At 43.3% G+C, this 128,329-nt stretch overlaps 1 protein-coding gene across 6 annotated transcripts; it reads right to left on the bottom strand.

Annotated features, from left to right (window-relative positions):
* Window positions 1–3,251: 3,251 nt before the first annotated feature.
* On the bottom strand, window positions 3,252–97,929 carry CREBBP (CREB binding protein). Of its 6 annotated transcripts, none has more exons than XM_050906331.1 (32): window positions 97,716–97,929; window positions 83,193–83,728; window positions 83,016–83,066; window positions 61,712–61,888; window positions 52,325–52,574; window positions 51,678–51,791; window positions 43,998–44,240; window positions 43,256–43,355; window positions 42,640–42,786; window positions 42,051–42,168; window positions 39,225–39,417; window positions 39,037–39,090; window positions 37,664–37,758; window positions 36,824–37,012; window positions 34,897–35,316; window positions 34,088–34,267; window positions 33,672–33,858; window positions 28,517–28,635; window positions 28,144–28,383; window positions 27,560–27,648; window positions 21,935–22,015; window positions 21,099–21,155; window positions 19,734–19,811; window positions 19,169–19,236; window positions 14,941–15,091; window positions 13,962–14,108; window positions 13,408–13,521; window positions 12,764–12,929; window positions 11,157–11,324; window positions 7,810–7,971; window positions 7,264–7,545; window positions 3,252–5,562 (listed from the first exon to the last, which is right to left on the bottom strand). In XM_050906331.1, the coding sequence occupies exons 1-32, from the start codon at window positions 97,798–97,800 to the stop codon at window positions 3,394–3,396; spliced, it is 7,230 nt and encodes a 2,409-aa protein (XP_050762288.1). In that variant the 5' UTR covers window positions 97,801–97,929; the 3' UTR covers window positions 3,252–3,393. The 6 variants fall into 6 exon arrangements, with proteins under 6 accessions (XP_050762288.1, XP_050762287.1, XP_050762290.1 ...); XM_050906330.1 differs by having other exon boundaries at window positions 37,664–37,788; XM_050906333.1 differs by lacking the exon at window positions 34,088–34,267 and having other exon boundaries at window positions 37,664–37,788.
* Window positions 97,930–128,329: the final 30,400 nt, after the last annotated feature.

A 128,329-nucleotide genomic window follows, 5' to 3' on the forward strand; every position in this document is an offset into this window, starting at 1 on the left:
CCATCAACTGCTTTTGCTTGCTGCCGTACGCTTCCACTGACTTGAAGGAACATTACGCTGCTACGGCTGCAGACGTGTACTCCTCCTGGTTTCCGACACAGTGACCGACGGGGTTACTGTCCCCAGCTTTTTGGCACCTGCGGCACCCCCGGCAGGAGGGCTCCTCTTCCTCAGCCCGCTGCTGCGGTCAGATCCTCACCCCTTCGCTCTAACGCATCCAGGTGGAAGAGCAGAGCAGGGAGCGCTCACACAAGTGCTGCGGGCAGATCTCTGGCCCGGTGGGACAGCGATGAGCAACTGAGGCGGTGAACCTCAGCTGGAGCGTCTGCAGCAAGAAGAAATGTGCTCGCAGCCTGCTGCGGTAGCAGTGTTGGTAAAAGTCAGGACAGCCGAAGAAAAGAGCAGAGAACCAAGCCGTTCAGATTTAAACACCTTCTTCCCTTCCAGAATTCAGTAAGGGGGAAGGTCTTAGCCACCCCCTCCGGTGATCAAGATCCTGCACCAACCTCCAGTGCGTTCTTGCCTTATAAATTCTCGTGTTTCTAGGATGCTGTTCCTTATCGCCAGTACCTCCCCCGTCAAAACACAGGCAAGGACCTGAAAAAAATCAGATGCCCGTCCAGTCTTCAGACATGCTGAATTTCCTCTTAACACTCAAAGGAGACTGGAGTGCAGCCCCCCGAGACTGTCGGGGCTGTACACCAAGCCCAGCCCCTCCTCATGTTTGACTTCAGCTTTGCACTTCCCTTCTCTCCCTGGTAAAATACCTGCTCTTACCTAAACAGTTGCTCCAGCAAGCTGGGATTATCAGATCTACATCTATCCCTTGCTCTGTGCTCTCAACATACTTCAGGTTGTACTTAAAAATATTCTGGGATTTGCTTCCCATCAGGGTTTTTTTTTTTTTTCTCCGCTCTTCCCCAGGAATGGGAACCCAAGCGAGCTGCAGCCCGAGAGCCACACCACCTCTCTGTGCTCCAAACAGGACTCGGCTTATCCAAATCCGGAAGCGGTGCCGATGTTTTTAAAATGGACGCTACTTAAAGGCATTAGCGAGATTGAATGCAGTTATCTTAACCTTGGGTGTCAGGCTTCGCTGATCCTAGCGGGCACCAGCCAAGTGGAACCATCCTTCAATCCAAGCAGTTTTACCAGCTTTTATTAGAAACACCAGCACATTTCAAGTTTCCTCTTTTTGATCACAAATATAGTATTTTTCCTCTTTTTAAGTACACAGCATGAGACACAGCATCAGGGCTTTCCATCTTTTTTTTTTGTTTTTTTACAGCAACTTCTTTTGGACAAGCTTTGGGTTAGTGTTCAGTGACCTCACCCCAGCCCCAAATTTTGACATCTTGAATTGCTGAAGACAATTGCGTGGGCAGATGAATCCAATGGTGGTGAAAAAGGTACAATAGTTAAAAGTTTGCAAGAAAAGTTTAAGCGGAGACCCTCTACAGTTAAAAAGAATGGAGTAGCACGGCAGCGCACTACTATTTTCACAGTACGGGGATAAAAGTTGAGATAAATCGTTTGCTCTTCTCCCCCCGTCCTCCCCCAACACCGTTCCTATAAAAAACGTAAGGCTGGAGGAAGCGCTAACGCGAAAAGCCAAGTGTGCCCGGTGCTCCCCCCTGGAGTGGCAGCGGCTGCCGGGCGGGATACCTTGCTGGGTTTGCTGCAAATCCCATGCCAGTCGCACGTAATCGAGAAGCCTCAAGGTCTGAGTGATGGCATTTTAGGCTAGTCGTGGTTTTAAGCTCACACCTATGCTGGAAAAGTTTCCCTGGACTTTTTAACTCCAAGAAAGCAATTCGTTGCGGGGAGGAGGGGCAAGTATCCCAGGAACATGAGGGCATGGTGACAGGATATTAAAGGGAACATGGACATGATTTGTTATTTTTTATTCCACAGAAAACCCTCAAATCTAGACTCAGAGTTAACAGCAGAAAAATAGTGTTAAAGTCAATAGGTTCATATTTTACTGGAGACTAAATAAATTAGCCTAGAATTAACTCAATACTCTCTATTTTCCTTTCATTGGTGATCCTTCTCTAAATTAATGCAGTTTTTAAAAAGCAACGGCTATTAATAATTTATTCCAGTTAACCCTTATGGATGAACACCTGCAAATATTCCATGTATGGGAACCATTCCCCTCTCCTCTCCCTCCCCGAAAAGGAAACAATCACTAAAGGGTGTTGTAAAACAGACATGCTACCTACAATACTCCACGTATCGTGCCACTCCTATCGATGCCTCTGGCTGCTCTGTGTAATGAGTGAATATTCATAGCTATGTCTTACAAAGAACATGATCAAAAAATATATAAATAAATAAAAACCTTAAACATTCTTACATGGATTTTAAAGAACAGAATACATGTTAAAAACTTCAGTAATTTATATCAATTTTAAGCAATACTTTATATACAATGGAAAAAAGACATGCATAGTCCAAATACAATGTTGAAAACAGCATTTTCATAACAAAAAACCCAAACACTAAGTGTTAATACCATGTACATGAATTCAAGAAGGACCACCCTTTTTGTCTGTTGCACACAGTTTATTTAACAATATGATATTATAAGTAAGAAATGAGTTTGTTTTTTTTTTTACCATTCTATACAGTGATTGAATCTTCTTGGATTTTCTTATTTATAGTAATTATAGCGCTTGCATGATTTACACTAGAATTGCTTTTCCTCATTTCAAGTTTCACACAGAAGAAAGAAAGAAAAGAATGCTTCTTCTCTATTCAAATCAGCACGGTCTAAGAGTGATCATCCCTATTTTCATCTAAAACCAGTTTTATCAGAGAAACAAAGCAACAATTTCTACATCTGCAAGACAAGGATTTTGGCATTGGCCAATGTGTGGTTTTGTGTGCAAGAGTCAATTCCTATCTTTCCAGGGGTAATACTTCAAATGCCTGCAGAGTTCACTATAGAAAAAAAATCTTCCCGCAACGTGTCAAAGTTACCGGGATACATTATAATGTTGCATTATTTCAGGAAACAGTTTCTGAATATTATTTTTTTCTTCTTTTAAACGCAAATGTTTAAAGTCTTGAAAATACAAATAAAAAATATGAATATAATGAACTTGTTTTCCCCATTAAAAAAAAGGTATGAGTCAACAGCAACAAAAAAATAAAAACCAAAAAAACCCACAAAAGAGACCAGATATTTTAACCGCCTGGCTTTAACAAAAAAATATATTCTTTGTATTGTTTTTTTTTTTTTTTTTTTAAACAGCAATTCATTCTTCCATGTGTAGGAAGCAGCAGTTCCATCTAGGATTCAAAACAACCCAGATGTCTGAATTTTCAGTACAAAATGTCCAAGAACACGAAAGGAAAAAAAAAAAAAAAAGTGATGCTCCCATAATGCTACAAACCCTCCACAAATTTTTCTAATGTGTCCCCGGTGGTGTCACCGACCAGAGACAATTCGTTAGACAACGCACTCCTGTTCGGGGTGTTTAGTTGTGGAAGCATTGCACTCTGTTCTGGGTTGCCCAAGTGTCCCTGATCCATGGAGCTAGCCATAGTAACTGCGAGTCCTGGGTGGGGGGAACCAGTCTGGGGAGAGACGTGGTGAGGTGACGGTTGGGGCTGTATCCTGGGTGACGGGCTGGAATGTGGTGGCTGGGACTGGGGTCGGGGAGACTGAACGGGTGCTGGGGACCGCACCTGGTTGCTGAGGGAGGTGGCGATCTGCTGGCCAGGGAGATGAGACGCCTGCGGTTGTCCTGAGAGCATGTGCTGCTGTGGGCTCATGGGGTTAGGCTGGCCGGGGGACCCTATCTGCTGTTTCATCTGCTGCTGTTGCAGGATCCGCTGCTGCAGTGCTTGCTGGATGTTGGGAGTGCCGTCTGCCCCCATGCCGGGCTGGCCCATCTGGTTCAGCTGTCCCATCTGAGCCATCTGTCCCATGGACCCCCCTTGTATCGATAGATGCTGTTGCATCCGCTGCTGCTGCATGGCTTGAGGGTAACCTCCTGGTCCTTGAGGCTGCTGGAACTGGTTATGTCCTGCCATCCCTCCTGCCATGCCAGCCCCTCCTTGCTGCTGCTGCTGCTGTTGCTGCTGCTGCAGTAATTGCCGCCTCAGTATTTCTCTGTACTGCGGACTCATGTTTGCCATGCTAGGGTTGTGGCCGGGGTTCATAATGTTTATCGCTTGTCCCTGGGGATTCATAGCTCCTATCCCTTGCTGCTGGGGAGGAACGCTCGGTCTCTGCACTCCTGCTTGCATCGCATTCATGTTCTGCAATCCTGCTTGAGCGTGCATGCCTGGCTGTTGCATGCCGGTCTGCGGCTGCTGCATCCCAGGCTGGGGCTGTATGCCTGCTTGCGGCTGCATCCCAGGCTGGTTAGCCACGTATTTGGCCGTTCTTTGCTTTATAAAAGCTGCCATAAGCTGAGGGTTGGATTTAAGGATATTAAGAACCTGCTGTTGCTGCTGTGGAGAACTTGGTGATTTCAAGGTCCTCAGTAAGTCCTGAAGTGCATTCGGGGGGATGCTGCGTGGCGGCTGCTGCACGCCCGGCATCCTTGGCCCAGCCACCGCTTGCGGCGTCGCCATCGGCATAACCGGTCTCGCCATTCCTGGCTGCATTGGTTGCTGCTGCGGCATTGGAGGTGACTGCCACTGTCCAGGCTGCATGTTGGACATCACTGGACCGCTTACAGGGTTGGGTCGGGGTACATTCATGCTGACTTGCTGCATCTGGTTCACTGAACCCACCGTCGGGTTTACTAGTCCTGGGCGACCAGGAGGCAAACCATTGTTAATGTTGTTGACCCTGTAGAGCTGCTGCTGCTGCTGGGCAGCTTCTCTCTCAATCTGCCGAGCCGCTTCCACTGCGGCTGGCGGAGGCTGAGCCGGAGGTGGAGGTGCGGAAACCGGGTTTGCAGGTTTTCCTGTTGAAACAGTAGTAGGGGGCTGAGTTCTCGACACACTGGGAAAGCCAGCCGGTGACATACTTACAGGGGAAGGCTGGGGCTGGGGAGGAGGCTGTGGTGTTTGCGGTGTACTTGGCTGCTGTGTAGGGGTACCAGGCGTTGCTGAGGTAGGAGAAGGCAAACTTTGCTGAGGCACGTTTCGGGTGTTCATGGTAGCCATCCTTCTGCGCATGAGCTGAGCCTGCTGCAGGCGATGCTGGATCTGCTGCTGTCGAAGTTTGTGTTTGATATTGAGACAGAATGGCACAGGGCATTTGTTCTCTTGGCAGTGTTTGGCATGGTAGCAGCAAAGAGCTATGAGCTGTTTGCACACCGGACAGCCACCGTTGGTCTTGCGCTTGCAGCCCTTGGTGTGCTGGACAACCCGTTTCATCTTCTGGCAGGATGGCAATGAGCAGTTTGCGTTGCGGCACTGACAGGCATGGACAAGGGACTGAATGCAGCGCTGGATGCTCAGTCGTCGCGACTCCTGGGGGCTCTTTGACTGTTGTTCTCCTTGGCTGTTGCTCTCATCATCCAGACCCAGGCCCCACTTAACCATCTTGTGGTCATGGCTCTTAGTGTTGTAGCAGTTAATGCAGAGGTCGTAGTCCTGAAAGCGAAGAAAACCCAGAGCTCAGTTGTCTACAGAGCACTAACCATACCAGCAAAAGAGCAGAAGAGTAAGAGTGGTGCTAGGTGAGCAACACAAGCCCGGTGTGGAAGCACACTTTGGGTTTCAGTGAGTACGAACACACAGAACAAAAGCAGGACAACAGCCAGGCGCTGTGAACGGCTGCCAGTTTCAGTTTACACCTGGTACACCAAGGTATAGAAGCGGCCGCATAGCCTATAGAGACAGTGGGAGTGGACCTTTGGGGCAGGGAGGGCTGGGCAGCTGAGGGCAGAAGCCACGTCAGCTGCCTCAGCAAAGCGAGCCTGCAATCACAAATCTTGACTGTGGTGGGTAACAGTGCAAATAGGGGCTGCTGTAATTGTGTCTTCATTTTATTACATGAAAAAGTCTTGCAGGAATTGGGGTTTTTTGTTTGTTTTTCCCCTTTTGATGACAGGAACTGTTTACTTTTCTGTGATGTCTACTGGGGTACCTACATAAGGAGGGCCAAAACCTCCAACTAGTAAGACAAACCTACTATCACTGCCTAAAAAATAGGGTTTGGCTCTCCATTTAGCTATTCTTAGTGTAATTACTGACTAATAATTACTACCCTGAAACATCTATTTTTTTTTTAATCTCTACAATGACCCTCAAATCAAGTGCAAGTTTCATGCTAAGAAAGACACTTCCCTGAAAACCTACTCACACCCCCCCATTTTCACTGCCCTGTCCTTTTTTTGCTGGAGGAAGAGCACTCCCTTATACAGAAGTACCCAGAAGAAAGCTAAAGGCCATACCTCCTTCCACCACTTAATTCTCCTAGTGTGTACGATCCATTTCCTGCAGTCTTGCCTCAAGAAGCCCTGTTCAATGCTTTCCTCCGAGGGATTAATTAAGGTTCTTCCACCACAAACCTGGCAATAACTTGCAGTGTAAAAAATAGGCTGCACTTGTTCAAATTTTTTTTTTGTTCAGTTATAGCCAGAGGTCATCACAAGCCCTCTAAAGGCCACCTCCTCCTCAAGTCCACTGGTATAACTCCATGCCTAATTGCTCTCTAACATAGTTCAGCGGAAGTGATCAATGCTGTGAAAGGACTAGTCATTAAAAGCATTGAGCCAGGTTAGGAAGCAATTATTTGGTCTGATCTGAAGGGCAGCTAACCACTAACGCCGTGCCGAAGAGACAACGGTGAAGACTTGTGGCAGCCTCCTCACCCAGCTTTGCGGCAGCCTGGACGCGTGCCCGGCGGCACTCCTTACAACACGAAGTACCACATATGAAGCAGAACGAGAGCTACCTTGCAGAAAGGTACGCTAACTTCTCTAGTGGACATCCCTGTAATGTGGATGAGCTAGTGCCCTGCAGATTCAGACTAGTCTGATGCAGTCACACCCTACCACCCAGTCCTAAAGTTCTTTAAAATTAAGTTAAAAACTCGTCTACGCAGAGGAGCCATAGTGGAATAAATGACGCAGCAGTAGCCATTCCAGAGTACTGGTGTTTTCCATGTCGAGAAACTAAAGGCACTTACTCTAGAAGAAGAGGTACCCCACTGTGGTAGTCACCTTCCCTTAAGGCTTAGCAGCCCTTTTATCAGGATAGGCTTAATTTGGAGGAACTTTGGGCAATATTTAAAAAAAAAAAAAAAATCAAGCTTGGCTGTAGGGCAAGAGAAAGGTGATATACACCTACCTCACAGACAGTGCAATGCCACCTTGTTTCCACATGATGTTTGCACTCATTGCACGTGTAGACAAAGCGATCCTGCCCTTGAGTATGTAGTTCTACCAGCATGCAGAGCGTGGACCACTTGGATCGGCGTAGTGAGGAGAACTCCCAGTGCTTATCTCTGGCTAAGGTGAGGAAGGCGTCTCGCCCATCCATCAAATCACAGCTAAGTAATGGATCAGGGTCCACAATGGGAGGCAGAGTGTTAATTACAGGCCCAGCATGTAAATGAATCACAAAAAAGACCTGCAGATAAATGGGGGAAAAAATAAAAATCAATGAGGTTAGATAATCTTGCAGGAAAAAGCTCATGTTCTGCTGCAGTAATGGTATGCTACAAATGTTATCTAAGTAGTTTAGGCTAATCTCTTCCAATATGTTGTTACACAACAGAAGAAATTCTAGTGCAATCACAAGCTTTACTCCTCCTGATTTTTCAGTTCTGAATATCATCAGGCCTGGATTTACAGGAATAAAATCTTCTCTTTACGCAGCATATTTTGACAATACCTCTTTATGCTTCTCCATAGTGGCATACAGCTTCTGAGACAGATCATTGGACACATTTGGCATGCTGGGTTTCTTCTTGTTAGCTCTGCTGATGCTACTCTTATTCTTGTTGGTTTTTTTGTTGTTCTTTTTCTTGGCGTTTTTGCTGTCGCCCTGGCTTCCCTGCAATAAATGCACAGGAAAGATGTTACACTTTACAGAGCTCTCTCCCATTCACTGTAGCTGAAAGTGAAACACTTCTGCTGTCAATAATAGAACTTTGTTCCAATGCCTGCAAATCAGCCGTACTGTGTTAAATATATCCTATCTTTCAGGAAAAATCAAAAGCAAACTGGCAAACAAATTCAAATGCTGTTTAAAAATAGATTTTTAAAGTATGCATATACATTAAATAATTCATATCTTACACTTACTTTTTTCCCTTCTCAAACACTGTACTTCAGCTTCCACTGCTTGCTTTACAAGATCTTATAGATATTTGATGATAAAATAAGTTACAAATAAAAAGGACTTTAAAAAATTCTAGAAGTGCAGTATTCTGCTTTGTTGTGCATTTGGGGTTTCACATACTTGCTTGAGCTCTGATTTAATGTTTGTTTGTTTTTCTTGAACAAATTTAGGGCTAGTACACAGATAAGAACATGCAGGATTTGAAACTAACAAAATACATTATTCTCCATCCTGAAGACTTAAGGCTGCATGTGCAACTCCAAAAAAAAAAAATCCCCAAAACAGTCACTTGTGTCTAAGTTACAACATAGACCACAGTGACCATGTACTGAATACTAGATGTGAGTAAAGAGAGTAAAAAATAGCAGATGATGCTATTTAGATGACCTGTGAAAACAGAAATAACTTTTGGACTTCTCATGCCCTTGAAAAATAAAAACCCAAGCCCTCAGCAGGGAGCTCGCCCCTCAGTAAAAATCCCCTCTCTAACTGCTAGAATGTTGGTTATCATAATATTAAAAATAAGCTACTGAAACTCTGTTATATATATACACACACACAAGAAAGTTTCATGAACACTATGTACAAGCAAACACAGGGTTTATCCGCAAGCATATTTATTTAAAGAAAACAAAAATATTCCAACTGAAGAAAGCAGTTCTATATATAGACTGTTGCCATCCTTCCATTCCATTAATTAGGCTTAGGTAGGAATTCCCTGTCCAATCTTGGTTTTTCTATAACTAATTTTATTGACTTTTTGACCAAACCTGTTTGGAAATTAAAATTATACTGTTTTATGGGAAACCAGACAGAACTCTAAGTGACTTGAAGGTATTCAGAAATGAGCTATTGTATGTTCCCACCTTGACTTCTTTTCCCCAACATTTTCTACCACCCTGATGGAATTAGGGCATGTCTCCCTTTGCCTTCTGCATTGATGCATTGTACAGCATCAACACAGATTTTAAAATTTAAACACCAAAAGGAAGAATAGATTGAAACTTAGCTAACAGCATAAGTCTAAGTTTTCTTTCTACTCCACCTTTAGCAAGTTTATATTTGGTCAATTGTACAAAACTATTCCAAAATGTTTTAAGTTGTAAGATTGTTTTTGTACTACTTCATTTTGATAGCATTTAACATATTCAGCCAGGTTTGCCAGAGATGCTGATGGCACGGTTACTCAGTGAGCCCTGTCCCTTCAGAGCCTTTTTCAAGAACTTCTGAATAGCTACCACCTCTTTAGATTCTCTTTAACTGATACTCGTAGCACATGCTGACTTTTAAGAAGCTTTCTCTCCGCATATACAAAGTTTAGGACTAAAAATTTAAGAAAAGATAGACAGATTCTGTACCATCTCAATACAAGGCAAATTGCAAAGATTCATCAAGCGCTTCTACACGTGGAGATCCCCATTGCTGGGCACAGTTTCCTCCATAAAATGATACAAGTTTAGGTGACTGCACTGGAGAAGTTCTCATACTTTTAATTTCACTCCTTTTTCTCAGCCAAGTGGCAAAGACCACACTGTTACGTTTTTTGTTGCATTCTTGGATGACATCTTCAGCAACCTGGATGCATGTTTTGTTTCCCCGCTACCCCAAGCAACATCAGTTGCATTAAGTGGGAACATAAGGATGTCAACAGTCAAGGCTGCATCTTCTCACTTTAGGCAGACAACTTGTATGAGTTTCACAGTTAGCTGTTCTGGGCTTTTTAAAATACCTTTTTTCCCCTCTTAGACACAGAGGTTTTACACTGGCGTTTTTACTGGAAGGGCACACCATTATTTATTGAAAGTGATACTGTTAGCAAAAGAGGACTGCAACTTAAATCCCAAGCCCTGTCTTTCAGTTACTTTTATACTGCTATGTTTGTTGCAATATTTCAATATTAAAAGTTACATTCAGAAGGAACAAGGTGAAAACTATTAACCTGATGGTTCCATAAAAACCACAGCAACAAACTGTATTAGTTCTGAAGGAGCTGCTAAGGTTAAATAGAAGGAACTTCCTGACATAATGAAATTGATGGATTAAGGTCTATCACTCCACATCAATCACACGTGATACACACTGTATGCAAATTGTCACAGCATCTAAGCTGAATGCAGTTTTTCCCCAGTTAAAGCTTTTGGTTCCACCTCAATCTGCTAGACTTCAGATTTTCCTACTATATTTATTTTCAAAAGACCTTACTGCAAATCACAAGTAAAAGAGACAGTATAAAAGTGCTAAGACCATTTGGTTACAGATACAATCAAGACAGAAATAAAAACGAATAATGAAATTCTGGCCAGGACCCTGAAAACCTAAGTTGTTGGATTTTTTTTGTTTGTTTGTTTTTTATACACAAAGAGAGAATGCTGGTGAAGGAATACCACCATCATGATCAACGTTTCATACCAATGCAAAGCTCGCAATAAATACTTTTAAATTTCAGCCCCCTACTGTTGCAGACGACTATGAGTACCTTTGCTTAACTAACAGCAAAATTTAATTCAGCTTTGAAAAATACCACCTTTCAAAATGCAAATACTGAAGGTGATTTGCAAAGGTGTGAACCAGAAGCTCAGCCAAATGACTGCAAGCAAATGTAGCAGTCATGATGCACTCCAAAAGTAGCTTAACACATTTCTCTGAGAACAGAGATGCTGAACTGACATAACTGACTTCTGATTCTGTTAAAAAAAAAAAAAAAACCAAAACCAACAAGCCATCAGTATATTTGTTATCCAAGAAGAAAACCAGAAATGCAGTTAAAGGGAACCCTGATTTAACGTCTGATGTGAATGACCTTCTTTTCTAGTTTACTGGATGTGAACTCTCTAATTTATTAAAGCGTTGTCAGCTTTGTGAGCCAGAAACAAATATAGCATATAAAGTTAACTCACCTCTGTTGTTTCACTAGCTGCAGTACTTTCTTCCTTTTTCCTTTCCTCCTCCTCCTGCTCCAACTCCTTAATGCTTTCTTCCAGCACATTGGGCCAGAAATCACCTTCAAAGTAAGGCAGCTCCTTGGCACTTGTCAGCCTGTCCTCAGTTGCTTGTTTGAAGATGTCCTGTTAAGTGTATCACACAATACCAAGAATAAATAAAGACCACTTAGGAGAGAGAGGAGAACCAGAGACATGATCCAGCGCTACGCTGAACAGCTGTGCCTCAGTTACAGCCCATGGCCCACTCCTGGCAGGCCTCCTTTTCTGGGTGCAGCTCAAAAACTGGCCTGGTAATATTGATAACAGCCCACTCCCTGTTTCATCTTAGAAAGACAGCTGCTGAGGCTCTCCTGAACCTCCATCATGCAATCGGTTCATGTTCCTGACATGATGGGAGGGACTAGGATACCCCTGGAAAACATAACAAACCCCTCCCTGGTAACTACGCCAATTAAAAATGAAGCCTACATCACTTAAGTTTTTCCTACACTGCTCCTGGACAAGAGCCGAAACTGTTCTAGTGACAGCAAGTGCATCTCCTCCAGCCCTTTCCCTTACAAATCTGAAAGCGCGTAAGCACTTCAATGCATGTGTCTGGGCCGTGCATCGTAGGTGCAATAAGCCCGTAACTCCAGGAAGAATCGCTGAATGCACCGACCAACCGTTACACACAGGAATATTAAAGTGGTTGTGGTAGGGGGACTGTGCGTAGCCTGTGTCCTTCGCTGACTGCAGCTCTGTGGACCACCCAGCCAGAAAGACTGGGGACCACGGAGAGGAACAGGTATTCTGAAAAGGAACAGGTACTTTATACAGTTGTTCTGGAGGTGGTTTTTTAAGTGCCTTGCATTTAACAAGTACATACAAGACTAGCCAATTTTCTTCTTCAGATTCATTTCAAGACCACCTTATTAGGAGACACACATTTTCTAGCTCTCTGCCACGCTGGATCAGATGACAAGGCTTGCTATACGCTGTTCTATTCCACACATTTAGTAACTGTCACTTGCAATCAAAACATCAGTTTTTTCCAGCACTGTCACTACCATTAAGAAATTCTTGTAAATTTTAGCATGTAAGGAGCAGCAAATGCTGCCTTTGCCATCTTTAACTTATTTCCTTGGGTACATGTGTGATATTCTCCAATTATGAAAATCATCCTTTTTCTCTTCAAGTGAAGAGAAGTCAAGCTGTTTTATAAGCAGGTTTTTTGATTTCACACTAGTGGGGTCCAGTATTCCACCTGATCCTCCAGAATCACCAGAAGCAAACAACTTCTATAAACCTTAACAAGCTACATACTTCCTTGCCTAGAAGATTGCAGTGAAAGACAACTACACGAAGGCAGGCTCTCGCACGCTTCTCTTAATGCAGAAACCAAATCTAAGGAATTTTCAGTCTGAAAGGCAGAACCTCCAGCAAATCTAAGCAAATGAAGACACTAGCTGAGAATAAAAGCCCTCGTACAACACTACCACAGTTTCATGCGTTATGAAACAATATTAGCTACCTTCAAATGAAAAGCCCATAAAAATTAATTCAGGAAGTAAACAGTAGCAAACCTTGTAGTCATGAATGATTCTCTCAGCAAATGCCTTGTCCAGCATCTTCTTATACCATTCTTGCAAACGTTTGGGTTTGGGTATTTTCTGATCAGGTGGATGGCAATGAAAAATATAGTCATCTCCTTCACTTGGGGGACAGGCCCAGATGTGTCCTGTCACATACCTGCATTTTACACACAAGAAAAAAAATCTTAACCATTTTGACTATCATCTTAAAATTAACTCAGACAAACTGAGGCATAAATTCAGACCTCTGACTTTTTCTTTTTTTTTTTCCTTTTTTCTTTTTCTTTTTTTTTTTTTCCTTTTTTCTTTCTAACAAAGATGCTGAGGCAATAACCTCTATTTATACAAGAGATGAGAAAAGGTCCGGGATACAATAATGAAGCTTAAACATCAAATGAACCTTTGATAAAAAGAATTATATGCTGTCTGTTTAAGAATCCTAACAACCGGAAAACCACCTTAGTGATAAAATCCAAATTTCTCTCTCCACTGCAGAAGAGGCACGTGTTCCACATATCTCAGAGAGGGCAGAAGGAAAGAGATACTATCCCAAGTGAAAAGCTACTTGGCATCCTGGATAAAAAAAAAAAAAGCTAAGAAAAAAAGAATTCTTTCTTTACAAAGATCTCACTTACCCAAGTTTCTTCACGTACTCCAAATATCCAATGAGGATTTCATGATAAACTGCAGTTCGGAGACAACGGGGGCGGAAGAAATGAATACTATCTAGATACGATATGTACACACGCCTATAGTAGTGAGAGAAGAATGATAGAAAATCATGTATGGCTGAACGTCTGTTTTGTCTACTGAGAACTGACTTTTATACTGGATACATATACACCCATACTGAACAAAGAAAAATTAATTATGACATTATTTTAATGCATATTTAAGCATCTTAACATGGTATAAACAGTTCTCAAAAGCAAAAGATGGGTAGCTTTTTTTTTTAGACAGCAAGGATATACATCGAGAGGCAAAATTAAATACAGAATACAAAAACCTAACTTTTTTGTTGTCATATTTGTTTTCCCCTTCAAAGTCATCTGCAGTCATACAGTAGGACTTATTTGTGCCACAGAATTGAAACATATCTCCCAGTCTTCTGTATTTGAGAGTAACTGTCCAGTGAATGTAGCAAGATGTTCTTTGTGCATGCACCACCAGTATAGAAATGAAAGAGTACCTTGTATTTGGAGGGGGGCAATCCGAGCCATACTCCTGTACGTGCATGCCAAAGAAGCACACATCTACTCCGTCTATCTCCTCAAATGCAAACAGAGCTTTGGTACGGTAAGGGAAAGATTCTGACATCTCACCAGAATCCACAAATCTGAAGGAGAGGGTAGTAGGAAGGAACAGGGGAAAAAAAAAAACAACAAAAAGCCAACTATTAAACAAGTGTCCTACCAGAATGAGAAAATTCTTTTCAACCTTATTTTTAACTCATTAGAAACATTTATGCAGAAGTTAAGCAGGGCCAGATCAGAGCTGTATTAAAACAGGGAGTCCTGTTATTAAAAAACTCATGGAAAGACAGTTTCCATATAGTTAACATATGACTGAACAGGCAAGCATTGAGTACAAGAGCATCCTCAGAAACTGCAAGCCTTTAAATATGCTGCAGAGTAGAAAACCTGATGCATTATGATGAAGTGATGTCATGTAAACACTGTCTTTATGAATTACAGCCAAAATACTTCACAGAATAAACCTTTTAAGCTTTTCATTTATGATGAAGCAAATTAAAAATAACTTCTGGAAGCTGAAGTATTTAAAAAAAAAAACCAATAAAAAGAAGGAACAGTAAGGAACAGAATCTCAGCAACTGTTCCAAACTAAACTATGAATTCTGTAATGCTAACCTAAATGTGGTCAGACTCTCTCTCAACATTTAGTAATACAAAGTCACAGTATTATAACCAACACCAGGATGTCCCCGCTACCCCCCCCCCCAGTCAAAATACAGTTGTCACCTCCTCTGCGTTCATTTACTGCATACTGCTTTTTTCACCTTTCATAATCTTACTCGTGCCTAAGTTTCAAAAACGTGCAGAGGGATTAAGGTGCAAATTGGCACAGTTTTGCAATATTTATGCAGGGACACTTCAAAATAAAAAAAAAGTAAAATCAAGATTGCATTTGTTGTAATTAATAGAACTAACCTGGATTTCATTCCTGGTTTAACTTCTACTGTCTTATCTGAACTTGCTACTACTCTGACAAAGACCTCTCCAGCTTCAGGATGATTCTGTCGCCGCAAAAATTTGTTTACTCTGTCTTCCAAATGGTTTCCTAAACGCGTAGTCTGTAGCCCTAGAAATGAAGGGGGAGAACATGACAACAGAAACATTAATACTGGAGAAATCACTGTTAAGTTCAGGGTGTCACCATGCTTGTAAGGTCTTTCAGCTTGCTCCTTTGTATAGAAGTAGGCTTTTTTCCCTTTGTTTTACCTCCATGTGAAAATTTGATGTTTTTATTTATGCAGCCAAAATTAAAAAAGCAAAACCATCCATGGTTTTACCCAAGCCTTAAGTGTTCATACCCTATTGCGGAAGCTAAAACCACTATAGTGGGAAAATTACTTAGTAAGTGAACTAACAAAGAAGGCTTTACATAGCATTTTTAAATTTGCAGGCTTATTTTATGAACACTGCAAATGTTTTCTCCTAACAAAAACACTATCTGGCTGTTTGACAGAGATTACATCACTTTATAGATCTGGCTCAATGCCACACCTTTTCAAGCAAAGCAAAGCAAATCAACAGAAATGAAAAGCCTTTTGACTTCAATGGAGATTTCATTGCTTTTTCTTTTCTTTTCAAGAGAGCTTTTAGATTGAACAGTTACAGTAATCTGCACATAAAGCTTAAATAGTTCTTGCACAGCAATAGAGGTCTTTAAAAGTTCAAGTCCACATATTGTCCAGATCCCCTCTCTCGGTCTTTACATTTACAATTAGCTTTTGTGGGGATAGATGTTTTTGTAGTATTACAGGATGTGATGTTTTTCAAATAAATCCACGACAAATTACAGAAATTAAGATGAAGATTTTGGTTTAAATTAAGAAAACAGAAGTAGCACACTGTTTTGACTTGAAGATTTATGACTATTTCTCTTACCCTGCTGTACTTATTTTACCAACCAGTATTTCTACTTCATTTTTATGGTCAATCTGCTACCTTTTCCAAAGTGATGGTGCAATCTACAGATGTTCATTTTACTAAAATGCATTTAATTTTCAGCTCTCCATTGCTTCATTTTTCAGTTGTTATTTGGCTACTGACAGAAGGCTATTGGTTCTTCTTCCTGACTACAGAGCTTGCATACAGAATGCTGCAGTGAAATATCTATCCTAAAAATTATTTTAGGCTCCAATACTGGGGAAAAGTCACATATACTCAAAGGAAGATCTCACTTTCTAAGGGATTTATAGACTTAAAATTTTATTTTACAACCAGTTTATAGAAATCGCCAAACACGGCAATCTTGTTTTGTATCTTTTAGTCTGTCCTCTTGTCCAGTGAGATTCTGTGGTTATAACCAGCACAACACAGTCTAAATATCATTTACCTGGGAGCCAATAATTAAATTTAAAGGCAGGTTCCAGTAAAAATACACTATGCCCTTTACCAATTTCAATACACTGGCCTTTCCCAGTGTTCCCCAGCCCAATACAATATATTGGGCTTTCCATATATAATAGAAGGGGGTTGATTTTAAAGGAAATTCAAAGAATTTTAAAGAAAATTCACAAATACTTTCTGTAGAAATTATTTAATTTTGTTGATTTCTCTGAAGACAAACAGAAAAAAAAGAAACAGCTCCATTTCAGCTAATGAGTTGGTACATTTTTAGAAAGCCATTTTAGTTAACTTTACTGTCTTCTTGTGTTTTCATTTTATCATCTTTCCAATGCTAAGCAACCAAAGGATATCTGCTTCTTTCCTTATGCTGCAATGCATTAAGACTTGAAAAACAAACAACAAAAAAAGAAGATAAAAGAAATAGGCAGCATTAAGATTACATGCACCATAAGGAAAGGATCTAAAAGCTGCATATTTTGATATATTAGAACGTGCAAATTCTTTTAGAAAGCAACCGGATTTTGGTTCGTGGACACCTCTAACATATGTACTTCCAATAACAGCTCAGGTCTCAATGAAAATTGCAGCGCAAACTTGAAAAAAGGCATCTAAACCGGTAACAACACAGGCGGTTTTCAGGCCGCTTGAGTATAGAAGTTTTGTTGCAGCAGCAATGGCCAGACGTTTGTTACTGGATGAGTAATCAGACAGATAGGAAGAAAGTCAGACTTCTGGCTTACTCTGACTTTTTGTCAGGAAACTACTTCGGGTGACTTATTTGTCAGGATATCTTTTGTCTTTGAATGTCTCTGCATTAGCTACTGGTTAAGTAATATTTGTAGATTTTCTTAGTAAGAAAAATAATTCAAAAGTTAGGAATTTCACAGCATAATCCAGCTGTACCCTGGTTTATAGGTTATATGTGGCATGCTATCAGTCAGCTTTATGCAACTTGTGATGTGGTTAAGAACCAATTTTACTTAATATACATTAGGAATATGCATGTTACCATAACAGCTGAGCAATAGCTTGCAGCTGAGGGACATGCTATCTTGATTATTAGCAGTTGCACCAGCATGCTTGAGAGCACATAGAAATATTGATGGCAATTCAGTAAGTAAAGGTTTTTATGGGGAGGGAGGGGGAGAGGAGAGGAAACATGTTAACGTTTCAAACTTTCATTGCTCATGTTTGTTTTCAGGTCAGTAGTAAGACCAAGGTTTTGACAACAAGACCAGGCTTTCCTTCCCTGTTCTTGTGTTTCCACTAGAGCACTGTTAAACAAAACTGATCCCAAGAGCTGAGCCCACCAGTGGATTACAGCTGGCAGCAGGACTCAAATCATCATGGGAAAAAGGAAACAAGATAGCCAAACAGCAGGGAAAGGAGAAGGAAAAGGAGATCAACGGAAAGGAAAAAAGCACCGTTATTTCCCTGCCCAGATCCCCAAAGAACAGAATGGTTACCTTGAACTAAATGGCTAGTTACTCAAACTTTAAGCAACGTCACAGAACAACTGCAGACATCCAAGGAATCACAAACTTATTTAAGCTAATTTATATCAATATATGCTGTAAAGTCAGCATATAAGAGAACAGACATCTATTTAAAATGGTTATTTAAAACTACATTTTTATTTCATTATTTTATTAATGTTCTCTTAAAATCTTAATCTGTCTTTAATGAGACTAATTTTCATCTTTTTAACAATACTATCTTGCATGCGTCAGGTTACTCCAGAGACCGTTTTGATTACTGTAACCTAATATATCTCATACAGCATTATTATCTCCAAATTATCCCCCTTCAAATCTCTTATTATGCAATCAACCACACACGAAGAAGCTACATTTGATGCAAAACCGCTCCTTTATTACCATTTGGAAGATTCAGGCTTGCAAAGTCACAGTATGACAAGGTAATGCCCAGAACTTCCAAGGACCAAAGCAGAACAAGGGAGGAATCAAGTGCACCTGCAAGTTCTAGCTGTTCAAGTGTCTGAATCACCCTCTTGGTTTCTACGCTCACTTTATTTTTCTACTTTATGCCACTGACACTGCATTTCCAATGCTAGACCCTAATCTTCCCCCCACAAACACGTACGAGTAAAAGTTATCAAATTATGTTCTCTGACGTTAAATGCATGCAAAGAATGCCTGTGTAAGGATTACTAAGGAGACTGAGACAACTTGACCTGGCAGCTTTTGGCACTCTCTTTAGTGCACATTTCAGCAAGATTATGACAACGGTTACTTCCAAGAAAATCTAGACATGTATCACAATAGGTTACTTATTCCAGCGGACAGTTCTTGTACCACAGTCCACTCTAGAAGCAAGAAAAACTCTTCAAATACATTAGCACTTGACACTACCACAGTACACCTGAAATGCAGTACAACTTGTTACTACATGTTATTTGAAGGGCACAGAGGTGACAGTAATTTACTACAGTTTCAACGCTACATGGAAACACGTCTAAATATAGCCAGTAAAGTGCACGCAGCCTTACGGTTCTCCCGTTCTGGTTCCCCCTCTTTTTTTTTTTTTAATCTTAGAAAAATAGGGACATAGATGCCAAATACCTCAAGCAGCATTAAGACTGACCACAAACACATAAAGAGCAGGTCTTTAAAACACTGACTAAAATTCTGACAGCTACTAAAGCCTTGGGCTACACTACTCCCCATTTTGCAAGTGTTCCTGTACTGTCTATCATGACAACAGAAAGTCTCAATCAAAAAACTGTTAGGGGTGGCAGGGAGAAGATGAAAGTTGAAGATAAAAACAGATATACCCAACTCACTTTTAGCACTGAATTTGTTTTCTTTGCGTGTCCTACCAGTTTTCTTCAGACAATTATCACAGACAAACCTATTGAGAAAAAAAAATTGCCAAAAACTTAGCATAAACCCATTATTGACTAGCTTAAGCCCAATGTTTGAACTTATAATTTAAATGTCAGAGTACAATGTATTTTTCTCTGGATTTGAACAGCTTGCATCTCTCCATTTTTGAGGGACTTAAAGCCTTTATGAGCCGGTTAATTCTGCCAAGCTGTTACACCTGCATTTGTGTTCTATAGTATACAAACTTACCTCCAATCAGCTTCCATTGTTTAGTAGTTAGAAAGAAACCACAGAAATCTGCATATATAAACAAATTGGTTTCATGCACATTTTCATCTGAATATATTGAAATGAGACCCCAAACACAAAAAAAATCTATTTTATTTAGAAAGGCTTTGTCCTTTTGTACTCAGTTCTTAAAAGGCAGTGACCGCATATTAAAGAGCAAAGACAGAAAGTCTTAAATATATAAACTACATTGGTCTTATTGTACAAGGGGTAAAAAACTAACAAACATCTTACCCTGAAGGCCAAATAATATCATAATGTAATACACAAATCTGGTGCATCTTCCGACCACACTCTTTGCAGTCAACAAACCTGAGAAGAAAAACCAGCAGCCGATCACTTTTGTTGTTAGGCAAGTAATTTTCCAGAATTCAGCAAGAAAGAAGGACTTTCCAACCCTCTGCTAAGAACTGAATCAACTTCAGCAGGCCCAATTTGTCAGTTTAAAAAACCATACTCATTAGAATAGCTTCAGATATACATCTATCAATCTCTTGTGCAAATAAGACATACATATAAAAAAATTGCAAAATGTACTAGTTTAAAAACGTGAAACAGGCTTTCAAGCACAACTTTTCCTGGATCTTTATCATCCTTTTCTAAGCAGAGTTCTGAGTTTTCCCAGCTTCAATGAATTCTGCTCAACAGTACCTCTACAGATTTAATTTTCAATTGTTGTTAACAACCACAAGCTAAATGGTTGCTCAACTTACTGTAAATGTAAAAACTAGTCATTCGTGAATCACTGTGCCAAGAAAACATATATTAGCTTGTCTTCGCCTGCATGGGTCTGTTGTAGTCTTTTTGTTTGTTTGTTTTGGTCAAAATAATATGTCAGAATTCTTTTTTTTGGATGGGAAAACTGTTAGAAGTTTTCCCAGTCAAGACTGCAACACTGGTTATAAAGCCAAATGCATTGGGGTGTATCTCAGCAGTCTACCTTTAAAGGTCTCGGGGAGGACCCTAGTTAGTATTTGCAAAGATGAGAAAAGGAATCAAAATGTATTATGCATCAAACTGCCAGAGAACAAAGTAGCAGTAAGATAAAGTCTTGTTTCAGTTAGTTAAGGACAGTAGGAAAAGCAGCACAGAACACTGCTAGAGTGTTCAACTTGGCTTTTACTGAACTTCCCAAGGGTGACAAATGTAAGGAAGGAGGATGGCTCTTTCAGTGGGCTAAGCACTCAGGTGGAAAAAAAAAAAAACCCATGTTTTGGAAGTCTAGCTAAACCAGAAGAGGAAAATGCAGAACTCCCCCACAGGTACTTGGGGCTTGGTGTGAAAGGCTCTGCATGCCAGAGGGCCATCTTCAGCCAGTTGTGCAGTGCCTGGCAGAACACACCTTAGGAATTACCCAAATCAACAGAACCAGAAACTGCCATTAAAACGGGCTCACATTTTCCTTTTGGATATCAATGGTAGACATCAAGTTGGTATGTTGTGCTATGAACTCTAGAGAAAGCTTCTGCAGCCTGTTAGGGCAGAGACGGGGGGAAAAAGGAAGACTTCTTTATTCACTGCCTAATTTCTGAAGTGCTGGCTAAAGGACAAGTGAAAGTGATGAGATTATCTTAAGAAAAACAACAGCCTGGTACTTACGGCTCTGGATCTAGTGTATCATTTTTCTTCTTTTCAAACTGATCCTTAGAGATGGTTCTAGAGACAAAGAGTTAATATGAAAACTCAGTGGTACCTTTGTATCAGAGGCTGAGACAATATCATGCTTTTCTGAATTGCAGCAAATGAGCAAACCTCAAGTCAGAAGAAAGCATATCAGTATTTATTTTCTATTCAGAGAAAGCAATTCAGTTCATTTTATTTTAAGCTACAGAAAATATTTTTTCCATTTCACTTTCTCTGTAAATTAAAAGCAAAATAAGAGATACCCAGGTATACACATAAATTTAAAATCATAAAGAACTAGGGAAGCTATGGTCAGTAAAGCAGCCACCTTCCAAAACAACTTGTATTCCTCAAATCTCAGAGCATCTTATTTTCTGGTCAGGTTAAAGACAAGCCATTGGTTTCATAAACAAAAGCTGTACTTCAAAAGGTGAGACATCAGGATTAGCCGAAGCCTTTCATTTGAAAAGGTAATGGATTAGTGACATTTAGTGACACAGCTTCCATTCCAACTGCCCCCCGCCCCCCCCCCATTATCTAGTATCTGCCAGTCCCTGCACCCAGTCTACGGGCAGCTCTTGAGTAGCGCAACCGGACGCAAGCGACATTGTTGGGCAGACTAACAGACCCAACACAGTAACAACTGTTAATCATCTGTTACTGTCAAAATCTCCTATTAGTAAAAAAAAAAAGTAGGCATTTCCCCACGAACACCACCGCCGCCCACAGGTTTTTAACTATCAAATCAGGCCTACGCATCATCCCTCCTCCCATTTAAAAAGGCGGCATGCAGAAGAAAGGTAGCGACTTACGTTTGAGGCTGGGAAGGGTCATCACCCAGGGTGACATTCTCCCCCTGGATTTCAGTGAAACACTTCTCACAGAAGTGATACCTGTCAGCAAGAAGGCCATATTTGGGTGAACTGGTCCAGCACAACACACAGCCACCCAAGCACGGAGCCACCAACCAGAGCAGGGCAGATCACCACGACGAAAGGGGGGGCGTTGTTGGTTGATTGATGGGTCAGTGTGGACAATGAGGAGGAACAGAGGGGAGGGGAGGGCAGGATTAGAGAACAGGGGAGGGAACAAACAGCACAGACGTAAGAGGTAAGACGCAAACACCAAGACAACACAGAGCAGAAAGCCAAGGCAAAGCACAGATTAGCATTCGGTCTCATTTTATACATTACTAACAAGTCGTCGGGCGTCAAATTCAAAATTTGGGGAAGATTAACGAAGTAGCTACCAAGCGCTACGTTTGTATAGGCTTCAAATTTAAGAATTTGGATTTGATTTGCATTACTTAGGAGAAAATGCTCTTTGATTCCAGGCTTGCGACTGATGGAGTTTCCTTTGGGTAAAAAAATAGCCTGTCAAAAAGCTTTAAGAACACATTTATAACGGATTTAAGTAATTAGAAAATATGCTGAAAGCATTTACTGATTGTCAGTAAAAACTGTAAAAGCAGAAACACTTGGTATTGAAAAAAAATCTATAAAAATATTAAATTCAAAAGTGATTTGACTATAAGATTAAATGTGACCAATTGCTCAGCTCACATTATTTAATATAAATGAAACCAAATCCATACTCTAGACAAACATTTAACAGAAATGCAATTATGGGTCAGAGTTTCCAGCCATTTATCTATATAAGTACAATATATGTATATATGTGAACAACATTAAATATTGTACATACATACAATATATTTATCAGGTACATTAAAGATGTGGAATTAAGCTTTACAAATTGAATATGAGGCTAGGTACAATTTTTGGTCACCAGACCAAGAGCCAATCCAAGTTATACTCAGCAAAACCAACACTGCAGTTTAACAAACCAAGCTGAGTAAATTGGAATACAACTCTACGAAAATACAATCTGCATTTGAAAAAAAATAAAATCAAAGTTACACGGATTTGGGATTTTTTTTTGGTGGGTTTTTTGTTTGTTTGTTTCAGATGAACTGGAACCAAAGTTGTCAGGGTCATTTTAAAAAAAAAAAAAAGAAAAAAAAAGGAGGCTAAATGTTTGGAAAGGATATGAATTCACACATGAACAAAGGTAACAAAGAGAGGCCACAGCTGTAAAATGCAGGAAGGCCACACAGGATCATCAAAATAAAGGAGCTTTATGGAGGATCAAGAGTGAGAGAGTATAAGCAGCAATGGCAGCACAGTAAAACGCAGTTTAGTACTCAAACACTAGAACCGTAAGAATGATAAGTGTAAAAGGCATCAAACGAGACTCAATGTCACAATGAACCAACAACTTAAGGGATGGAGATTAATAAATATGGCAGCTTGCCCCTTCAAACACATACTCATACACTTAAACTACTGCAATCCAGGTGACAGATCTCCAAGGCTGTGCTTTCCTGGAGACAACTAAAGCCATTTCTAGGCACTTATTGCAATGTATGGATCAGAATTTCCTCCCGCGACACACACTGGCCATCATGTCACCACTACGCGTTTTCTAAATGCTTGTGAAACACAGTGCAAGCAAGCGGGAGCGGGTCCTTCAGCAGCGCCCGATGAAGCGGGGAAAGACGTTCTGCAGAGCAATCTGCGTCCTCCCCAGGCTGGAGCCCGGTCCATGTTACCATAGCATAATTTACAAGAGCCTGAAAACTTCTGTAAACTCTGCCAGCTGGCTCAGGCTTCAAGAGCTACTCTGTCAGCCAAGAACCACTTAAACGCAGCAGCACACTGAATACTCCCCTCTACTGTGGGACTGACACAAAGAGGAAAAAGGTGTATTTTATTCTAGCTAATATAGCCCATACTGACATATCCACGTAATCATCTTACTGGCAGGGCAGCTGCAACTTTGATAGCAACCACGTGAGCTAAAATGCCATGCTCCCTGCCCAGAGGGCTGCTTGCCAGCCTACCACAAGTTAAACTGCAAGTGACTTCTCCTGGGTCAGCTCTACTAGGATTAAACTTATCACCCTCCCAAGGAAAACCACGGCTTTTGGAGCTGATAATGCAACAGTACAAGGCCAGGAGAAAACAAAAAAAAAAAAGTATTCCATTAATTTGTAATCACTGGGAAGGATAGATATATTATGGTTACTACAGAGCAATATTACAAGAGAATTTCAGGAGTGGATACTGACACTGCACATCTCATTTACACTGACTTCACTTGTCCCTCGCCCCTTACCTCTAAATTGATACTGTATCGTCCAATTAATTTAAAAAAAAAAAACAAAACCCAAAACCTAACAGGTTCAGAATTTTATATCTTTTCACACATTGTCCATGTCCTTTTTTTCTATAATGTGCTTCTTTAAATTTTTCTTCAATTAAAGAAACCCACTAATTATTTTCCTTACTAACAAGGTTGCTCATTTTAAGAGTCAGATTGGGAAGGACTGAAACACAGGACCACCCAAACACAGCAGCGTGTAGCCAGAAAAATCCATGGTCAAGGCTCCTATTAATACTTTGCTACATTTAAACAATCCCGGAAAAGGTTAACTCTGATCCATTTTCAGAATAATTTACGGGCTTTCAAAGCACTCATGAAACTCAGCAACGAGGCTGCCTTCAATATTGGATTTAAGTTACACCGCAGAAATCTAACTAGCTCCACCAGCACAGATATTTCACCCTCTGTTCACGCTGCGGCTGCAGGAAGCTCAGTCTCGCAGGGACGAGTGCTTCGGTTTGGCAGCGTGTTAAGCACGTGCTCCAGGGATCCGCGGATCCGAAGGGGAGCACAGGATTTCACATGCTGCAGAACCAAAGCCTAACGCTAGCAAGAGTCAAGCCTTAATTCATGATATTAAAATGAAGAAATAAAAATTGAAATACAGTGAAAATGAATCACCTAAAGATCATGAACATTTGTCCATAAAATAACCAAGGTGAAACAATAGCTATAACTTATTATGAATATGGACCCTCAGAAATGGAGACTTGCTTGTAATTCACTGACTTATGCATGTCACTACAAATATTCAACAAAACCCATAGAAAGCATACAATATTCTACTTATAACAGTCATAGAAAATCCAAAGAATGTACTTATTGCAACACATCAAAAATGAAAAGCTTTTCAAATGCAGACTGTTCAGGTAACTGATTCCCATTTATCAGAGAGTAACATTATAGTTCAATACCGAAGTCCAGAAAATGCTCAATCTCTGCATTAACAGGTGAATTTCCAACTGTAAGTAAGTGCATTCAAAGGAAATTCTAAATTAATAATTGGATGCTAGTACTGATATGAAATACCAATCAGTTTCCTCAACTGGATATTCATACATGAAGTATATTTTCTGAACACTTACTTTAACCTAAACTTCTGCCTTATTATGGAAGCCAAACAGTTCTATACCAAATAATTAATTTTTAATCATTGAACTGTAGTGCCAGAGTTCATTTATTCAATGGTGCCTAAATATTCTTAGTTGTAATTTAGTTATGCGATACGCTGGACTTTAAGTACATCCAATTTTGTCTGTTCAATAAATGGAAAAAGTCAAGAACATTTGACCAATTAAAGATCTGCTGGCACCACAGAATTTGTTTTGCACTAATTTGCTACTCGGTTAAGAAAAATCTAAGATTTGAAGATCACTGTCACAGGAAACAGTTAATTTGACTGTTTTACAGCAATACAGCTGATGAATAAGGGCTTTCTATGATCTGATAGTCCAAATGATGCTTAAAAATATGGTGATTGATCTTTAGAAAGATTTTGTTAAAAAACCAACCCAAAAAACCATTCATCACTCGATTTAGTTGGCCTGAAATAGAAAACCTCAACCCGCCCCCAACTCAAAACTACCCGAAATCCCCAAACCCCAATCATTTCTCAAGACATCAGGATGAACAGAAATCTACACCTGCTTCTGTTCTGCTACTGGCCTACTGACACGTACACAAATCACCTCCCTTTTGTTACTACCCTTTTAGACTAAACTCAATGTAAATGGACTATCACATTTCTAACAGGTAGGAAACTGAAATATTGCATCACCGAGTCCAGAGGAACCCCCTGCACCATCAACCCTGTACTTCTTGCTAGCAACCAACATTGCCTTCCACTGAGTAGTCCAAATGATTTAATGCTAACTTAAATAGGAAAGGTATAACTGAAAGAAAAATGACCCCTTTGTCAATTATTTTTGAAGTCACTATTCTTTTCAAATACAGTACTACCTGGATGCATATGAAAAGTATTTGAAATTTTACCCCAGAGAGTTGGTATTTAAGGGTCATTTTTTCCCCGCTTCCAGTACTGAAGTACTCTCTCTTTAAATGCATTTTAATTGCTTTATTTCTCTTCAGACTGACTGACTTCGGAGTTCACAGCAGCTGTATAAAACCTTTTATGAGAGCTCGTGAATTTGCATTCCTCCACGTCAATACTATCTGCCTCACAAAGGCCACCTAAGACCCAACATACAATGTAAGACGACCTGTTTTCACCTCCCACCCTGTGCTGCTTCAGCGAGGTGGTACACAACAGTCCTGCACCATCTTACAGCACGTTTGGTGATGTAGGGATCGCCCTGAGAGAGACTAAATGCAAGCACCGACTGTCTGAATTAGTTCTGTAACTTCAGTTAGACAACAGCCCGCTGCGCACTTCAAAGCTGGCAAGACTTTTAGACTGCCAAGCCTCTGGAAAGCAATTCATAACTTTGTTTTAAACAGGGAAGAGGAAGTTTGTGTCTTACTCCATTTATGTTTTGCATTTTTTGGGGGGGACACACACATCTAAGAAACCAAAGCCAAGTTCTAAGTTTGCTTTGTTATTATAGTACTGTTGATTTAAGCATTAAATGGAAAAGTAATATTATAATATAACAATTGTTTAATAATCATACAAACACCAAATCCTAATATTAATTAAAAAATAGTAGAAACTATTGTTTTCATAGCTTCTCATGGAGTCTCTGGGTAGTTTTCAATGCTAATTCAAAGCTAATTTAAATAGCATTAAGTACTAACTAGGAAGAGAGAATGCAAGTCTTGCAATCAATCACTGTACCCTTTACTTTGCAAATTCTGACACTAATTTGAAAACAAACCTGCATATTTTTACAATTCTCCCAGAACAAGGTAACATGATTTCTCAGAGCCTTTTTGCAGTTCTGCTCTTCTCCCTCCAGCAAGCCCTGCTACTCATTTTGTGGAAAACATGGACAACTTCACTTCCACTTAAGTGGTGCGTGGTGCAGCCTAGCTAATAGCAAGCACTTAAGTACCGTGTGTATCAAGCTGCAGTACAGGAAACTAAACGGTCACCCGCAAAAGGACAGCATACAAAGATATAAAAATAACTTTTTCCTGACTTGCTGACAAAGGAAAGAAAAAGTTAATAATCCTTCTCCTCCATATGTGCCGAGAACTCAAAGGATCTCAGTTCCTGAACAAGGGAAAAAAAAAAACCAAAGTCAAGGACTTACCTATTCTGGTAACTGTAGTAGGCAGCATCACGAGGAATAGTACACAACTGCTTGCCGTAGCAGCACAAGGTCTGTGGAGAAAACTCATACTGCAAAACAACAGTGAGAAAAGAAGCTTTAAAATATAATCTTATGTTCATCAAGTATCTATTAGGCAAACCTGACGCTTATGGGTATCATAATACATTGTTATGTTTATCACACTTTTCCAAGCTATTGTAGATATATTACCACAGCTCTCAATTTAATTACAATTATTAACTATATAAGGTAAATAGCTGACCCTCTAACCACCTACTTAATTGCAACGGACATGGGAAACAACAAAATCATTTTAATATTGCTTATGACCAAAAAAGGTGTTCTCTGAGGGAGAAAAATACAACAATAATAATACAATAGCAGCAAGAAGGATGCTATCCACCTTTTTTAGCTCTTAGCATGCTTGTAATAAAGCCAAACTTTTACCAACCCTTTCATTCAATATTTCGATTTCTAAAAAAGAGTATACAAAGTGTGTGTTTTAACTGATGAATCAAGCTAAGCTCTTTGGAAGAATACAACTCCATCCCTGGAATACATACCTTGCGCCCACAACAGTAGCCAAGTGATTGCATAACAGGATCAATTTCTTGTTCAAACACCTCCGCAAGTTTAGTGCAAAACTTATAGACCCTGGAAGTCTTGCGATTGTAAAGCCAGGCATTGTTAAACATTAGCCAAACATCGTCCACATACTGCCAGGGTTCTTGGTACTGCCCAGTATCCAATTTACGTTTAATGGTTGAAAGATCCATAGGATTCTTCACAATGTCGAAGTAGTCCTTCAAACACACACAAAACCCTTTATTTTTAAGATGTCAACTGTTCACAATATGTTGAATAGAAAAGACAAAATGTTTATATAAGCAAAAAGAAAACACAAAAACTTTTTATGTTTTTTTAATGCCAACTCACCGGAATCCCTAAAAGCTGGGGATCCACGGGCTGTCTGAAAGGTAGAGACTCTGGGTCCTGCCGGTACAAAGCTTCAAGGGTAGGCATGAGAGCCTGGCGCAGCTCCTCAGGTTTGAAAACTGTAAATGAAAGTCAGAAAGGTTAGAAAATTTTCTTCCACATTTCCTAACCTCTTGGACCCCCCTAAAAAAAAAACCAACACAAAAGAACTATGTTAACATAAAAATCTTAAGAGCGATTTCCTGATCTGCATAGCTGATTAGAGGCAAAACTCACAATCAAGAGGCTACTGCATGGCTTTTATGTTTACTCAAACCACAGTAGGTGATATTCCCAGGACAAGGAGACAGGAACAACTGTAGCCCGTAACAATACATATTCTACAGCATAAAAAAAAGAGAACTTATCAAGAACCAAATTAATTCAATTGCTTCAACATGGATGAACCTTAGCTCTTCAGAGAAGAGACTAAGCATATTTTCCTCTCCCTCCCTTCTAACCTTGTTTGTTATTTCCAAGCCAAGATTCTTCTAGCAAAAAACACCATAGTGGACAGGGCCGAAAAGCCAGCTCTACAGCGAGTAACCAGATGTCTTGATAGCTGGCACAGGAATTTTCTGGCCATAGTATACAAACAGTCCTGATCTGATGTACTGTTAATTCATTTTGGAAGTGTTAATACTTCCAGATTTATATGCATCATTACAACCACTTGGCAACAGTGGCATGGCAACAGCCATGTTTCTTTCAATAGTGGATGACAAGGACAAGAAAGGCAATGCATTTTCTGAAAAATAATGATAACTTGGAGAGCTCTTTGAACATCTCAGCAGTGTAATTACATTTATTTCCTTAGGAACAGAGTCTTTAAATAGGGAAGAATGTCTATTATTGAGAAAAAAAGACAACCAAGGAAAGCAGGATGGCATCTAATACTTATCTACCTGGCTGAAACGAGAATGATACCAATACAATAAAAGGGAGCAATTAGGAGTTCTGTTGAAAGCACTTAAATCAACAGGGCTACAGTAACCCTTTTGAGGCTGATCATTGCTTTTGTCACTTAAATGGTATTTCGGTAAGATATAAATTGCTTTTTGGGACCTGTAGTTAAAATACGATTTTTAAAAAGTTCTTCCCCCCCCCCCCCCCCCCCCACTTTTTCATTTGAGTGATATTTTTGAAAGGAAGCCTTTTCGTCTCAACTACACTCACCAAAATTACACACAAAAATAAAGCGAGACAAGAAATTAAGTTGACACTACCCAAATTTCTGAAGCATTAAGTTCTCAAATTTTTTAGCCATTTGTAGATGCTGCAGCTCTTGGAAACTGTTAGTCAGGATGAAAATTTTAAGACCATTTGAGTGCACTGCCTCTAACTGGAGAGAGGATTGCTGCGCATGTACACAACAGGTAAGATACCACCCAAGTTGCCTAAATCATGGCAAAGGACTAAGCAAGCTGCCAGAAGGGTTTCTGCAAGGGCTTGCCTTAAAGATACATCAAGGTCGCACACTGCTACTACTGAACTCAGACTTCCCAGATTAAAAGTGAGATGAGCCAAGGAGGCCTACATTTGTTATTACAGCAATGAATGCAACTTGATGATCATTTCAGCTGTTGCCGCAATCTCAGTCCTGATAAAATGGCAATTCTCTTCCATATTTATTGATAACATATATGCAGGCACTTCCCTATGAAAGGAACCCTACCATATACTCTCAAAGTTTTATAAGCAACTACTAAATTATATCATGGAATTCTCAAGAACAGAAGGAAATATTAAATTCCATTCATGAGAGAAAGTATTCTCTATTGCTTCTGGAATTGTCTTGCTCTGGCTCAGGTAGTTCATAACACGATAATCTGAATTATTTCATTTAATGAAATTTAAAGGTCAAAAAGCATCTTTTAATAATCTGTTCTGGCCTGCTTGACATTGCTTTTAGAATTTTCCCTGTACTGACCCCTGTAACAACATACCACTAAGCTAGAGTATCTTTCAAAATAAATTCAATCTTAATTTAAATCCAAACTACAGAGATTCAGCACAACTTTTGCCAAGTTCCTTAAAGCCTAATTATCTTTGCTGATAAAGTTTACAACCTACTTTCATTTTGAAGTTTGAAAAAATAAAAATCAAAATCAAGTTACTGGATTTCGATTTATGACTTCACCTAAAAACGTAAAGAAAAGTTGCCTTCATCTTTAGCAGTGAAAAAGCTGCTCTGCCTCTAAGGCATATGACTAATAACAGAACATTTGATCATAGGATCTCCCTATACACAGATTTTAGAAGAAAGTTTCTGTTTTCCCCTCTCCCCCTTTTCCAAAATTAAGTGCTTTCGGTTCTCCTCCAGTAGCTAGAAGATCTTTGTAAGGAGCTGGCATCCAGTTATCCCACTTTGTCTTGGATGCGTGGGTGGTAAAAAGAAAATGGGATCTTTGCCTGAATCATGACAACATATTATCTGCCAGAAAAGAGTATAATGCTACCTTTTTGACCTTTTTAAATTCTTATTTCTTTCAAACAGAGGAAATCCCGCTTATGATTACTAAGGAGAAAATTCATAAATGAAGATGAAGACATCTTCAAAACAATAAGGACAATACACCTGAATACCCCCCCAAACCAAGTCCTTGCAGGTTTTGCATTATTATGTCTTATAAAGAAAGGAAGAAACCAGTAAAACTAACCTTGAAGGTCAAACTAAGGCAGTCATCTACAATGAGAAGAGGAGACAGGAGCTACCCAAATGAGTATTATAATGTTTCTTTTGAGAAGACTGCAAGGGAAGAGGGCAAGGAACCAAAACCTTTCCTTTCTTGCTTACATTAGATTCACAGAAAAAAAGCAAAACAAAACCAAACCCTGAATTTGGAAGCGTTTGGTTGCCTGCATTTATGAAGGCAAAACCTTGATGAGGAAGAAAAGCTTGCTGAAGGGGTGTCTGCAGCTCTCTAAAAAAGCTAAACTACAAAAATTCAGGTGTAAGTGAATTGAGCAGACCAGTATCTCTGCAGTATTATCTTGGTCTGTTTTCTAGCCCATACAGTATTTCCCAGTCAGGTTACAGTCTAGTTATATTAAGTGAGCACAGTCATGCCGATGGCGTTCAGTACACCTGCATGGGTCGCACAAACAGGTGAGATTCCAACTCCACAACATAAGCCACCTGTACCCAGAAAAACAATCCTTTGGGGTCCAGATGAATCTTTTCTAACATTAAGGTATCAGGCTACAACTTGCAAAGTTATCCTGTAGCATACACTCCACGACACTTCCAACTGTGAGCCTTCCCCTTAGTAGCTGCAGCATGTATCTGCTGTGTCCCAAGTTACTGTTGGGTGCACCTCAGGAATCTGGCCGCATGGGAAGGAAGAAGAGTTTCCAATACTTCTCTAACCCATGCAAAACTCCAGTGAGCCTCATAAGTAGTTTTTAAAATACCATATAACCCTTAAGCACACTTCACAGTATTTGCTCTCGAATACCTCTTGGGTCATTGAGCATTTTAATATAAATGCTCTATTAAAGTTGGACAAACTACTTGGTGAGAAAATGTCACCATTTAAAATTGTGTATATGGTTGTACCTGCCCATGCTGCACATGTATTATACTACATGGTTATTTAGTGACAATATTTCCAAGATAAAATTGTGTTACTAAATGAGGTATTGGAAATACGTAGTAACCCAGACTGAATAAAGCAGAAGGACACAGTGCGGCTTCCACAGACTAATTCTGCAAGAATCTTCCACTTTCAACCAGTCACCTCGACTTACTTGCAAGTACACTCCTTCTAACAAGCAGCAGTGATTCCTTCCACTGGGAATATAACTGGTTTATAAATGCTAAGAAGCTTTCCACTCCCTATGTCACATTTTGTTTGAAACAGGCTCTGCCAGTTAGTTCTGCCACATACTCTCACTTGGCTGGCCCACTGTGCTACCTAACTGAGAACACCATCTACAGGAAAACGTGGTTTATAGTGTTTTATTATAAAAAGATTATGTCTAGTAATTAAATGCAACCTCAAGTATATACAGGAGATCAAGATTCAAGCTGCATAAACTTTAAAACTTTATGATTCCTTGATCACATTCTGGAAAGCATGGACCCGTAATGTTCTCCTAATGTAGTTATATGCAGTTTCCTTTGCAAGGGAAGAAGAAAAAAGTAACGAAATGGATCATCACTTTCCCTTTTTTGACATTTGCAGCATGCTGAAAGCTTACCTTTGGTCAAAAACCAAAAACTAACCACAGAAAACATCATCTCGAAAAAGTACATGCTAAGAGACAGAGGTCTCTAAACAGCTAAGGTTTTTGAGTCCGAAAAACTCTCTTGCAGGCTCCCACAAAGCCTGCACTACAAGTGGAGTAATTTATTCTTGTCTGTTTTAAGAATCTTATTCATTTCTTACTAACCCAAGGCATGCAATCATTTATATAAGTCCATTCAAGATCTGTAATGCCATCAAGTTTCCTTTTGGAAAAATATACAGTACAGATACAGTCACACCTAAATCTATGCTAACATTGTAGATTAAGAGACTACTGGCCTAACTATTTCTGACGAGAAAGCTTTCAAATGAACACTACACTGAAAACTACACAGGACTTCAAAAAAGTTTAAGTCTATTGCAGCAGTCCAGCCTTGGAGGAATACAGATTCAGGAGAGTTCAAGCACCTAATTCTCAGAGAAATGAATGCCAAAACTCAGTAGGAAGGCGGTGTGCGCAGCCTCTAAGGGAAAAGCAAAGCAATGGATATCCTTGGTTACTGAGGGCACGCTTATCTACACTGAGCTCCCCAGAAAGAGCACTGGCCAAGATGTACGGGGAGAGATCTATGTATATAATTTCTCCAGCAATCACTGCCTTACTGCCTTGGTCCTTCTGGGCAGAAACTGGAATCTGCGAGAAGACTGCTGGGATCAAGACCACAATGACATGCTTTTCTCACCTGTGATTCATGTAACATTAAAGGAATCCTACTTTCAAAAATAAGTTAGAGTATTGATCTCCTAGAGCTCCATGGGCTGGAACACACGTGCAAAACAGACCTCCCAGCAGGAGCTGAGACCGTGGAAAACAAATGCTAGTAAAAACAAAGTACACAAGAAAAACTCAGTTTTCATACACATACTTTTTTTGCGGGGCTGAGATGGTGATGTGGATTGTGAAGTGGTTCCATTAGTGCCGCTCTCCTCTTCCTCTTTAGCATCTACTTTTATTTCAGGCTTCTTTTCTTCTATTTCCATTGGCTCCTGTTTCAGTTCTGTTCCATCTGTTTCTTCTTTTGTTTGTGAAGATCCTTGTAAATCCTCCTCCACCTTAAGAAAGGATGCAACGAGATGTACTATTGCATCTATGACCCAAACTTCACTCATCAAAATATTAGTTTGAGATTGTCAAAGCACTCTCCATCCATGGCTTTCCTCAGGACAGTTACTTTCCAGTAACTACCCTCCTCTCGCCCCTTAGCTCACCAATTCAGACACATCATTAAGTGCTTTTATATCTATCACTGCTTTCAGTTAAGCTGTATAGAATCTCATTTACCTCAGTCTTAGCTTCCACTTGTGTCTCACTAGTCTCTGGCTCAGTTTCTTCAGTTTTAACTTCTGATTTGCTTTCTAGCATTGGTGCATCTGGTCCTAGTTGCTGGGAATTCGTATCAGCACTAGCAACTGAGGCAGGGGTGGGGACCCTGTTATCAATACTAGCTGCTGCCTGGGATAGCTGTTGTAAAAACAGTACAAAAGAAAGACACTGCATATATAGAAATATTTTCCTTTACTAAAAATGAACAGCACAAAAGAGACATGAGATGATATTCTAAAACAGTGCAGAACATGGATACAGGAGCTCACTGTAGCCAAGTTTCGATATCACACATTTAATAACTCTGCTTTACAGAGGAGAAGCCAAGGAAGAATCCTGCCCCAAAGAGGCTTCTTTTACAGAGAAAACACCTGCCCAGTAAAACACTGTACATTCCTTGAAACGTGCATTCATCCTAACTGTATCTTAAAAGAAAAAAAATTTAGACAAATCTCACGATCAGAAAAGACCGATTCTGATTAAGGCCAACTACAGTATTAGGCCTGTTATGCCTCATCTTTCTGCACACTGATGCCATTTTTACTTTGAGCAATTCGAAGTCATTCAGTACGCCCCCCTCCTTCAAACAATGCTGAGAACATCTGAACGCACACATTTTTACACATCTCTATAATGAACCCTTTGGCCTAAAGTAGAAGCTACTATTGACAACTATGGGCTCTACACATTCATGACATGGTGCTATATATAGGGAGAACTCTTGTGGAATGTACTAGACAAGAAAAATGCAACTAGCTAGTACTTACTGGAGTGCCAGGTGGCTGTGCCTGCACAGATGTTGGCTGCTGCTGAGATGGCTGTGGGGTTGGCACAGACTGGGGTTGAACTGGGGTCTGAGGTTGCGGCGTGACTTGAGCCTGTGCCGCAGTCTGCCCTGTCGGTGTGCTTTGCGTCTGTGTCGCGTTTGGAACAGAACCCGGTGTCGGTGTTGGTGTTTGTCCTGAAGATGAGACCGGCGTCGATGGCTGAGTGGGTGCTGCTGGCTGAGGAGGAGTCATTCCAGTCGGCGTTTGGTGCTGAATAGGTGGCATCCCAGCAGCAGTGGACACAGGAGGTGTAGTCTGATGTAGAGGTGGCTGGGTCACTGGTGGACATGGTAACTGCCCACTCTGCGGTCCTAGCATGTTCATGGAGTTGGGAAGAGCAGCACTGGGAACCTGCCCCTGCTAAAGAGAGAGAGAGAGATTCTCTTACAGATACGTGACTCCCAAAACTCTGGGAATCACACTTATCCTTTACATCACAGCACTGAAGTCTTCTTTAAAAGTATACTATAAGTCTAAACATGAGATCAGCTATAAACAAATGCTGCTATTGCAAATGACTATGCTCTGATTTCTCTCATCGTTTTCATCAGCTCTTAGTCAAAGACCTCACTCCTAGACCTAGATGTGCCATGCACATCTTTTTACGTTAATTCTACCGGCACAGAGAGGGAATCCTCATGCTCTCCAAGTAACACAGAAACCCACAGGCAGACAATCTCTAAATCATGTCATTAGCTGGGCAAAGGTCAGACTTTGCATACAAAATGGTTTTGAGCAAATACACATTTTAGGCCAGGACTCCAGAGCAGCCCTGCTTTAGAAGACAGTTCAACACATTTAATGCCTGCCCCATTGCACAGTGCAAGACTTAAGAGGGGGTTTTTTTTGTTTTCTTTTGTTTAAAATTCTAATTAGACTACTCCAGATGCTTAAGAAAATTGTGGATCTGTTTTTCAGAGCAGCAACAATAAAGTATTCTGGATGTGCACAGACTTTTAGAACTATACATTTTACTAAAGATTGTATCAGATAGCTAGTGATAAAAAAGAATACTCTATCCTCAGATGTACCTCTTACTCTTAGAAATCTAAATCAATTAAGTTTCCTGCAGATGAGGTTTCAAATTTAAAACATGCTTCTATATTGCCTGTACATAGTCAATTTTATTGCGCTAAGTGCATGATGAAAAAAAAGTTCACCACAAAGGTGGTCAAACAACTGAGCCAGGGCCCAAGAAACTGTAGATGCTCCATCCTGAACATATTCCAAACTTGACTCGACAGAGCCCTTCATAACCTGATCTAAGTTATCTCTCATTTGAGGATGGGGCTAGACTAGAGAACTCTGGAGGTCTCAACTAACCTAAATTACTTGGACTCGGAGTTAAAAAACAAGCCTCTCCCTGTGGAAAAGCATATACTTCGGCATCATAGGCACAGCTGCTACTTCACTGACTACTACTGTAACAGAAAAATGTTACAGAAAAAAACCAATTTTCTGTTCAGAAGTAGAGAGGTTAAAACAAACTTTAAAACATCTTCCCCAACCACTTCATTGTAATTCTCGACTATAAGTTAGCTACTAAGGTCCACACAAAGACAGAAGCATCTGCTCATAAACATCCCATAAACTAACTTTTCATATTCCCCCTAAAAATCTCATCAGCATGCATTTTTTTATAATTTAAATCAGGAATTACAGGGCGTTGCCCTGCAGTTAGCATATGTAGGTAGGTTATATGAGAGCTTATGAAGGCAGCAGATGTAACCCAGGATCCCCCAAAGTCAGGGGTGATTACAATAAACAATTGATATATGAATATAAATAAACAAACATACACAAATAGAATAAATTAGAAGAAAATAATTAAGAGTAAATAACTCAACTATTAGAAAACACATCTTACCTGTGCCACCCCGGCCTGGGCTGTTGATTGACCCATGCCCACGTTGTTCACATTCATAGCCCCACTGGATGCTGGAAACTGATTCTGGGGCAGGAACTGGTTCTGGGTAGGAGCCTGACCCATCATGTTGTTGGAATGAGCTCCCATCATGTTCTGCGGCTGAGGCATTCGGGAAGGAGACATTGCCATCTAAAAATTAACATCCAAATTAAAGATATTACCATTTAGTATTATGTAGCAAGACAAAGGAAAAGACCCTCAATGTATTGACCAAAAGGCCAAAAAAATAAAAGGAGAACTGGCTTCAGTAAACCAAATGGAAGTGGGCATATGCATATAACTTTAGCATTTCTTCCACGGTATTCACGAGAAAGTTATTTTTAAACAGGTAGTATTCAAACTCTACTAAGATTGTTAAAACTCCTGTTTTGTTCTCTGAGCTAACAGAGATAATCCAGTGAAACTGAAAATATTTTTGTTTTTTCTAAAGAATAAAAACATGTTTTCATGGAGGAATAAAGAAGGTATATGTACTGCAAAGACACAGTTTCTAAAAGAACTATGCTCTTCCAACAGACTGTTGGAGTTTATTGTATCTCTGGCATCTACCTCTCTGAAGATTTAAAAAAAAAAAAAAAAACAAAAAAAACAAAAAAACCAAACCACCTAAATATTGAAAACAAAGGCCTCAATAAAAGCCTGACAGATTCAGTACATTTCCATGAAATTATCCTACAATTTACAGTACTACTCTATGACATGGCCCTTTCAGATCAGCAGTAACATTGCTAAATGTAATCAACCAATTTTGAGAAGAACTTGGTAACAAGAAGTACGAACCGCAGGAACGGCGCCCATGTTGTTCATCTGTACAGGATGGTTCATTGGAGAAGCTGCACGGGGTCCCATGGGTGCTTGTGGCATCTGTACATTCCCTATGGACATGGGGTTAAACTGATTCATTCCTGCAAATGCACCCCCAAAACAACTCATTAGGAACAAGTCATCATTACGTATGTATACTCTACTATAAAATTCACATTTATTATGACTAAAGTTTGACTGCCCTCCACGTCATTTTTTTCCTTTAACTTCATTCAAATCACTTGGCTTAAGAGACAAATCGGGATGCAAGAAATATTTAGAAGAGTATCAGTTAGGGTGAAATGTAACTTTTGGTGTCTAAAAAAATTGCAAAAGATGAAGAGTGTGGATGATCTGTAAAGACAGGATGCTATTTGTAAGTAATACCTTGAGACAGTTTCTTAAAATCAGGTATTTGCCTTGAAACAGCAATGTCTTATTCAGGCCTCACTGAAATGTCTGAAGTAAATATGATAAAAATACATATTGCATATATGAAAGCAACTCCTAGCCTCAACAGGACAAAAGCTAACAATATGCTTAAAAAGCTGTTGTGCCTTTCATACAAAATATTTAATTCCTCCAAAACACCCTAACTTTTCTAACAGGAATAAATGTGTAAATAAATAATTATGGAGTTATACTTGCTATCACCTTTTTCTCCTATTGAAATGAATTTTAAAAGGGTGTAACTTCTCAAGGACATTTCAACACAAGTTTCAGTTTATTACTAACACTCAATCAAGAAATAAAATAATTGGGGACACTTTTTTGGAGGAAGCTGAAGTACCTACAAGTCACGGGTTTTTATTTTTCAGGAAAAAAAACCCCAACATCCATGAGTCCACAGCAGCCTAAATCAGTGATGGCAAGCCATCAGTGCTATGAACAAGCTACAAGGCTTTTTGAGATGCACTTTGCATCAGAAACCAAGAAGGCATATCATTAGTTATACAGATTCTAGGATAAATGTGCTACAGGTGTATTTTGGCTAATTAACTGATGAAAACATGCCAACACCCTCCTCCATGCCCTCCACCATTGCAGTGTTTTAAATGAGACTATCCACAGTATTCCTGCTTGTGCTCTCCTCTTTTTGAAAGGACTGAATTTACTTCCCAATTGCTAGCAAAGTATGGAGCACATATTGCCAGTTCTTAACACAAGACCGGACTGAGACAGTTCCTGCCACAGAGCAACAACAAAGAATGATGCTGAAAAAAGGGAGACCCAGTAGTCCCGTGTCCGTCCCCCCCCGCCAACTCCAGAAGACAAAGAGAAGATCAGCTTTTCCCCCTAACGATTATTTTGAACCCACAAATTGCAATTAGAGAGGAAAACATAGATACCTTGAGAAACCTGCATACGACTTATAGGCACGGTTGGCATGGACATAGGCCCATCTGCAACACAACAGAAGAATGGTCAGCAAAAATCAATTTAAAATACGAACTCCAGATTAGCGTGAGAGCCCAAGGACACAAACCGTGCAGAGCTACAGCTGAAATGCAGAAGTATCTCCTAGAGAAGTACTTACTGGGCGGCCTCACGGGCTGTGCCTGGCCCATGGCAGCAGCCACCTGTGGGATACCAGGGGGCTGAGGCCCTGGGGTCTGTAAGGCTGGCTGATTTCCCAACATCCCTTGTTTATGTAGACGAGACCTCCGCTTCTCTTCTAGTTCCTTTTGTATCTTATAGATTTTCTCTGCTAATAAATGATAGTATTCATCCTAAAAAAGAAAAAAAAGAGTACTCAGCATCAAGTATAAGAAAGCAGCAACAGAACTCATGTAGTCACCTGTGGGGTGGTTTGTTTTTTTTTTTTTTAAATGTATACACCTGCCTATTTAAACAAGAAGTATTTCTTTTCAGAATTCTGTTAAATTGAGACAGTGTCATCACTGCTTGAATGCAGAAAAAGAAAAACAAAGCTTCCAGAAAACAGGTACGAGACTCGGCTTTATGGCTATCCATCACATCTACTCTGAGTACATTAGTAGACAAAGGAGAAGACTGTAGGTTCTCTGTTGCTTGGACAAAAACCAACAGGAAGCTGTGATTTAGTTTGTAAGTGTTAATGATTTTTAAGTGTTATTTTCATAATAAGCTTTTCCACTAATCCACAGACAAAAGATGTCCCCAGCAACACAGTTACATGGAATAAACTTCACGAGACAGATTTTAAGGACAGATCAATTTTTACATAAAGAAAGGAAGCGCTCTTTTCCTGAGGAGTCTGACTACCGACAGTCATTGCAGGGAATAAACACAAACAGACAAAACCCCAAAGGAATGGAGGAAATCAGTGATAAATAGTCCACAGGCACAGACAACTAAACACTACATCTGTACAAGATGAAAAATCCATTTTACTCAATCCACAGTGACAACAGATCAAATAAGACAGTCACAGTGCACAGCAAGGTAGACAATTTTGCTTGTCAGCAATTGCTGGACACACATCTGCCAAGTGCGTGAGATTATGCACCTGTTAAAGACAAAAAAACCCTACAAACCCTCAAGATTACATTTCTTTTGTGGGGTCACCCACGCTGTTAAAACCCAGTGTTACATGGAGCAAAGGTTGAGTGATGCTTGTCCCACAATCATTTTGTCTTCATCCAATTTTCATCAAAACTAGAATTTGTTATTACAGTAGGATTGAGTTCATTTCAGAAAACTAATATGAGACAGGTATTCCTCACCAGCCTTGTTAAGAAAGTCCAGTGTTGCAATATAAAGCTTTGTTTTTAGGTCACTTCCCTCCTCCAAATGTCTCAAAAATCCGTCAGTGCAGTGCAGACACTTTGTGCTGTCCAATTTAAAAGCACTACAGCCCCTTCCCTCCTCCTGCCCAAGACACTTGACCTATAACTTCCTACTTGTAAATTTAATAGTGTGCTACTTTCACACTGCAAAGACTCCTGAAAAAGGACGTGTTCACAAGGAGCACATACTACTAAAACAATGTCAAACTGCTTACAATGATGCCTCATACTAATCTGTTTTTCAATGTCAAAGTAGAACGGATGCTCCTCCAAAAGAAGGATGCAATTCCACACGGCATTGTTAATACATTCTAAACTACTCCCTTCTTCCAAGTTTGCTGCTTGGAGCCAAACATGTATATGAATTCCCATAAAAGACACTTCTGATAACGAGGCTCTGACAGCTGTTTTAAGGGGTGAAAAGAAGATACTTCTGGGTATTTGTCTCGCATAGAGGTCAGAAGACATTTAATTTTATAACCAGAAGTCTACTACGCTCATCCTTACTGAGAAGGTATTTAGATGCCTATGTATGTCTACAAAATCCTCGTTCTCTCTAAAGTTGTTCCCTAAAGCTGCCAGGGTGATCAAAGGTGATCACACACTAGCCTTCCTTGCTAAACAGCCTCCTGGTAGCAACAAGGAGAATATGATATCGTCACTGACCAACGCTGACACAGCAGCAGCATTACAAGTATGGCCACTGCCTATCTGCCTCTAGGAAATAAAACTTGCATTCCATCTTCAGCTTTTCTGGGACATGGTCTGAGAGGGGCAGACTAAGTGTTACTGTCTTACTGGATGATTAGCACCTGAAATGTCACTAACCACTCTCTTTAGATACTCTTACCTTATTTAAGAAAGGACCTCAAGATTCTGATCAGGTAAGATCTCACTAGCTATTATTACTGGCGCTAACATTGTCTTTACCTGATGAAAACTTTCAGGGAGTGGTTCCTTTAGAGTAGAATTACCACAGTGTCATAATGAAATAGTATCCTCAGCATGTCCATCAAGAGGGGTTTGCTCCCTCTGAGTAGCAGAGCTTTGAACTGACATCTCTTTGCAGACAAGAGTAAAAATCATGAACAAGAACAGGAATTCTGTCTTGTTTCCCATGCACAACGACAAGCGCAGGCAAACTGACTTCTTATTATGTTGAGACGTGAAACAGCTATGTGTCTTAGCCAAATCACTCTTGGTGCTGCTGAGTAGAGGAGAAATAATTCCAACAGTGCAGGTAAAAGGTAAGCAGTGTAACAGGACTGAGTCCTAGAGAAAACCTCCAACAGTAAAGAGGCATTAAGAAAGTCCGTGCTCCAATCTTCAGGCACGTCAATCATACTTTCAGGAGGAATGCAAATTGGGCTGGGACAATGTTGTCTAGTTTTCATGGAGCTGAGGGAGGTGAATTAGCTTGGAGTGACATTAATCAGATGGCTCGGGACTATACAAACACTGTCATAGACAGAAAGCATGACTTTCCTCATCAAGAGAACAGTGAAATGATTCTCTGTGGTTTTCATTATGCTTAGAAGATTTGTGATACTACTGTTCCTTAACATATACTGAATAGCTGGACTGAAGCAACATACCCTACTATTAGCAGATTCATACATATCTCCTTCCACTTTCCTGGCATAGGCCACCAAGTTCTCCATACGGCGATCCTTCAGTGCTGCTGGATCAGGAGTGGGGAAGATGGCTTGGACACTACAAGAAAGGAGAAAGAATAAAAGAAAAATGCTTCAGAGAAAAAAAAAAATTCAATACAGCTTTATGATATTCGCCCTGGACATTCCCTTATACATCAGATATGTAAAAGCATATCAAAATTGTTTAAAAAAAAAAAAATAAATCAATATTGTACTATTTCCCACAAGATTAAAGCAAATTCAATGATGAAAAAAATGTGAGGTTTAACAGTCTAGAGTCTAAATCCTTGTTTACTACAGCAGAGTGAATTTACTAGCGATATAAACTAATTTCATGTCCACTCCTTAACGAGCATGAAGAATGAACTGAAGAGGAGGGTTAAAGGTAACAGCTCATCCTCAGTGGCCCAGCATCAGAGAACCACTACCGATAGCTTTCTCAACAACTTTTCAGCTTAATAGTAGAACTACTGTATTGAAATTCTTTAAAAACATTCAGGAAAAATACGCAGCCTTGGTGAATACTTACAGTTTATGCACTAAATGATTGCGCAGGTCCTGAGTGACATGTTCATGCCATGCTTTCCTTACCCCGGTACTAGAAGGAGGTGCAGCCGTTGGCATTGAGCTGAGGTTTCCAACATTGCCAGAATTTGTGCCATCATTCATTAGTGGGCTAAAATAAAAAGGGACTGTTACAGTACAAGAATGCAGAGTTTTGCTGTATGTTTGATGCCTGAAGTAATTTTTGAGTAATTGCTTTCATCACTTCTAGCTATTGCACCAAACATTCTCTAAGTGAAATTCTGATATCAGCAAACTGCAATGCCTAAAGCAGCAAAGCTCAGGAGTTTACAAGACACGGTACGAGCAATAAAGAATCACAACTGTTAAGGCATTTGTACACTTAAAAATACAAAATATTCTTCCTTTGGGAATTCATTTAAAACTACTAAATATTCTGGGGCTCTCTGTGGGGACAAAGTGGCAGACAGAGAATTGAAATAGGAAAGAAGAGCGTAGCTATAGATGTGACTGATCATTTCCATGCTAATACAATTAGTTTTGAAAGCATGCTCTTTATTTACATTCATAAACATGTAAATAAATGTTTAATTGAGCAAGAATGAAAATGTGTGCATTACTTATTTGTCCCAAGGGATGTTGGAAGAGCAGTTTCAGAAATTAGACTAGCTTGCTGGTCTGTTGTTATTCCTCCTGCGGGAAGGTTCATCTGGTTGGCTCCTTTGGGACAAAATTAAACATCATTGGTACCCAGTTCACAACTTTGACAATAACACGGCAAAGCTACACTTCGCTGACCCAACTGGTTAACAAAAGAAACAGCGTATCAGGTAAGTATTTTTATGATAATATCTGCTGTGGTGCATATACATAGTTACTTATGGAATCAACGTACTTGCAGTCTGAACATTTTTTTTCCTACAAAAAACCTAGTCTATTAAAATTTAAAATTCATAAATTCTTAAGATTAGTTCAATAAGCTAAAAAGAAGATAATACTAACAATTAAGTTCCAGAAAGAAATTAGCATTTGAGACAGAACTGTCTGCTAGAACAGGTGAAGTACTTGGTAAACCAAAACCCTTCAGCAATTCTGTCTAATCACCTCAGACAACAATAAGCTATGGTCTGTATTTTAAAAGAAACTAAAACTACTGCTATTTGGCAGAAGCAATATATTCAAAGCTTTCTAATATTCAAATGTAAATGAAAGGTAGTGTTCATAAATAGTATAATTTTAAAGTTATTAATCAATATGAACAGAAAGTCACTACTCTGATCAAGTGAAATACTAGACTATCCTAAGCATTCAACAGTTCAGTTTCTTTTAACACCTTAGTTTCTTGGTATTTTTTCCACCTACCCAATGCATTAATGGTCCTCATTTGCTGGTGAGCCTGAGGCTGTGCCGGCTGTTGGCCTTGTACCTGGGGCTGCAACTGTGTTTGAGGCTGGTTGCCATATGGCAGTCCTAGAGCAGCATAGGCTCGTTGCATGGAGCTGGGGTCAATTGGATTGGGATTACTTAGCGATGGAGTATTCTGCTGGCCTGTGCCAACAGAACCGATGGAATTTTGGATTCCACCAGCTGGAGACCCTAAAAGGGCTATAAAAAAGAAAGGATAAGAGAAAATTGAAAATCAATGAGGACAAACAATAAAACAAATCATGCCAAGAATCAACAGAACATGCATATAGTTATATGGTATATATTTTCCTGCCAAAGGACAGAATGACACCCGAGATGCCAAGTGGAGAAACTCAGCCTTTGATTCTACAGGACAGAAACCACCCTAGCAATTAATACATGCAGTCTAAAGACAAGTGCTGTAAATTTCGGGCAGATAAGCTCATAATTACTGTAATATACATAAAGTACAGGCTCCAATATAAGGCTAAATAGGATTTTCATGCTTGGGACAGTAGACTAAGGAGGGGAAAAAAAAAAAAAATTAATTCCTCTACTTCCCTCTTTCCCATCAATCCCATTTTAGGTCAAAATATTTGGCTCCAGAACAGAGATCCTGAGTTCAGCAGAAATACTGTGTCCTTGGACACAAAGGTAATACTGAAGATCTGTTGGTAGAAATTTTCATTCCGAGCAGTCACTAGATGAATCCTCTGAAGGCCAAATTACCCTAAAACCCAAGTTATTCAGAGATATGAAAAGCCCTGATGGGTTTCAGACTGTGCTGACAAATTCTAAAATAATTTGAAGAGTCAGAAAGGGGATGAGCCTGCCACAGGTTTTGACAAATGATTTCGATAATAATATTTAGGTATTCATTAACCTATAAGACGACCACAACCAGCCAACCTCTCTCACCGCACAGATGTATGGAACAGTCATTTCCATTGTAGACAGGAAATGGAAACAACAGGGAAAAGTAATTTTTACTAAACCTGGAAGTGAATAAAAATCTGTTTTCTGGTCCTCATTTTAGCTGCCATTCTAAGTAATAACATGTTCCATTGTGAATGACACATGGAGTATATCCTTCACTGTGGAGACACTGCATTTTGATAACAAACTCTGGAAGAAGTAATACATACTTCACATTTTCCCCCTCAAGTAATTAAATATGTAATGTGCATTACAAATTCGTGAGCTAAACATAGCAACATAATAGCTTTTAATATAGGCAAAAATAGCTGTTTTATTGAAATATTAGGAGAGGCACATGGTTAGAAAAAAAAAAAAATCAGGAAAACAAGCCCCCTGAGACATTAACAGCTTTATCTAGGCTTTCTTAAATCCTTACCCACTATGGAAACTGAGAGAATCACTGAAAAAGATACACACACTTCCAGCTTCCATCCAAGAGAAAACACACACATTACAGAGTCCAGACTTTTCCCTCTCCAGATGAGAATTCAATTTGATCTCATTTGCCAAAGAACTACAAATAAATATAGTCAGAGAACCCCCTCTCCAGAATAAGCAGTCCTACAGAAAACATCCTTTTTTTTCCCCCAAGGACAATCCACAGCATTTTCAACACTCGGTTTACCATGGAAATTAGGCTTACATATGCTTACACTCTGTGGACACATTCATAATAACTTTTGAACTCGCTAATCATTTCCAAGCAAGTTTAAAAACAAAGACAGAAGCTGCTTGAGATCCTATCAGTCTCATTAAAAAAAAAAAAAAAAAAAAAAGACATATTAAAGAGCAACTGTATGAATTTGTTGTTGGAATTGCACATACCACTCTGGAATCACACTAAGAGAAAGTTGCCTTTACACTAGCGCAAGCCAAGAAATAGGAAGTCTCTAGAAAGGTTAAATAGCACAAAACTTGTGGCACCTTGGAATTCAAAAGGCTTCAGAGGCTGTTGTAACAGCAAAGGATTGATTCAGGAGCTAATAAAAATTCCAGCTTGTTAGAGAAAGAGGATGATATTTCTCTGGAAAAGTTACAACAACAAAAAAAAAACCCACATGCTTTCAGCACGGCTGTAAATCAGAGGCACATCTCTTGAGATGGCAGAGTGACCACAGGTGATGCTGAAGGCTGGGAACAGGAAAAAGGCTTCTAGCCATCCCACTGAGGATAGCCAAGTGTTTCACCATTTTTCATGCTCTTCTGGGGAAAAAAGCTGGCACTGATCTTCTAACGACTGCAAGCTTGGCTTGATGCTCACAGTGAAGCTAAGGCAGAGCTTGGAGAAGTCAACCACCTCTTGCCCATGGCTTTGGGCTGAGCTTTGGCAGTGGTATCGGTTACTATGAAGCGCAAGTTCAGCCCTCGTGTTAGAGCAGCTTTAGGAACCACAACCCAGCCAATTCTAGAGAAGTCTACTTAAGCAAGATCAGATTTCCAGATCCCTATTTCTGCCCCAGACCAAAGACAAGTTATAAAAACTCAGTTTGGGTTGACAGAGTTGGGCTTACAGTTGGGCTCAGTTGGGTTGACAGCTGGTTGGGCTGCCAGAGTTGACAGTCTGAACGTCACTTTAAAAGTGACAACACTGAGACTGAGTCTATTCTAAACAAGAAAAAGCCCCGCTGTTTCTTCATAAATCTACTACCATTATCGCAAGGGGACAATGTATGCAGACCACTATTTTGACTTGCAGTTTGAAAAGACTAGTGATCTCCAAAAAGTTCCACATGTGTGCACGTGCCTGTTCAAGGAGGCAAAACTCACTAAAGCTGGTAAACAGCCAAATGTTGCTTCAACACTTCAAACTGAAGTATTATTACTAGGGAAGAGACCACATTCTTACAGTCAGCGGTACACTTACAACCTGGAAGTGAGTGGCTCTATTTGGTCTCAGCTTTTCTATACTTTATTACTCAATTAATAGCATACTGTATTGAGTATTTTCACAACATCAGGAATCTGATTTTGAAGGGGTTTTTGTCTGTTCATTGGTTTTATATGAATGCATGACATTATCTCAACCTGTCAAACACGAAAATGGAGGAAGAGAGTATTAAATTTCCATACTGGACAGATCCAAGTGCAAATGCAGTCCTTTCTGTGGCAGATATCATAGGAAATCAAGTCAATTAAAATAAATACAGCACTGAAACAAACAGGAGTTATCACATTAAGCCACTGCTACATGAAGCAATGTCTACTGTGTTTTTTTTTTTTATTAACTGATGCTTCAGGCATTGATGAGCTCATGACAGAAGCTACAAGTGTGAAGGCAACTCTGTACCGGACTGTTCACATTGTAAATGCTTTCAAGACAACTGAGCTCCATATGTCCCACTGTTACAAAGTCACATGTGTTTATATATCTTAAGAGTGAAAGTTCAAACAAGCAGAAGTTAAGCAGCCCCAGAACTTCCTGAACAGTCCTGATTAGGCCCTCTTGGGCATATGCATCAGGATATAATCTAAATGATCAAACTATCTCATCTACAGGATTCCTGTTTCAGTGTGCAAAGTAAATAATGCTGCCTTAATGAAACTGCATTCATGTCTTCCAGAAGGGAACCCCTCCAGCTGATTAGAATTTATTTTAAACACAGACTCCTAATGCTATTTTAAGTATGAATGCCCAGCACTTCTCTAACCTCACCACCCCAGTGAAAGCAACATGTTAATCCATTTGTGAGAAGTCTGATTTAAATTTTTTATTTTGCTTCCAAATTCTGTAATTGAGACTTGTTCAGCAGCGTTCAAATGCTCTGTCCTGCAGCTCCTCACTCCGCTCATTACATCCATTCTAGCTCAAAGTGGCTGGAGCAAAAATTCTGCTGGTAACCTTGACTCATCTCGGCACAAGCCTGTCCTGCACCCAGAATTAGGCAGGTATACAAAAGGTAAGTGTACATGATCGTTTAATTAAAGGCTGTATCATGAATCAAATCATGGGCTAAGTGAAGATTTTATTAGCAACTTAAAGGTAGGAAGTGTCAGTATTAAACTTCACCAATGCCATTTTAATTTTTATTTAAGTTAAGCATTAAACTAAAAGCCTTCACAGTATAGCATTGTATTAGTCAATGAATGGAACTTCTTAATCTGTGGGCTAACCGTCTATCATGTGGCTCAGTGGAATAACTGATAGCTGGTAGGTGACCATTATGTATGATTTCCAGCACTTGAAAAAACAAGAGACACATTTTGTTTGTACATTTTACAGATAGTTACTGACAGTAAGACTTGAGCAAACTGGATTTCATTTCCAGTTTTCAGAGGAAACGGGCTCTAGTGAAGAAGTTGCTGCCTACTCTTTCTGAACACACTTCCCTGCACACCAATGCACTCCTTCCTTCTCCACAAAGAGTTAGTTCCCAAATGCTCCACATCCAGTCTTCTTTCATTTTCTGCCCATACTCAATAACTATTCCCTCAGCCAGCTAGCTCCTAGTCCCTATTTCCATTTCCCTCGTCAGATTCCCACCCTTCATCCCCGAGTCCACATATGCCAGAATTTCTGGCCCAGTCTTCTTTAAAATCACATTTTTAGAGGAAGATTAGTTGTCTCAAATTTACTCTCTCTCAATCCAGCTTTTTCCTCACTGCATTTTATTTAAAATTTTCCTACAAGGAAAAATACAGGGGAGACTAGCTCCATGTTCACTACTCCACCTTCCAGTCTCACTCAACTGAGCAGGGATCCCAAAGATTTTCTGGTGTCCCCTGATCCTGGAATGAAGCACATCAAGCATTGCATGAGGATGGCCCAGGTCATAATAAACAGTGAGCACAGCACACTTATCACCACCTGTAGGGCTGCAAGGGGAAGCATAGCCAGTAGCTGTTTGGTGGCACAATACACACCTGCCCAGGCCAGAAACAGAAGAATTAAGATGCTCAAGCGTGTGCATGACAAGATGAACCTTCAGAAAAAATAACTGTTATGATAGAGCTATAAAACTAGGAAATGCATCAACAGCTGTTTGCAAGAATGGATAACTCTAATTGTGGTGGGCTCAGCAGGGAGCAAGAAGTACTTCCTAACAAAGACAACCGTCCAACCCCAAAACACTTCAACCAAATTTCAAGTCATTACTTCAAAACACAGGAGTCACTGGCCTATTCAAAAGAAAAGCTTCATGTTTTAGCATGTGCAAAATAACATTTGTTTTGCAGTTTCCCCCTACCCCCCAGCGGTATACACGGTACACACAGTAAGAGCCACGTGGAACAGAAAGAATTTCAAACTTGTCCCAACGTGTCCTATTAACAACTTACGTTACTATCAACAATTGCAATAAAAGATGGTTCAAGATTACTTTAAAAAAAAATCTATACAAATGAAACCTGGCACAGATGTTCCTTGCAAAGAATCTAAACACTAAAATACAGAGTAAGATACCTGTAAAGAAAGAGCTCCATGGTAATAACCTAAAACCCAGGACTTTTTGCAGCACGCAAATCCCCCAAGGAGTAGCAACAGATAGCTACAAAGAGCACGTGAACCACTGTGCATGGGCAGGGTGGAAGCAAGCCACCATATTGCAATGTTTCAGAAGTGCTGAACTGCAGAACTTTCTAAGAGATCAGCATACTTTGACAGAGCCGCTTGAAAGCCCAGCACAGATACAACAGGGCTCGAAATAACGATGGTAAAACAGGCATGAACACAGGAGGGAAGATTCTAGGACTCAAAGTCTTTAATGACTACCACGTCGTCATTCATACTGTAAGGATGATAGCCTGACAAAAGTAACGAGGGTCACTATACTACTCATTTCTTTTTCCCTTTCTAAATGTTCTCATCATATTCTGCCATACGCAGACCCCCTCATCCCCCTAATTTAGTAGATGCTATGATTATTTATTCCTAAGAGAGCCAACATTTTCTTCAGGTCTTAAACTAACCTAATCAGGCACAGTGTTTTCAAATGCACATATTAATATAAATCATTTCACAAACATTTTTGAATGCCTAAAAAGGGACATCCTTTATAATATATCTAAACAAGTACTTTTTGTGTTCATCTTTTACCTTCAAACAAACCACGAGGTGTTACATGTATGACTCAGAGACATAATCCAGAACAAAGAACCTTGCACCTCAGCATACTAAGCTGCAAGCTTTCATGGTTACTACCATTGGATTATTAATTGAATAGAAGAAGGAGATTTCATATTTATCTCCCCTGCATGCAACAAGAGAGCCAAACTCTACGCTTATCCATTATAATTCTGTTGCATTCAAACAACATCCTATTTGATCCCATAACAAAACTATTTTTAAGGACTGTTTTTATTCAAGTGCCTTCTCTTTTGATAAGTTGTGTGAATGACATAAAAACAAATACTGCACAAACTACTTTTCTACAGCAGCTTGTATTGAAAAAAATAATTCTGTTGTGCTAGATGCTGTTAGCACTTTGATAACAACTGTGTAACAAGGATGTTATGCACAAATGGACCACGTCATATTAAAAAGCAAAGCTTTCAATACATTTTTCAAAGGCCAGACATAACTAATCACTTGCAACAAATTACTACTTTCAACACCCAAGACATACCTTGTTTACCAAGGAGAAGTTTGGTAAAATGAAAACAAAATCCTTACCTCCAAGTAGCTCTGTATTTATAATTTTTTCAGTTTTGGAGGGGAAAAAAAAAACCCTCCTGAAACCATAATGAAAGCATGCTCGATGGACAATTTGGACAGTCTTACCAGCTACCCTGTCTTAATCTCACCTAACCTAGAAGCTCCCCTCTCTCCTCCAAGGTTTATTAGTGTTCCTCACTGCAGTCTCAGCCTAAATGGAAATTAGCAGAATGCTTCCAACACAATTCAAATGTATAAGCTTCACGAGTCCTCCAGCTATTTTCCACTTCTTAACCCTTATTTAAATATACTTAGGCATAACATTACTTAGACTTCTAGAACTGCTGCATCTATGCTGTAAAATGTTCTACCTTGGCATCTTTTCAAAGGATTTGATGAGAAGCAAACCTACCAACAAAAGTTTGGTATTTTCTGTTTCAGAGCAAGAGGGAAGAAACGCACTAGAAATTGACTGCCCCCAAGCATCAGTAACAGCTAAGCTATTATAAAAAACAGGTATGGGCAAACCCACTATGATTTGCAGAACTTCAGCTAGTCTATACCAGCACGAAATACACTTAATCATTAGGACACCCAGACCAGATCTTTTTGTGCACAAGAATCCTTTTTTTTTTTTTTTTTTACACAAACATTTTTGATTATTCTTAATTACTAGCACATTGATTTAACTTGTTTCTAGCACCAAGAAAAATAATGAAGTAGCTTATATCTTCCCTAAAACCCTACCTACATCCAAAACTGCATTATAACTGGAATCTATTGAACTGCCTCACAATAAAACACCAGTTAGAAGTTGCCGCACCTTTTAAAAACGGATGGGCGCTTGATCCGAGACTGTCCCTTTTCAATTAGTGTGTATTTAAGCAATAAATTGCATTCAGTGATCAGAAAGGAGAATTCACTAGTATATTAATCCTTACACAAGGCTATTAAACAGCTATTAAGTTTGTTGGGACACTGTCAAAGTTTATTCCTACACTGCACATTTGATCAACTTTATTTTAACAATATCATTCCATTGTGACAGCAGTAAAACAACTACTTACGTTGTTGATTTCTTTTGTCACTGGCGTTTTTCAAAGGAAGGCACACAGGACAGTCGTGCCGAGTACAATTCTTCCAGTGGGAGATGATTTGTCTCGAAGATGCACAATGAGCAACTGTAACAAGGAAAAGCAACAGAATTAAGGTCACTCCTTGGTTAACCGGTTTTGAATTAACTCATCTCATTTTTTTAGAGCAACTCTATTCTTTCTCCTTTACAAGCAATACTGTACATACAACTAAACACAGCTAAATGCAACTAAAATTTTTTGGGACCCACCAATAATGCCACAACAAATGAAGGAAACTAGTACTAAAATCTAAGACAAAGACACAGTGAACATTACACCCTCTTTATACAACAGAGGGGATGAAAAAGACACTTGCAAGGCTACATTGGTACTATCCTACTTCTAAAGGGCAAATATTGCATTCTGTTTTCCAAACTGACAACTGTGAAGAGATCAGAAATGGAAACCAGGCAAAGGTAATGAAAAAGGGAGCAGCCGTTTAATTAAAGAACCAGTTTTGGCACTCATTTGTGCCAGGTATAGGGATCTTCTTGACAAGAAGAGAAACACTGCTGACAAATACGCAAGAAACCTTACACAGCTCATTTGCAAGAGCAGCTTCAGCAACATGCTCTCACCTTGACAGGCCTTCCCAGCTTGACAGTGTGTCATGTGGTTGAGGACGTTTTTCATGGTTCGACAGTGCGGGAGAGCACAGGCCCGCACCTCTCCATTTGCTTGCTCACGCCTCTGACATTTGTGAGCGTGAAGCAGCAAAACTAACTGCTGCTGGATCAGTTTGCGCTTCTCCGGATCCGCTGTTGGTCCAGTTGCCATGGCCTGCGTCGGTACGATCCCCACTTGTTGTACTTGGGTTTGCATCTGGGACTGAGAGAACAGATAGTTTAGCATCGCATTTGCAAGTCTCAATTCTGATCTTAACCTTGTATAATAATTTGAGTATCACAAGACTATTCACCAAGCATTCTGCTATGACTGGCTACAAGGATTACTACGGTAGTCTCTGCAGCATTCTCAAACATTTCTATTCTAACCTTGGAACAGCAAAAATGTATTGAGAGGTTCCTCTGTTAAGACACTTACAACCAATAGTTTAAGTAACAAGCCATTCAAAATCTTCTGTTTATTAGACAGATCATAATTCCAACAGGAATGAGCTCTTACCACACTTGGAGGTGGAACTCAAGTCTGTTTAGTATTATATTTTCATATTATAGGTTTTATACACTTCAATTCTAGTTTCTTGTCCCCAACAAAGAGGAGTCCAGTGGGAGAAGACAGTCAAAATTATATGACTGTCTCTATATATTACAGTAAAAGGTAGAACTGATTTTCCAGGCCTAAATTAGCCTTTCTTCTCACAAGTGAGTGCTGATATTCCTTTCAAAGAGAAAATTTCCAAGGTAAGATGTATAGTTTTCTCCCAGAAAGGGCCACCTAAACCTGGATTGCACTATGTCTACTGAAGTGAACTGGAGTTAACTACATGGTGACGCTAGGTTGTATCAGCTTGTAAAATTTGCTGTTTTATTTCCAGCATCCATCCTTTATGGACACATTTCTGTACCAATGCCCAAGCCCTGCCTGACAGAGCCTGCATACCCACAGAGATCTTCAGTCTAAGACATAGCTCCTAACAGTGCAGGAGAGAAATAGCTTCCTTAATATGTCATTTCTTCAGCACAGATTTAGAAGCTTTTCTATTACCTTCTTGGACCTTTGAAGGACAACAAATGTAGAAACCTGATTTTCAAAATTAAACACATCCACAGCCTGCAATGACTCCACTAGCAGGAGCAGATACGGCACTGCAAAAGTGCTTAAATCCCTGTGATTTGCAGCCTGAATTAATCTCATGGACAAACAAGAAACTGTCCCAAGAATCACTTTGATTATGCACTGTAAATACAGGTTACCACAGAAAAGCTCATCAACTTCCAAGCTACCTAAGGAAAACCAGCCATTAAAAACACTTATAAATAGAATATAGGAAGAACAGGATTATACTGGGGAGGTAACAGAGGAAATAGTTCAGGGCTGCCTGCAAAACTACTGACCAAAGCCTGCTTACTACATTTAAGGAAAATCACACTTAAGTGACAGAATATACCATTTGTAGCCTGCTCTACTTTTGACCTTTGAGAAGGACTCCCCAGAAAATTCCACAGCCTACAAAACAGAGCACATAACAGCAAAAAACCTCATTTTCTTCAGTCAACAAAAGGTTCCCTGGCCCAAGTTCTCAGTACTCCAGCAGCAAGCTTTGTCCTCAGCTTTGCCACTTGCACATCAGGTTTTAAAGAGCTAGCTTTCCTTCTGGAGAATGAAGCACACAAGATCAAGTAGAAAACACAATGACTGGTATTTGATGGAGGAGGTGGGGACTGCCGCTGATAATGATTATAGTAAGTCTTAAACAAAGAGGAATTGCTGCATCTGTTTGTCTTGAGCTTGCAAGAAAAAGCAATAAAAGGAAAGAGGGTGAAGGAAACCCATCCACTTATGGTCCCAGTGCATGCAGCTGAAATTAAGTCTTCCATTTCTTCTGTGAACAAATCCACAAGAGTGGACAGGTTTTGCTGAAACAATTCTTGGGTCACAAATAGGAAACAATCAGTTCAGCCAATCTGCAGAGAATGTGAACAAATCCACAAGAGTGGACAGGTTTTGCTGAAACAATTCTTGGGTCACAAATAGGAAACAATCAGTTCAGCCAATCTGCAGAGAAATACAGAGACCATGCCAAAGAAAATCTTGTTGGAAGCGATGTTTTCATCCCAGTCAAAGAATTGTTTCCCAAGCCAAAGTTCTCCTTTTGTTACTACCCTACCAGTTAACAGACATGACCACAGCTGTATCAACACAGATGCCCTGACCCAAAAGGATTTCTTGAAGATCAAGTAACAAAAAAGCAGAATCGTGGAGTATCAGTAGTTAGAACAAGCAGTCTCGGTCCAGATGAGAGCGTCTGCAGGTAGGCACTAAAAGAGAACTCAGAATATTGCCTAAGCTCTATAGAGTTATGTTGGTCACTATTTCAACCTTGTGAAGTCCTAAACCTGTAAATATAGTGAATGATCTTTCCACCACCTATCTTACTTTCAGGACTGCTGACTGTGTGAGGAAGCTGATCTCATCCCTGTTAGTCTGTCTTTTAAGACCAGTGGTCTGCAGGACCAGTTCAAAACTGGAGATGTCCTAGTGCACTGCAGTCATGCCAAAGGTACGTAAATCCTCTATCAACCACAGAAATCGTTCCACTCCAGAATGAGCGGGGGGCTTCACGTTGCTTCACCTGAATGACTAAATTTTCTTGATGAAGTAGGAAGTTCAGACACTTCTGCTCCCACAATTAAAATAAATGCTTCAATGGTCAGATACATGAGGTAGAAAAGATAGTTTTGCTTCTCTTGCTACCTTGCTAAGCTCCACCATAAACAGAACAAACAGATCAGGGGTTGTAAGTCTGCTAAAACCTCCAACAGAGATGGTAGCTCCGTTAACCAGTTTTCTAGAAATAGAGTAATACAACACTTCTACAGTGCAAAGCAGCTATTAATGCCATTTAAAATTATGGAAACTGCAACGAGAGCTCAAGCAACAGCTATCTGATGGCATCAAGGAAGGAGACGTTTCTCAGTGCAGTCACTTAATGAACCCAGGTTTTCTCCAGTGACTACCAGAGCTTCACTGTGAAAGTGACACAGAACCAGTTTACACTTCTTGAAATTCACTCTGATCTTCTCCACGTGGATGGTGGTTTCTCTGGTTCCACCAGTTACTGTGAACAGGCATGGTCTGAACAGCCTGGTCCTATCCATACAGGAAGAATCCTTCTGACACCAGGAATCTGAAGGTCTGCTTTGGCTCGAGAAGTCCATGCACACACAGAACAGGCTGACACGAGTGGAAGTACTACAACCACAAGCACTTGCATTTGTGCCCAATAACCCTACAGTGCTGCATTTTCTCACCCAAGTAGCAGAAGGAATCAGAATCTGAATCTGTGTGATAGGTGGAAGACTTAAGAGAGGGGAAAAAAGGCTTCCTGAACTGGACACAGCCTCAGAAGGTGGTTGTGCTCTCCGGAGAGAGATCAGCTCCAGTGGCAAGAAATTACGTTAGCCTGTTAGTAGCACCAATCTGAGAGCCTGCAACGCAGCTACAAATGAGAAGAAAGGGAAGGTGATACTCTCAGCTCCCACATACAAAGCCGACATGATGCACTGTCTTAACGTGATGAATATGTTCAGAGCCCAAGATTTATTTCAAAGCTTTGGCATTGACACGGCTACAGGCAGAGTTTTCATGTCAAGAGTGAAGAGGAATATTTTCATCTTCCAACTCCCACTTACCACTATGGAGTATAACTTCCACCTCTGAAGCTGGAACTGGGGAGTGAGCCTCGCAAGTCCACGGCAACCACAAAGCGCGAGAAGGCTCCTATGGTCATTCCATAGAAGAAACTTGAATAGTTGGTCCTAGAGTGCCCTCAATGCACTCAATTAGGCTTTTAATTGCCAAAAGAGTTTTCTTCTAAAACCAGCAAATGCCTCAATATTATGCAGTTGACTCTGCTGGGAAACAAGACTGGATCAGCATCTTTCTTAAGGATACACTTTTGGAGTTTTATCTCCTTGTCTTTGTAAGTTTTCTGATTTGAAGGACCAGCAAATGACAAGAAACACATAATGAAGAAGTGTTTCAAAGCAACAAAAAGGAACAAAGCTTGATATAGGAACCTGCACACAGAGTCCAGCTCTCACATACAGGAAACTACGTGAACAAAATTTTAAGAGCTTTATATAGAATTTACTGTGTGATAAAACAGACTGAGGAATGATCAACATTAAAAATCCCAATCTGGATAAGAGACAAATGAGAAGTTTTAAGTGAAGAAAAGGCATGCTGTCAGAGTACTGGCTATGGAGTACTTCACCTCAACTGCTGGAAGAGAGTAAGAAATGGCAATGGATATTCTCCACCACATATATTCATATACGGAGGATGGGAGAGTGGAACATGAGCCAGAGCGCGGGGGAAAGAGCCGATCCTCTTTTTCAGCTCGCTTTTGCCAGCCTGGCACCATTATTTATGGATGGTGCCAAAATTAAAATGTTCCACCATTCAAAGCAATACACATTCCCAGGATGAACTCCTGCACCAAGACAGAATAGGGATACCTACTTTGCTCCCAACATAACAACATAGCTTCTCCGGCACTGGACATTATCTGTTAGATTTGTTTCCAGGTTATTAAGATCTTTTCCTTTAGAAGACCATGGCTAAGGAACATGGAAAAGAGCTTCTCCCAGCTGTTTGCTAGGCTGCTGCTCCACTTCAAATCAGGTGGGATTTTCTTGAGGAAGAGGAGTGAGCATGCCTGGGAAAGAGAAACTTTCAGAGTGCAGGTCAGGGCAGGCACAGGGAAGGTAAGCACAGCAAACAGCAAGCCCACCAGAGACTGGGAGACTGCTGATGAGAGCAGCAAGCAGACACACAGCATGCCTCTGGGGTGACAGTCACAGACCTTTCCTGCAGTGAAAGAGAAGACTGAGTTTGCTGCAAGAGAGGGAAAAAAAAAAAAAAAATCACTGAAAGGTTAAGAAAGCAAGCCTTCCTCACTGTAAGGACACAATAGAGATTTTTCATAAAGCCTTTTATTTCTGGTCTCTAGAATAAAATATGAGTTGTCTATTTTGGGTAGCTACAGTTCTACTTGTTCTAATTAAATGTGGCCTCCCAGTTTAAAAGGTTTCTTCCTCTCTCTAGGAGATCTGCAGCAAGGCACACCTAAGACATTCTCATCCCCCAGTCATTGTTTTCCTCTCTTCTGATCAAAATCTGTTAAGAAAGAAACCCAAAGGACATAAAAAGGAACAGAGAAACAAGGAAGAACACAACAGAAAACTTGAGATGTACTATTAATAAGAGATCGGGGGGAAAGAAAGGCAAGAGAAGATGTGCCGCTCCAATTCTAAGTCAAGAGAACTGAGGAGAAACGATTTCCTTCGCTTCCAAAAAGTAATATTCTCTCAACTCCATCTGCTGGTCATAAGGATAACTGTGAAACCAAGCTGGTGTCTGGAAACCAAACTTCACACATCGTACTCCTAACCCATGTAGAAATACTAGATTTACTGGTCTGTCCATGAAGAAACCATCCATCACCACCCTTGGAATAGGTAGCACTGCAGACACCGCAAAGCTTCAGCAAGTTTGATGGAAAAGTCTAACAGGGTTCCCCCACTGACAGCACATCCCGGAGCCTGGGTACTCCGAAAACAAGAGGCTCCTGGCTTCTGTGCAGGCTGCACACTGCGCTCAGTGCCAAAGTGCAGAGCACGGCTCACTTCCACAGTCCAGAGATTTTGCATGATCTCACCGCAGCAGAGCATTGCCAATCGTGCATCGAACAACTTAAGTGACACTGAATCTCAATAGCGTGTCACCAAAACTTCCAACAAAGTCAGAAGCAACATCTTTCTTTTGGAAACAAGTCATTCACTCGAGATTTCAAGCTGCCCATTCTGCAAAAAAAACTGATTGTATTCTGTAACAGTCACACAAAGCAATAGCTAATATGTTGTTCAGATCCACAGTTAAGAAAACAAAAACAAACAAACAAAAAAATCAATCCCTCCAGCTGGCACTGAAAATTAATACCTTAATGCTGACCTTTTAATCATTTTAATACCATAAGGTTTGTTACTTCTTTCCTAATTAAAGAGATTAAACCAAATGTGCTTCTCAGGGTCTAGTGTAAGGTCATGCTTGGAACAAGGGCTGGAAGATGCAATGAACTAATGCTTCTGAGAACCACTTCATTTGGGAGACAGGGGGGAAGAGAGAGTGTGTTGTTCTTAGGAGAGTGGTAGCCTGAATTTGGATTAAAAAAAAAAAATTCCACTCCTGCAGCAGAGGTTTATCCTGGCTGCCAGCATGAGGGTTATGCCTGGCAGTGGGACAACTCCTGGTTAGTGTTTGGGACAGGGGTGCCACACATAATGATTCTTAGAATAATGTGGGTTAAGAAACATACTCATCTTTTGCTATACTTTTGCAGCATACACATAGGGTTACACAGAAAGGCAAAAGATTGAAAGGAGTATCTAAAAAATGCCTTGCTTTTCAGGACCAAGGGGTCTTAAGACAACGGCTGCACCCTTCTATTTCCTCTTCTCTTATTTAGATATTCTTAGTGGCAACCAAGGTGTTTAACATCATGCTGGAATCTGGTTTCCTGCCTCAGACGTGCCACATATAACCAATGTTTTCATTCACATGGGTTTGTCTCTCACATGGAATAGCACTTTTGGGGCCCTTTAAGATAAGGATAGCAGAGAGGGCTGGTTTAGCAAGATATGTGGTTCCAATCATCTCACAAAAAACCCTGGAGGTCCTTTTAAAAAGATGTAGTTGGTCTTTCGCTTGCTGTAGTAGATGGAGTCTGAACTGATCCTCCACAGGTTCATTTTTGATAGATGGTAACATAATGCTATACCCTTTTCCACTTCACTCCTGCCTCCTTCAGGAAACAGGACAGACCATGTCTCCAGCAGACCACGCACAAGGCAAAATACGTTAAATTAAACTGCCATCTCTAGGGTCCTAAAGCATCATGGGACATAGCAAATGGCAAAGTGATTGCAGCAAGAAAGCACAGCATAATAGTTCAAACACTGCAACTCTGCTCTGGGGAGCTGCCTCTGTCACAAGCAACTTTTCACAAGTGCCATTTGGGTCATATTTTAGTTGCCCAATGTGAGACACAGGCGTCACTTCCATGAGTTATGGGAGCACACATCTAACCGATGTGAATGTTATTGTACCCTTAAATAATGTCTTAACATATGAACTGAGGAAGGCTTTAGCAAACCAGAGCCTACAAACCTCAAGTTCAGAGTCAGCAGATTCTTCCAGTCTTACTCTCTTTGTGCTTCTCAGCCTCACGTTTAAAACTGGGGCAACACATCTTTATCTCAGAGAGGCACTGTGAAAATTAACTAATCCAAATTATATGCCTGCTCCAGTGACGACTGTCACAGAAAAGACTGTTTGGAAAAGACTAGTTGAGTGAAATATATTACTACATACAGTCAACAAGGCCCACAGCTACACACTAAGCAGCAAAAATAGAAGAAAATGTTGACTATATGCTCTTTCAGAGGGCACCGTTCATATTGTACACTGAATAAAGCAAAGCCCCTGTGGAAGGAATAGCATATGGCCATGTATGTACTATTACCGAATAATTACACTGCCTTACCCACTGCTGCCAAGTAAAGGTTAAAATTTAACAAGTATGACATTTCCTTTTAAATTCTTGGCTTTGCAATAAAAATGTTTAGATGGAAACTTCAGTTTTTAAAGATGAAAGTTCCACCCCCATCAGGACCGCAATCAAACTCTAAGTACCACATCATCCATAAGCAGGGTTGAGACCCTTTGACAGTACAGATGTCTGTCGGCTGAAATGGCTGTTACTCTCTGTATTGGCTTGAGGGAGAAAAAGATATATTGGACATACGAAGTTTTTGACACCTGAGAAACAAAGAAAGATGGTTTTGATTGTCCTCTCAGAAGACAAGTGATATTTCTGACATTTTAAAGAAACTGCGATTGATAGTACTGGGAAAGTAAGTTTCTCTTACTTTCCTCTGTCTCTTGGACAAGATGGGAGAAAGGAAGCCGTTTTTTCTTTTACTTCCTCCTCCACCACTAGACAGGCCTTGATGGCAAATGCCTTTTTTATTCCACCCGAATATCTGCCATTACATCCTATACTAGTAAGCAAGTACATTAAGATTTAGGCTTCCCAAAACCTGACATGTAAATGAGCACAAAATTATGATTCAGAATCATCCAGTCCCTGAGATGAATACAGCACTTTGGGCAGATTTGCAGGTTCTCTGCAGAACCAGGGCAATAATTCATTTGCTTTACACCTGATGGAAACTTAAAGTATTTTAAAAACAAAATTAGAAGTGTCATGCAGCAAATTGTCTTTTACAAATATTCTGCATGAGTGCAAGTGGTATTCTGAACATGGTCTTAATCTTAGTCACCAGCTCCTTTCCAGAATCATAAGCAGTAAATGACAGATGATATTAAACACAGATTTCACAGTGTAACTAAAGGAAAATTAGGAAGTGGTCCTTTAAAATCAGGAGAAAAGAGGAAGTTTATTACATCCTGTTCCCTCTCATATATAGCCTTATTAGTGATAGGCAGGTAGCAAACGCACTGATGGAAAGATAAGCATTGCTTGTGCCAAAAAATAGCTGGTTTTCTGGTTAAATTAAAAAAAATAAGCAATTTGCATCTTATGGAAGGTTTTACAAGTTTCTATAGTAACTGCTATCATGTATAAGAATATAAAATGCAACAAGCTGGAGTTTCCATAGAAACGACACAAGCAGTTTGATTAATACGCAGACATACTGAAACAAATGGGAATATTTAATTTCACTTTATAAAGAAAACTCTAGTAAACAGAATACTACAAACTTGGGCAAGGTATCCTAATAAGAACTATTCTCATAAGCTTGTGAGCTGCAAGTCATGCACAATATAAACTGAGAAGCATGTGGTGTGTTTACCATATTAGATTCAAAGGATATGAAAGGTACTATTTAGTTTCAGGAAGCTGATGATGTATCCAACACGTTCTAATTGATGTAGGAATTTAAACCTACAAACAGCACTTACAGAGAAGACATTTTCATCTGGTTTGGAAATAAACGTACCAGACAAAATGAAAGCATGTAATGCAATTCTCATAACAAAACTGTGACTGCTTAGAAAGTTAAATTACTGCATAAAAATGTACACAAACTTTCTACACGCACTGCAGAGTGGTAGTGAGGAACCATGGGGCAACTGTGATGTTTAAATGACCATGGAGTAGTCATCCAGTCATGTTGCAGAAGCCGTATCACCCAAGAACTCAGAATGCGCTATCAAGACATAACGAATAAGGGAAACAGGCAGGTACAACTCACCATATTTGGCACACTGGTGACGGGAGTACTCTTGATGTCGGCAGGAAAGGGAGACAAACTATTTGCCATGCCTGGCTTGTTCGGTAACTGAGGATTCACTCCTGTAGCTCCCATCTGCTGCCCTCCAGTTTGACTGAAAGGCTGCCCAAAGGGACTAGTGTTACCTGTCATTCCCATCTGGAAAAGAATGAATGAAATTATAATAATTTCCTTGATTCCAAAGGGACATTTAAAAAAAAGAAAACATATCAAATATCCATCTTTGCATTCACAGAGACCAAATTCCAGTTTAAATTTTTCAATATTAAATTCTCAATTTCACAACTTTAATCAAATTTAAATTAAATTTTTACAAAATATTTTACAAATTTACACAGCTGCATGTGTCTGAAGTCTTGCAATTCAACTTAAAAAATCATTGTGCAAATGCAAAGGAGAAAACAATATTATCCTTCCCAATCTGCACTGACAGAAATTACTTCTTCCAACACTGCAAAAGCTTTGAAAACCAAAGAAACCTCAAATCCTGTAATACTTTGTGCATTCGGTGCACAAAGCATGACTTTGTACATAGACTAGATGGGAAGGGAGGGGAATATATAGAAGCATCTAGCAAATGCGTATCTACTTATGTTTTGGCAGTTGAGGAAAAATGTCTGAACAAAAGGACATCTATCTAAGGCTGACATCCTTGACAAATTACACCCCCAAAACTCCTTAAGAATAGCAAGCAGAAATACAACTCCCCCTGAATGAGTAAAGAGACCACTGTCCATCCAAGGAGCCATTCTGCCTGAAGAACAGTCTCCCAAGAGAAGTGGCGAAATCTCTATTACTTGAGCCAGTTAATGTTACACTGGACAAAAGGTCCTGAAAAGACATTTTAGCAGGAACTTACTTCTTTCAAAGAGGATGACTATGACTAGGACCCTCCTTCAAATAAAGAGGAAATAAAAGTCGACAGATCATGTTTGTGCTCCCCTCTGCCCTGCACTGGGAGGATTTCTAGATGACTATCACCTGTCAGAATGTCTTAAATATAAATCCAACCACTGAGCGAGTCTTTATTTGAAATATTAAATCCTATTTTCCCCTTTCTTTGACCTCTTCAGCCCTTCCTTACACAACACACTGGTTTACCATGGTCCCGGTCTTTTCACTTCCCTGACCAGCAGGGATTCAGGAGGACTATTCCCGTGGCTGGAAGAAGGACCACGCACATCAGCTTATCAGTGTAACAGCCTCATAATAAGGAACTGCTCAGTGGTTGCTTTTTCATGCTTACAGGAATCGGACTGAACAACCAGTTGATGAAGCACTGGTTAAGAGCAGTAAATTATGTCGGGGCAGAGTCCAATAAACACAATTTGAGTGTGCCTTGTCCTCTTTGTCAGTGTACTTTGTACACTTGGATTTCAGACAGCTGGCCCAGCCGCACTCGAAGTAGCTTCACATTAGGAAATACTCCCTTAACCCGCATCCTGCAGAGACTGTTGCCAGATTCAGGCCTTTTTCCACTGTACAAAATGTTGTATCCTTACAGAAGAATCTGACCCACTATATACACATTTAAAAAAAAAAAAAGCTGTTACTTGGCAATGTAAGAGGTTATCATGTATGTGCTGTGTTCCAGAGTAAAGCTGAATAGCACATAAGACCAAAAAAACCCAATTGCTTAACGGCATGAAAAGCTTAGTAATAAAAGACTGCTTTTAAAGAAAAGTGGTATTGGCTACTATCACATGGCACAAATATCAAGAATTTTATTTTCTGTATTTCTGTGTTTGTTTTGTAGGGCTGTATGTTCAAAGAAATTAGTTTTTTTAATTACTATTTATTACAACATGATTTTGGCAGCTTTTCTCTGAAGAATTAATAGCGAAGTATTTAATAAATTTACCCACTCAACTCACTATTTCAGACAAGGTATGAGAAAGGATCATCTGATATCTGCAGCTACTCATTAATACTATGATGGTCTATCAGATTAACAGTGAAGAAAATTTCTGAAACTAAAAGTGAGATTCTGAGAAAGTAGCTTATGACCAACTATTTAAACCTTTCAGAGGCCAGAAACAGGAACATCAGCTGTTTGGCTGTTATTCAGTTTCCTCTTGGGTCTAAATCCCCAACTACAGACTTCATTTGTCTGCAGAAGGACTTGACCCTTCTAGATTTCTTTGAACTTGCTTGCAGGTTTGGTGGAGTTTTTTTAAAATTGAATAATATATTGACTATCCTGGCAACCACCGCTATACTACAACTTCCTACGAGCCCCTACAGCCACCACCACCACTGTGAAAGCACAGCGGTGGGCCTGAATTGGGAGAGAGAAATGCTGCGTACACATGAACCTATTTCTACTACTTCCATGGCCCTACTTGGGCCACACCAGCCTGCAGGAGACAGCGCAAGCAAAGTCCTTCCTAGACCTTGCAGCTTAAGGCTGGAGCACACTCGGCCACCGGGGAGGAGATGGAAAAGACTCAGTGCAGACAACGGAGTTGCCTAACACGGATGTGCTGAGCTTGCACAGCGTAATGTTGTAAGCCTCTGGCAGAATCTTAAACACAGCTGAATTTTCAAAAAGCAGAAGAGAGATTTTTCTTTAGGCAGTGAGAATGCTAAGCAAATTTTACACCAGATTTAAGTTCTTCCTCCAAAAGAAACAGAGAGGTGTTCTTAATCTCATTTCATTACCAGGGAAGATTAACTTTTTTTTATTAAATGAAAAATGTTTAAAAATAGATTTTTAGGAAAAAATATTACAAATATTTTGGTCTCAAAAGACAAAGAACATAAAATTTAATTTTAAGTTTGTTAAAACTCTAAACCACTAGAACATCCCAAAAGCACCAAGGAACCGCAATCCTAACAGGTACCACATGGTTGGTTTATCATATTTTAATATTTCCTTTTCAACAGACCTTGTTATTAAACATATCACAACTCAGTACAACAACAAAGCAACCGTTCAAGTCTTCCAAACCGAGTGCTTAATATGATGAGGATAATTCTTCCTTTTCTAGGTGGTCATTAAGTAATAGAAACTTGATTGAAATTTTAAGAAATGCCTTGCTGTTCTTTGAAATCAAGCTGGAAGCAGGGTAGCTTCCATTTGAAATCTTATTTTTTCAAACCTGCTCTCTGCCACATGGTATTTCAACGTCTAAAGCTGTGCTTCAATGAGTGAAAGGAACCTAAGGCTAAACAGTTACATCAGTCTACAACTTTAAAAAAAAAAAAAGCAAGTTTGATAACATTGTAAAACATTAGACATGCCCTTTAACCTATGCTTTATTTTTGTAAATTACTGCCACTGAAACAAACTGTCAAAGAGGTTTTTTTGTTTGAAGTCCATCTTTAAAAAAAAAATCTGAAAAGGTGGAAAGACCTATCTTTAAGTGGCAATCCCTGAAGTAAATATGGAGACAAAAATCAGGAGGGACCATACACAAGATAAGTTTATTAAAGCTCACAGATATTCGTAGTTTCAGGTTTTTTTAAACTCAGTTTTGCCTCAGAGGAGTTAATCTTATTAACAGGGCTGTGATTTCCAGAGACTAGGAGAAGCGCACAACACAATGCAAGAACTGCATTAGAGTTCACTAGAAATGAACTCATCTAACATTTTTCAACCAAGGCTGGGATCGACGAGGAGTTTTAGTGGCAGAACAACCTGCTGCCATACAGCATTAAGATCAACAGGAATGCAACAAATAGGAGGTGAAAGAAAAGGAAGAATCAGGCCGATCCCCTGCATATCAAACACTGAAAGACGTGCGAGCGCGTAAGGGATTAACTGGCATTTCCTGGTTAATTATCTGAACACTGAGATCAGGTGACCTTCCATAAAACGAACGAAACCACTGCTAATTGAAATCTCAAAAAACAACTGGCAAATATAATCAGATGATTGAGCCTATACGTAGTAAAGATTTTACGCTGCTTATTCATTCTACAAACTGAAACCAGCGGCTCCGAAGCAAACGAGTCAGAAGGCTCAAACGCTGCGGCTCCTGCCTCTGCCCCCAGGTTTTTTCCTATGGGAAATGAGGGGGCAGGTGGGGGAAGGCAGACACTCAGAAGACTTTTTTTTTTTAAATATTTCTGAAACAGACCTCTGATCCCAAATTAGGTAGTTCAGGGGAAGATTACTAGGTAATTACAAGTCATCAAAGAAGATAAACCAGCAAGAACATGGAGTTAGCAACCTGGTAAGAACGGTCATTTTCATGCAGGACTCTGAGCCACCACAAAGATTTGTATTTTGCCTAAAGTTTGTTAGATTTACTTTCCTGAAAGGAACGAAAGCAAAAAGCAATCCAGTGCGAGTTGCTTCTTTTTCCACCTGCAACGAATGGGCACGGATGTGTATCACAGGGCTACTCAAGCTTCAACATATCAGCGTGGTAGCTGGTGCATTTCCATTACAACAAAAGCAAAAAGCTTCTCTCTGAAAACCTGGGTTACGTTGCAGTTCACTCCCATTTTGTTTTAAGCTTAAGGATGTTCCCTCCCCTGTTGCCTTCTCTTCCTCTCTATCAGTTCATTCAACTCTCAGTTCACCTCCTTTCTCTACCTGATGCAACCACCATTTTCTGCAGGCCACGTTCTCTGCACTCCATCTCGGGGTGGCTCCTTTCATCCCACCTCGTCCTCTGGCAACTCGCATTTTATACTTGTGTTTGTGTGTTACAATTTTGTGCAACTCTTGCTTCTTGCTCGGTTTTTCTGGTCACAACTACAATGACTTCTGATGGAGCAAAGCAGACTTTCACAAGCAAGGTGTTTTCTACGCAGCTGTTCCATCAATTGCAATGGGGGAAACGCAGGGGTGTTATAAACCACCCCAGCACAGAACTGCAAGTCAAGGCTAGAAGTGCCCGAAGAAGTAACATGATTAATGCAGGACACCAGCTTAAACATGTTATTTCTACTCTAAAACAGTTCTTCTCAGAAATATGATAATGTTACTCTCCTTTAATGGAAAAAGATGCATTTAATCTAATAATGCTGCTATCCCAGAAAGACAAGCAGATTCTGTTCCCTTTTTTATCACTATGGCAACTCTCTAAGATACTGGAATCTATTCCTGAGTGTGGATGGGAAATAGAGTATTTCACTCTACTCTCACAAGCCACGGAATGTACAAACTTCCAAGCTGAAAAAAGAAAAACTTAAAACCTTTGTTTAGCTGACTTGGACTACACAAGACATCTCGCACTGCAATGTTTTGAGCAGCAGGTGTGGGAGGTACTTCCCTTTGTTTTGCTTTTTAGTTATTTTCACAGCAGAACAGCAATTCAATTTCCTCTAGTTCCTGGAGTTTCATAGATATTACAGATCAAGTCTGTGACCAAATCTATATACCTCATCTGATGGTGCAACTCAGAGTTGCTATGACAGAAATGAGAAGTTCACCAATCTAATTTAAAAGATACCTTAGGATCAGACTGGATGTTCATACTATGTCATTTCTTCTGTTTTTAAAGCTTACTCTTTTCCTCCCTTCTTTATCATGGCTGACATACCACAGTACTTCTTCCTCTAGCCCAGCATCAAGGAGCTACTCCCTCTGTGGACACAAAGCGTCGTAGGCCATAAATAAATCCTGTCCTTTCCTCCTAGTCTAAGTTTTTATTAACTGTCCCTTCACCTCTACCACTACCGCCAGTTCTCTCATTCAAGCAGTCAGAGTTACTTCATTACCACATATTCCTCTGAGGCTCCCAGGACATGCAACCAATACAACACACTGCAAAAACCATTCACTGTTACAAGCACATAATTTCCTTTTCACAATCCCTTTTTTAGCTTCCCCTCCAATATGCTGTCACAAACCACAGAACTGTATACAGTTCTGCTCCCTGCTATCCATTTTCCTTTGGGAAACTCTGCTCTCCTCTGTTGTTCCAACCCACCCTTCACCCCAGGGTTTCCAAACTAAGGTCTGGCAGGACAGACCGAGTTCACTATCAGTTTTCCTGCAAGATAGAAAGCATCCTCATTTGCAGGCACATGCCAAGGAGCAGCACCTACCTCTGACAACACTCCCGGTTTTGTATCTTGCACCACCGCTGCCTACGTAAAGTTAATGCTATACATGTTTTTTTTAAATTAGTTGGTCCAGACAGATTAGTCCAGGAAAAAAAACCAAACAAAAAAAACCAGTAACAACTTATCTCTAAGTTAAATGTTGATTTTCATTAAGTTTCAAAGCACTGACTCTTCTGTACAAAAATGGAAGAAGGTTATTCTGGCCAAGTATTTAAAAACAAAACAAAATGATACCACCAGATGTGGACTAGCCTGACAGAAGAAAAAATACTGGAAGGTTGATATGAGAATCAAAGAACTCAAAGCAGCATGGGTTCAGTGGAAAATAAACCTGGCTGAAGTAATCTGATTATGATCCAATCCTTCAAACTAAAAACAGTTATCATTAATATTCAATTCAGTACCTACTAGATTTTTAACTAGAAAACAGTCCTAGAAAGAAAGGAAGCAAGCTAGACAAGCTTCGCTGGACTTTGAAAGCTGTGAATCTGCAAAGTGCTTGAACAACAAATCTGAGCTCTCAATATGACAACAGGAGGTATGAAAACAAGACTGGGTAAGTGCAAAGGGACATCTTTATGCGTTTGGCTTGATGTGAATGCTATTGCAATGACGACGATCATGCTGTATTAGTTCTTCATGAACAATATGTAAAAATGACAGGATTCAGAGAGGCCTCAAGAACTATTCAAAGGACTAAAAGGCACGGCTACAACAGACAGCCTAATTGCAATCTAATAGCCTAATTTATTTAGCTTACTATTTAACCTTATTAATTTGCTTATCTTACGGCAAGGACTGAAGTGATCCTAAAGTACTGATTTTGGGAATAGAAAGGTGATAACACAAATATTTTCTATTTAGCAAAGACACATCAACAGGTAAGAGCTGAAGCTCTACAGCTTCAAAGCAAAAATTAGAAAAAAATGTGAGTGCCCAAATACCACTGAAATTCTTAAGATTATATTAATCTTTTATCTAAATAGTGTGTGCTTCTACTCATCAACAGGAATTAATTCACAAAAGCCATAAGGCCTATAATCAGAAGTATCACATCTGACTTTGTATCACTGTGATTTTTATACGCTTAATTCTTTATAAAATGGAACCTAATAATAGAAAGGGAATTAGAAGTTCCTTTCTGCTTGTCTAGAGACAACACAGAAAGGTGAGAAGAAAAAGTTATCTCAGGAAGCGAAAATGATCTAAGACCTTGACCAAGCTGCCAAGTCCATTAACCAAACCCAGAGACAAGTATGAAAGTCCAGGAAAGCAGAGGTGCAGAACAGAAGCCAAAAACTGCATCAAACTATTGTATCCTCCTCTGCACCACAGAACCCTATTAGACTGAGCATGGCTAAGTGCAGCTTCAGATGACTGCTCTTCTAACAACACAGGATCAGAGACAGGGTGGACTGCAAGACAGAATTTCATTCATTCACTCAATCCAGCAGCAATTAAGTTGCCTCTTCAGACTGACATTGATTGCAGGATGACAAAACCAGTCATGTTGTTAGCTAGGTATCCTAAGGAAACCAGGCTTAAGCAATAGTGCTGTGACAACCAGTGTCCCATCTCCTCCCTCTTCCTCAAATCAATTTTTCTCTAATCACTTTGGAAATCACTGGTCAATTCAACCCATTTTTGCTAAAGGTCTCACAGATAATTAAGTTCCTAAGATTGCTGAGTAGAGAGATGGACAGGTAGATTATGACGCTCAGATTAACATCTCCATGAAGAAAATGCACAAAGACCTCTGCCATTACCCACCGCGTTTAGCAGCAGACAGCGTATCCAGGGCTCTCAGCGAGCCACCATTATTGCCAGTTTTGTCCTGTCAGCACCTCAGAAAGATTATCTGAGGACACGGGAGGGAGCTGAAAGCATGATAGGAAATGGTTTAGAAGATCCTTGGGGAGGGGTGCTGTAAAGAACTACAGCCTCTATAGTGGCAGCATGAGGATACACAGCCAATCTACTGGTTATGCTACTCTCAGATCTGTTTTGGCAATAGAAAAATAGGAAGGTCAGAGCCTTTTTTCCCACCAAACTGTTCCCATACCTCTGAATCTGACAAAATAGTTATAGGAGGAAGACACAAATACAGCCTTTTAGTGAGCCACCACTATCCTTATATTATTTTGGACTTAGTTTATGGTACAAAAGCTAAAATCAATTTAACTGTAAGCCCCAGATCAATAATTTAAGTTATTTCATAGAAAAGAACATGCATGTCATAATTAAGGAAAGAAGAGAGAGAGCAGAGGCATCCCAGATATGATCTGTTTTGATAAAAGGCCAGATCTTCCAAACTAACAGTAGTGTTTAAGAGTTGCATACATGAGAACTTGCCCGTTCAACCGTATAAATTGCTCTAGTAAGACATATTTGTCACTCACTACTGCTTTGTTCTAAATCCCTTTTATTTGCAAGGAAGGACATTCCCCCTACTTCCTCCTGTTCTATCACTGAAACAACCCAGTGTGAAATAACATGTTAAATGCTGAGGAGACAATAACTAGTTCCACCTCTCAGAAGCTACCTATAAACTATGATTCAGTTTTCTGAATGCCTGAGCTGTAACTTTAGGGTTATACTATAATCAGTAGCCTTAGGTTGACAGAGCAACTGTGTGTAAATGATCCAGCCCTTCTAGAGCCACTGCTACTCAGCATCTCATGCTTCATCCAAAATCCCCTATTACATCACCGATATGTTAGGGATACGTCTGTCTTTTTTTTTTTTTTTTTTTAAAAAGAGCAAGCCGGCATGAAATGGAAATTCTGCACTTCCCACTATGACCCACAGATCCAAGAAGTATCCTTCGGATTTGGCATGAACAGAATGATTAGGTATACAGAAATGGTATACTGTTCCTGCCTCCAAGCTATCACTGTCATAAGTCACTACAGGACAGTGATGATTCAGAACAACTTCTGTACTTGCTGCCACCAAGCCATGCAATCCCATGCACCCTTTACTTTCCTCTTTTATGGGCCTCACCAAAACCAGTCACTTAATACTCCATTATTGGACTAAGCCTTCAAATCCCTTGTCATCAAATTACTACACCTACTTCAAACCTGGGCTTTCAACACGCAACTTGGTTAAAAAGCTCAGCGTTTTGTCCCCCTTCTCTCTTCCCATCCGTTGAAATATTTTTGCTATCAAGTGTGTCACCTTGCTTGGCTTAAATAATTCTAACTTTCTTCCTTTTGATCTTTCTTATCTTTCTCTCAAGACAAGGAAATCAACCAGTCAGGTGTCTCAGATGTTCAGAAGTTATCAATTAAAGTATACAAAGTACTGTGAATGCAAGAGTAGATCTGCTCTAAGTAATGGAGGAACATCAGAAATTCAGACTGATAGACAATTCAGTCACTTTTAATACTGTCAGTCAGCAACAGTTAAAGGGGACAGAACTGCTTTCAAAAGGCTTATTTGTGCTTTCCAGAGTGGTAACTCAATGAGAGACAGAGACCTATACTTTGCCATCTGCACCGCTTCACCACTGGTTCCCAGATGAGTTGAACACAACACAAGTTCCAGAGCTACTATGATCTGGCATCAACCACCTGGAGTTAATCCCTCCTCAGTCCCTGTGTGCTACTGCCACGACTCCGATCAGCTGCTTTGCTTGCACGCTCAGTACAAAAGAGCAGCTTTCCAGCCAGGCACACGCTGAGGACTTCGCACTTTGGACTCTTATCTCCCTCTGGTATGAAACACAAATCTCTAACACGAAGCAAGGTCCACCTAACCGATGAAGGCTCCCAGAGAAGCGTAAAAGATAGGTCCATTACGAATTTACATTCATTTGTGAAGTGGGAAAGACAGGCTTTCTTTACTATGTTGGCATCATCTTGTATCTGTTTACTGACAAAAAAAAAGTAAGTCTCTACTAATTACTATTTCATCCTATAGTAACGTGTTCCAAAAGAAAGTCACCATGGTGCTTGGAATGTATATGCCAGAGGGACAGATGGAGAAGCAAGGAAAAGATTAATCATTTTATGGCAGAAAGCCAGTGGCATTACCAAAAAAAAAAAAAATTTAATTCAGTTTCAGTGCAAGAATGGTGGCAATCCTGTCTTGGCTGAGGTGAGAGCTCCTCACCTAAACCAATCTACAGATTTGGCAGTTTGACAAAAATACTAATTTAAAAATACTCACTTTTAAAGTCAGTAACAAGAATGCCTTAAAAAACCCTAACATTTCAAGAATCAGTTTTGAGAATTAAATCATGATCTGGTTAGCAGCGTTCAGAGGAAGCCTATCTTGTGCTGAAAGTCTCCACTCTCCTACCTCTTTAAGCTAACCGCTATAGCAAAAGCCTACCGCAATAGATTCATGAAGCATTTAGAGTGTCTTGCTCTTCAGTAGTAAACTAACTCAAAGAAAAATACTCAAATGCCCAGGAATAATTGTAATTTACTTCATCCTTTATTACAGGATGAAAGATTTGGTAAAGCTAGAAATAAAATTTTAAAAATCCCATTAAGAGGAAGCCAGGTGTTTTATTACCACATGTAATAAGATTTGAAATTCTCATCCAAGCATTTCACAGAAGCCAAAGACAAATTTAAGTATTCGAAAGCAACAAGACCACTCAAAAAATGTACAAACGTTTCCACAAAATTATTGAAATACAAAAGACAGAATTTCGTGGGAAAACGCTCTTTACAAATGACTACATATATAGAGAACAAACTCTTTTTAATACATTTAACTAGAAATGAACCTTTTCCAGGAAAAAAAAAAGAAAATAAAGTAGTCATATGCTTGCACTGTATATATGCCTAAAGAAAGAAAATGTCTCCAAAATTCTGCATAAGCCTGAGTGCTAATACAACGGAATATACTATAGGAAGAATCAAAGTAATTTCTGCACTGAGCATCACTGTTGTACTTACGAATCAAAAATAAAGTTCAGAAGGCTTACTTTGTAATGAGTGTCACCTCTGCAAATAAAAACTTCAAAGCTCTAATGGATAATTAGCCACAACTGATCAATGTATTCCTATTGCTTCAAGAGCTTTTATGAGTGCCAAGCAGAAAAAGTGTCTTTCTTCAGATAAACAAGAACTATTCTTACTACGTAAGAATAGAAAGTTAACCAGAACCGCAAAATTAACTAAAGATGTTTCAAAGGTTTGTTTCATCAAGAAAATCTAGTTTGGACACAAACAGTAATTCAACAACACTTAAAAAGAGGATTTTGAAAGACTGAAATTCAGTTAAGATACACCTCTACAGATACTTGATTGTATATTCACAGGCCAAAATCTTTATGAGTTACTTCTAGAAGAAGCATCAGTGTGTACTAAAACACATTTATCGTCACGTCAAAACAAAATTTTATAACACAGGATCTCAACTCAAATATCCCTGTCTTCCCCCAATTCCTATACTTCATCATCATTAAGCTAAATACAGGTTTCTAAACCAACAGCAAATCTCAACACAAAGTCCATGCTTCTTCCTTTATTTTCTGTATTGTAGATATTAGCCTTTCAAAATGTACCCAACAGGCCACAAAAGAATTTACAGATGTGTCTGCCCGCACCTCAGCAGTTCTGAAGTTCCTATAGTTGGCTGGAGACAGCCAAGTAAAAGGAGAGCATGTCATGCTCCAAAAATTTAGTATTATAAGGAATAAACTGTTTTGGTAAGAAAAACAGTAGCACTATTTAAGAGATTCTTTGCCATTTATCTCCCAGAAGCCGGCCAAAGATACATTATCAGGCAGTCTGTGTGATATGATATTCTACAGAGATGGCGGAAAAGGCAATAGTAGCTCTACAGAGTAACAGCAACAGGAAAGGTGTTTCAAAAATATAATGAAAAGAGGTATTCTGTTTCCTTTCTTTACAGTATGTACTCTCCTTGACAGACATGAATCCTAAAGGAAAAGTGGACACACTGTGCTTCTAAAAGAAGCACTGTGGACTTTGCTTCTAAAAGAAGTAATTATTCTATTTCAATCCAGAACTGGGGGGGTGTGGGGTGTGTCAAATAGACAAGAAACAAAAAAAAGAAAAAAATATAGCTTACTCAAAACAACCACTTAGCACAAATACCATAGCCTGACATTAACAGTAACTAAGGAGAAACATAACTATAAATAATTTACACTGTTGAAATAATTTTTAAATAACTTTAACAGTCAAATATGTTTATTTTGAAACACCACGCTGACTTCAAGAGCTACCTTGAAATCTCCAGTCTTTCTGTAGAAACATGCTCTCCTTAAAGATTTAACAATTCACATGAAGCTATCAAGAGACTTCTCAACAGGTTTTTAAACAAGGTAAGATCTGATGGTCGTCTTTAAACACATGCTTGAAATTGAACAGCATGAACAAACTAGGCCTGCACACACAGGCTTCTCACTGAAAGCAGCCTGCACACAGTACTATGCAGACACATATTTTAACCCAAGATGCCCAATATCAGACTAAGGAAGCAAACACAGCTCATTCCAAGAGTGAAATCCCATCTTTGACTCGTGGTGTTCCAACACTTTTCCATTTCCAGGGTACAAAGATCCTCCCATCGTAAAGGTAGTTATTTAATTTAGTCGATTTGCCAAAAGTTTCAAAGGGCACTTGTTTTTTGTTTGTTTTTAAAAATCCTCTTAAAAAAAAAGAATACCATACAGATAGGACAGCATTATGCTGCAGTCACTCTGAAAACACAAAACCTTCCCACCCCAAAACAGCAGCATCTCTCAGAGACTGCTAAATAATCTATTTACTACTCCCTTCTAAAAGTCTACTTCATAGACAGGTCCTTTTGGCAAGGATGTTCCTATATTTAAGGTGCTGTATTTTCATTATGATTCATTCTAAAACAAAGGCACTACTGAATCCCTTTTATGGCACAGCATGCTTCTTATTTGCCAAACCTAAAGCAGATTTGTACGTACACATACCAAAGAATACGACTATCACTTTGGGACTTGAGCATCTTCAGAACATGTAAGTACTAATATTTCCAGATGCTACTTAGAGGTAGTTTTTGTAGCATCACATGATCAAAAATCATCTGAAGTCCTCATTCATCTAAATCTCACTTCTACAAAGTATTTCTGGCCTTAAAATTAAAGCCATTGCTTGGATTACACATAAACAGTTAATATACAAACGATAAGCTTAGTATGCCACTTCCCTTCCCAGTCACAGTAATTTCTGGAGTAAATACTCTTTACTGTAGTGGCAAGAAGGAGGAGGGTGGGGAGGAGAAATGAGCATGGGCCATTCAAAGCTGACGGACAAAGTTGCAGCAGTCAAACTGTCTATGAATGCTACACACAAATGGACTTAAGCTTCCAAACAAAAAACAACAGGTATTTCCTCCAAACATTCACAAGAAGAAAGGAAAATGCTATTATATTTTGCCATTCCTTATACTCAGCCCTGCAAAGTAAACTAGCAATTGCATCAATAAGAATTCAGGATTTTTTCTGAGATGCAGGGGGAAACTGTGTATTGAAACGTCTTTTCTAGTTTAAAAGTTAATCTTTAAATAAAGGTGAAAAATAGCCTGCCCACTATAAAGTAGACTTGGGCATGCCCTGAGTAGCCTCTTGTATTGAAATTTCAACCCCCTAGCTAAGTGAGGGGATTTCAAAACTCCAAAGAGCAACTTTCAAACATAATGTTATTTTTTGTCTGATGGCAGGTGTCCCATCTGTACTTCAACAAAGTGTTTTTCACTTGTGGAAGCCAGAGAAGGAGAATCGCCTCCTCTCACTGCTTTTCCACTCCTGATCCATTTCTTAGGTAGGTTGACATGGTCTATCATGCTATACATAATTTCCCAAGTTTCCTACGTTGGCTTTTTTCTAAGGAAACAGACCACCAGCATTTAGTTTTCAGACCACAATACCGTCTGCTTTGACACATTTCTGTACGTACTTCCAATTACAGGATTCCCAATATAATCACAGCCCATTGTCAAGTACAAATACGAAGTTTATCTTTTAAGTAAGGAGAAGTTTTGAGACCTGCTAGAAGGTCTTGTCATCAGAAATGCTCCTGTGAAATAGTATCTATATGCATGATCGGAGTCTATTAAGAAAATTACTACAACAAAGACATTTCCTTCTGACTGAAGTAACCAGGCATTTCGTAACTTCTACACACCAACATTTAAGCTGGCAGGTTTCCCTCCCTCTCAACATCTGAGTCATTTTCTACCTGCGTATTAAAAAAACCAAACTACGAACAGCAGCAGGAAGATACGTGAAAACAGTCTACAAACTAGAAAGAAATAATTTCAGTCACATCTGTTAGTAAGGACTTGAAAGTTTTTGTCATTTTAATAGACCTTCTGAAACAACACTGGAAATCTTGCTTTTAATCTGTGGCTTCCAAAAGAACCGGTGGATCCGTTAGTTTCACTTCCAAAATCTTCTTTCAGATATACTACTTAGAAATAAACCCCATTCCAATAACAAAAATTGAAGAATTACAAGACAGTAACCAGTATGATTTATAGTTAGTGACAAAACCCTTAACGTTTGTGTTGTGTTACCACAGTAGAAGATAATGACACAACTCTACTCTGAAAGATACCATAAACACTTCATTTTTGCCAGCTGGATGATAAGTCAATGCAAGTTAACAGAGACAGGCTTTTTAACTGCCCGAGTTGGAAGCAGAAGGAGGGGAAACCAAGTAGTGGTCTGCCCCCATGAAGGCCGTCCTGTTTCTGGCAGCATCTACCTTGCAGCACCAGAGCCAAACTGAACCTAGATACCTGTGTAAGCATAAGCAGAAGATAGAAGCCAAGTGACTATCGCTTCAAAGATCTTCAATGACATTGCACAACTGCAAATGAAATGTAACTCATGTACTAGAAATAGGAAACAACTCAATTTCAGGTGCCAGGAGTCATAGTTGTGGTAAGTGAGCTTCTTCAGTCACCAAATCTCTTCAATATATCAGAGTAAACTCATCTATGGAGTACCACTTTGCATGGTCATGTTTCAAAACAAAACTGTGTTACAGATATTTTAATTTTACTACGAGTCAGTGAGTTTTGCTGTTACGTGTCTCTATATATTTATATCCTTCTTCTGTTTGTATTATTATAAAAACACATATGTCTCCTCAATAAAAATGCTGTTTTGGTGATAGTTATTCAGCAGAGAACCAAGTAACTATGGTCAAGTCTGTAACATTATTAAGAGTCCCCTGAAACTGGGAAGCAGCATTATTTGGAATACAATTTGGACTGGCTACTTGTGTTTGCCAGAGGCATGGCCTGCTAGGAGACAGCTTGGCAGCCTCGTACGGACAACTTAAGACGATGAGAAGCAAATTAACTGCAAGTCACATTAAAACAATTCAGGCAGATTCAGACAGATTGAGAGTCACCAGAGAAACAAACAGCACCAGCAGTTTGCCAAAACACACAAAACTGCAAAGGAATGAGAACATCTTCACCTGACTTAATTCACAATCAGCAAGCATATCTAAATCTGGTACTCAGCAATATCAACTGGGTAATCTGTTTAAACAGTTTGCTTCATTTTTTCTCATCACAAATTTTCCTTACTACAGATTCCTCAAAACACCAAGTCAAGTAACATAACTACATACACAATTTAAGTCTTATATCAGAATTCTTGCTCTTTAATGTAGTTCATTATCTTATTAAATTTACTCAAGATTAATATCCAACACCAAAACACCGCTCAGTCAACAACAACAGGGAGCAAAACTGTGAATGTGCTTGTCAAAGGCACATGTATTCTATATACACCCAGACTAGAAACAACAAATAACAGAATCCAGTTCTTTTATAGCTCAACCATAAAAAGAGAGAGACAACTAGTTATTCTCTTGGTAGACACAAAAAATGGTTTTACTGTTTTCTGAAGTTCACTTCTTGTAAGAGTTTCTCCTCCTCTTTAATCTGAAACTTCTCCTACTGCAACAGGCACTGCCATGTGGCTATTTTGACTAAAACGAAGTTGAAAACATGCACTATTCAAACAAACTAGGCCAATACAGTTAAGAGAAAAAACTCTTCTGAACTCATACGCAAAAATCCAGCATAACAGATCTGGTTTTGCACAGTTAGTAATTATTTTGAACCTGTTTAAGATTTTTTATGTCAATCCTACTACTGGTAGGAACTTCCAGTGGGGCTTAAATGCATACATACACAGGTGAGGAAAACTCATCAATTGCACACAGCACTTGGAAGTCTGTATCTAAACTCATTACTACCAGATCACCTCCTGAAATACTACATTGGAAGATCTGCCAGCCAGATCAACTTCTCTATCAGCTTCTCCCTGTCAGGCAGGTTCTAGCTTATATCAATACAAATATTTTCCTTTAGAGTTTTCAAAATATGTAGAATGAGGTTACTTAAAATCTACAATCTTGAAAAGGCATTTTACAAAAAACCAATAACATTGTAATCCTCATAACTAGGTATGAAAATAAAAGACCATTTTCTCCTGATCTCTTTATAGATTCAGACTAAGATCTGACCAAACAATTACATCCTTTTCTGGGGCATACAGAGCCCAATAACATGTTTGATTAAACTGCACCTTTCAGAAAGAAAACTAACCTTGAGGTAGGTTTACTAGTTCTATAGAGAAAAACACTTTGAAAGGAACCCCCACTAAGCTGTAGTTTCACTGCAGCTTAAAAGCAATGGCTTCTGCAGATCATCAGCCACATACAACTCCAGGATTTTTTCTTAAGTTTCTGCTGCCGGGTACCAGCATATCCTTACCGGAGTGACACGGCTCTGAAGTTACTGAAGTAAAAGGAATCACCTTTTCAGAACTGTATAAGGAGGCATTACACCTTGGAAACACATGAAAAAGAACACTCAGGAGTCCTACTCATCTCAGTGGGACCTTACGACTTCTTAAGGGAAAGAGCAAAAGTACCAATTAGGTGAATCACTGTCCAAAACTCTTAACGGAGTGCAAAAAGGAAGTTTGAGAACCATACAAAATAAATGGGAACTTCCCAAAATTTTCTTCTGAGTTTCCACAAGCTTTGATAGCAGTATTAGGACGAGGAGAATGCATCTCAGCAAGAGACTACATAACATCTAATCTACAGAAACACAACTTTAAGCTCTTGCCAGCCACAATGAACTATGAAAGCTTCATCTCCCTCATTTGAAAAAGATGAACTCTCACAGCAACAGGAGAGTATTAGGCACAGAGCATGCTTGCAATGAAGTGCTCATTTCTATGGAAGCAATAGACCATCTGCTTAGCTTTGCTACTGCTTAACGTGTTTGACAACCAACAATCTTAAAAAAACAACTAATTTAAAAAGATTTTCTAGATTGTTTGAACACGTTTTCTAGACTTAATGGACTTTACCAAAAAAACATGTTGCAACACAAAAGGACAATTCTGCTACTACTGGAAATTACTGTGACAAGATGATCTGTTCCTCTACCCCCGCCAAGTGATAGTTGTTCAAAGAAGAATCCTTCTGCTCTTTTAAGCAGATTTCTTAAAGAACTTCAACCCAATCAAATGAAAGTGATCCTTGTAGTGTTGTCCAAGAAACCAGGGCCACAATGCCACAGTTACAAGAAAAATTGTTACAGGAAAGGAGTCTGGTAGTGAATGGAGCAGAAATATATACAGTAGCATACAGGAAAGGTTTCCAGATGACCTCAGACAAGTCAAAATCACAAAGCAGGTGCTCTAAATAAACCTGACTATGCAAATTGCACAGTCACAGCCAATGAAGAATTCAAATCCTTGCTATAGTAAGTTGTTGTATCTTTAATTCACAAAACCTTCTCAGGCACTACTCTACTCCCTATTTCCAAAAATATTCTAGGCTATCAAGAACATCCTATGTACTCCCAAGAAAATACGACTATGACTTTAATAGCTATTGTTTAACTTGTATTGACAGGTTGCTTCTTCCAGAGGATCATATGAAATCCTTTGCTCATGTCTCTACAGATTGAGGAAGTATTTTGCTTTAACCTCTCCCTGCCAATGGAAAAACATTTGTCTTGATGTCTGCACCTTATGGCCCTCTGACATTGAGAATCAGTTATTTTTCATTCCCTTTTAAATTGTTTAGGGGTAAGGTTTACCTGCCACCTTCGGCTTATGCAAGCACATGCACCATGAGCTTCAGTTACCATGCTCATTTCTGGTGTACTTTTCCTTCTTTCAAGAGCTGCCTTAAAATGGCAAGTCCAGCTCAAAATTAACAGTATTGGCTTATGATGCTCAGATGAAATGAAGCCCAGTTATTTCTGAGAGCAGGTGAAGGGATCAGATTCTGGACCTCCCCCCCCCCCCCTTTTTCTCTTACTAGAAAGAATGCTTATAAAAACATACCACAAGAAAGAAAAAGCAGAAAAAGCACTGGACTTCCCTTGATTAGTCATTTACTAAAAAAAGATTACAACAAACCATCAAGGAAGCAAGGTCTTGCCCAACAAAACTGGTCCCAAACCATAAAGGGTCATGAGTGCTACACACTGCATATAAACACATTGAATTGAGAAAAATGGGCTTCTGAGCCATACCTGAATGAGGTTAATCAGTGATGCACATCACTTATTTTAAACATAATGAGAAAATCTTGGTTTAAAAAGGTCTTATAGATTTTTTTCTGCATTTGTATTTCACATCTCTTTCTTTCCCTTAGGATATATTGCTACAGTCACCATCTAGAGAATTTCCTTCCAGCCTTGATACAGTTCTTCAAGCATGATGGCAGCTACATTTTAAGCCGTTAGGTCAAGTTAGGCACATTCACTATTAGGTAGATCAGCTGCCTCACCACTTTTATTGCTGCTCTTCAAATCTTTTAAGCTGTATACATTAAGTGGTAAACATCAGGGAACAGGAGGTGAAAAAACAAACTAACCCACATTCTCCTTCAGCAGAAATTTCAGTTTCAGAAGAACAGACAAACTCACTGAAGTGTTTCTTTATTTTTCTTAAAAGCTTTCATCGCAACTGGAACATCAATAAGAGAAAAAGCTAACACACAATCATGGCTGATAATCCTATTAGGACAATAAACTGGGGGATGGGAAGAGACTGGAAAAGGATGCCAATCCTCAAATGCCTACTAAGGAAAATGGCAAAAATAGAGAATGCTTCTGCTTGTCAGAAGAAAATTCAGGGAGCAAGTAATTTGTTCCAAAATGGAAATACAAAATATTTGTGTAAAACATTGAGCTCACTTGCTCTCTTATTAAGAGAAAATGAAGATGTAAATAAAGTAAAACATTAAAAAAAACAACCCACAATGCTTTTAAACATCACCTTGTTCAACAAGAGATGGAGCCCTGGAAAACACCAACTTTTCTATTTTTATGAGTTGCCCAAGTTTTAAAAATTGTTTTCTCTTAAATGCTAGCACCTTCACAGCAGCACTATTTTACCACTTATGCTCTGTCATTAAACAGCCCTACTTTTTCAGTTTCTCCAAACAACTTTGTGTGTAAGGACTTCTGAAAGCACTAATTTTGCTCTAATCTTTTCGAAATGCATCACCAGTGCTGAACACAGCACTGCGTATGGGGACAAACTAATGATTTATGTAATAGGGATACTTCCACTATTCTTTTCCAATGTATCCTTTGTTCAAATTAACTTTTACTTTACTTCTTGAACATATGCTAACTGAGAAAAGTCCAGGTTGCCTTCCTGAGCTGGTGAATCCCATCTGAAGCTGGCATCAGGCTAAGACCTTGAAAAATGGAATTTGTCCGAGTGCTGGCTTATTCCTCACCAGGGGTGGGTTTGTTTAAAATAAACCAAGACATCACAGAACCTCCCCCACCAGGTTCATACATACTCCATCAGATGAAGACCTCAGGCAAGTCCCTTTGCTTTGGGGTAATTCTACTTGAGTTAGTTCACATAGAAAATTAGTAGTTTCACCACATAACTGCGTAGTGGCTAGGAAAAATCTACACCTAATAACTTAGATATCCATAAGTTTATAGAAATAAGCCAGATTAATTAGAATTTGTCACTCTTCCCACACATTTCAAAGACAGACAAAAGAGAAGCTGATTTGCTTTCTGTCCAGACCAATCCACTCCACACAACAAATTTAGCCGATTCAGAGGCTGGAGACAGCTATATCCACTTTCACGTGCTATGACCTTCACTCAGACCACAAGCACCTCTTCCTTAAGCAAAAGGATCCTCTTCACTGCAGAGAGAATGCTTTTTATGTTTTTTGTTTTAAAAAAATTAACTACACAGTACTCCACAATAATGTCAGCATTTCTTCAGAGAACGACATACACTTTTATGTCAGGCAATGCAATTTTTTTCCACGATTCCTAACACATCAATGAATTAACATTTACGTGTTAAACTACAACGATAATGACTAGTGATGTATGAATAGATAAGATATCACAGATAAAAAATTGTCTTGTTCTACATATCAGAACATGGTGGGTTTGCCATCAAAATTTCAGGAAGGAACCGTACCAAAGCAACACAGACAAGAGATGAGGCACACTGCTATCCAACTGAAAGACAGGAGGAGCAGCAATCAAAACAATTCTCTAAGCTCACACCTGGAAAATGAAGCACTAAAAAGCAATGACTATATCAAGCAGGGACCAGAGCAGTCCCCCAAGACAGGGGCAGATACTTCCAGGTGTATATATTCCCCACCCCGATCTGCAATGGCCACCGAATTAGACTTCTTGTCCAGACACCGCCCTTCACTTTCACAGAGTTTGCATTAGCTTGGCAATCCATGTGAAATTTGATGTTTTCAGATCAGTTCCTCTATATTTGAAAAACATTCACTGCACAGCTGTTGACTGTGGTCCTTGACAAGAAGACCAATTGCTACACCTCTCCCTTCAATCTACAAGTATTGCTCTAAGAGTTTTCACGTTGCTTTAGAAGATATTGTTGTCTGGCAGCTAAATTGAGATTGTGCACAGAAGTAATCAGCTGCTTCCTTTTTGCAGGAGTACGCTACTCTTTTCTAATTCACCCTGCCAAGATACTATCCAACTTTTAACTTCAAGGATGTGCTTTTCAACAAGTGCTTTCATTTCTGACTACATGAGAAATAGTGTTTTAATTATCTTGCTTTCATGGTGACTGAAACAGTTAACTACAGACTCAAAGTGCATTCTTTAGTTCTGTTCCAGAAAAGAACTTACTACATTTTCTGAACACCTGTACGGAGAGAAAACAACTGCAATAAATAGAATATATTAAATTATATGTACATACTTTAGTCATTGCTCCTGTCTGTGCTGTGTTCAGTCCGGTGTGACCAGCCATCTGTGGAGATACTTGGGTTAAAGTCTCTGCCAGCACACTGCCTGCATTCCCCTGCATGGCAGGGGCAGAATATTGCATTCCTGCTCCCCTTCCTCTTCCAGCTGCCCCAAGAGATCCATTCATTACCTGCCCTTGTCCTTGCTGAGGCTGATTCATTAAACTGTGACCAGAATTACTGTTGAGAAGGCTCTGGTGTGTCTGACTGAAATTAGTATTCATACATATCCCAGGTCCAGTCTGTGATGTTGCAGGGCTGCTCGTCACCATCCCCACTTGTTTTTGTGCTTGAGAGTTCAGAGTTTGTGATGCAGGTGTGGTAGGTCCAGAGGTGCTGGCTGCTTGCTTTGCCAGGCCTGAAGCAGAAGAGTCTCCCTGGCTTAAAGGGCTCTTACCCATAGCACCCAGATTACCGATATTAGCACTGTTCGGCTGCCCTTGAACTTGACTACCAACTGCCTGCTGGACAGGGCTATTTGAGTTCACATTTCCAATTCCTGGGTTTAAGGAAGAGCCGCTGCCTCCCCTTAGAAGTTCGGAAAGTTGCTTGTGTTTGGAAGCTGCATCTGGAACAAGGTTCCCACTGCTGTTTAAAAGGCCCAACTCGCCATTGGGGATCAGCTCATCAGGAAGATCATTTTCCAAGTCAAACAAAGATCCAAAATCTACAAGTTAAAACAGAAACACAGGTGAGAAAAACGTGACAAACAAGTAACTAAAATATTCATCTACACTACTTTGTAGTAGTCTTAAACAATGACATGCATTAAGGTACATCTTTATCCAAGATTCAATATTACCAGCAAGCAAGCAAGGATCCCTGCGACACGAACTCCAGAGCCTTTCAGAAAGCATAGTCGTTGGTACATACTGTGCACATACAACCATACAGGGTAGAGCACTGGCCAATAAGTAGTTTTTTCACAAGACTTTCAACAAAACGTTGTACCAAGCTTAAGAAACTAAGGTGGCACAAATACGATGATCTAACCTAACTCCTAAATTTCTCTTGTTCTGGCTAAAACAAGGCAGCAGAAATATCAAGAGATTTTTCTTTTCCTATTGATTTACTCTCCCAAAAGAATGATTAAATCACCTTCTCCAACCTCCTACGTAATCCCAAGCCACTGCATTTCACCCAGCAATCCTACCTCAACCTCGTAAGTCATGTTTGCAAACGGCCAAAGAACATCTTCCAGCTAGGCTTTGAACCTTGATCAAAAGACAACAACTACTTCTTCAGTAGTTTGATCCCAGTCTCACATATAAACACATTCAATATCAGTTTCTAGTCATTGATTTGTATCATGATCCACTACCTCAGAAGATCCCAAAAGGCACTCAGCATTTTCTCCTCGTAATGCCTCTTGAATCAAGTCACTTCTCGATCTCTGAACAGCTCAAATAATTCAAATCGCTCTCTAAGTGCCCAGCCCTCATTTATCATGCCAAATATTGACAGAGGTAATCCACACACTCTCCAGATGAGCAAAATAAATGAATCAGATCTTCATTAAGCCACTTGAAGGAACTGCTCTGCCTGGCTGGAACATCCAGACTGATAAAAAGTGGTGAGGTTTTTTTGTTTTGTTTTTTAAAAAGGAGCAACTCAGGTTCACTAAAATATTTTATTGCACATCATAAGCAGCATCTGTGTAACAATGTTATTTTGGTATGTAACTAAAAACAGAAAGTTACTTGACTGTATATAGGTACTTCCATGTGAAAATGAAAGTTATATATTTCAAGACATAAGGACAAGTGCACACAGTAGTATTAATAAACATGTAAGCAGACTAGCCTCAATCCATCAGAGTGGCTGTTCAAACATGCAGCACATCAGAAAAGTTTTCTAGTCCAAGGATGTGATCTAAAACAACCACTTTTTACAGTAACATAACAGAAGTGTGTGAAAACTTTATTTTGCCCCCACAAAGCCAGCCCTGAAAAACCCTAGTCCCTCACAGTGAGCAATACACAAACCAGATTTTTTTCCAGGCTAGAGCAAACAAAAGTTCTTTTCTAAGGAAGGGCATCCCAAAAGCTTCATTGTTTTAAAGTTTAATTCACTCTTCTACCACAAAAAGTTGGTGCAAGACTCAGGTTGCAAAAGTGGCATAAAATCGTTCAGCAAGTGACAGCCTGGACCACACTAACTGCATTGAAAAGAAACAACAAAAATCAAACAACACGTAACCTGTATCACAAAGCTAGGATGCATTACCAACACATCTCAGTACATTTAAATACAATGCATTTCATTGGCATTCAAATTTTCAATTCAACCTAACTGAAGAAAAATGAATAAAAGTTTTCAGATGTGTTGCAATGACCAGTGAACTACATAAACAGTCACAGTAAACACACACAAAAATGTTAAATTCTGCCTGTTTTGAGGCGCTCACAGCAGAATGTCCTTTAGGGGCCTACATCTTACCATCATTACCTACTGAAGTCAAAAAGCTCTGAAGAATCCTTCCAGGCTTGCAGGACGTTGGCTGCGACAAAACACACCACAGCTCAGGAACAGATCTCCTATTCCCTTTCAAGCAGGGAAGTAACAAACTAACATTTTCATTATCTAGGTTCATTAAAGTATTTTTAATTTCTCTCTTACTTGCTGCCTTTCCCTTCAGTTGTTTAGTTCACTTTTTCAGCTTGTCTTTTACAGAAATTCCTGGTGTGCCTTCCTCCTGGCGAAGGCTTCATCTGTCCTCCTCTTTCCCACACAACTCCTTGACACTCACTATGCTGCAATTTGTGTCCCTTCCCATATATTTTGGTTCCACTTTTCTTCTTCGGAGATTGCACCATTTTTAACCTTCCATCCAATCTCCAACCCCCCTCTGATGAAAACCCCATCGCTTGTTTTCGGCACCAAGCCCCGTTTGGCCAGAAGCGAGCCCCCGGCGCCCAGGTCCCTGCAGCGCAGCCCCTCTCCCCGCACGCCGGCAGGCTCTGCCACCGACGGCGGTGGCTGCAGCCTGGAGCACAACCAAAGCCATCTGCCTGCGCGTCACGAAGGGTGGTGACACAGGGTCCGTGGCTGAAGCTTCGCCTTTGTTAAGCTGCTCTCGTCATCCCGTCTCGCTGGGAAGTTCAAGGTTTACAGTGCTTGTTCAGACAACTTTTGTGAATCCCATGAACGGTGTTTTTCCAAGCTTCTGCAAATTGTTAATATTTCATGAACAAAAGATAGATATTTTTGTGTGTGTGAGCGTGCACACGCGGGGCCAGGGGCAGAGGAGAAGTGACAAAATGTGGAGGGGGAAGATGTTGCTGTGGCTTAAAAAAAGAAGAGTAGTTTTCTCCAGTTGTATTTCAAAATGGGATGCTGGAGTGTAAGTGCTCCAATTTTTTTTGTTTGGCTGGCTGGACTCTTAACAGTCTTGCCAGAGCCAAGGACTGGAAACGTTCTTGCAGTTTACAAAAACAGTGAAGAACGCATTTGGGAATACTGCCTCTTAAAACCTAAAATAATCTACCACTCTTAAGCTCCTGTAAGAAGGCTATACATTAAGGGTAGGCATGGAAAGTTTACAGCTCTGCCAGCAGGAAAATAAAAAGCAGGTAAACAGCTTAGCACAGTGGCCGTGTAAAAATTCCCTGAGTATTCAAATGTTCAGGCAATGATTAATCTTCCTGCTTTTATATTTTAATCAGTCATGTACGTTAAAACCATCAACACGAGGCACATTTTACATCAGTTATAAAATACAACAGAAAACAAAAGTCTACTTGACCATGTCTGCAACACATCCATCAAGATAAGAGATTGTCTTGGCAGTTATAAAAATAATAAATATATTTATACACATATACAAATCTGCCATAATAAGAATGCAGCCCATTTCTACTGGTAGCAAAATGAAAAGTAACCTCAGTCTCGCCCATCCTCACGAGAAGAGCATAATTGATCCCATTCTCAATGCTTCAACTATTTCTCAAAGTCCATGGCTGCTACCAAGCGTCTAAAAATCAAGAGATGCCTTTGCCTTTACATACAGTTGTCTGAAGCAGTGCTCAAAAAACACCTACACTGAGGAGTCAGGCTCCAATTACCAAGCTTTGTACCTGCTCCGTCTCTCAAACCTGCCACTTACTTAGCCTGCAACAGAACAGAAAAAGTGGTCTTTATTTTAAAGGAGGATAGATTCCCTTAAGTCATAAGGCACATACGTCTTAATTTCAGTGCTCAGGAAGCAGTAGAGCTGACTAAGGCTGCGGAGACCCACCTCGTAGCATCTCGCCTCTAACACAGCACTTCCTATCCTAAACCTCACACCTTTCATTACCTCTGTTACATAAAACCAAGAGCCCTCTTAATAGGAGAGAGCCAAAAAACAGAGATAACGTCTTTCGGAAGGGATGGAAAAGCACTAGGCAACTACAACACCCCCACTCTTTCCAAAGGCCTCCTTTTCCAATTTGAGAATTTTGCATTCTTTGAGCAGCTATTTTCACACATAGAAGATAACCACACTTGAGACACACTCTCTCCTAATTTCAGTTTTATGAGCTTAAATGTCACAGTTTTCTGCCTTCCTGGACAACACTTTCAGCAACCAGAATAAAAAAAGATGTTCTGTTTCCTTCCAAGCCTTCTCAGAATTAAAAAAACAAAACAAAACAAAAAAAACCCAAAAAAACCTGTGCTGCGTTCTCAAGGCAGAACATTTTCATCTGTATGACTACTTGCAACTGTTATCAGGAGACTCTTTCTTAATATACATATTCAATCAATTAACTTGTTTCAATGTCACCGTGTTTTTTCCCTTTAGTTCAGCTTGGAGAGGTGACAAACATTCTAAGGTATTTCTTTACATGATTTATTATCTCAAACATATCACACAGCAAGCAGGAGGAGAACTATCAAATCCAGTTTCATTTTTTACAGCATAATCTCCACTTAAAACATGATTGGGAGTTCTACCGTCACAAACTTTGACTGCCCATCCACAGAGCAGACACTGAAGTCACACTGCAGTCCCAGTACACAAGCAGTATTTTCACTGTGCCTTTCTTTCATGCCAACATAGCTGTTACATTTCAGTGAGCCCAATTTTGTTTTGTAAGGCTTCTTTCAATCATGCCAGACCCCAGCAGACAAAGCCTCAACAGTTCAGAGCTCCAGCCATTCCCTAAAATTCGATGTCAGGTAACTCAACTCAATAGCCATACTGTTTGGTGCAGTCAGCAATTACCACATCCATTCCAACCTCCTTTCGAGGTTTGAGGATTCTATAATTTATTGTTTCACAAAAGACAATTAGCACTTTTAATGTTTTAGAGCAATTAAACAACACATTCATAGAAAAAAAAAAATTCCAGTAAGGAAACTTTACATTAGCGTCTTAACCTCACGAGACATACAAAAAGATTGCAAACTGACGTGCATCTGACCTTGACTTTCAGAAGAGCATCACTTTCAGAACATGTTTAACAACCAGGCTGAGAAAGACAGCGATGAGGGACCTGGGCGGGCCAAGGAGACCCTAGTGGCTGGGGGGGGGGGGGTGAGGGGGAAATGAGAGCTCCAATAGCAGGCATCTGCATGAGTCCCAACAAGCTACGGCTTGCATAATAAGAGATTTGGATATTTAACTAAATTTCTTTCTGCCTGATCTTTTGAACTACTTGCATTTGGGATGAGAAAGAAACACAGTCTGGTTTGCTCATTCCTAAGTCAGTGGACTGGTCAAAATTCAACTATATCGATACACAGAAACCAGCCTCACCTTTAGGCATTCTAGGTACTTGCCTCTAGGAAACTCATTGGAATAATTATCACAGTGCTCTCTTGCTTACAGACTCACAGTCACTCCAGTTGGAAGGGACATCAGGGGGTCTGTAGCCCAGCCCCTCAGCCTCTTCTCAAAGGGCAAGTGCTCCAGCCTCCTGACCTCCTTGGTAGCCCTTCACTCAATTCACTGCAGCTCCTCCATGATCTTCCCAGTGGTGGAAGGGAGGCTGACCTGTCCGTACTCACCTGTATTGTCCTTTTAGCCTTTCTTGAAAATGGGTGTAACATTTGCCTTCTCTTGCCTTCCTGTGGCTGGGATTTTAGGGTTGGGGGATTGAGAAGGAGGTATTCGTTCTACCACACTTCCTTTGCAACTTGTCTTCTGGCAAAGCATGATTCTCCATAAAATGAATACCATTCAGGGTACAGACGTGCAACTAAGCAGCGACACAGTTCTTAAAATCAATTAAATTAGATCCATTTTGTGCATCCCAATAACCAAAAGGGACACTATCAGCTTAGAATCTAGTTAACTTAAAGTAGCTTCAAGCTTCTAAAATCTCCCCCAATCCATTTTTGTAAGACTTCAGCAACTAAGTGACTTTTCAAAACTGAAGCTCATTACACAGAGCAAACAAATCAAGAAGCTAATGAAAAAGAATCAGTTCTCTTCTAACCTCTACTGCAATACTCCCAGTATTATTGATTCAGTTTTAAAACTGCTCCTGACACCAGCCCGAACACCAGACATACAAGTCAGGATGGGGAAAATGCATCTATCTATATCCCCTATACCACAACTATTGCGTGTGATAACAACAACTACCCGACACAGAAAGACCAACTGTTCTGCCCCCGGCTTCTTTCCCACCTCCCTGAAGAGAGAGCGCTATAAACTGGGATCCTTCCTTGATTACGCCAAGTTTAGTTCCTAGCCTCTCTTTCCACTTGCACGTTGTGTTATCACAACGTCATAACCTCAAGCTTCTCTCTACTGTACTTATCCAAACTGTCTCTGCCATCTCTCTTTTGCTGTGCTCATAATGAAAATACAATCTGTGTTGAAAGTCCAGAAAAACCTAAGATACAGCTTCTTTCAGGAATAATCCATGTTTTCAGATCTACTTCTACCACCCTTCCATTTAAAAAAAAATAAAAAAATAAAAAAATCACAGGTTACTTGAACGTTCCACTATTAAAAACAAAGTAGTATATAAGGACACATTAAATGCACCTGGTACCAAAGTTAATACACAGAAACAAATATGAAAAACGCATTCAGATAAGAAGCTAGTCTCTTATCTCTTCCCAGATGCCAGAGGGGAATAAAATCAAAATAACCCCCAAAACGTGTGGCAGAAGCAGCCCAACAAGAGTGCTCACTCTGGTCTATTCTTGGAAGCACTGGATGGCAAATGATGGATTGACTTTGCTCTCCTCTGGTCCTACAGAGCCTCTCCATAACCATTCTTCTTCTTAATTGTTTCCCAAGGTGTCTTCGCTATTTTGACACTATTGCTGTGTCTGCTCTTGCGCTTAACTTTAAATCCTACCCAGCAGCATCAAGAACACGGACATGATTACTGTCACATTGCATGGGGCAATCAGGCTACACACACTCAGTGACCAGAAGGCTTCAGTAATTTTCTTTGCCATAAGAGCAGAAATCTGGACAGAAGGAAGAGGAGGCAAGCAATCTGCCTATAGACTGGGACACCACCGCACTGGTAATATCAGCTTCTCATTCACAAGATCATCCTGATGAAGATTAAGACCTTTTTTTTATGACCCTTCTATGACCCTGCTCATCTGAGAATCCGGTAATTAATAGTGGGCACTTGCTTAAGGCAGCATAAAATGCACAATCTGTACCAAAAGAGAGTGCATGCGAATGCCTTCAGTTAGCTCACACAACTGACAGAGCCACTGCTTCACATTAAGGCTGTGCCACCCTCACTGCACATCTGGAAACAAAATCAGAAGATAACATACAAAGACGTGAATTATCTCGACAAACAAACTTTAACTGTGACATTCTCTGGCCATAGACGACTTATTAAATACATAGGTCAACGCAAGCTGTTTCAGATTGTAAATTGTTCAGTCTTCCATCCTCCCCACAATGACTGACAGCATTGGCAGCAAGAACTCCATGCTCAGTATTGCCTTCTAGCTCAGGCTGCTTCCAAAACTCCCTTCAGCTACACAAGTCCTCCTCTGAAAGTTCCCACCTTTACACTCCTTCTGTAAAAGCAGCACAGAACAGGCCTACTCTGCAAAGACTAAACCAGAAATGATTAATATGTACTTGAAGTAGTATTATGAAACAAGCAAAAAAAGTGTTATGCAAGATTACTAGGAAACAGGCAAGTTTTGTCTCTCCTTTATGATGTATAATAGCTGCAAAAAGTGTGTTTCCGTCTCTTTGTTTTAATGCCACTTTTTCCTCCCTATTTCTGATACCAAATTATAAGTGAAGGGTCATTTGCTTGGCAACTCAAATTCAGCTGTGCAAGAACATACAACACAAAATAAACCAAACATGCATAAGGAAGCAACAGCAGACATACGCTTAAAACTAATCATTTTTATGTATTTCACTCTAAAAAAAGCTTCCAACCGTAACGGACTGAATACAAAAAACCCAATGCCCTCACAAATCTATTTTACTTTAAAGCATTGATTCCAGTGAGATGAGGCTGTTCTGAATCACTCTCATTAATACTTTCCTTTAAGGAGTTTATGAACCTTAGGAAAAAAACTTCACAGCTACTACAAAACAGATTTACATTCAGTACTTACTGAATTCAAGTCTCTTCATAATTTCCACGTTTCTTTGCTCCATTAGATGAAACTATACAGGAGATGACACAGAAGCTACGTCATCAACAACACCCACTAAAACAGCTATCAAAGTAGTGGCAGCAGTAAAGTTGGGCAGAGCGAGAGAGAAGCTCGTGCTTTTCAGGTGTGACACACACAGACAGGGGTCAGAATCTAATATTCTATTTTCCTTCTCACTGTGCAACAGAAAGTAGCTAGCTCCTATGTCTGCCTCAGAGGTGTCCAACAGCGGCAATGAAATAATGTCTACCTATGCGACTGGGAGGCACATCACCTAGAAAGAGCGATTCATTTTGACAACGCTGTCTTCCTGAGGAAGTTCCCACAGCATTAAAGATGACCCTCAGAGAAGTAGCAGATTATTTTACAGACTTACATATGTATAAATAAAAATATATACACACACAAGAAGTTATTGCAAATCAAAGATACTGTATTTATCCAATGTTCCAAATAAGATCCTTATTTCTCAATGGTGGTGAATAAGAAAAGAGGAAAGGCAAGATGAGGTAAAGCTTTTGAAGAGTATATGCTTATATAGATAAATCTACAGTATAGATTTAGATTCTGAGTTATGATTGCCAATTACCAGCGATAATAGAAGTTTCAGTTTTCTTTTGATTCACACTATGATTCTGCACAATATTTGATAGTATTTGTTGAGACATCTCTATTAAAGACAGTTTTCCAAATAAAAGATTTAGGTTCTCTCTGTATCTTCGACATCTGAGAAGACAGATGGAAAACATAACATATGTTAAAAGGAAGATTTACAAAGCAAAAATTCTTGAAAGTGTAAACCAAATTAGGGTGGAAGTGTCAGATTTCTAAGCTATCCCACATGCTTTTTCATTGTATAAGAACAAACCCCAGAATTTTTCAAATCCTGTTTGTCAACTACCCCCTCCACCCTGATTTCACATTAACCTGCAGTATTTTGCTAATAGAGTGAGATTTTTGTTCATGTTCTTCTCTATTAGCAGGTAACAACAGAGAGCAATTTCTCTCATAAAAATACACACCAAGAATAGGTGGATTTTTTCAATGTGAAGTTGCAGACATAATAGCGAAACACAGCGTGTTGCTGTAGAAATAATTAATGGCACTGGACTATGACTCCAAGGAACGTTCAGCCAGAATAGAAAGTGAATAATCTGCAGCAGAAAACTGGGAATCATTTCACAAGCTATCAAGAGATCTCTGGGGTACAACAAAGACTGACCCCCCGAGCACAGCCTTTATTCCTGCCTGCTGTTGGCAGGGCTTCTCCAGGAGCTCTATGCTACAGCACAAGACAGGATTTACCCAGTTAATTTTAAGTCATGGGAGGGGGAAGGAATCAATTTGATAAACTCCCAAGTACACATGCAATTATCACTCAAAGTACGAATTTCAAAAAAGGAATGGGCACAGTTGTAGGACTGCAGACTGTCACATAAAAATCAGGCTGGCAGATCATCTGCTCAACTTTTCATCTCACACAGATGTTAGCGTCAAACTCCTTGGAAAAATCTATACAAAACCCAAACAATGAGAAAGTATACAATAACCCGCTATCAGCAATGCTTCATGAATTGGTAAGAATTAGCTGCACTAGACTCTCAATAAATGAGCCAATTTCTAATCTTCCAAATCTCTTGTCCCAGATTACAACCGCAGGCATAAAGTTATGCAGGTCAGTCGCTTAAGGTGCAAAAAAAAAAAAAAATTCAGCTTGTATCAAACTTAACACAGCTCAAAGTAAACATTTTTGCTTGGCATCGTCATCTCCCATCCACCATCCCCATCATTACATGTATATGGTAAGTCTTAAGAAACAATATAGCCATGAAATACCATGCCACTTTTTTTCCCATCCCAGCTAGTTATGGTGCAAGTACCACAAAACAAAGGACATTCCCATGAAATAATTACAACTACATGCACTCCTTCACCTACATCTTTTCAGAAGAAGCACTTCTTCCCCCAATTTTCTGCTTATAAAACCAAGTCTGTTCACTTAATGGAATTACCCTTTTTCTTATTCCAAGGAGAGATGCAGAAAGCATGTGTATAAAAGCGGTTCTTATTGTCACAGCGCACAAATGACACTCAAGTTTTGAACATATCATATAAAACAAGAGCAGACCGATTAAACAGGCTTCCATGAAACTTTTCAACTACGCAGGAATGAACCCTTCTAAAACACACATACTAATGCTTTCACGCGCACAAAGCCTGGTTTTAGATCACCGAGATGTCAGTCCGTTTGAAGTCTCAGCTACGTATGTGAACATAAGCTTAGAAAGCCTCGCTGTCTCTTCTTAAGCTACTTTGTTTTAAAGGTAGTCCACCTCTTTTAAAACTAAAAACTAAATCCACTGAAATACACCTATCTGGTTTTTGGCAGGAGAGTAAGATCAAATCAGGCTGCCTATCGACACAAACTCCCTTCTGCGAAGTTCTGTAGCTCGCTGGGAGTTAGCCAGAGATCTACTTATCTCGGCACGTACAAAGGCACGTGCGACAAGGCCAGTCTTTTCCCAATTTTAAAATACAGGCACTGCGATGCTAACACACTGGGCCATACAGAAAACGTGAACTACCAGAGATCTCAGCTTGCAGCTTTTGCAGCAGCAGCCATACTGCTTAATCTGTTTATGATCTGAAGTTGTGGAGGAATAAAAAAAAAAAACAACCAAATAAGCCCCACACACAAGAAAGTATGAGCTGAAAATCCAGCTCTAATGGACTTTTGAAGCCGCTCATCTCACCTTCTTTCCAACTTCACCTACTTTAGGAATTCATTACCTCATAACGCCATTAAGGACACCCTCTGCTTTGGCCCAAATTATGATTTGTCGTTTCTAGAACTAGCATAGCTCTACAACAGCAGAAGGCTGCAGAGTATGTAACAAATACAGATAAAGGCACTACTTGCAATGCAACACAGACCGCCACCAAGCTACCTGCAGAACCACGGTGAAGGGGCACCTGAGGAACGCCAGCTTTGCTGCTGCTCCATTCAAGCATGTTTTTCACAATCTGCACGCAGCGTTCAGACCAAGACCAGCTCAAGAACACTGCCAGTTCACTGTACATTCTGCCGAAGGACCAATGCCAGCAACGTACAAAATAGTCACGACACTCAACGTTAAAATAATACACTGCCATAACCAAAGTTACTGTAATTCTACTTTTTGTACGAGTCCCTTGTTTATTCTGCAGCACACTAGATGAGAACGCCTCGTAACAGTTATAGAGGAGACAAATGCTCAGGTATGAAAAACATCGTGTATCTAATAAAGCAGTAATTAGGCAAAAGCACTACTCCTACCTGGCTAGACAAGGAAAAGATCTTTCCCATGGACAATAGGAGCCAGCTTGTTCAATACTGCACAGCAACAGCAAGCTAAGTTAACAGCCACGAGTCTTAACCTTCCTTATTGATGCAAAGAGGAACGGGGCAACTGCAAAATGGGACTATCGTGAAACTTAACGACGGTCACAGTACACATTTCTGTTATCCTTTCATCTCTCCTCCCTTCTCTGAGACCAGAGATTTGATTTAGCTGCTTAAGTTTAACAGGAAAGGTGGTATTTTCAGAAAGTAAGTAGACCAATTTCAATTGCACAAACTTTGCTCCGGTAAGCTGAGGAGCTATTTTTATCAGAAAGATTAAAGGCAGCTAAAATTTACCCTGACAAAAGGAGTTGCTTAACATCACCGCATCAAAGCATGAAGTGAAATATAAACAAGGACGAGCAGTTGCTTTCTGCCGAACGTTCAGGCCTGCCATCAGACCCTTCGCCACCGCACCGCTACGCTCAGTTACGAGCATTTGCAGGCTCGAAGCCTTACTGTTCAGCAACAGAGATGCACAACCAGGCCTAACGCAACGTCTTTTAAAGCACGTCCCAATCACGCAAGCTGCAGCATCAAACAGCACGGGTTTATGACTGCAATTACAATTCAGTTAACCAATACACAACTTGCTGCTCGTTCACAGCGCAAGCCTCAAACCCATCTCCCCAAGCACCTCTGGTCACAAAGGCAACTTTCCAGGTTGCAACACAACTTTTTCATTTAAGCCTCAGTGCAAGGGAGCAGCCTGGTTGAGGTTCAGGAGCAGGTATTTGCCAGCAATCGCTACTCAAACTGTTTGTATTGCCTGCTACAATGCACAGAAACGTTCAGCAATCTTTCAACAAGCAGCATCAGCTGCTGACAACAAACCTAAAGAGATTTTTTTGGAAAAAGCACTTCTAAGCGCACAAACATTACCTGCACTCTCAAGCAGAGAGGTATTCTTGCCTGAAGAACACTGGGATGACGACAGAATGCTACGGACACACTCCTACTTGTTCAAAATACAACCTGGGGTTTGCTGTCCCCGGTGACCAAAGGCCCCCTCAGCCGTGCAAAACTTTACGCAGATGCTGGAGTTTACATATCTAGCACTGCACGGAGCTCACCGAGACGCATTAGAACTTGCTGAACAGGACATAATTATGACTGAAGCATTCCAGAACAGACCAAGTGAACTTCAAAAAAGAAAAAAAAAAAAAAAAAGACACCGCTTCAAACATCTTTCACTGGCTACCAGTAGCGTCTAAAATGTCTAGCTGAAGAATTAAAGAAAAACTATGCTTTCCCTGAGTTACCGTGGTGCATTCTGTAGCAACTTGCATATCAGCCTTGCGTACGATATTCCGCCGCTTCCACGAAAGGCATTAACGTAGTTCAATGACAAGACCTCACCTAGATATTCTCTGCCAATTCTTACTCTCAATACCGTTTCTTTTTGGCATGTTTCATTTATTTGTAGGCTGAGAAGAAAAAGATTCCATAAAAAAACTCCAAAAGGACTGAAGTATCGATAAGCTATTGCCAAAACGCAGATTAAGCAAACTGAAGAAACCCACAGAATTTATCAGCTCAATTACAGTAACAATTTTTCCAGTCTATAAAAACACAGCAGGCATAGCATGATTAACTTATCACTGTCCCTTCAACAAGATTCATTAATCTCTGAAAACAGGAATGCAAGTCCAACACACTTCACGTTCCTATAAAACCACTGTTTCAGTGATTAAAACAGTTGGAACATTGAAAGACATCACTACACGCACACATGCTCTTAAGCACACACGTGCGTATTTACAATGGGCACGCGCTTGCTGGAAATGAGAAATTTTGATGTGTTTTATTATCTACAAAGCCATTACAACTGAAAAAAAAGCACGCCGAAGACACTACGCGACATACAGACAAGTCGCAGCGACTGCCAGCCTGCTGGGCATTTCATCATGCAAGCAACCCCACAACTTAAATTATTAGCTGCAAATTATTTGCTTTTTAAGGAAAAATGCTCGGAACAGTTCGAGCCAAGCACCTTAAACCAGGGTCACAGGCGGGGAGAGAAAAGAAAGCGAAATACTAATAGGCTATTAGGGAGTTTTTATTCCGTAGCGTGTCGCATGCAGGGGCACAGTGGAAGAGGCTGCCTGCATAGGGCTTTTAGTTGTGGGCGATATATGGGTTTTAAGGAGCAGAGACAGAACCCCCGACCACCCCCTCCAGAAGTAGGGCGGCCGGTGTTTCCGATGGCCGGGTTCTTCTCCTTCCCTACCCGCACCCCGCTCACCTGGGCACCCCCAGCATCCACGCCGAGGCGGATCCCTCCAATCCCTTCACCATTAAAACGAAGCGGTGGTTGATGATGGAGGACAGGGAAATTCAACTCAAAAGGCCTTAACTCGTCTCTCCCAACCGCTATTTATAGCCGGGACGGTACTTGGCGTACGGGTCCCGTCCGGTAACTTCGACTGGAGGAGGCCCAACCGCTCCGGGAGGGATCCTTCCCCCGCCCCCCCCCCCCTTTCCCGGCACCTCGCCAGGCCGGTTCCCACCCCCGCCGGGAACCGAGGCAGGGCGGGCGGTTCCCCCTTTCCCCCCCCTCCCGCCTCCCCTCCGGCGGGCGGTCGGGCCCGACCGCCCGCCGGAGGGGAGGCGGGAGGGGGGGGGGGAAAGGGGGAACCGCCGGTGAGGCCCGCCCGCCCCCGCACCGCCCCGCGGGCCTTACCTGTGCTATCGCTGGCGGAGAAGCCCGGCGAGTTGAGCTTGGCTCGCTTGGGGTTGGGCGGCCCGTCGAGTAAGTTCTCCGCCATGGTAGCCGGCTGGGCCGTCCGAAGAGAGGCCGCCGAGCCGGTAATCGTTGGAGAGGGGGAGAGTCTGAGGGGGGGTGAAGCTCTCTCTCTCCCCGTTCCTCCAAAGGGGAACCCACCGTCGAGCAACAGCGCCGCTCAGTGCCCGACCGGCGGCGGCCCCCGTTCCCCCATACCCGGGCCGGGCCGCCGCCGCCGCCGCAGCAGGCCGCAGGGGAGGAGGGTTCGGGGCGGGGTGGGGAAGAGCCCAGCGCCCCCTCCCTGCCGGCCTCGCTCCTCCCGGCCTCTTCCCCCCGCCCGGCCGCCGCCGCCGAGGAGGTGCCCGGATGGCGGCTCAGTCAGTCACTCGGGGAGCATAGCGCCCCCCCCCACCGCACACACACACACACACACTCCCCTCCACCTCGCCCCGTCCCCTCCCCTCCGCGCCGGGGGGTTCGCCCCGGCCCCACGGCGGCCCCCGCCCGCCGCCCCGCCCGCGGCCGAACCGCGGCCGAGGTGGGGGGGGGGGGGGGAGGGGGGAGGAGGAGGAGGAGGGAGGAGGGGGAGAGGGTGGGAAGAGGAGGGGGGAGAAAAAAAAAAATTTAAAAAAACCACAAAAAACCGGAAAAAACCCGAAAACACCCCAAAAACGCCCCAAAACAATGAGCGCGGCGCGGCGGCGGCCGCGGCTCCCGGTCCCGGCGGCGGCGCTCGGTTGGCTCCGGCCGGCTCTGCCCCGCTGCCCCGAGCCCCTCTGCCCGTCGGCGGCGCTCCGCGCGGCTGCCCGTGTCCCGGCGGGCGGCCCCGCTGCCCCGGCCCGGCCCGGCCCGGCCCCGCTCCGCTCGCGCCGCGCTCCGGCTCCGCGACAAGATGGCGGCTGTTGATTCCTCAATTAAAAAAAAAAGTTTTTTTTTCTCTTCTCTTTTCCAGAGACCATGGGGGCGGGGACGGGGCGGGGCCTGCGCCTTGCGTCACCGCGCACCGGGCACGCCCCCCCTATTCCGCCCCCGCCGACGCCGGAAAGGCGCGAGCGGCGCCGGAAAGAGACGAGATCGTCCTCAGTTGCTCCGCGGAGGGGTTAGGGGACGGGTCGTCGGCGGCGGGACCGGCGGTCCCCCCTCCCTCGGTGTCCCGGTGCGCTCGCCCTCCTCAGGGACCCCATTCGGAACCCCTACGGTTGCCCGTTCGCAGCGTCCCGTCCTCCCCCTCGGTCCCCTCCTCAGCGTCCCCCAGTCGCTCACCTCAGTCTCCCCTGCTTGCTCCTGTCAGGGTTCCCCCCTCAGCACCCCCACGGCTGCCCCCTCACAGTCAGCCCCCACAGTCTCCCCTCAGTCCCACTGTGGATGTGCCCTGTCAACGCCCCCCTCACAGTCCCCTCACAGCCGCTCCCCACGTTATCCTCCCCTCAGTCCCCCCCAGTTTCCCCTCCCAGTCTCCCCTTAGTCTCCTCACAGTCACCCCCTCTCAGTCTCCTCACAGTTAACCCCCCCCCCCCCAGTCTCCCCTCTCAGTCCCACCACGCACGTCCCCTCTCAACGTCACCCTCACAGTGTCCCCTCCCAAGGTCCCCCCCTCAGTGCCACCGGTTCCAACCCCAGGCCCTCAGAGCTTAGGCGCAAGCAGGACCCAACGCTCCTGGGGGCCATGCCTTTGGGGGGTTGCTGTGGCCTGGCTGACGGGCTTCTCCCCCTGTTTTCCGCACGTCCGCGGGCTCGGCTATCCCCGGCTCCTCGACCCTCACGTGCGGCTGCCACGGCCTCCGCGGTGGGGCTTTGCCCCACCGCGGAGGCCGTGGCAGCCGCACGTGAGGGCAGATCTCCAAGCCGAGCTGATCGGAGCTGACCCGATCGCTCAGGCACCAAGGCCGAACCCAGCCTTGCTTTACAAATGTCTTCCGCTCTGTCTAGACAGACTTCCCCAGCCCGAAACAGGTTTATAGGACTGGAGCTTATATACCTCCGTGGATTTCCATACTGGTTCCCAACCTGAGAAGCAGGTCGTATAAGGCCCGGTGACGTGACGTGCCAATGTGGCAGCAGAGCTCCTCGTACCCGAACTGGTTGCTCGGGGCTGTTTTCGTTGCCTACATGTCGGTATGTCCCCGAAGAGCAGCCACAACCAGAGGACAGGCTGGAGAAGGGCACTGAGACAACCCTGAGGATGTGTTCATGAAGTCCATAAGCCGAGATGGATTAAATAGCAATATTTTATTGGTTTAAAGGCGATCTATAATGACATCTTCTTTTGCAAAGAGCAAGTCTGCCTTTTGTTTACTGCAAAACTCGAATTCATTACATTTACTTCCACATTTACATGCATTTCATTACATTTACTTGCAAATTCTATATTTATTTACATGGTGCCTGTCCTTACTGAGATCTGACTGTAATCACGCTGGAGGTCTCTTACAGGCCTCTGCTTCTATCACTATATTACTCATTAGCTACACAAGTGAGTGCTCTCTGGTTATGCCTGCCTTAATTTCCTTCAAAAGCAGCGAGTTCCCATCTGTTTTAGGATGGCTCAGCGTGGGACAGGGTTCGGTGTCTCACAGCGGCTCCAGACATGAGATCAACAGCTTTTGTCCAGCAGTGTTTTACTGGAATATAAGGCATTTGCCCCAGTTTATGTTGAGGGACAAAGTTTTGCTGTTGGAGGTGGGAGGGTGGAAATCGAGTCAGATTGTCTGTCAGGCACAACCGAGGACAGCAGTGCCCTTTGCTGTCTGCTGCTTCGACTTTTTAACAAGTTTGGTCAGTGCATTTTGAACTGCAGCTTGGATAACTTTTTGCGCTTGCCTCGCCCATTATGTCACTTGTGGTCTTGACAATGAAGGATTTGCTGGAGCGGCTGACGCCAGGAGACCCTCATAGCATTTTGCTCCCCTTATGACCCCTTTCTCTGCTGCTGCAGTAACTCTGCAGCTCTGGCATGAAGTCAGGACGGAGATCGACCACTGGGGACAGAACCTGAGCGGTCCCACAGCTACCGCCTAGCTCCAGGAAGATGTTCATGCCGCCTGGTGCTAGGCAATACGCTGATGTTACACCAGTACTGCAGCTCTGACCATACAGCCGAGCAAGAGGCCCTGATACCACCGCCACCACCGTAACAGGAGCCGGTGTGCCAGTGTGCCTGCCAGGGCGACGCTACGTGCTCGATGTTGGGAATGGGGAGCAGATGGGAGGACTCATGGAGGCCATGATTCCTCTCCCGTGAGCTGGGAGAACTCCTCTATCTTTACAGCAAGTGCCAGGCTTGCCACATCGGTGAAATCAGAGGGGAGCTGCGAGTCCTGGGGGCAGAGTGGGAGAGGAAGGAGGTGCTTTGGAGGGAGGGAATCCTATACCCCGGGGCAGCAGGGGAGGAGGAGGATCCTATTGCTGCTGTGTCCTGCAGCTTCTCCGTGGCACGATGTCCCCTTAGGACGGCCCCAGTTGCCCCCTGCCATGGGATTAGAACAGCATTGGGTTAATGGCAGGAGGGAGGAGAAGACCTTGACCGCTATCCACTGCCCCTGGAAACAGGGCTATGATTAAATCCCCAAAAGGCTTAATAGTACTGCAGTGCTCGGGGTACCATCGCCCTTTGGTAGCGATATTGCAAGAGTCAGATGGCCTTACCCACTGGAAATGCCAAACACAGAACAAGCTCAAACGGAGTAGGAGGGTTTTGTGAGAAGAAAGGAAACTCTTTGAAAGACACTATACAGCGAGCAATTGAGCCCTACTGCTGCAAACTTGCACCCGGGATTCCCCGGCTGGACCCCAGTGCACGGCTCCCCGCTCCCCCAGCTGATGGTTAAGCCCTTGCCTGGATTCCTGAGGACTTCATCTGCGGTGCTCAGGAGGCACGGTGAAGCAGGTCCTTAATGGATAACTCCTTTATTCAGGGACTAGTTCCAAGAGAAATTGCATAATAAAATCTGCACTGCTGCAGCCCATTTCCAGACTTCCCATCTCCCGAACTAAGCTGCTTAAAGATACAGTTCCCGAGATCCTACCTTCCTTCCCCGGCCAAAACATGGAAGTATCATTTCTATAGCTTGTGACCGCGAATCCTTACAGCCAAACAATTAACAATGTTTGAATAACTTCTGAGGAGCTCTGCACTGTGATGCACTGTGGCATCAGCAGAGCAGTTCTCATCGGGAATAAGAGAGGCTGTTTTTCCTGGTAACGTTACGTCCCGGCATCTGGTTGCCTTACCATCCCTCTGTGCTGCCACACGAAGCTGTCCCAGGCAAAAAGACAAGCCCGGCGCCCGTTACCTCCTCTCCTGGCAGCCGCAGAAGGTGCTGCCTATTCTTCCGCCAAGCGTGTCTCTCTCGTTACACACACCCTGCACTCATGGGATTGTGGAGCAACTTTATGTGAAATAACTGTTGTTTCTGGCTTCTGATTTTCATTCTATGTGTGAATTCTTGTTGTGTTCAGGAAGTGGTGGTAACCCCTGGGACTGCAATCATAGTCCTGTTTTGTGTTTAGCTGTATGTCTCTGCACTTCTGCAAATCCTTAGCTCCTTGGGCTATGGAGCCTAACTACCATCCCAAGTGGTCTCCTTGCTTCATTTCATGCAAAACAAAGCATGTGCAGGTGGCTAGCCATGTTCTGTAGGTGCCATCCTGTCATTTAATGCTGTCAAGCACTGACCAGATCTGATTCTGCTTTCCTTTTTGGTACGTATTTAGTATTTTAAAGCCATTTCCTACCTACTTGTCGAATAGAGCCTAGTGGGGTCTGGATGCAGACACGGACATTACTGTGAACTGCTCAGAATCCCGCCCATCATCTGTCGAGGCCATCCTCTCTACTAGCATAACTCTGATGTAGGGGAATCAGAGGATGTAATAAGTAAGGCTATCTCACAGAAGTGAGAATAACAGTTTAGGAAAAACACGTAGTCTTCTGTCATCAACATAATCCAATCTGTCACTCCGAGTGGTCCTTTTTTCTTATGTCCCAAATGTGAAGCCCTTTTGCTGGAGTTGGCCTGTAATTTTGCCATGCCTGAAGAACTATTATGAAAAAATCTGCGTAAATCTGTCTTTACACTCTCATCCTGGGTTGTTGCTCTAGAAATCATAGTTTGCACTCTGTCTGAGAGACAACAGTCCATTGCTTTACTTTTTAAGAGTCAAACTGCTATGAAAAATGTCTGTCTTTGGGCTCTGCTACACTACAGTTCTGTCCATCTGACACCAGCTCTCACCCAGCCTCACAGTCAGTTTGCAAATCATATTTCTATCCATAAAATAGTAATCTGGGCAATCTGAGCAAGTTTCATGTCTGCCAGCTCCCTTTTAGCAGTTGCAATTAGTGGTTTATGGGTGGTTTCAGCCAACACAGGCCAAAATGAAGACATGAAACTTTTTTTGCCCTGCAGATTACGGTGAAAGATGCCTTCCCTGAGCACAGGGAAACGCAGGGTGCCCATAGGTACACTCTGGCCATTCGAGATGGGAAGATTTCAGCATTTTCCATGTCCCTGCCCTCTGCTGTGTCCCTCTGTCAAAGACTTGGCCTTCCCCATTACACAGTCAGTAGGAGGGAGCATCTGCAAGCTCTTGAGGTGCTGCAGGTCGCAGCTTGGCATTAGCTTAATCCCAAATGAATGGCAGTCCAAGTTATCGTGCTGGGCTGTGAGCTCTGGCGGCGAGCATCGCTCACGCTCCCGTCTGCTAAGATCGCTACAGAATCCACCTCTTGCCTGAACCTGTATCTCAGAGAAAGACCTCATCCTTCCCACCGGAGCTGGTGCCTCCGTCCATTCTTTCTTCTGTTCACTCCATGCAGCTCAGAGCAGTGACATCTTAGCATCTTTGAACCTCTGCCCCAAGGTGGGGGATTGGGCGATTCCTTGTCCCTTGAAAGATGTCTTCAGAGTCCTCCTCACCCACTTGTGTCCTCTGCTCTTTCCATGAGGGCACCGCAGAGACGAGATCAAGGGCTCAGCACATTTTACCACACTAAGCATGGCTCCTTTCGATCAAATGCGATCCAAGCATTTATTAACCTACTTGGAGAGACTGCATATTTCTTTTGTGGAAGTAAATTCATTACTATAAATCTCATAGTTCAGCTGTTTTTCTCTCTCTGTATATAGCTTTCTTCTTTTTATTGGTAGCAGTGCTCACAACAATGCAGTGACTTCCACATAAGCGTCTAAGACGACATTTGGAAATGCCCTCCTTGAGTTCTGGCTGACAGTCCTTATTTTTTGCTGCAGCAAAATCTCATGTTCCCATGAAAACTCTGCCTGAGCTCGTAGCCTCACCATCATCCTGTTAGTCACCCGTCCGCAAAATTCTGCTGACCCTTTGCAAAGCCAGGCCATGGGGACACTGATCGGATTTTTCCCCTGCTCTGCCGTTGTCCTGGCTGGTGGAGGTAGCCGCAACAGCACGGCTCTGCTGTTGCTCCTGCTCCACTGAGCCTTTGCCTATCCCTCTGCCTCAGTCCTCTTCTTTAGAGGAACTCTTGGTGTCAAACACGGCTTTAGTGCAAGACTTTTGGCTATCTCTAGGAGCTTCATTCCTGGAAAATTCTCCCTACCTTGTCAGGGGTTAATCCTGGCTTGCCCACCAACCTGTAAGCTTTTTGCTTTGGGTTCAACTCCTCATGCCTGTTAAAAAACTTTATTTCTTATCAGAGACTCTGTTGAACTCCCAGAGTCACCCAGAGAGCAACCCCAAGCTCTTCTGTAGCGTCAGCCTCTCTCCGTCACCTGGGTTAAAAGCCAACTCCGAAATGTTTTGGTTCTAGGTGGCAGACAGGTCCCTCATCTTCTACGCAAGTTCTTGGAGAAGGGTAAAGCCTAGCTTCAGAGGTGGCTGCCCTGTCTTTGCTCAGGCACTGTCACGTGCCATCATGCATCCGACAGGTCTGCTCAGGCAGAGACCAGCTCCAAAGGCGAATGAACAACAGCACTGTGCCTCTGCAGACCCCGACCGCTGTCCCAAAGCTGAGCTCTTTGGAGGGAAATGGTTGGCTCCTCCACAGGACTTCCCTGCCCTACTGCTATCTTGAGCACCTAGTCACCACTCAGTCTGCAGACTCTGCTCAGCCCTCTCCTTTCCCCTGAGGCACCTAAATTTTGCATTTTTTGGCACTTCCAGCGATGGAAATGCCTGGTGACTACGGTTCTGTGGCTGGACACGTGCAAACCCCTCTAGCTTATGGCACACGAGACCTCTGCAGCACTCAAGGCCCAGCAGCTTTGCAGGTGGCCATCACTCCATCCCACTGGCCTGGGGGTCCCCCCACAATCACCCTTCTTGGGGAGCCCCCCAGCCTGCATCTCCCGCAGCTCACCCCGAAGAGGAACAGGGGTGCTCATCCCCCTCAAGCCTTTGAGCAAGGCTGCGGACTGCGCTCTCCTCCCGCGGAGGGAAGGGCCCCCAGCGGCGACCAGGAAGCCTTTCTGGGCTGGATCTCTGGAAAACTGTCCTGCTGAACCAGTTCCAATTTGTATAAAATTCTTCAATATTCATCAGGGCAGGGAGCCCATTGAGCTGGGTTGACAAGGTGAATACATTAGCCGCCTGTTTGTTCCTCCAGCCTCGCTCTTCTTCCACCACAAGCGTTCTTTCCTTGTTTTGGACAAAAAAAAGAGCAACTTCCACAGGAGCTCGGAGCTCAATGCTGTCTGAATCAAAGCGGGACCTGTTGTGGCCCAGCCCCACGTTGCTTGAAGAGCACCCCACCGAGCCACGCTGTGGGTGTCTGGTCCCCATCACCACGTTGGCCAAGCAGCTTTCAGGAAAGATCTAGCTCCAGGCTCAGCCTTGGGCTGGGTGGACATGGTGGTCTCTTGAGGGCCCTCCTGCCCAGGAGCTGAGGTTCAGGAGACCTGGGGCCAAACCAGGCAGGCTGTGGCGTAGGGCTGGACATCAGGAGAGGGTTACAGCGGCAGACGTCAAGCAGAGGAGACACCTCCCTCTGGTCTGGAGTTAGGAACTGCGTTTTCTAGGAGAAATGAGACTGAATGCTGGTTGTCGTCTCAGCATTTCTAGGGGACTGGTAGAGTTGGATGATGATGGCTTTTTTCCCCCTCTTTCTAGCAAATAACATGTTTGTGGAAAACTGCGCTTTTCTGCAGGTGGATAACTCTTGCATGTTCAGGTATTCGGCAAGTATTCAGAAAACTCCCGAGGTTTCAGCTTTTGGAATTTGGAAAGCACTGAAACCTTCTGATCTATTAATTGATAAAGAAAACATGTAATTTCCGTGCCGCATGAGCAGAGCTTTAAAAACAGCTTTTAGCTCCGAAACTGGGAAAATAAAAGGAGTAAGAAAGGACAAAGTGACCAAAATATATCATTTCACCAACCTTCTCCTCACTGAATTTTTCACATCAGTTTGATTCAAACCAAATCCCTTATTTTTTCTTGTTACGGCAACAACCAGTTCAAAGTCTCCACTATTTCTCTAGCCCTGTGGTTCTCACTGAGAGCTCCTTGGGTAAGGTCTGGCTCTCGTGCATCCCACTCGGATGCGTCTCACTTCCCTCCTATCGACTTGCGTCGGCTGCCTGAATCACAGCTGGCATCTCCTGGCTGCTCAGCGCAGCGTGTGGTAGAGCCAAACCCAAACCCTTTCTGTCCATTCACTCCAGAGTTGCTCCCAAACACAGCACGAGGGCTTCAGCTGTAAAACCTTTTTCAGCAGAAATCGCCTTTCGCCATGCGTTTGCACAGTGCCTAAATAAAGGGCCTAGGCAAAAATAGAAATAATTGTTGTCATTACGGCTTCTAGCTCAGGTTAAGGAGATCAGAGCAGGGCAGCAAAGCGGACCGTTGTGGTGGTGATAAACGGCACAGGAAAAACTGGGATAATTTCCACTGGAAAACCTGTGTGAGAGCAACTCCGATGAGGTGCTCTACTGCGTTGCTTTCAAGGTTATCAAAAAAATGATCACCCTCTCAGCTGTGATGTCCCATTCTGTGACATTAATGGCAGGGAAATTTAAAGCCGAAGGAATCTCTTGGCACAGTATGTAATTTGCCTGGGGAAATTAGTTTCACAAAGGATCAGAAAGTTAAATACTATTGCTGGGCTTAAAATGAAGGCGAATAGTTTTATAGACAAAATAATATTTTTCTATGATAAATTATGTAGAAGGCAAGAGTAATAAAATGTCATGCTCTAGGGTATAAAACAATCCCTGTAAAGGTCAGGAAGCACTTTGAACGTACACGCACACCACCGCACATGAGTCCAGGTGCATTTTAATTTGTTTGGATTTTGTGTCCTTGATTGGACACGATACTCTTCTCTCCTGAAGTTCCTCAAGGCCAAACACCTTGTCGGCTGGACCAGGGGAGAAACCTTCCCCAGCTCTCTCAGATTCCTTTAAGCATGAGGCTGGATTATTTTTGTTACCCATATTACTCCTGTCCCATTCTTGCAAGACTTAACATGCTGTAAGGTCTTGGTGGCATCTCGCCCTCTGATTTGTGACTCTGCGATTTTGCTGTTAGAACACTAATTATAACAAGATTAACTTTTCAAACCAACCTGTCCGCCTTATGCGCGCTGCTTACTTCCTACAACGCTGAATTCAACAGGTTGGCTGTCGATGTGCACAGCCATGAACGTGCGCTCTGCGCTTAGGTCTTAGATCATCCTAGGGCGCTTGTTTTTCTGTTTTCTTAAACCAACAGCAGATTAGGCGTTAAGAGGAGAAACTCCCTTTTTTCCTGCTTTTCTTCCTACCCCACATCAGCCATTAAAGCTTATCCCAGCCTTGTGCTTAGCAGGGGAGTGGAGCCAGATCAGCTCCGAATCGCCCAGCCTGGAGGTCCCATCATCATCATCCTGGAGCGGTGCTTGACAAACTACCACACCTTGGATCCGTCCCCCAACTCCACCATACCCAGTTTATGGTCACATCTATTAAATCAGCCTGTAAGCAACCAGTTTGGCCCCTCTGCCAGGTCAGCTCCACTCCCCGTGGCCCAAGCCCACGTCTCCCTGCTTATCTGAAGGCTTCTCAGCTGCCTTCCAGGCTCTCCTGCACGAGAAGGCACTTGGTGCTCGTGTAGGGCAACTTACCAGGCTGGTTTGAATTTGAGAGCTCTGAAATACACTTGTGAAATAAAAACGGACCCAACCTTTTTACAACGGTTTTCAGCGATGCTCGCTGACGTGCTCTGGTGGAATTTGCTCGCGAGCTTTGTAAAATTACCCTCTGGGAGAGAGCAAATAGGGGAGAATTCAAGCTAGGAAAGCCAATTTACATTACTGAAGTGTTAAAACAGGACAGAGCTGTTATCTCAAACCCATATTACAAAAGCAGCCAAAGACTTGGTAAAATACAGGATTTTGCATGGATGGAGACTCTGCCAGGAAGAGTTCATAACTCAAAACATCACAAAACGTACCAGAGCCAGCACGAGCCCAGATGTTGGAGCAAGTGCAGTCCCATGACCCCAGCCCACGCGTGGGGAGAGCGAAGCAGTTGGGAAGAAGAGTGACGTGAGACTTCCAGCTACGGAGGTGACCAGCCTGGACTGACCCCCTGACACATGCAGCGGTGCTTGGCTTGAGCCTTGGTTGACAGCACCGACACCAGCTGCACACTGTGCTCTCGAGCTTCTTTTTGCACCCCCGGTCCTGCCTCCTCCTGCGGCTACGAGGAAGGGACCAGGCCGGCCCAGGGCAGCCAAGGCTGGGTGGCCGGCAAACCCACCATAGGATTGCTTAAAAGCTTCTAGGAGGTATGCAGCGAAGAGGGGGACCTGGATGTGGATTTCACTCGCTCACAACATGACGCATCATTTACCCTCTTGTGGCTCCAGCAGCTGGTGCAGACTTCTCCGTGGTGGAGCCCAGATCCTGATTTCTGGGCCTTTTTGAGGGATCTCCCAGGGCTGCTCCCCTGCTGGCTTCTCGTCCTGCTGAAGCCAGGAATCTTCCCGGCATGGTTCGGCAGCAGGCGGGCACTCTGGGGCTCTGGACGAGGAGTTCAAATCCCTCCTGCCAGACGCCTCGGGCTTTTTGGAGAGTTGCTGGAAAGAAGTGGCGTTCTCATCCTTCTCCTCCTTCGGTCTGTAAGCGGTTGCTGTCGTGACATGGCCCTGGTCTCCCCCCAGCCTTTGATCAGAGATGTTCAGAATTGTCTCTGCCTCTTTCAGAGCAAAGGCAGCCCCAGCTCCTTCTTCCCCACCTCTCCTCGAGCAAACAGTGACCCTCTGCACTCCCACTCCAGCGCGAGTTCACACCACGACACCGGGGTATCTTTGTAGCTTTGGTTATGAACTTGGCTCATTGGCTGGCTGTGCCCAAACCATCAAAAAACCATCCCCAAACTGTCCGGCTTTGTGTTTTCCTGGAGTTTAAGTCCAACTGAAACCAGTAGATCATCTTTTCTGTATTTTTGGATGCCACAGGTCACAGCATTGTACGTGAACGCTGAGCCCTGTAACTCGGGTCAGATTAAAACCCCGCAGCCCTCGGGAGAGCGGAGCTGCTGTGGGCTGAGATGGGAAGCGACGAGGTGCCAGCGCAGCCCCGGCGCTGCCAGGGAGGGTTTAAACCCTCGCAGCATGAGCTTGGCGCTCCAGCCCAAAGGAAGGGGAACGATCCAGGCACCCTGGAGCCCTCGCCCTCCCCGGTTAGCACAGGGCACCGAGCTCTCGGACCGGGTGATCTTGCAGCACTGGGGCAAGGCAAGAAATCCTCGTGGCTTCACCTACCCAGCTCCCTGCTCGCAGGCTGAGCCATTCCTCCCAGAAACTGAATTAAAAACGTGCGGTTGAAAATGAGCTAATTTTGCTTTAAAGGCTGCAAGCCCTGGTGAGTGCACCGCTCCCCTTGCAAATTGTCGCAGTATGCAGTTACTGTCGCTGCGAGAGAGCTGCAGCTTATTTCAAGGTTGAATTTGTCCAGCTTCTCGTCCCCGGGACATTTACATCTCTGGAAATAATCTGGGGACGTTGCAGTCTGTTATAGCGGAGCTGTCGCTTTCCTTGGTCAGATCTCTAGGCAGGAGCTTGGTTTTTAACAGTCCGATGTCACTATATACCCCCTTCTTTATATTCTCTGGTTTTTTTAACATTAGGGAAAACATATTTTATTTTCAAGCTTTTCTTTGCAATTGCAAGGACCAGATACTTCTCTAACGATGAGAGCTGAGTATCTCATGCATTTGTGCGACTGCAACCGACGACTTTGAAAACTCCTTTAACTAAATCACTGCCCAGAATTTATCAAAGACTCGCGAGGCTGATGTACATGAGGGCTGCTGACACCCAGCACAGAACATATGAGCCCTAAAGTACCTAAAATTATCTCGTGTTAGCTTTTGAAAATATGTCTCCACCCTCCATTCGGAATGACAACTTTTGGCAACAACAAGAAAACAGAAATGACAGATGGTAACAAAATCTGGTACACAAACATGACAGTAGGCAATATAATGAACATTTCACCCACTCGTTCATTTATGCTAATCATCGCTTTTGAGCAACCTGAATTGTTATGCCAGACAGCAGCGGATCTGAAGCATGGCATAGCAAATCTCAAAGGGCCACCAACCTGAAACCAGAATAAAACCCCCACCGGGCTACTCGTTGTGAATGAAATTAAAGTATCGCTAAACTACAGCCTGCTCTGGCGGCCGCTGAAAAACCCCTCTGTTCTTCAAAAGCACGTCGAACTCTCCTCCTGCCCTGAAATTCCTGCCCTGAAAAACACCACGTCCACAAAATAGGGGTAGTCCTGTTTTCCTGCTACCCAAAGCTTCACCAAAACTCAGATGAACCAGCAAAAATTTGCAGGCGAAGGTGAGAATTAGCATCCTTGCGGTAAACGCATATTGTGCTACTAAAATGTAGTTTTTATAGCAACAAAAAATTTCTTTTAAAAACGCTTTCCTCCCAGGCTAAGCTCTCTGGTATGAATTCAGTCCCCGCGGGAAAATGTTTATTCTTTTATTTGAAGCCCACATCTCACGCTGACATTCTGAGTGGAAGGTGCTATGTCACCCACAAAACTCCTTTTATTTCCTATAAAAATGTAAATCAGTTTTTTCCCCAACCACCTTATGTAATGAACAGTATCCTTGCTCAATTATTTTGAAGACATGCTTTTAGCCTCTATTTTATGCAGAAATCTGTAAGACTGAAACCATTCCTCCCCTTCCTTCCCTGACGTTTCAGTGCTTGCTCCTGTAGCTGCTGATGCAAAGGTCTATCGACGTTCCTGGGGTGGGTAGGACCTAAAAACATCTCAGAGGGCAACAGCAACGCCATTATATTCTCCTGAGGGTATAAAATCAGTTTTCCCACAAATAAATTGCTAGCGCTTTCAGGAAAAAAGAGGCAATCTTGAGCAATTGCCCTCCGAGCTGGCCAAGACGTGTAATTGTACAAAACTGTATATATTTGTAACTATAAATGAGGCCAGTCCTCCACGATGAAGATTTCCAGACACTGCCCTTTATAAGACCCAATTTTCATTTGCTTAGAACGCTGTCAAACGTTACCTACGGTAGATGGAATCCTCTCTTCTGGGGCCAGAGTCGCAGTGAAAACTCACAAGAAAAAAGCAAATTTCAGCCAAAACATTTCAATTGCTTCTGAGGGGAAAAAAAAAAAAAAAATTACTATATGATCTTGGTAGGTTTCCAGTAACCGTGTCTGCAAGTCCTACGCTCAGCCCCAGGAGAAGGGGTTGGAGATAATCTTTGTGTCGGTGATGCGTCTCCCATCGTCATGAAGATCCACCCAGATTTGTCTGACCTGGGGAAAACTTTGCTTTTCCTGCCTTCTGTCTTCTTTCCCTTGTCATCTCCTGCCCTGGATGAAGCATCCCAGCCTGTTCAGTTGTTCCTTGGGTGGAAGCCACTCCATGTCTTTGATCATCCTTGTTGCCCATTTCCACTTCTAGTCCTTCTACACAAAGAAATATATCTATTTTGAGTCAAGGGGATCTCAACGGCATGGAGCGGGCAAAACACAAGCCTGCCATGGACGGAGACATGCCAGACCAGGGCTTTCTGTTTTCCTCTGTGCTTCAGTCTCAATCGTTCCTAAAAATGATGCCCTAACCAACTCCCGCCCTCGGCAGCGCTGCTGCTGGAGAAACACTGATCAGCAGGGATGGGGTCTTCCAGAGAGCCCTACGCTGCAGGGCCGGCAGCGAGAGCATCGGTGCTCTGCAGGGTGGGTGGGCGTCCCGCACAGCGATGGGCGGCTCAGCCCACCCTCAGGAACGACGCTGCTCGCTTCCAGCAGTCCTGCCCTTGAAAGAAGGCTGTTTCGGACTCATAATGCTCCTCCTCAGCCGGTTCGTGCCCGTGGCTGGCTCCCAGCCCGCGCGCCATCTCCATCGATGGCAAGAAGACATTGCTCGAAGTAACTTTCCCAGATCTGATCCCATCTCAGATCACCGCCCTTTCGGAAGCGCCTATCCAAGCATGCACCAGATGGCATCTCTTTGAGACACTTCTTCCCTCCTTCTCCCCGCTCTTAACAAGACCGGCCTCCTGCATAGACCGCTGATGTCCGTGTAGACCAGGAGACTGACAGACCATCGGATGGCCGCGGACAGTGCTGCAGCTTTGGGATGATGCCAGCAGCAGGACAACCTCGGGCTGAAGATGGGGGCTTTGGCGGGGAGCAGGGCTCGGCAGCTCCAGGCAGCGGCAACACATGGTGCGAGGCTCCCTGCGGCTGTAGAGCGGCCGTGGCCGTCTATGAGCCCAGCGCCTCCTCCAGCCTCTCCCCGTCCGTCGCAAACTATATCGGCACGGACAAACTGACAGCCAGGGCTCTTGCGTCGAATGTGGGGCCCATCAATCCGTAAGTACAGATGCCACCTGTTGAAAGATAAGCAAATCCTCTTTTTTTGGTTGTTTTTAGGGTTTTTTTCCAAGGCTTTGCGCGCACACAAAGGCTTCCCATCCCCTGCCACCCATGCTCCCCACCCCCTCTGCCCAGTTGCAGAGTTAGGAAGCCAGATGTGATGTTCCTCTGCCTCACTCCAGGATGTGGTGAACCGGCTGGCAGGTCGTCTGGTGGGAAGGGATCTGGCTCGGGACAGCGTGAGGAGGTGGGAGCTTCTGCCTGTTGTTTGGCGTGGAAAAGGGAAGATGTCTGCGTCCTGCCGACAGCACACGCTGCTCCCGAAACTGGGAACACCAGCTCGGGAGGTTGCTGCTCTGACGCCATGGCTGAAGGAGGCTTAACCCCGTGTCCTCGGCCACCCAGGCGTGTTCACGGGGGGTCCCACAGCCTGGGGTCCCTGGGTGCCCAGGTGCTGCCTGGCCATAGGGTGCCCAGCTCTGGAGCGGGGTGCGTGGGGGCCGGGACGTGATGGCAGACGGTCTCGGTTGCTTTGCTGCAGCCCCAGGGCCGGGACCCCCGACAGCCTCCAGCTCTGCCAGGGCTGTCCCCGCGTCTCCAGCTGGGGTTTTGCCTGCTCGCTGGACATGCTCAAAGTTCACCGTGCTATAAATACCCGGGAGCAGGGCTGCCAGCGCGCTCCTGGCCAGGGGGGCTGCTAAAACCAAACGGGGTTTCATTGCAATTAACCCTTTGGGTGCGTGACTCCCCTCTATACGGTTTGAAGAAGAGGAATGCTCTAATTCAAAATGTTTCTAAAGCCAGAAGAGTGCAGCAAACTCCTTCTGTGGGCTGATTCCCGCTGGGAACGGCCCAGGGATCGGTACCGGGAGCGGAGGAGCGCAGGGGAGCTGGCGGGACACTGCAGAAGATGGGTGTTTCATAGCCAGGCATATGCACAGCCCCTGTGTGACCCCCCAGCTCGGGCAGGTCCTCGCATCGGGGACACGGCGGTGTGGGGCCAGCATCGCTCATGTCCCCCCCCTAGAGCAGAGGCTGCCTGTGTGCCCCGCGCTCCCCGCAGAGCATAGCCTCACGCTGCACAGCCCCACACCCTGCCCCATATTGCCCCACAGAGCATAACCCCACACGCTGCATCGTATGGCCCTATACACTATGGCCCCGCACGGCACGGCCCCACAGCCCCCGGCCCCAGCGGCACGGCCCCGTGCTGCCCAGCCCGCCCCATGTCCCCAGCCCCACGTGCAGGTCTCGCTCCTAGCCACGGCCGAGCAGAAGGGCTAAAACACGGCTAACACCCCGAAGGGCGACAGAAATGCCCTACATCGGGACAAGCTCTGTCCCCGGCTCGGGGACAACCCCAAAACGCGGGGTCCCCGGCACTGCCAGGTCACCCGAGGCAGAGCGCAGCGGGTTGCCGGCAGCGGGGTGCAAAGGGCTCCCTGGGGAGCCAAACACGGGGTAGACCCCTGCTACCCGCAGCCGTACAAAGCACTTTTGTGGTGCCAAATGTGTCTTTTTAACCATTTCCCTGCCCCACAGCTTACCGTGCCGGGCTGATGGTGGAGCCGCTCCCCGAGGAAGAGCCTCGTCCTCTTTTTACCCTGTTTTTACCTCTTTTTACCCGCAGGAGATGGACAGCTCGGAGCTGATGGCAGAGGACAAACCCGCACGCCTGCAGCAGCAGAGCAGAGACGCCCGTGCAGCCCCGACGGGCTGCGTGCGACCCTGCGGCTCCCGCTGAGGCTGGACATAGTTCGGTGCACGCATGGCCCAGGGACAAGATGGGCTCCGGACCGAGCGAGGTCCTTGTCCCCAAAGGTCCCACAGTGCCCAGGGCTGATCCCCAGCTCCAGTGGGGCCGGGGCTGCCCCGAGCGTGGTGCAGAGACCCAGCAGGGCTTGGCCTTACAGCCCCAGGGCCTCGCAGGCTGCGGACAACCCGCTCCTCTCCTCTTCTTTCACCCCGGGGATCCTTGCAGCGGCGATGAACCATTAACCTCAGGCCTGCCCAGGTCCCAGCATCCAGCTGACCGTGCCACTGAAACAACCTCATTTCAGCCTCGGAAACGTCACCTTTTGGGTACCTTCGGGCCAGGCGAAGGCGCCTTCATCGCCTCGCTCTCCATCATCTCCCTCTCCTCCCCATCACCACCGCAGCGGTAACGCTCCCAGGATGCCGAACGCCTCCTTATTGCTGTCGGACGCCGCAGCCCTGCCTGGCGTTCGCTCGACCAGGTTTTTGGGTTACTCCGGTCATCGCTCCTGATGCCGACGTGGGTCCTGCCCCACCACGACGCTGCACCCCGCGCCCCCGGGCCGTGCCCAGTCCCCCGCACTCCCGGCAGCGGCTGCGCTCCCTGCGCTGGGCCAGGACGTCGCTGCCCCAGAGCTGGGTTCCCCCCAAACCCCGTGGCCGCCGTGTGCGGCACTGCCGGACTCTGTGCACTGTGCAGCGCCGGAGCAAACGAGCTGAGCGGGTGGCACTAGGGGGAGATAAAGGCCAGGACATGCCGGGTCCTGCGCCTTCGCCAGCCCACTCCTGTCCCCCTGTCCCCCAGGGCCACCCTGGCCCCAGCTGCTCGCAGGGGCGAAGGGGAGAGCTGCAGGTTTCTGCGTGTCGCAGTCGCTTTGCTTTGCAGGTTCTTTCCTGGCATCTTCGGTCTTTGGGAAGCGCCTTTAGCGACGAGGGTCCTTAAGGCGTTTACACCTTCGTGCAGCAGGTAGAAAAGCAAGAAGCCGCATTCTGCCACGTGCAGATAGCACAGGGGCACCTGAAAAATGCACCCAGGAGGAAGGAAAACAGCACAGGACGCACAGAACAGGGGCCAGCAGTGAAAGAGGAGTCTGGGGACCCGGCCTGGAAGCAGAGAGTGATGCACGCTGCAAGACCTCAGCTGGAAACTCGGCCCATCGCTGCCACGGCTCCTCTTTCCCAATGCCCCCGTGGGGACGCTCGGCATCGGCACAGCGGTGCCAGCCCCCGCGGGGCCCCTGCACCAGCAAACCGGGCTCCTCCAGGGCTAAAAACCGTTTCAAGGGGATCTCTGGCTCCAGGCACCGACCCGGTATTGCACCAGCTCCTCTCCTCCCCTCTCCGTGGGCTCCCTGCGACCCCTCTCACTGGAGATGGGAGGATTTCACCAGGCAGAGTTTGGGGGAGCTCCTGGGAGACGAGGAGCCGAGCCAGCAGGACCTGCCCCCGTCAGAGCTGCTCGTGCACAGCCAGATCTCACAGGCACCCATGGGTGCAGCTGTGGGTCCCGCGGCGTGAATCAGCGCCGCGCGCTGGGGTAAGCACGGTGCGACAGCAGCTCCGCGGGGCAGGAGCAACACGAGGGGGGCACTTTTCGCTTGTATTTTCTATGGGTTAAAAAAGAAAAGGTAAATCTTATCCCCTTTTTCCAGGAGGAGGGATTCAGAGGCCGGCTGACACAGAGTTATAATCACAAACGCTATCGACAAAGGTTTGTACATCGCCCACGATGCCATCAAACCGTGGTGCCCTTGGGGCCTGCGCTCACCGGGCACATCATTGAGCTCCCCCCGAAACACCCGCAGAGCTCCTGCCTCCAAACCCACCAACCCGCCCCCAAACCCTGTTTTCTCTCCCCTTTGCCCACAGCCTGGATTTGCAGAGGGTTTGGGCTCCTGGCCTCCCCAGATCCCAGCGCCGGAGGGGAGCTGGACACAGCGGGGGGGTTTCAGGCTTTGCTGGCAGCTCCTTGTGCAGAACAAAGCCCGTCCTCGGGTCTGCGCCGGCCGCCAGCGCCTCACCGAACCCATCCCTCTCCCCACGGCAGCAGAAGAGCTCAAGCACAGGCTTTCTGCCTCCTCCGCCACGGCTCAGCGAGGACCCTTCGGCTGCGAACGGGTCCCCGTGCCCACGGTCACGCCGCAGCACAGAGCGGCATTGCTCGCCCTGCAACCGCACCTCTGTTTTGCTAATATTTAAAATTTTTTAGAGCTCCAGCTCTCAAGTTTTCAATATCCTCACTCTTACACTTTCGCGTCTGGCTGTGCTGGAGGGAAACGGGGAGGCTGGGGTGGCTGGTAACTCGATAGGGACGTTGGCCTTGGACCAGGGAGGCTGGATGCAAAGAGGGAAGAAGGCAGAGAGGTGCCCGGGCCGGGCTGTTATCTGAGCCCCTGCGGGAACAAGGTGTCTTTGCCATGATGTGAGCTGGCAAGAGCAAGAGAAGGGAAGGAGATCCTCCGTCAGCGCTTTGCTATGCATTGCGCTCCCCGTTCCCTGCTCGCCGGACACACGGACACACCGCTACGGTGGCAGGATGCCCGTCCCAAGGGCTGTGCAGCTCCGGGGTTGCTGCACGCCATGTCCTCGCTCCCTTCCAGGCCTGGAAAAATTCACGTTCTGCTTTGGTTTCATTACAAACATATGCTCAAAAAGCAGCGATTCGGTGCAAAGCAACATCACCGCTTTTCCCGGGATGAGAGGCGAGCGAGGTGCACGCAGCAGCACCCCGATATGTTACCCCTGTGCACCGAGTGTCCACTGACGGAGGCAGCTCCGGCACGACGCTGTTGTATAGAAGAGCTAAAGATTTGTGCTCAGCCCCCGTTACGGCCCGTAAACCCTTTGGGGGCTCTGGCGCAAGTCTGGGATTTGCACTGTCTCTTACCCAGCAGATCTATGGATTTGCAAAACAACCTGGAAGCAAAGGCTCATTTTGTCTGATAGTTTTGAATAAAATTAAATAAGGACAAAAGCATTCCCTGCGATTCTGCTCGTGGCACCCAGTGCTGTGACTGCAGCGCAGCTTCCCCGTTGCGAAATGCATCGTGTGCCACCAAGGGATGCAAGTTCAGGATCTTGGGCTGCAAACGGGCAGGGTTTGGGGTTTATTTTAATCGTTCCCCACGCAGGAGAGGAGCCGGCCATCGGGGAAGGCTCAGGTGCTCCACGTTCCCAAAACCAGGCTGGAGCATTGACTGGTGAAACAGGCAGCCGGACCTGGAGATTCAGCTCGGAAAAGATCCCATCGGGCTCTCGAACGCTCTCATGTCTGTGCCTCCAGCTTCGCTCCGTGCACCGGCAGAAACGCGGGGATTCGCTCGGCGGCAGAGCTCGGTGGGGCGCAGCCCCTCGCTGCAGCGAGCTCGTCGCCCTTGCGCTGCCTCTCGTCGCAGTTGCGGGTGCGGCCGCTGGAGCCCTGCCACCCCAGCAGCCTTGAAACCATGCGAAACGTGCCTGGCTTTCTGCCAGAAGCCACGGAAATCAGCCAGGCTTGCAAGCTTCAGGTGTCCCCTCCGCACCCCCGTCCAGGGGCCGGAGATTGCTGCGAGGAATCGGTGTTAGCACTCGGCACCCCGACGCCGTCACGCGTGCCAGGCTGGCGTCCGAGCGGGGCGCCCATGGGTGCTCTGCCGGACCCCACAGCTCTCCCGCACCGCCAGCACCCCCTGGGTGCGAGAGAGGAGGGAGCCTGACCCGAGCACCAGCATGAAGCTCCGTGGTGACCCTGACAGCAAACCCATCCTCTGCACGTCGTCCGGCTTATAAAAACCCCTCACCTACAGACACCCAAGCGTGGGACGGCTCCTTCGGCGCAGCGCCACGCGGCCAGGTCTCTTCTGGGGACTTGCCCAAAGCTTTTCTATAGCGAAGCCCCTTGGGCGAAGCTCCTGGCTCCGGCTCTGCCTTCCCAGCCCCGACCTCTCGCCCATCAGGGAGCTGCTGGCCCAGAGCCTCTTGCCAGCGTTTCTCCCCTTTTGACGCATCAGAAAAGTTTCCACGCTGGTTTTTCGCTTTTAGCAAACGATTCCTAAGATCGCATCATCCTGCCACGCGTTTTACCGGTTCGTTTCCAGTCTCCCGGCTTGGACAAGGCCTTTGAAAAATGGCATTTCACCTCCAATATGTGCCCCCGGCATTACAGCCCGGTCCCTCCGCAGGCAGAGCCGGGCTCTCCCCAAAGCCTCCTGCTCGCAGGCGCCTCGTGCCAAGCCTAACACGGCGGCTTGTCTTAAAGCGTCGAGTACAAAGCATATGCAGGACAGATGGATATGCGGTTTATAAGATAATTAAGCATGTTAATGAAGTTCATTTGCATCTAGCTCTTAAATTCCCATAAACTCCGCAAAGCTGTGAAATGAGAATTGCCACTCGACACCACAAAACAACAAAAATTTAGTTACCAAAAGCAAAACACTGATTAACAAGTGAGAACAAAAGCCGGCTGCGGCCCGGCCGAGCGAAGCCCCGGCAGGTCCCCGCTCCCCCGAGCGCCGGGGCAGATCCGTGCCGCACGGTGCCACCAACGGGTGCTTCAGTGGCCATGGTAATTGAGTACAAATTGCTTACGGGCTTTGGCTGGACTGAAACGTTATGAAACCAGGGAAAGCAGGGGAAAAAAAATTATTGCTTCAAAGAAAGATTTGGCCCCGGAGATGGAGGACAAGCTTTCTAAGTGGTGTGAAAATGAAAGCCAGTCACGGGCGTGGGGAGCCAGGCTCGAGCACCCTCGCTGCCCCGTCCGCCGGCTGCACCCGAAGCAGGTCCAGGGCCGGCAACATCGGCAGGGTCCTTCGGTGAAGCCTCGGTGATGGCGCAGCAGAGCAAGGCGGGTGGGCGTCCCCTCGAGCAGCGATGGTGTCCAGCTCGGGCTGGGCTGCCAGGTTGTGGGGCTGAGATGCAGAGGGAGCTGAAGCAGCCCCAGGAAACCAGGGGAGCAGCTGGAGCTTGGGGATCCCCGGGGAACCCCCCAAGGACACCCCAGGGAAACCGGGTCGGGAGCTGGCAGATCTGCTCCACACCCACCTTCCATGGCACTGGGGCCGGAGGACACCCGGGTCTCCCTGTGCCCTGCCGAGCCCGGGCCGGCAGTCGCCCTCAGGTTCTCACCTCCCGAAGAAAAGTTGAAAAACCCCCTCCAGTAAGCAGGGGAGGGCTCAAGCCGGGCGCAGTTTCCAGCCACCCACGCGACCCACGGCTCTCGGATGGTGACGCAGCTCCGGTGCTACGGCAGCACGCCCTGCGGCAAGGCGGACACCCGCATCTCTCTCATCCCAGAGCGGACGGCGGCTCCTCAGAAGCAGCTCACCCCGAGAGCAGCGCAGCCGGGTGGCGCACACCGGGCCGGGACCCCCACGCCACGCTACCACACCCACGGGGTAAGTCAATACTCACCCTCCAGGCATCCATGACAAGCTGTAAACACCAAGGAGGAAGGAACGAGCGGCTCCCGCAGAGCTCCCCGCTGCCGCAGCGCGACCGAGGTGCTGGATCCCCGGCAGCGCCTGCAGATGGGAGAGGTGCAACAGCCTCCCGGTCGGCCCCGTTGTCCCCCATCATCCGGCTCGGCTGAGGACACCGAGTCGCCCCGAGGCTGCCTACGGACAAACACGGCCTGGCGTTTTGGGAACCGCTGTGAAATGTGTCCCGGAAAGTTCTTTGGGCTTTTCTTGTACCCACAGTCCCCATGTAAATGAAACAAACACAGGGTGCATCTTTCAATACACCCAGTGTGGGTGTACGGTGTGTTCTTGACCACAAACCAAAGCACAGAAAGAGAAGCAGCTTTAACGTGGGGTTACCTGGGGAGAAGACAACGTGGAACTGAAAAGGAAAACAAGACGACTGGCTTTGTTTGAAATGCCTTGATAAGATTTATTAAAAAAAAAAAATCCCTTGGCAGTTGACAATCACCATGATCTACAATAGGAACCCGACTGGGTAACATTGGCACAGTTCTCGCCTACAACAAGGCGAACACCCAGGAACACTCGAGCAGGGCTTACACACACCGATTGGCACTAAAAACCCTGGGATGGCCTCGAGGAACACGGTGCAAGCGCTGGCTGCAGAGCCAATCGCACCACACGTGCATTACACACGTGCATTACACACGTGCTCTGATACTTACCTTGTCTCTGGGAAAAAAAAACCTATTTAAAATATGAGGGAAAACAATAAATGAGCACCCTCGGAGGAACCGGGCTCCACCTCTCCACGATTCCAGGAGGACAAAGCTCTTGGTCTGCTGCGGCCGCAGGGAGAGCGGGGGAAAGGGAAGCAGAGTCGCCTGGACTCAGACGTCCGGCTGGGCCCGTACAAAGGCTTACGGCCGCACAGCCCCGCCGCCAGCACGTGCGAAGAGGAGAAGGGTTTGGTGCTGCAGGACGCGACGGCGGCGGGTCGCTGGCCATCAGCGGGCAGGAGAGAGGAGCAGAGCGCCTGGGCACGGATCCAGAGGAAACCTGCACATCTTCCAGGTCAAAACCTCACTTCGCGAGGGCTCAGGGCTTCATTAGGGACTTTTCTTCCCCCACTGAAACCCAATGAACGTACAGCGGGATGCTTAAAAGAGACCCCGAGGGAGGCTGGGGGGGGGGTGTGTGTGAGAGAGACAGACAGACAGACAGACACGGGTTTTGCTGCTGAGCCGCCTGCAGCAGTCCAACACCTTCGGCTCTTTCGGCCGGAAAGGTTCAGATTTTGAAAGCGTTAAGGCTCCTCTTCTCAGACAGCCGCTCCTGGTCAGCCATTTCTTTTTCTGTGGACTCTAACTCCAGAATAACAATGCCTCACTCCATCTCCCAAGCGGATTAAGAGAATCTGAATAAGGCACTGGTATTCCAGAACAAACCATCAATGCTCTCTGCTAAAGAAAAGAAATAACTATTTAAAACTCATCCCCAATTTTGGCCAAAGCAAGCTCCCCGCGAGGAAAAGCTCTCTGCCGAGAGCTCCCGCCACAGCCAGCAGCGACGGCACGACGGCTGCAGAGGTGCTGCCGGCCGGGCTGCCGCACAGCCCCTTCCCAACACTTTAGAGCAGTATTAAAACGAGGAAAAATTAGGAAGGAGTCGTCTTCTCAACTTGCATTGGAAACACGAAGGTCGTTTACCGCCAACCGACACATCAAAGTGCAGCGGGTCTATGTGACAAATTCCTTTCGCATTTAAAATGCCTTCTCAATATGCACCTAATCAAAAATTAACTCGGTGGTTTCGTGATTTATCAAAGAAACATTGTAAAAAGCCAGATCCAAAACAAAGGGCTGAAAAAACTTCTGTTCCCAACTATTATTCTTCAAAACAATGTGCAAACGGCACGGGGTTGCGTTTGAAGTCGTGCTGGAGCAAAAATAAAAAAGCAAACCAATTTTAAGTTGACATAGTGTATTGTGAATTACTTTCTCAGCTTTTCTACATCTAAGATAGCGTGAAATGATCTGCCATACAGTAAAACAGTTTAATATACAATTGATTACAGAGCCGTAGTAACGAGTCAGAGATAATACGCGGTTTATCTATATACATATATAGCTTAATATTTCACAGATACAACTTTTTTCCATTTCGGTTTTGTCAACGAAGCACAGGCAGAATATTTACAGTGAAGCCGCTGCGAGGAAGCCCCGTCCCCAGCACAGCCCCCGGCAGAAGCTGCCAGCTTCCCCCAGCGGTGTGTGTAAACAGACCGGTTCTCTCTCTCTCTGCAAGAAGGGAGGGGAGAAGGTAGCGGGAACACGGGCTTCGCTGGTGTGGGAAGAGAAAGAAAACAGACACGTCATGAAGAAACAATTCCCAGCTAACCTGGAGACTTCAAAATGTTTTAATTTGCCTTTTTTTTCCCCCTTCTTTTCTTTCTTTTTAACTGGAAACTTCTCAATTAATGTTTCAATTCACAATTCAACAACGTTTCAATCACGTTCTCAATTAACGCTTTCTATACCATCTCCACGTGTGCTTATGCAAGGACAGGCAGTGCTGAAGCCTCGGGTAATACCGTCGAGGCAGCTTTTCAAGAAAGCAGGGGACGGTCGGGCGTCCGCCCCGGCTCCCGGGCCCGCAGCCCTGCCCAGCCGACAGCTACTCGGTAAAACCACAGCCAACCCCGCTTTGAGTTTCTCACTTCGAAAAGAATTTCTCGTGTAATGGGGTACCGCAGCTCTTGACGCCCAGCGATTGCTTAGGTAGAGTCGCGTGTAGGTGTAACACTGTATGAGCTGAGGTCGGACAGGCCCAAGCCCAAGCCCAAGCCCAAGCCCAAGCCGCTGCGCTGCCCGGCGTGGTCGGACAGCAGCCCCTCCATGCCCAGCGCACGTTTTTAATACCCGGCTGAAACGCGCTCACATGAAAACGTGAGATGAAACCGGCAGGCCAGGAGGGAAGACGTATTTCCAAAGGCATCCGACAGCTGTCGGGCTGACCGCGAGCCGGCTCAACCGAGCAAGTCTCCCCAAAACCTCCGCCATCTCGCCAGCTGAGCGGGGGCCAACTCGCCAGCCCACGGCTGCCGAAGCCCGCTGCTGCCCGGGCACCGACACGGCGGCTCCTCAGCTCCGGCTCTCTGCCGGGTCCGGCTCCAGGGGCACGTCCAGCTCCTTCCCGACTCACCCAGCTTTCCCGTCATCTACATCCCTGCCTTCTCCATCTCAGTGCCGCAGGACCGAAAGACCCTGGGAGTGGGAAAGGAGGAATCCGGCCCCTCCGCCAGCAAAGATGATGTTTTATGCTAAATTAAAAACACTGTTTCATGGAAAGAAGGAGCTTTTCCGAGCGATGCAATATATGAAGCCATCACACCAGCCCCGGGGGAGCGAGGGGACTTTCCTGAGAGCGCGAGGGGGGAGCCTGTCTACCTGTTCCTGGGTAATTCCGTGAGGGTGGCCAAGGTCCTTATCATCTTTGGATACGGCCGCCGCCTCCTCGCAAATAGGAGACACCCGCCATTGAGCAGAAAAAATTCCCAAATAATTCAGCGCAAACTCAAAACTGTGTTTTGTGTCTCAGCAGATGTTTGGAGTTGTTAAGGCTCTTGGCTTTAAAGAGTTTATTACTTTGGAAGTTTAAAGCTGTACTCGCAGTAGGGTATAACAGGTCTCTGTCTCAGCATCTCTCTCTCTCTCTCTCTCAACAGTGTCTCTGAAAACTAGAAGAAATTAAATTGGGGAGAGGGTTACTCTGGCCACTGCGGACTCCTGAACCACTACACGTGAAGAGAAACGTCTGACGGCGCCGGTGGGACCGTGCCGGTACCTGCACAGTGGCCAAATCCTGGTTCAGGCAGCGATGCAGAGCACTGCAATACTGCAAACGCCCTCCTCTGGACAATTTCTAGGGGCAACAGCAAGATGGAGTGATACAGCTAATATTAGAAATAAATCACAAACGAAGTTCTGGTCTCACTCGAATAAAGGCAAAGTTTCAAAGACGCCGAAGAGGCATTTTCCCGCTGGGCATACCCGCAGATGTGCCACACGCTGCGTTTTCCCTGCCCTCAGCTTAAAATTGATACAAACCATCTTTTGATTGCAAACTACTATTTAGCCAATGCATTAAGTTAGAAACAAGCGAAGACATGAGTGACTAAGGGAGAAAAGAAGGAAAAACTCAAGAAAGTCGCTTTGTTTTGACTCATCCGAAGGAGGATTTGAGAAGCGATGCTCAAATCGGGGACACGCGAGCGGCGGCGCTGGCAGCAGTGACCCGCTGGGACGCTCGGCTCTGACATCACCGCGCGTCGCCGCTGATCGCCGTATGACGAATTGGTTAGAGCAGCTCCGGTTAGAGCCAAAACTGAAAATTTTAGTAAGCGTTCCCAGCCATGACCTTCTGCAGTTCTTCAGATTCAGCCAACGCCGCAACTGCTGGAGATTAAAATACGTGTTGTTGCAGGGAGCCAGAAAACAGGGAGAGAACAGAACAAACCACGTAACGGCTAAGTCACGAGAAGCCAACACAGCAGCCTCGGGGCCTTTCCAGAAGCGTAAAACACGAACGACTACTTCCTCGACACCGATTCCCGACTTGGAGAGACGCGTGCGAAGCAGCTGCTAAAAAGGGTGTTAAACGTATTGCATCTGGAGCGGCGCGCGTGAGGAGGCCGGGCGCCTGCCTCCTGCTCCTTGCCAGCCTCGGGCTGGGTGGCTCGGTTAGGCGAGCAAACGTTTCGCAGCTACAATAAGGTACCGGGGGGGAAAAAGAAAAAAAAAAAAAAAAAAAAGAGCTTTAAATATCTTCTACCGATCTATTTTTTCCAAAATCATCTTCAAAAGCTAACGTTGACTCTCGAAGGTAAGTAGCAAACACGTCTGTACGCGTTGTACAGCCCAGCCGCTTATCTGGCCTGAAGACAGAAGTTTAGCTCGCCTGATAAAGACTTGAAAAAGGTTTTATACAGAAAACTTGCATTATTTTTTTTTCTACCAGAGCTTTACGGAGTGTCTATAAAGCACCTCAAAACTCTTCCCCGTGGCACCGCTTGAACCGAGCCGCTGTTAAGACAAAATATATTTCACCCCTGCTTATTTTCTACTTGAACCTCTTCAGAGCCTGATGTTCATTTTAAATAAATGCTAATAAGACAAAGACAATAAGCTCCTCATGTCCGATTTTCACTGACAAAACTCCTTCTCCTCACTCTGGACAGAGCTCAGAGGGTGGCATTAAAGCAGATTTAAAAAAAAAATAAGCCCATTTTAAGGCTTCCTGATGCTACCCTAGAAAACATGCCGCTGGGAAGCCAGGGCTCTGCTTCACACCCGAGAAACCTTCCCCTACAGCAGCCAGCAAAGACATCACACTGGGAAATTCAAGATCAGCCTTCGAAACAACCCGACGCCTCGTTTTGCATTCACCACCTCCTTTTCTCACCGATTTCAGACCTGGAAGCACACGTTATCGTACAGAGCATCTCCCGTGCCGCCTATGTTTGCGCAGCGAGCCAGAACCCCATCGTTACGCCGTATCCTACGCCGCTCGTGCTGCATTTCTGCAGACCGTGGTCTGCCACCTCTCCGGTTTCCATTTTTTCGTATATTTTAGCAGAAAATGGTCCACGATTTCACAGCTCTTGACTGAAAAATCTTCAGACCATCGGAGCACTCAAACTAAAACCTGGACAACTACAGCGTCTGCCAGAAGTAGTGTGTAATGGTTATAATTTCCAACTGTTTTACAGGACTTTGCAGAATCCTACCGCTACCGGCAGAGGATATTCTCAGCAACAAGGAACAGTAGTTCAGGTTTTTCCCCTTAAATGTTGCTCCCCTAGAAATCAAAACAAGGACTGCTACAGCCTGTATAGAGAACTCGAAAGGAAAAAAAACATTGGAATAAATTACTTCCCTGCCCAAACTGACGTTCCGCATACAGCTAAGCCCAGTCTCAGGATTATTCCGAGACCCCAGCTGGCTTTTCACAGCTGCCTGGGCATCGAGACGGAAGCACCGCGGCACTGGGGGATCCCTGCACCTCCACCTCGACTGTTTCTCTTTCCACATGAAAATCATTCTATATTTACAGTCAAACCACCCCTGTGACACTTCCAACAACTGGGAAAGTCACATCAATAAATAATTACTGCATTTTTAGCAGTTTGTCATATTTAACTAAAACAAGATTTAAAGGAATGCTGCTTCAGCGAATCCCAACACTGACAGCAAACACTGGATTTTCTTTCTTACCCTCTTCTGCTTTGGCACGCTTGCTAAAACTCAGGGAAATAAAACTTTTTTTCCACTTCTGGTGTGATGAAAAATGTATTTTTTCACAGAATTCTTAAATTTAACTACTGAGATGTGCCTGCTGCTCTTCTGTATCTTCTGTCAAGCAGCTTACCACCACCACAAGGAGAAAGCTGCAGCTTTGACCGGACAAATGGACCAAGATACCAACGCAAACATACTCTTTCCCTTTATATTAGGAAACGGAGAGGCAAACAGCAGCGAAAGCAGCATCTGAAGCCGTGACCTGGCAGTAGCAGAGTTCAAACGCTGCTGTGCAGTGCGGAAGACGCAGTTTAGCAGAGGTGAGGAGCAGGGAGGCAAGAACCACTCGCGCGTCCCATCCAGACCCAGCAAACACGACCACAGCAGGGAAGAAGGGAGAAAATGGACACGGTCTTTAAATTTGGCAAACCCCCCCCCCCAAGCTGCACAGTTCAATAGCTGCTCGCATTATATCCAACCTCAGGCGCTCTCAGCCTCTTGCGATGTTGCAAAATAAAGACATGAAATTAATAACTGCTCCCTTGCAACGTTTTTTTTTGTTGTCGTCGTATTCAGAATTAGAAAGTCTTAGAAACAGGTCAGAGTTAGCAATTTTAAAATGCTAGTACCCTAAAAGCTTGGCTCTTTAATCAAGAATAAGCTCTTCTTTAGCTAAAAGCTGGTATGGGTACAGCGTTTGGTTTATAGCTCCTTTCATTTTTGCTCCGGGTGCCTCCTTTCTTTGTTCTAGCCCTGAAGTAAGAGTATCCAAATACTCATTTTTTTGGTAAAGCCCTTGGGGAGTCTATCCTCTCCCCCCCTCATTTTGTCACGTCAAAACCCTCCTGCGCTTTGCATTAGGACACAGCAGGAGCCGCAGTCAGGCAGCGGCGCCGGCCCGCCCTGCTTGCAGCGCTCCCGTTACCTCCAGCAAAGGGGAACGGCCCCAAATCCTGGGAAATAACAGGCAAATCTGTTCTTCTCAATATCATAAATGCCCGAAGTAAATCAATGGGAATGCCATTTCCTTGTTTTTTGAGTGAGAAATCTGTCTCGCAGAAGTAGCTGGGAGAAAAACAAGCATTTTTGTGTGTTAGCAGCAGATTAAGACGACACTGCAGAAAATATTCAGCATGTTCATCATTACTCTACGCTCTAGAGCAGCTCCCGCAAGTGAACTGCGGCAGAAGGCAACACGGGGCTAGCAAATATTGAGCAATCTTCCCAAGCCCCCTCCTCTGGATAATTTTTAAATTATCACCATTAAAACACCCTCATAATAGGAAGCGCAGCAATGCGCTGACTGTTCTTGCAGAATACATTTCCAGGTACCTGGCCAACTCCTCAACTCTTACACCGTGTTCGAATTGTGCTGGCACTAACAGAACAAGCACAAAAGATATTGTAATGAACTGAACTTTGATCATGGCCTCCCACAAGCGCACACGTGTCACGGCTCCAGAGGGGAATGCAGAGCTGCACAATGCCATTAAAAACGCCTCCAGAGTAATTTTTGCGAGTATTGGCACATCTTTTCAAAGGCGTAAAGGGAAGGTGTAAAGGTTCAGCTCCCTCTGTTTTAACAACAGAAAACAGGTATCTCCTCGCTCCTTGTGCCTGGGAAAATCTCACTATCCAAACCGTACGTTGAGAGCGTAGCTTCTTAATTTCGTTACTACACTGCATTAAAGAGAAGATTTAAAACCTCCGAAAGAAGACCCACAGTCTCAGTTGTTGAACGCTTGCTGCGGTCCTGGTGGCAATAAGCAAACAGGGGTACCACTAGTTACTCAACTTTTTATGACTCTTTTCCCAGCTTCAGAGTTAAGGCAGAGAAACATCGCCGGCAGTTCCCAGAGCAGACAACAGCCCTTGACTTCAGAGTCCACTAATGCTTCTGTCCTCAGTCATTTTATTTGCTCAGTGCCAACAAAACAGAGGCCCTGGTATTTTTTTTGGTATTCTAATCTTACCAGAAAACCAACAATACTCCCGCCCCAGCACCATACCAGGACAGCATGGGAGCGTTATTTACTTTATAGGCTGGAGGATGAGGCTTTTGTATTCTGCAGCGCATTGCTTGAATAACGAGAAGGCAGGCGCTCTGGGTCCGGCGCCCAGAGTATCCAGCACCTTCTCCCTTCAGGTTGAATCACAGGGTGCAAACCTCTCACTGGATGCAGGGCTGTTGCCGGCGGAGGTTTAGTTACTGTGCAGCGTCTCGCGAGAGAGAAGCCGGCGCGTCTCGACTGAACTCTGCCATTGCAAACAGCTGCTCAAT

The sequence above is a fragment of the Gymnogyps californianus genome, chromosome 15, assembly GCF_018139145.2.
Source record: "Gymnogyps californianus isolate 813 chromosome 15, ASM1813914v2, whole genome shotgun sequence".
Taxonomy (NCBI): Eukaryota; Metazoa; Chordata; class Aves; order Accipitriformes; family Cathartidae; genus Gymnogyps; species Gymnogyps californianus.

Excerpts from the sequence above, each read along its gene's own strand:
- CREBBP (XM_050906328.1), bottom strand. The coding sequence starts at position 97,800 with ATGGCGGAGAACTTACTCGACGGGCCGCCCAACCCCAAGCGAGCCAAG. Across the intron at positions 83,729-97,715 it reads CTCCGCCAGCGATAGCACAG|ATTTTGGATCTTTGTTTGAC; the intron begins GTAAGGCCCGCG and ends TTTAACTTGTAG. Across the intron at positions 12,930-13,407 it reads GAGTACGTGAAGAAACTTGG|GTATGTGACAGGACACATCT; the intron begins GTAAGTGAGATC and ends TGTAAAATGCAG.